Source organism: Mirounga angustirostris, unplaced genomic scaffold (assembly GCF_029215605.1).
Source record: "Mirounga angustirostris isolate CCGP_5_RB_7025 unplaced genomic scaffold, mMirAng1.0.hap1 SCAF_16, whole genome shotgun sequence".
Classification (NCBI taxonomy): Eukaryota; Metazoa; Chordata; class Mammalia; order Carnivora; family Phocidae; genus Mirounga; species Mirounga angustirostris.
In genome coordinates this window covers 38,742,878-38,887,056 of record NW_026991724.1, presented here as the reverse complement: position 1 = coordinate 38,887,056, position 144,179 = coordinate 38,742,878, and the positions used below count along the sequence as shown (strand labels likewise).

At 41.6% G+C, this 144,179-nt stretch overlaps 1 protein-coding gene across 2 annotated transcripts; it reads right to left on the bottom strand.

Moving 5' to 3' along the window:
• Window positions 1-61,409: 61,409 nt before the first annotated feature.
• On the bottom strand, window positions 61,410-142,684 carry URI1 (URI1 prefoldin like chaperone). Of its 2 annotated transcripts, XM_045891194.3 has the most exons (11): window positions 142,237-142,684; window positions 115,597-115,631; window positions 102,523-102,601; window positions 101,030-101,165; window positions 73,139-73,230; window positions 72,887-72,944; window positions 70,673-70,841; window positions 68,947-69,289; window positions 67,036-67,178; window positions 65,990-66,239; window positions 61,410-63,155 (listed from the first exon to the last, which is right to left on the bottom strand). In XM_045891194.3, the coding sequence occupies exons 1-11, from the start codon at window positions 142,345-142,347 to the stop codon at window positions 62,973-62,975; spliced, it is 1,599 nt and encodes a 532-aa protein (XP_045747150.1). In that variant the 5' UTR covers window positions 142,348-142,684; the 3' UTR covers window positions 61,410-62,972. The 2 variants fall into 2 exon arrangements, with proteins under 2 accessions (XP_045747150.1, XP_064437361.1); XM_064581291.1 differs by lacking the exons at window positions 102,523-102,601; window positions 115,597-115,631.
• Between the last annotated feature and the right edge of the window lie 1,495 nt (window positions 142,685-144,179).

Genomic DNA, 144,179 nt, shown 5'->3' with positions numbered 1-144,179 from the left:
GGGCGCCTGGGTGGCTCAGATGGTTAAGCGTCTGCCTTCGGCTCAGGTCACGATCCTGGAGTCCCGGGATCGAGTCCCGCATCGGGCTCCCTGCTCAGCGGGGAGTCTGCTTCTCCTCCCTCTGACCCTCCTCCCTCTCCTGCTCTCTGTCATTCTCTCTCTCTCAAATAAATAAATAAAATCTTTGGAAAAAAATAAATAAATAAAATAAAATTCCTAAACTATTTGAGAACGCAGCTGTGACCACAGAAGCCACTGCCATGGAGAATGGATTTGTCTGAGGTCCCCCAAGCCTGCAACTTTCCTGGTTCCAGCAGAAAAAGCTTCATTTGGCCTGAATCCCCCTCTCAAGGTGTGTGAGAAATTCATGGGTCAGAATGACTTGTTGAAAAGAACATACGGGGCATACTGAATTTTTGTTGCGTTTGTTTGGGGGATGTAGAAGGTTCTGTTGGGTCTGCTCAGAAAAGATGAAAGCCTCTCTTGTCCCTTCCCCACTTTGAAGAGGCAACTCTGGGCATTTCAAGTTCATGAGCAACCCCAGCCCCTGCAGCTGCAGGGTTTCAAACTCACGAAGGGGACGGCTGAGGCCTAGAGGGCACGCAGGGGCGATGGCGCTGTGCTGGGGGATGTGAACGCACAGACACGGTGCTCCAGCCCACCACAGGGACAGAAGTGTGGCTTCCCCAGCCTGAGTGAGGGACCGCATCTAGCCAAGTGGCCACGGGAACAACGTAAATGCCCTGGGTCTACACCTGTCCTTGGTTTCCCAGCCCTTTACAGCCCTGAACTTGTGCCTGGTCTATCCTTAGCAGTGAAGATGCAGTCTCCCTGCCATCTGGAGTCCGGAGACTCTGCTCCATTTGGGGAGAGTAAAGCAAGGTGGCGGTCTCTCTCCTCCGGAACTCACTGAGCAAATCTGTGCCCGACACCTGTCTCCCGGTGGGTGGCCCCAGGGGTGGCAGGCAGGCGGGGGGTGAGCAGTGGCATGCCCAGCCCCGTGGGTGCCCCATTCTCACGCCAGGAACCCCTTTCCTCCGTCCCCACTGGCCCCCTCAACCTCTCAGGCTGGTTCCCGCCCTCTCGGGGCTGCAACTCCCCCATCTGTGGAGCATTTTTTGGGCCCCAGCTTCCCTGGAAGTAGTGTGCAGTGCCTGACCTTGGCATTTCCAATAGCTTCTCAGCTTAGTTTTGGCCAAAATTTCCGTTCTCCGCAACAAAATGGACTTGTCTCTGAAACTATGAGCTTCATATTCCCGGAGCATGCCCCCTTGTTTTCTGAGGCTAACAGCCGTGAGTGCTGGGGCTCAAACCTGGCTCTGGGGGCACACACCCCAGCTTTGTCACTTACTAACACATTGGCCTTGGCCATTCACTTGCCCTCCCTGAGCCTCAGGTTTCTCATCTGTGAAATGGGAATGGTAATTCCCATCACGTACAGTGTTGTGAGGGTCTGATGGGGTGAGATGGGTAGGGTGCCCAGGGCAGAGGGCAGAGTGGGGGAACTCCTACGAAACAGTGGGTGCCCCTGGGAGGAAAGCACAGCCCGAGGGCAGGACCAGCCCCATGACGAGGCCTGTGATGCGACCCCGGATAAGCCCTCCTCCCTGGACCTCCGTTTTCCTCTGTGAAGAAGCAAGTCAGACATGACGATTCCCAGAGGCCCTTCCGATTTGCAGTAGTAAGTGTGGCCAGGCATATTTCATTCTAGACTGTCGATGCGCAGCCCACCACCCTCCCCCAGCACTGTGCCCCCCAGTGCCCGCGCTTCGTCCCACCAGCACCTGCAACCCTGGGCCGGGGGCGTGCTGGCCTGTGGAGAATCATCTGGGCAGACCTGTCCCCAGCTGCCCCCAGTGAGCTGCTCCAGGACACCCCTTCCCCTCCCTCCCTGTGCTAACTCCCAAATAAGCTACTTGCGCTCACATCCCTCCTCAGACAAGACAGCACTTCACACGCCCCTCATCTGCCCGTGCCCGCCACACCCCTGTGATGCAGGTGCTAGAACCGGACCGGACTCGGTACCAAAGCAACCCCCCAGGCCAACAGTGGCGCGGGCAGTGGCCACGCATGCACCCAGGCTGGAGCCCCAGCTCATTCAGCTCATGGTGAGGGATTTGCCTCCAGGACCCCTCTCTCCGAGTGGCGGCCCCAGTCCCCTGACGCCCATGAGATTCAGGAAGGGTTTCTATAGGGTTGTCTGTGGCCATGGCACACAGCAGGTGTGCACAGAAGCATGTTAGGATCCATCCATCGGTGTTAGGATTTGCCATGTAGAGCCTAGAGGACAAACCCCACATCACTGCCCAGTTCAGGGACACTGGGTTGCTGTACCACCCTGTGTGGTGCATGTTCCCAGCGATGAGCATCAACTGGACTTGACCTACGCCAATGAACCCTGTGGCTCGGGGGCACGTGTTCCTCCTCTCCAAGCCTACGATTCTTTTTCAGCCAAGGGGGCTCCCTTGTGCATTGACGCCCAGCGTGCAAGGAGACAGGAGGAGCTGGGGGTCAAGGCTGAGGAGGGCAGCCTCAGCAGGGCAGAAGGTACAGGGCTAGAGAGGAGACTGGTGACAGGCAGGATGGGGACAAAGCAAAGCATCTTAGCGGCCACTGCGCTCCCCACTCAGAGGGCTGGACCCTGCGCCATTGGCCCAGCTCAGCTGTGCTCGGGTACCAGCCCGGGCTGCAGGGGCCTCTCTGGCCCTGGACACCCGCTCCAGCCTAGCCTGAACCTGGCGGCCCAGCAGGCCAGAGGCAGGGGATGAACTGAAGTCACTCACTCACTGCTACACTTTCCAGACCCCGACCAGGCTGTGCTGGAGCATGGAAGGGCCCCAGTGACCTGGGGTGGCCTATGCGGTCTCCCCGACCTCGGCAAAGGAGTGGAGGGTCCAAGACCCCCTGTGGCCAGAGAGAACAGGGTCGTGGTGTGGACCACAGAGGACACAGCCTGGAGTGGGAGTTGGGGAGCGTGCACCATCGAGACGGCTCCTGATCCCCCAGCTTGTCCCTATGGCCGGACAAGTGAGCAGGCAGCTAGAAGGTGGGCTGCAGGGTCGGGGACGTGGGCGAGCCTGGGACGTGAAGGCGGGACGGGCGGAGGGGACATCATGGGGAGCAGTGCACGAGTGGGAGTTTGCCGAGCTGAGAAGGAGAGAGCGGGCAAAGGCCTGATTGCAGCCGCAGGCGGCCGGAGTGACAGTGAGGGGCGCTGGCCGTGGCCGAGGCGGAGAGGTCAGGAGGGGCCGGCCATGGGCGGGCTGGACAAGGAGCTGGGGGGGATGGCGCTAAAGGGCTGAAGGCAGGAGGGTGACAAGATCAGATCAGGGAGCAGACGAGGGGGAGATGAAGCAATTAGGAGGCCACATCGTTGGGCATCCTGGGGAGAGCGGCAGGGTCAGCATGGAGCACAGACAGACACGGGCCATCCCTGTGCACACAGACATGCAGTCAGGTGCGTGCAGGCGGTGAGCACACAGCCACTCACCAGGACCGGGCTGTGGCCAGACCCCAGACATGACGCCCGCCTGGTCCAAGGCCCGGGCTGCCTCTGTTCCAGTGGCAAGAGGCCTAGAGAGTGGGTGGGTGTGGTGTGGGGAGCACAGGAGAGAGCTGGGGTCCCTAGCTGCCTTGGAAGGCAGAGGCTGAGGTCACCCCGGGCTCCCTGCCCTGCACCATGGGATCCCCTGTTTCTGGTGCTGGCAAAGCAGAGCCCCTGCCTAGCTCCTCTCACCCAGCCCTGTGCGGCCTGGCTACTCGGCCCCTCAAGTGTTGCTTTCCAGGAGAACCAGCCTGGCCGTGCGGACCACCAGCTGAGTCATTCACACATTTCCGGAATATTCGTTGAGCACCTGCTACGTGGCAGGCACAGAGCCCCTGATCCTATAGCAGGAGCCTTTCGTGTACGCTATTGGGAAAGTCAGTTTGGGAGAGGAACGCCCCCATTTTCCAGAGAAGGCACTGAGAGGAGGCCCAGGAAAAGTAGATACCTTGCCTTGGGTCCCATGGGGTAGGCAGCTCTCTGCAAGCCCCAGGCCTTGGGCCCAGGCAGGGGTAGGCATCCTCAGTGGAACTCACCTCCCACCGGGGTCCCGGGGGGAAGCAGGGCCAGATCTGCAGCCCTCAACAGAACCCAGAAACCACAGGGAGCTGGTCCAGCCAGGCTGCATCCTTGCCCCCAGGAGGCACTGGAATTCAATGGCCACCGGTGCTCAGCCATCCCCAGGACTCTGGTGAACACCCCTCCCCTCCAAGGTTAACAGGATAAAGGCTGGGTAAAGAAACTACTCATTTCCCAGCTCACAAAGAAGCAATTATGCGACTTTCTAACATGGTTTCAAACATATTTTGCAAACTAGGACTCAGACAAATATTAATGGCAGCAAATTACAGTACTTAGCAGAATTATCACCTAGCAAAGAGGCGCTTTTAATCTATAAAAAATATCAACAAAAGATGTAAATATGAACCCCTCAATGGGTGGTGTATCTTGAAGAAAATATACATCTAATCTCACAGTGTGTTACCTCTAATACCTGGGGAGAAGGTTAACAATTCTGAGACATTCCCTACGGCTAGAGAATATATTTTGATGGAGATTTGTGGATATCAGAGACTTTAAATCTGTTGTATAATCACAGGGCAGGAGGGAGGAGCCCGGCCACCCATTTCTCCAGGATGGGAAGGCGGCCCCCGAGGGCTGTTTGAATAGCTGTTTCCCTTCCTGAAGCTCCTGGCTCCTGGGGCTTCGCTGGGCACCCAGGCCTCCTCCAGGGGAGACGGAGCTGGCTGAGTCCCGGGTACCCCCTCTTGAAGATGGGGAGACTGAGGGGAGCCCCTGATAACAGGGGAAGGGAGGCTGCGAACAAGGCAAACTCTCAGCCTCACGGTGTTGGTTGGGGCGACCAGGAAATAAGTGACCCAAGCAGGTGAACTTCCCTGTAGTAGGATGTGTGTGTGTGTGTGTGTGTGTGCGCGCGCGCGTGTTCGCACGTGCGTGCGTACAAGAGAGCAGGGACTCCCTACAACACCATCATAGGACACATGCATGGGGCCCCCACAGCCCACCCACTGACTCCCCAGGAGCCATACTTAGCGGGGCCCTAACAGCCCTCCTGGGGCTTCTCTCTTCCTCTCTATGGCTGGGACAGGCCAGGGGCAAATAGCCAGAGAACCCCAACCAGTGGCTACAGCCCCAGCTGGAAGAGTGGCTCTCGGAGCCTGTGAGGGAATGGAGGTGAGCTCACGTGGACAGCGGCTTCCTCCCCGCCAGTCCACCGTGCTCTCCCTTGGACTCAGGGCCTCAGGCAAGGAGAAGCAAGCTCTGGAGCCGGGGGAGCTCCCCGGTTCCCAGGGCAGGACCCCGCCAGTCCCATGGGCTCTAACCCGAGGCGCAGCTGTGGCCATCAGGGACCAGTGAGGACGGCTGTCCCACCTGGGTTTCACTGTCTCCTAAGCTTGTCCTCATGCAGTTCTTCACGCTCTCCTCCACACATCCCCATAAGTGACATTTAACTGGACTTGAATTTTGATGATTGCTGTGGACTGAATCTTTGTCCCCCCCAAGTCCCTACATTGAAGCTTAACCCCCAGTGTGGTGGTGTTTGGAAGTGGGGCCTTTGGGAGGTGATTAGGTCACAAAGGTGGAATCTCTCTCGTCCCCATGTGGGTCCATCCGCAGACCAGGAAGTGGGTGGTCACCAGACTCCAAATCTGTGGGCACCTCGATCTTGAACTTCGGACTCCAGAACTGTGAGAAATACATGTGTGTTGTTTAAACCACCCCCGACCCCCGGTCTCTGGTAATTGCTATGGCAGCCTGAGCAGACTAAGGCAGTGATTCAAATAGACAAGAAAAAAGGTACATTGGAGATTGGGTTCCTCTTCATACATCACAAAGACCCCTTACCCCTTTATTCATTACTTCTGCCTGTTCCTTGTGCCCCAGACACCTCCCCTCCTTCAACACACACACCTTCACAGGTAACACCCTTGGGTCTCCACTGACGGCCGTTCCTCATGGAGTCTTCCTCTGTCACCAGCCCCTACTGGTCCCCACCCCCACTATTTATTCACATTTTCTGAGGCTACTCTTCTCTTGAATTCATCACATAAATATTACATTTATCTGTGTGGTTCTTAAAAATTCATGTCTAGAGCCCCCGAGACAGCAATGCCCTAGGAGGGCAAGGCCCCGGGCTTCTGTGTGGTTGGTTTGGTTATTCCATTCTGGCTCACTGGTGTCTCCCCAGAGCCTGATACCCAGAGTTTTTGATGAGTGAGTGAATTTGGATACAGCTCTCTCCTCCTCCTGGTCGGTGACAGCATTCCCTGAGGGAACGCCCACTCTCAGGCTCTCCTGTGGAAGCCATGCCCAGAAGCTCGCTTGAAGACCCGTGTCTCCATCCTTCCCACAATCCTCCTCGTGCTCTGCCCACAGGTGGAGAGAACTTTCCAGCAAAGCCCTTGTCCATACACACCTGGGACCTCATCCTGCCCGGTGCTTCCCACAAGCCACCAGCCGTGTTCCCTTCATGGCACACCTGGGGTCCAAGCCCCTTCCGGGGTTCCCACTGCTTGTCTGCCAAGGGGTTGGGGTGTTTGTAATTCCGCTGAGGCTAGCTCATAAAACCACACCATCAAGAGAGCTGCTTAACAAATCATGACTCTGTTGATTGTTTCTCAAAAAGAGAGGTTCTTCTTTATAGTGAATTGGCTCTGTAACCCGTAAACTTCATCTGGCTCGGTTAGTTCCCTGGGTCACCACCGTGTGTCATCTTCGGGAACCTGTATGAATGACTTCACTACTTTCAGAGCTCAGTCCGCAGGATGCGCAGCCCCGAGGGAGGGAGGCTCTCTGGTCCACCAAGGGGACGCGGTGAGGGCGCTATTCCTCTGGGTTCCAGGGGAAACTGTGACCTGGGAGCTCAGCAGGAAATTTCTGGCACTTGTATGAAAACTGGGCCTTTTTACCTGCCATTTGGAGTTGCAGCTGCGTCACAAATGCTTTTTGTGAGGACCCCGATCCATTGCGCACTGAATAGGGCTCAGTTCCTGACTCCGTGGGACCTTAGGCAAGTCACTTAACCTCTCAGGCATAAATGGCGTGTGACAGACCTGTCCCCACCTCTCTCACTGGCTATTTCCAGAATTAATTGAATAATGCTCACAGAGTGCTTTGAGCTTCCCAGAAAGAGGGGCACCTGAAACACGGGACAATTATTCTAATTATAACTGCCTTGGACCTGCATACACAATTTTGCCTTTTAATGTTATCCCTGTGCATAATGGTAGAAGAGTCAAGGCCAGTTTTCCCAAAGAGGATGATTTTAAGGAGCTCCATTTTCAAAGAAGAGCAGAGCTTATAAAATAGAAGCACACTCACTCCGGCTGGTGCTTTATAGACAGTGCCCCCAGCGCGTCCCCACGGAGAGCCCTGAGGTGCTCACCCGCGGCGGGCAGGAACAGCCAGGCAGGGAGACGCCTTCCTTCCCCAGGGACACTGGCCGCAGGAAGGGCTGTGGGATGTAGGTGGCCACCTGGCATTCCGGTCCCTGAGAGGAGGTGGTGTGGGGCTCCCCCAGGCACGCCGCTGGGAAGCCTGCTGTGGGCATCAGCTCGGTCAGGCTAGCCGTGCCCCCATCTCTTGCATGGCTAAGCCTGAGCAGGCTCGTGTGCTCTGCTCCTTCAGCTTGCGGTTAGTTCAGGGCGGACCAGTGCCACCATGGTGGGCTCTGGCCCTGGACTGCCACATGGCTCGGGCAGGCAGCCACACTGGGACAGAATTTGAACACGACCTACCGATTCCTGATCTCAAGCTCTTGCCACCCTCTCTACTGCCTCCTCCCTGTCACCTGCCACCCTCAGGCGCCCAGGATACACCCTGAGGCAGCAGGCTACCTGGCCCTCACCTGGTGACACCCCATCCCCCCCTCCCCCAGGACCAGGCAGGTCCTTCCCAAGTCCTGGCTCTTCCTGGAACCAGCTGGGAGGGACCTACTTTGTGTGGGCTTCCCCAGCTGTAAGACGGGAATCATAATACCTCTCAGCAGAACTTTTGTGAAGATTAAATAAAAGAACACCAAGTACTTTGTCAATGCTGAAGACCTGTAGGAACATGAGCTCTTGGTCTTCATGCTTCCTCACTCCCCTGACAGGCTACAGTGTCCTTTGTGGGAAGCCAGTAGATGGATGTTGCCGGCAAATGTCCCCAAATTCCCCGGAACTGAGCAGGACTCCATGACGGGGTGTTGCTTCTTGTCTGGGCTCATCTCCTTCTCACTGGGTCAGGTCCCGGGTCTTCAGGGTGTCTGCCGCTGGAACGGCAAGGGAGGGGGTCTCAGGACAGGAATCTGGCCAATGGGGCTAGTCCTGACCGAAATGGAGATCGTGGTGTCATCCATGAAACCAGGGGCTGTACCTGAGGCCCAGGTAGGTCCCCAAGTCAGCATGTCCAGCTGGGGAGACCAGCTCTTGCAGCCCTGCACAGACCGGGGTTTATTATTTATTAAGATTATTATTATTTATTAAGATTTATTTAATCTTCACAAAAGTTCTGCTCACCACATCTCCGATTACTGTGGCTAAGGCCCATCCTGCCCAAAGTTCTGAAAGAACGGCATTTAGCTCAAGCTGGAGAGTTTGAGGAACCAAGAAAGCATCCATCAAACTCCTGGCCAATCTCTGCTGGGGGCCAGGCTGCATGCTCGGCGCTAGGACGAAGGGAGGTCATGGAGAGAGGGAAACTCGGAGAACATCCTCATCTGGCTCAGGGCCAGAAGACGACCAGGGGCTGGTGGGCAGCAGGAGGCAGGAGTGAACAAGCTGGAAGAAGGAAGGACCGCTTAGACGCAGAGAAGCCAGCTCATGTCGGCACGGGAGTGCAGGTGACGGGTCCCAGGTGCACTGTGTGGCGGGATGGGCAGGCCACTTTAGCACTCCTGAGACCACGGGCAAGCCACTAAAGCTTTCCGTGTGCTGTCACTTCCTAAGCGATAAAACGGCGTCACAGGACTGTGGAGAGGAAGCATATCGTCATTATGCTGGGTTTTATGACTGGCAACTAGTACCTAATGAATGCTAAGTGCATAGTGCTGAGTACTTTATATGAATTATCTCAGTTTCACTCCCCCGCCCCCAACACCCCACCCCCTGATCTTGTCAGACAGGTACTGTTCCCATTGCAGAGAAGGACAATCGAAACGGAGAGCAACAGTGTAATTTGACCGAGACGAGTTAGTGTTGGGGCCTGGATTTGAACTGTGAGCCTTTGCCCTTAAGCAGGCTCCTAACCCAGAGCCCGCTCACAGCCAGGCTGACCTGTAAAGCAGAAATAGAATGCCAGGGGCGCCCGGGGGGCTCAGTCGGTTGAGCGTCTGACTCTTGATTATGGCGCAGGTCATGATCTCAGGGTCGTGGGATCAAGCCCCGTGTCGGGCTCCGCACTGGGCATGGAGCCCGTTTGAGATTCTCTCTCTCCCTCTGCCCCAACCCCCCACGCTCGAAGCGCACGTACTCCCTTCCTCTCTCTAAAAAAAAAAAGAGAGAGAAAGAAAAACAGAAAGAGAATGCCAGCCATTAGTTCTCCAGTAGCCACATACAAGAATCAGGTGAAATTACTTTTAATAATGTGCCCAATATGTCCAAAAGATTATTATGTAATCAATGTAAAAAAAAATACTGAGATATTTTACATTCTGTTTCTCGTACTCCATCCTCAAAAGCTGGTGTGAGCTCACACCAACAGCGCACCCCATTGCGGACGCGCCACATTTCTAGGTCTCAGGAGCCACAAGTTGTTTCTGGTGGGTGGCACACAGGTGGGTGTTACCTTCCAAACCAGGACACTGAAGATGAAAGGAGGTGTCATTAATAATTACGAAGGGACGACAGGCATAAAGCAGGACTGTCCAGGGAAACTGGTCCTGGCAGGCGCTTGGGACACTCAGGTCCCCTTGGCCTACGCCCACACCCGCCCCCCCCCCCACCACCAGAGGTCTCCTGGGTCTGCCTCCTGCCTGCACCGCCCCTTGCCCCTTGCTCTGCCTTAGTCGTCTTTGCAAGGAGCTGTGTCTTTTTGAGTCTGCTCTATGTGATAAGTGTCTGCCCTTATCCTTACTACTTTCTTTCTCATTTCTTTGGGTTTGCTCTTTTTCCAAGTCTCTACAGTTGAACACTAAGCTCATTGGTTGTCGACCCTTCTTGCTTCCTGATAAATATGTCTAAAAGGCATAAATTTCCCTCTGTGTACTTAATGGCTTTCTCTGTGACCCACACCTTGTGACATGTAGCATCTTCAGGATCCTTCCATTCCAGGTTTTCCTAATTTATTATTTCTGTTTCGAATGTTATTTAGCTTCCAAACGCCCAGGAATTTGCAGCTATCCCTTAGTTTTTCACATCTAGGATTATTCCATTGTGGCTGGAGCACTCAGTAGGTATCTTACCGGTCCTTTGGAACATATGGAGATGTCTCTTATGGCTCATCACATGGTTTATTTCTGTAAATGTCCTGTCTCTGAGCAAGTCCCTTCTCCTAAGAAGCTGTTTGCTGCCAGGTAGAGCTCCACGAAAGCACCCGTTAGTTCATGGCACCCCTGTCCAAACCGGTCCTCAGCTCCCCAGCCAGGCTTGATGAGCCCCCCAGAGTCTGGGCTTGCCCTCACAGCCTCCCCATGGCCAAGACCCGCCAGCTCCGGGCGCTCGGGGATGAGGGTTCCCTGCTCTCCACCTCCGTGGCTCACAGGCATCCTCAGAGACCCAGCCAGTGGCGGTCACAGTCCTGGGGCTGCCTCAAAGAAACATCAGCCCCGGAAGGAGCCCCAGAAGGACCCCCATTCAGCTGACCACTGGGACAGGGAGAGTGATCTGCTATGTATCCAGGAACCATCAATGGAGAAAAACAACAGTCCTGATGATAACGGCAGCTCACTCTTACTGAGCACTTCACTTACTCACTGCCAGACAAGGGGCTAGAGCTTACATGACTCTATTACCTCGTGTAATGCTAACAACCCCAACAGTACCCGAACCCATGTTACGGCTGAGAAAACAGGGGCTCCCAAGGAGCCCAAGGCCCTGGCTACAAAGCTGAAGCTCTAGGCTATCCTTTGCGTGAACATGAGAACAAGAATTGATCCATTTCCCAGAAAAGAGAATCAGAATAGGAAGGCAAAAGCTCTCGGCCCCAGAGTGGGGCCTCGGGAGCAAGCGGTTATCCGGGGCCTGTTTCCAGCCTCTAAGAAAACACCCGGACAGAATCTGAACAGCCCCAGCTGCACCCCCAGAGACAAGGAGCCCAGGTAGATCACAGCCCTAGAAAGAAGTCAGATCCATTTTTATGTGTCAAGGTGAAGCCAAAATCCCCTCGAACACCTTGGAGTGACCCCTTGCAGTCTTGTGGGGGAGGGCTTGGGAGGGGGGCAGGTGGTGAGGGACAATCGCCATTTCCATTTGCTTCTGGACCCGTCTCCCTCCGTCGGGTGCCAAAAGAAGCCCAGAGAATATGGAAAGTTTACCAACAGACAGGCAGACCCTGACTCCAGCCTCACAACCACAACCCAGATAAAGCCAAATGTAAACTCTGCCATGGTCCAGACACCTCGTTCCGATTTCCTTTCCACGGCAGCACCAAGCCCGCCAAAGGTCATGGGCAAGATAGAATTTGACACAATGAGACTCCGCTCCCATGTTAATGCCCCTCAGATCGGGCCTGCAGAAGTGAAATAATAAATTTAGGAAAACAAGCAGAATGACCCGTCTGGTTGGTTGGTTTTTCTAGATACCATCTACATATTTTAGAAACGTACAACCTTCTAATAGAAATGAATAAACTACTCAACCATAAAGTTGCTATAGAAGATATGCTTGTTCTGATTCGAAAGGGCATCTGCTATCTGCAATATTGATAATACTTTTCAAATTTCATCTGCTTTTGTTTGCATTCTGTGTCGTCTGTTTAAACACAGTGGGAATAATAATGAATCCCTGCATTATCTCTACTTTTTCAAGGCCGAACATATAACTTTATCACAAAAATAATTAAAATTCTTTGGCACTCTTGTATCTTTTCCATTAAACGTTATCAACCAGTGACAATAAACTAACATGAGCCCAAGGCTGGCCATGGGCCGCCTTTACAAAGAATGCATTTGTCCCCGGGGGAGAGACATGAATTTTCAGTTTACAGGGTCAGACGATCCTGAAGTTTTTTACAGTAGGAGACCACAAATCTATACCTCCTGTCCCCTAATGGGGGCTGGCGGCGGGCACAGGGCGCCCCATAAATTCTCAGACAAGAATACACTTTAATAGGCAAAAAACCTTGGCAGCTTAATAATTCTGAGTTGCAAATTTAAATATTTTACATATCATTAGACATTAAAAACAAAGATTTATGCTGCTCGTCTCTGCGGAGTGAGGACCCCGTCGACTTCACATGCAGCCATGAATCTGCTTGAGGTTCATTAGCTGAGCGTCTTCGGCTAAGGAAGCCCGTCGAGTGGAGGCAGCCTCTAAATCACGGCTTTTATTTTCCCGCCATCCGGTGGCACTTGAGGAGGCCCCTCCCCTGAGCAAGGCCCCGAGAGGGCGCCCTGACCTGCAGCGGGTAGGAACCGTGGGGCCGGGCCCCCACCCGCCCACTTCACCAGGATGAGCAGACCGGGGCAGCCCAAGGCCCCTGTGTCTCCAGTCCCCCTCCCCCAGCACCTGCTCTGCACCCAGAGTCCCCAGGGGGCTCCCCTACTGGGACGCACTGTGCCAGGGCGCTGGGGGGAGGGGGTGCCGCTGGGTACGTCTTAGTGGCCTGTTCACACACATAACTGGGCCCGGGCTGATTGGCCGATGCTCTGGGGTGGGGGGGGGCAGGGGAGGGAGTCAGGAGAGGGGGAACTTCCCACAGTGCCCACACTTTTATCCTTCAAGCTGCTCCACAGACCCCCCCAGGCAGCACCCCCAGCTGCCCGCGCAGCCGCTCCAGTGCCTCAGCCCATCCCCTCTGTGCGGTCCTCACTCGGGGTGCTCTCCCCACTAGCCCAGAGGCGCCCGGGGAACCTCCCCAGTATGCCCACATCTACCCTTCCTGCACCTCTCATCCCCCAGCAGAGGCCTCTTGCACGCAGCTGGGCAGGGCCAGTTGTTAACTCCGTCCTCTGCTCTCCGTGCTTCTGACGCTCTGACCCCTCCCAGGGCTAGCTAGTCCCCAGAATACGGAACAGCCATGCCAACCAACCAACCAGGGCCACACCACCCTCACCCCCTCTCCCGGTGTGCAGTGGGATGCTGCCACTCCAGGCCGCTACCCCCCTGCCCGCGTCCCCCCAGGGCCAGGTGCCGTGTGTCCAGAGACAGGCCCACGTCCCAGCGCCTGCGGAGATTATCCTCACTTGCCAATCCTAACCTGCGTACCCTGCCGCACCCGTCCCTTCCAGCCGGAACACCGTAGAGGCTCTTGCCCACACTTTGCCCTCCCTCCCTCTGCCCCCACCCACGCTGGTGGTCCCCCCTGCGGCCCTTATTGTACCTCGTGTTTTGTATTAATACACTATATTTTAAAGCAGGGCGTACAGCCGGCAGATGTGGGTATTTATACTAAAAACTTGTGTGTGTGTTTTGATGGAGCACGAGCTGCGTGAGTGCCATGGCCCCCACCTCTCCCACTTCTGTCACACGCACGTCCCTTCCCGGCCTCAGGCCAGGGAGCTGGGATCCCGGCCTGCGGTGGCTGAGTATGCGGAGGATGGAGTGGACTCCTGGGGGCAGGGCCTGGTAGAGTTGGTTGTGACTGGGAGGAAGAGGGGTCTCAGCTCTGCCCGTGGCCGTTCTGGACAAAAGAGCAACACCACTATGCTCCTCCAGCCCAGCTTCCTTCTGTGGGGTCTGTGCAGGTTTTTTCAGAACTCAACAGAACCCAGAAACACCACCAGAGCTGGCCAGGGCTTGGGAGGTCAGGTCACCCACCACTTGCCTCATCCTCACATGAGGAAACGGAGTCCAAAGGACGGGAAGGACTGGCCCAGAGGGCCCCCCGCGCTTGTGTCTTTCTGGGTACCCGTGGAAGATTCAGCACGTGCGCGTCTCTCTGCTCTCATGCCCGACCTCACGAGCAGACAGTAGGAGAATGAGAAGGCGCGAGTCCACAAAACAGAGAGAATGGGCTGAGCAGCCGCGGCGAAGGAGGATTTTGACACAAGTTTGAGAGATGGAGAGCAGGTGGAACAGTAGTGAGTGAGCGGCGCAGGGGGACCGGCGTGAGGGGTGCAGGGGGGCTGGCGTGAGGGGCGCAGGGGGGTCGGCGTGGGGGTGCAGGGGGACCAGCTTGGGGGGCGTAGGGGGGCCGGCGTGAGGGGCGGCAGTGGTGGCTGCTCAAGGACTGGAGCCACAAGGTGTGTCTGAGCACCGGGTGTGGACAGAGCTAAAAGAGTCATGGGTCACCCCCCAACCTCCTGGCCTGGGCTGCCGAGAGCGCACTCCTGCCCCCAGCAGACGGTGGGACCGGTTCTATAGAGAAGGTGGGCAGAGGCAGCAGGTGCCATGATGACAACGCGGGGCACAAAGAAGCCCCAGAGGGAATAGCGAGCCCCAAGCCCCCGGGCCCCAGAACTGACAGTGTGCTCATCCACACAGCCCCAGGCCCACGGGAGATCGGAGGGGCTCTCACGGGCAAGACTGGCCCAAGAGAGACACCAAGGGATCCCACACGTGGCTGTTCACAGGAAGTGGGCAGGTCACCCCCCAGTGGCCCACAGCCAGGCCACAAACCTTCCAGGGGTGCCTCTGGCCCTTCGCTCTGAGATACACAGGGATAGGGGAGGGCCACCAGACATCTGAGCAGAGTCTCCAAAACGTGAGACAGAGGCCAACAGAGGGACTTGGGAGACATGAAGGCAATGCAGGAGCGAGAGAGGAAATGCCCACAGATCTCTAGCCCGACTGAACCTCCACACCCAGTGAACAGCAAGCAACTCCTGTTTCCCCTCCCTCAGCCCCTGACAACCACCATTGTGCTCCCAGCTTCTGCACTGGACTAATTTAGATACCTCATAAAAGTGGAATCAGGCGGTATTTGCCTGTTTATGATTGGCTTCCTTCGCTTCGCATAAAACACTCGAAATTTTGTTAAAGGGAATAGGTTTCATGTAATGCGTTTTTGCCATGTTTTTTTAGCAGGAAATGCCCATGAGGTTATCATTAATGCTTCAGAGAGTTAAAAAAAAGGCATGGACTCCCTGAGACAGGAACTGGAGATGGACAAAAGGAACATTCACTGAAAAAAAAAGAAGAAGAAGGAAGAAGAAGAAAAAGAGCTTTTTAAAATGAGAAATAAGAGAGCAGGATTTTAGCAAATCAGCAGTTGGAAGTTAAAGTGAGGGACATTCTTCAGAAGCAGAACAGAAAAAACAAAGATGGAAATGGGAGAGACCAGCTAAGGCAGGGGGACGAAGTGGTGAGACAGGCTGACGAGACTTCCAGAGACGTGGGGCCGAGGAAGACCAGGGCAGACGTCTCTGAAGGTAGTGACTCAAAGAAACATCCTGGCCGTGAAGGACAGGCATTTCCAGACGGAGCGAGCCCAGCCATGTGGGATCTCAGAACCGAGGGGATAGACACAGGATCTTAATGCTACCAGGGGGCAACGGGCCACGTTGGAAAGGCATGGGGCTTGTCAGCAGCCATGCTGGGTCCCAGAGACGCTGGGACGGCGCCTTCAACACTGGCAGGGAAAGGACTCCAACCTCGGAGTGCAGATCCAGCCAAACGGCCAGTCAAGGGGCACATTTCAAACATGCAAAGTCCAAAAGAAAAGGATTCTCCAGGCACCTTTTTTCAGAAAGTTGCTGGAGGGTGTATACCGGCAAAATGAAGGAATAAACCGAGAAATGGGAGGACGTAGCTGCGGGAAGCAAGAGGAGCCAGTCGGTCCCCAGGCTGACGTGGAGGGGAGACACCAGGAGAGCCGCTGAGCCTCCTCCTGAAGAGCCTCCAGCGGAGCCAAACACTGCGTGAGAACGACGTCCTCAAGGAAGACGAAGTGGGAATGTTGGACGGCCCGACACGACACAGTACTGTGGTTGCAGTACGAGGTTACGGTTCTGGCGGGAAATCTGAGCATAAATTCATAATGGTATATATATATATATATTTCTTAAACAGCCAGCAAAAACAGAAGCAAACAAAACCAAGTGCAATTAGAACAGCTAAAAGAGTGGGCAGTGGCCACCCTGAGGAGCCAGGGTGAGGGTAGGGAGGGGCAGCACGGAGAAGGCCGGGCTCTCTAAGAGAAAGTGCTGCTCACTAGAAGCAACTCATGCTTAAAATTATGCACCTATGTTAGCTATATACAAATTCAATGCCTAAAAGGAAGTTGTATTTAATAGAATTATCCGTTAAGACCATTTAAGGATAAATTCTCTTCCGGTGTGTACCTCACGGTGGCAGGGACAGAGTCCCACGCCTCTGTTTCCCCAGGACCTTGCATGGAGCCAAACAGAGCACCCTGGGCTTGAAATGTGTCATCCTGTAAAGAAGAGGTGGTATATATATACAATGGAATCTTATGCAGCCATCAAAAGGAATGAGATCTTGCCATTTGCAATGACGTGGATGGAACTGGAGGGTATTATGCTGAGTGAAATAAGTCAAACAGAGAAAGACATGTATCATATGATCTCACTGATATGAGGAATTCTTAATCGCAGGAAACAAACTGAGGGTTGTTGGAGTGGAGGGTGGGGTGGGAGGGATGGGGTGACTGGGTGATGGACACTGGGGAGGGTGTGTGCTCTGGTAAGCGCTGTGAATTATGCAAGACTGTTGAATCTCAGATCTGTACCTCTGAAACAAATAATGCAATATATGTTAAGGAAAAAAAAAGAGAAGAAGAAGGTAGCGGGAGGGGAAGAATGAAGCGGGGGAAATCGGAGGGCTAGACGAACCATGAGAGACGATGGACTCTGAAAAACAAACAGGGTTCTAGAGGGGAGGGGGGTGGGAGGAGGGGTTAGCCTGGTGGGTATTGAGGAGGGCACATTCTGCATGGAGCACTGGGTGTTATGCACAAACAATGAATCATGGAGCACTACATCTAAAACTAATGATGTAATGTATGGGGATTAACATAAGAATAAAAAAAAAAAAAGAAATGTGTCATCCTGGGAGCAAAATTAAGGATCCTTTCAAGGCTGGTTGTCTCTGATGCCGATGTCCCAGGTCCTCAGGAGATGGGTCCCTCGCTGGCCAGAGAGGCGAAAGGTCTCGGGAGACCCAGGAAGAACACAGCCCCAGGACCTGCCCCTGGCTCAGACGCTCCTTGGCACCCTCCCCTGAACAAGCTTCCCGCCCACCAAGGTGCAGAGCAATCTGGCCCCTGCGGCTTCAGGCTCTCTGAAGACCTCCCTTCCTGAGGAGCCACAAGAAGGTAGGACGGCTGGAAGCTTCCTGAGGCCCTTGCGCGCCACCCTTCCCTCCAGGGAGGAGGGACTCTGGCTCAGCTGGAGCCAGAAATCCATACAGCTAATATGAGGAGGGTTTTTCCTCCCCCAGAGATGGATTTTCTTTCAACACCCCAGCCAGAAAGCAAGCTGACTTCCTGTGTTGGCACATTCCCACCTCTTCACCAGCAGAGCCCATGTGGCCCAGCCATCCACCTCCATGCACACCTGTTCTTTCTTCTTCCATGAGGCGGACACCAGCATCCTCAGCTGCGGGCCATGGAGCCCTGCTCAGAGGAAGGAAGTACCTTCTTCAATCACGGATGAGTGTTGTCCATGTCTCTACTGCACTGCAGCCTTCCCTCCTGGCTCAGTGGCCTCAGCTTCCGTGGTACAACAGAGACCACGTGTAGACCTTGACTCCCTGCTTCCTTCAGGCAGCGTGGCCAGGGACCCAGGCTGGGGGCCAGGTACTCGGGGGTGTGGGTGACCAGACTGGCCTGCAGTGCCTGGGAGCTCCTGACACACGGTGGATGACAAAGACATCCCTGACCGCAGGCGACCCCTCTTCTCTGCCTTTGGCCTCTGCTAAGTGCCATTCAGCTTCCTGGCCCCTCTGCTGGTTTCCTCCCTCTCCAACCAACTTGACCATTTTTTTGTGATGTTTGGTATCGAAACAAAAGGGATTTTTCTAATTACAGTCCATGTTCTCCAAGGGCCCTGGATAGGCCAAGGAGGGGCAGGGGCTTGAAGGAGAGGGGGCAGAGTTAGGAGCAGGGACACCAGGCTGGCCCGGGGCTTTCACTGCTGGTCCCACTGAGATCATGGAGAAAGTCCCCCTTCAGTACCTCTTAGCCCCCTGCCCAGGCACCTGTGTCCCAAAGGCCTCTGGGCATCTCCCACATGCAAGGTGACCCATCCTTCTTGGGCCCAGGTGTACACAGACCTCTCTCTGACATGGTGGGGACTGTCCAAGGAGGGCTGTCCCAGCCTCAGAGGGGCTATGTTGTGACAGGAAGGGGATGAGGAGCCCTGAGGGCACAGACCTAGCTGGGCATAAATAAGCTGGATGGTCTTCAGGGTCTCCAGAGTGTGTGTGTGTGTCTGTGTGTGTGTGTGTGTGTGTGTGTGTGTGTGTGTGTGTGTGTGTGAGAGAGAGACAGAGACAGAGACAGAGAGAGACAGAGAGAGAACGGGAGTATTGGGAGTTGTGGGAGCATGTATGAGTGTGTCAGAGAGTGTGTGTGTAAATCTATGGGAGCATGTGTGAGTAGGAGCATGTGAGTAGGAGCCTTCCCATCCTTACCAGTGATGTTCCATGATCACTGATGGTGGGATGTGGCCTTCTCCAGGGCAGCCATACTGCACAACTCCTAGGGGGCACACTTCTCATGTTCACCGACATGAATGGCATCTCTACTCTGGTTCAGTGCACAACCTATGCAGCTGTACACTACAGTCCCACTCAGGGCCCCCAATGTCATCACTGCCCTTTGCATATATAAACGGAAGGGTCTCGTGAGCTCCAGGCTACCCTCCTCAATAATTACAGCACCAAGACTAGCCCTTGTTCTCTTCTAAAGAGGCTCTGGGGATGTTCCAAACAGCCTCAACCTGATACTTGAGATCCCTCTGACCCTGTTTCACCTGTCCTGAGGGCTGTCAGGCCAGGGGTTGCTTCCTTGTTCTGTGGGAGGCCAAGGCAGGATGGGTATGAGTGGGCCTGGGGTATGGATCTGTGGGCTGCAGGAAAAACCTTTCAGTCAGAGACTAGGAACCCAGTGTGGTGGCCAGCTCGGCCACAGACTCACTGTGCAAAGTTGTCCTCTCCTGAGGAGCTGCACTGCAGTGGTCTGTCCCTCAGGCTCCCATCCTGCAGCTCTCCTGAAGGGTCAGCACCCCTCTGTTCCCACGGGGTTGGAGAGAAGCCGGGGTTGTTGGGTTGAGGGCCCATCTGCTGCCCAGTGTCTCTCAGTGACCGACGGGGAGGTCTCATTCATGTCTTCCCGTGTCTTCCATCATTGACTGTCACGGTGGGCCCAAGGTTGCACGCGAGCACTGACAGGGGTGTGCCTGCCCCGACCACAGCCTGGGCCATGGCCCTGGCCAGGAGGAGGGTCCTCTGTGGCGGGAAGGGGAGCAAGGGCCTAAGGAGTCCTAGCTTGGAGATCCACAGCCCCCTATCCCCCAGCCTCCATCTCATGCATGGGCCAACAAAAACTCCAGTTCCCCACTTTCCAGCACCCCAGCAAACCCTACAGGGGAGAGAGGGTGCACTGGGTGCAGGAGAGAAGGGCATGGGAGGGGCAGCGAGGAGCAGTGAGTGAGAGCTGCTCAGAAGCCTGCCCTCCTCACCCTCCCCTCCCTGCTCCCGGATCACAAAGGGCCTGCTTCCCATTCGCTTCCTATTCAACCATGTCTCTCCATTGTCAATAAAAGCCATTTTTAAGGTCAACTATCTTCTTCCATCAACCACCAACCCCACACAGCTCCAACGGCACCAGCCCCAGCACCACATCATGAAATAAAAATTAAATTGTAGTTGGGCTTTTAAATCAACTCAATTAAAATAAAGAGATTCTTGGCTTGATATAGGGAAATATTTGTATTTCCAATTCTATTTGTTAATACATTGACATATGTGCTATTTTTTAAATGTAGCACTAAGTGCACTTTCTGTCAATGCCATAGATTTTTTTAATAGACTGAGAAAATGCATTTCATTTCTTCTTATTTTCCTTCAATACATCATTTGGTTCTGCTTTTTTGCCTGCATGAAATTCATTTTCTAATGGAAATATTTGTTTTGTAAATCAAATATGTATTATGCACAAAATGCAAAGCACAAATTAAATTATGTTAATGAAATGAAAGAGATATGAAATGCATATTTCATGGACAAAACATAACCTCAGCAAACAACCATTTCTTGATAAAATCTTTAAACACAATCTCATTCTGTGACAGACATATTGTTAAAGTAGATAGCACCTCATTTAAATGGTTTCCTTTAATATGAGTGCTTAGTATATAATTGTAAATAACTTTTGGGATGAAAAACCAATAATGAAATACTGTCTTTAATAGTTTGCTATTGATGTCAGCATAAAATTTGTCGTAGTTGAATATTGGAAATTGGGAGTGCACAGAAATATTCTCAAAAGCTGTAAATGATTGCATATTTAAATAGAGCTGACTAAGGCAAAGATGTTATAGATATTAGTAATAGGCAGAAAATTATGCTGACCTAACATTATTTGACAAAACCCACTGTTTTAAATTATATATTGGTTACACTTAATGAATAATAGATTTTGTAGGTGTTGTTTCCCCGATCATAATGCTGATGATACGATATGTCGAGGATTTCTTAGTCATCTTTCTAACAATAAACACAGCCTCAGCTCACAAAGGTCGGGCGAGAGGCCACCCACGGCCACACGGGGCTCGCGCCTGGAGCCGGGCCCCCCGGGGAGGAGCCAGCCGAGAGGCGCACGGGGGGCCACAGCAGCTGGGTCCGGCCCACGGGGAAGCCGGACGGGCCAGGCTCACCTGAACGGGACCTGTTGGAAAGTCCTGCCAAAGCCCAGCCCAGCCGGGCATCGCCAGCACCCGGGAGGGACCGAGACCTGCCCGGGAGTGCGGAGGAGGCACCGAAGGACCTCTGTCCTCCCCGCAACATCACCTGCACCACTGATGATCATACGGGAGAGTGCACGGACACGGGCCAGGTGACACCATGACCAGGAGCGCCTGGGAGGAGAAAGGGGACCGTGGCTGCTTGGACTTCCCTGCTCTGTGCGTGCGCACACTCGCGCACTCGCACTCACACGCACACGCACTCACACGCACTCACACTCACAACCCCGTGGGCTTCCTAGATCCTCAGAGGGCTTTTGTGATGCGCAACCGTGAGAAGCAGTCGGGATCCCACCTTTCTTCTGCTATCAGAGCCACACGTAGCCCAGGATTCCCGGGCACCCGACCCTTGTCCTCAGGGTCTGCTCTGCACGTAGGTGTGTGTGCATGTGCGTGTGTGTGTAACTCATGTGCTCGTCCAGCCGCATGCGCAGGGTGTGAGGGTGAGCAGGTGTGGGCTGAGGGTGTGTGAGGGAGAACAGAGTGAGCAAGGGAAGCACATGAGCTGGCCTGGGGAGCAGGCAGCTCCTCGGATTCTTTCAAATGCTTCTCTGCAGAGCAAACACTTAAGACTCACGATTTAATGGAGGGGAAGGAAAAAAGCAGAAAGGAAAATCTTGACCTCCCTCTCCTGCATTCTTCCTATCAAAGCTGATGCTTTCTCAGCCCCTTCTTCCTGGGAGAGTGAGTGTCTGAGCCCCAACCCCAGGAGCTGTGTCCTCTCGCGCTCAGACCCTGACCTGCTGTGTGGCTTTGGATAAGTCACTCCCCGTCTCTGGGCTCTGTTTCCTCACCTGCCACCTTGGTAGAGTAGACTCAGTGATAGCTGAGGTTCTTCCCAGTTCTAGCAGCTGGAGATTTTTAAGGCACCCAATCCGCCCCATGACGTAAGCTCCACCCACCAGAGAGTGCAAGGCACCAGACAGTGAGGCTCGGCTGTGACATCACAGAGATGCCATGCTGCAGGGGTCAAGTGGAAAGCCCTGTGCGAACCCCCTGCGCAGCTCCTCGGTTGCCGCCCCAAAGGCCCACAGTGAGGGTGCGCCAAGGAGGCGGGCACTGCCGAGGCCTGCTCATCCCCAGGAGGGACCCCAAGCTTCCAGCTGCCCCTGGGTCCTCCGAAGCCACCTCCTCTGCCCGAGCTGAGCACTGCGCTCAGGGCTCCTGCCCCCAGCTGGAGTGCAGAGCCCTCAGCTGACCGGACTGCCAGCACAGGTAGGCCCCACAAGAAATACCAGACAACATTCCCCCAGGACAGGTTGGGGGCCGGGGGTTAGGGTATGTCCTGTGTACATAGCCCAGCCCTTGGCACCATTCTGGGCAAACAGAAGGAGCCTAATGAATGCTTACTGCTGTATTTCTGGCAGAGACAACCACAGGCCTCAGCCACTTACCCACCACCTCCTCTTAGGGCGCCACCAATGTGCCCGGCAGCGTGCCCGGCGCTGGGAACACGCAGGTGCACACTCGGAGTACAGGACCGTCCCCCGGGGGGAGCTCACGGGGTGTAATCTGCATTCCTGGTCACCCAGCCGCGCTGGGAGTGTGAGCACGGCCCGGCTGCCTTGGCGAAGGACACCGAGCGAGGGGCTCCGCGACAGAGAAGTGCGCGGGGTGCGGGCCGCTGTGCCTCTGAGCGCCTCTGCCTTGGCTTCTGGGGCTTTGCCGGCAAACTTCGGTGTGTCTTGGCTCAGTGCACGTCACCCAGTGTCTGTCTTTGTCTTCACAGGGCGTTCTCTGGGGCCCACACGTCCCCTTTGTATGAGGACACCAGTCATACTGGATCAGAGGCTTCCTGGCTCCCATGTGACCTCTGAACCAAGCCTGTTTCCAAACGTTTCCACATTCTGGGGTGCTGGGGGGTAGGACTCCGACATAGGAATTTGGACACAAGTCAGCCCTTAGCCCTATAGGGGTCTATGGAAGGGGGCTCGACTCGGTGAGGCGCCGGGATGGCCTCCCGCAGGAAGGGGCTCAGAACTGGGCCCTGCAGGGCAGAAGCCAGAAGCAGTAGAGGCAGAGAGAAGAGGCAGGCCAGAAAAGTGAAAGAAGCCCATAACAAACACAGGGGGCCCTGGGGTTGCAATGAGGGGTCAGCAGAGCAGGCAGGGCCCCGAGGGCAAAGGGCATGCTGGAGCCGGTTTCTACTGTAGGAGCTGGGACCCCGAACTCTCTGCCCCACTCTGGCTTCTCCTCCCTTCTGTTGCCCGCTTGCCCGGTCTGCCGGGGGACCCAGCTTGCGTGCACCCCCAGGAGCTCTGAGCCCGCAGGTTCCCCCCGGGGCCAACTCCAAGGCTGGGTCTCCGCCTCCGGGGTGGGGTGGGGGTGGGTACAGCACTAGGGTGCTCAGGGCCCCTGGGACCCGGGCCCTGGGGCAGGCAGGGCACTGCCAGACCTCTGCCCTCTCCTCTGGGAGCCCTGCCCGGACCCTCCCGTGCTGCCTACCTCACAGCGGGCCAACATTTTTATCCATTCCCTGAAATTAAACTTCCCCATTTTTCATTATCAAATTCCGAGCTAGTGTCATCTCCCCCATGCCGGCACTCGTTTACAGCGCCGAGATTAATATTAGGTGTTTGTAAAAGGCGAATATTAGCTTCTCCCTTATATCTGTCAGAATTAATAACTTCCCCATCACAGATAACTCCGGGTCAATATTAGATTCGCAGATGAGGCTGGAAATAAAATGTATGGAAATATAACGTCTCATTTGTACATATTCAAAAGAGGCCCTTTCATTACTGAAATCCGGCGACAACTGTTCAAAGGTCAGAGGACTTTGTGGCCTGGAAACACCCACCATCTGGCCTGAGCAGTCGCAAGCCAGGACAAATTGGTGCCCCTCCACGGGGAGCACGGGAGGGTGCAGGGGAGGCTCTGCCAGGGACTTTATAGGGCAGAGAGGGATAGAGAGCTTACCCGCCACCGTCCCAAGCTCACACTGGGACTGAAGCCAAGGCCTGGTGTGGGCACGTCGCCAGTGGCCGCCGTCCATATGCCCTCCCCTCCTCTGTGCCAAACCGGGGGCACGAGGTCCCCTCCCTTCCCTCCAGTGGCTGGGGACTGGGTATGCAGGCAACAAGGGGTTAACAGGCAGCGCTGTGGAAGGACCCACCTTCTCCCAGAAAAGCCCTGCCACCCCCAGCCTCGCCCACCGCCCACCAAGTTGGGGGGAGGCAGAAGCAGGCCTCCGAGACAGGCAGGCCAGCTCCCCATTTGGCAATCGCTCATAAATCATAATTGACAAGCAGAATTTTTCCCTTGAGCAGCAAGGGTGCTTTATTTAGTTGTTTCTATTTTATCTGGTTGCAGAAGATGATGGGCCCCCCTCCCCACCACTTTGGCTGTTTCCCATAATAATAAAACCCTCCAGAGGCCAGGGTGAGATCTGACTGCAAGAAGCCCTCCCGCCCTGACGAAGGGCTGTCTTGGGACTTGGGCCCAGAAGTGGGAGGTTGGAGGAAACAGTAAGAGTGACAAAGTGGGGGGATGTACCAGCTCCCGGGGAGGGGGGGGGCGAGAGGGCCACAGAGCCCTGCCCCTGCCCCCTCTGCAGCGGGGAGCCCAAAGGCACCTCTCCCCCTCAGCGAGGGGGTCCTACATTCTGGGACCCCAAGCACAGACAGACAGAGGAGGCCCGCCGTCAGCCACAAGGGAGGGGGAGGGGGGGTTCGGAACTGCACACCCCAGGCCAGGCCCGGAGCTCCTACCCCTCTCCTTCACAGCACTGTGCTCAGAGCAAAGACCCAGGAGGGTCTCCATAGTCAACTAGGGGGCCAGCTGGGACCCTACTCTCCTCTGAGGCCTGCCTGGCTCAGGACCCAGTGGTTAGGGGGGTCAAGGGGCATAGGTCTCCAGTGCACCCCAGGCCCGTGAGACCAGCGCTGGCTTTGGGTTCCAGAGGGCAGAGGCACAACCCTCCCCTCGAGGGGCCCATGGAGAAAGCCCGGGAAATCCCCCCGGCCCAGCCCTCGGCCCTCCCGGCTCCCGGCCTGGGGAGGCCTTTCTTTTCGGTGCTAAGAAATCCCTCTCTGGTTCCCATAAATGACTTAAGCTCTTCCCCATTAACAGGCTCCCTCCAGCTGGGCTGGCATTGAGGTCCGGGTTCAGGGGCCTGCGTCTTTGTGAGCAAGGGGCCCCTGCTCTGGGGAGGATGAAGGGGAAAGCCCTTTCTTTCTTTCTTCCTAAGCCCCTCAAACTCACAGTGACCCACAGTTAAATCCCCTTTAACAAGGCTCACTTCCTCACCCAGCCAGTTAAAACTCCAAAAATAAACAAAGCCCAGAGCTGGCTTTTCCTGCAGCTTTGGAGGCTGGACTGGGGAGGAGCGGATGGGCAGTGGCCCTTACCTGATGGGGGGCCGTGTGCTGCCTTCTGAGCTGGCCTGCAGGGCCTGTCCCAACTGCCTGAAGCCCTCCGGGGAGGGGCGCCCCTGGGCTGGGCGGTGGCAGCTCCATGCGGGAGCCTGGGGCCACCTGAGCCACCCCCCACCCCCAGCCCGCTCCTGGCCACCCGGCTGTCTGCCTGGGGCTGCCCCTGGGGGACACTCACACTCAGAACCCAAGTGGGCAGCGAGCCCAGGCCCTCCCTGCCTGACCCGTGGCGTGAGCGCGGGCCACCAGCGGACTTGTCCCCCCCACCCCCCCACCGCAGTGGCCTGGCGGGCTGTGTCCCCCAAGATTGGGGGACTGGAGCGTTTGGTGGCAGTGGAGCCCGGGAGGGCCCAGCTGAGGCGCTGGGGCCCCAGTGGGGGCTGGAACCATACCCCTCAGCAGGACAGACCCCGGGAACCCCTCACTCTCCCCAGAGCCAGACATAGCCCCAGAGCCGCCTCTATGCCCACCGAGCTGCAGTCACGGCCACCTGGGGCCATGGGCACCACTGAGGGAGGCGAGTCCCAGAGGCTCCCCGGGGGCAGGCCGAGGGCCCTGGGCTGGGAGGAGGCATGCCCAGGGCCACGCGCCCTCTGAAGCCTCTAGGGGACCATCCTCCCTTACCTCCCCCCAGAGCAGCCAACCCTCAGAAGAGCCAAAGAGCCAGAAGACTGCAGGAGTGGAGTGGGGCTCCATGCCGTGGCCACTGGGCGAGGTCGGCAGGCCTTGGCCGGAGCCACGTCGGGACACTGGGCCCCGTGTGTCTGCTCCCCTTCCCACAGCCCTCTTGCCCTGCCCTGGGCCTCACAGAGAACAGCCCTGCTAAAAACAAACAAAAACCCAACAGCCACATGATCTCTCTGCTCCACCCTGGGATCTAAGCCCATCCCTCCACCCATCAGTCCATCCATCCTCCCCAAATATCTATTGAACACTGGCTACATTTAAGACATCACTCTGAACACAGAGGACATAGTAGCCGCCACGACAACCAAAATGCTTGACCCCAGCACACCCGCCACGGGATGAACCCTCTGCGCACGCTACTGGAGAAAACCGGAGGACCGGTCCTGTTTGCTTGGTGGTCAGGGGTGCCTTCTCGGAGGAGGTGATGTTTAGGCCGAGCTGGTGATACAATGGCCCCAGGAAAGAACCTCAGGCCAGGGGACAAAGCCCAGAGTTGCAAAGTAGGTGGTGTGTTTTAGAAAACAGTAGGACAGTTTATTAAGGGAGAGGCCAGTGTCACTTCCCAAGACTGCTCCCATCCAACCATACCTACCTCCCACCAGAGACACCCAGGTGGGCTGCCGTGAGCTCTGGCCTGCCCCTGGGCAGCCCCCAAAGGGAAAGTAGCTAGAGTCCTTGGGGCCATTGAGTGGGGAGGGGAGATCCTGTGTGGCTTGGGGTGCAGCCAGCCTCTGGACAATCCCAACCCACAGGACCTGCTATGGACACCCCTGAGGGTCCCCAGCTGGCATGCTGCACCAATGTCCTGAGGATGCAGGAGCAAAACACCACAGGCTACGTGGCTTGAACAACGGACATGTATCGTCTCACGGACCTGGAGGTCCAGGATCAAGGTGTCGGCCCAGCTTGTCCTTAGGATGGCTTGTTCCAGGCTTCGTCTTCCCCCCTTTCATATCTGTGTCCAGATTTCCCCCTTCTATATGGCCACCAGTCACATTGGATTAAGGCCTCACCCTGCACCGGGGGGGCCTCATCTTAACTAATCACACCTGCAATAACCCCTGTTCCAAATAAGGTCACCGTCTGGGGTACTGGGCGTTAGGACTTTGATTTGGGGTGGAGACATAATCCAACCCACAACACACAGAGGGCAGGGAAGTTTGCCTTATCTGGCTTATCCTTCGGGGAGCCTGGCTTCATTCACTCCTCCCTGAGTATCTGCCAGTGAGTGAGGCCTGGGGCAGGGCAGACCTAGACGCAGGTGGGTGATGGTTATCTCTGTTTCTCCCCTCACTGAACCGCAGGTTCCCAGGGGCCAGGGCTGGGTCTCACTGGCCCGCCACACTATCTCTGGGGTATGGCACTGAGGACGCCCTACTACGTGTCTATCAAATGGAGGAAGGTGGAGAACTCAAGTTGTCCACTCTCAGGGCACTCACCCTCCTGCACAGTCATGAGAACGTGTCGAGTGGGACATGACTGGGAACCCAGGCCCCCTGCCCTACCCATTCAGCTTGGTCGGGTTTGGGGTCCTTTTTTCCAGCTGGACACATCTCATCAGCCAGCTGACGTGTGACAGCCTCTCTTTCCTGGCAGCTGGTGAGATGGAGGGGTTTGCTTGCCACACAACACAACTCGTATGTGTCCATTCTCCTGGCCAGAGAGTGGTAACAAAACTGCAAAACACTCTTGGCTGTCCCTCAGCCTCTGGCACCCATTCACCAAGACCCTCCAAAGGTCATATTCCAGTGTGTGAACTCTTGGGAGCAGTGGGTGGAGGGATAGATGGATGGATGGGTGGATGGATGGATGGATAGTGAATGAAGGGATGGAGGGGTGGATGGGTGGATGGATGGATGGATAGTGGATGGAGGGATGGAGGGGTGGATGGGTGGATGGATGGATGGATGGATAGTGGATGAAGGGATGGAGGGGTGGATGGGTGGGTGGATGGATGGATAGTGGATGGAGGGATGGAGGCATGGATGGGTGGGTGGGGAGGGGGAGGGAGGAAGTCAGTAAACTCAGCCAGACTCCTCTTCTTGCTTTATCTTTTCACTCCTTTGCTCTGTGAGCAATAGAATGCAGCCTGTACCTTCACCCAGCATTCCAAGTCTGGCCATTCCACAGCCTGTCCTCCCCTCTTGTCCTCCAGGATTCCTCTGCTCCACCAGGTTGGATCCACTATCTTTGCTCCCTACACACTTCCATATCTTATTCACCGCCATCCTGCCATCCTGGGGGACACTAGCACCCCATGCTCCTCCCCTCTTGGAAATCTCTCTTCTCCCAAGGCCTGGTGGAAAGTGGATGGCCTGCAGTACACTCAGGGTGCTTGCTCCAGCCCGTGAGGCCTGCTTCTGAGGTCCCTGAGCTGCTGTTTGCTACCCATCTAAAACAGACAAAATGCTATCTCCTGGCTCATCCTGCAAAGAGTGGGAGGGTGCGGTGCAGAGCGGGACCCAACATCCTGTGGGTGCACAGCGGCTCTGTTGGTAACCATCCTTGTAAAAACCCACCATCGCCCTTGGTGGGAAAGCTGACTGTCATCTAACTCCAAGCTCCACAGTGCTTCTCTGAGTCTTCCTATCAGCCAAGTGACTGCACCTGGGCTCCAGGTGAAGGTCTCAGCCAGGAGCCCAGGTTGTGCAAGAGGAAATGTTTGGAAAGATTGAAAATGGGACTCTCCGCCCAACTCTGTCCACCTACCAGGACCTAGCTGGTGCTCCCACCCCTTAGCTCCTCCCAGAAGCCTGTCCTGACTGACTGCTGCAGATGTCAGCTAACGTGGCCCCATCACCTCCTCTTAGCTATCTCTCTGTCCTAGCGCCACTAAGTGGTGTCCCTGGGTGAAAGCCCAGTGGCTGGCTCCACCTGCTTCTTCATTTCTATCCCCCAGGCCCAGCCTGGCTCAGGAGGATGTGCAATAATTATGGCTTCATTAGGACTGATTGCATGAGGCTGGAGGGCCTTGGGAAGAGTAAGATTTCCAGGACAAGTGTAAAAACTCAGGCATGACAAATGTGTGACCTGCTTTGGGGAAGCCCCCTCCCCACCTCCAACCCCCAACCCTCCATCATTCCTCTTCTTCAGGTAACAGTTCATGCTCTGTGGGTGGGAGGTTCCATGACCCAGGATTAACCAATCAGAGCACCACATCACCCTGGCCGGTGACTGGCTCAGGGAAGGACCCATGTGACTTTTACCGGAGCAATTGTCCTTGGGTTGCTAAGGTGATAGAATCTGCTGCTGGTGAGAATGAAGCCATTCTCACAGAGGAAAGCAGAGCTAAGAATGTTCGGGAAAAACAGAACCTTAGTTTCACTGTTCAGAAGCCTTGATCCAGCCATGCCTGAAGGCAGCATGAACCAATATAGTCCCCTTTTTGGTGAAGGCCCAAAGTTGGGTTTGTGTCACTTGCAGCCAGACTCCTGGAACCATAACAGATCCCAGGGCCAGCATCACTCTCGTCCTCTGGGATCTGGGTCCTCCCAAATGGCCATTGCTTTCTTCGATCCCGAGTGCAATAGCCAGTCCCACAGGAAGTCTGGCTGGCCGCCTCAACCCCGACACTGCCCTCTCCCCTCCCCCTCCTCCTGCTACCCCATACTTATCCGGGGTAGGCGCGCACTTCCGTGCAGGAGTGTGATTTGTCCCCCGAACCCTCATGGCCCTCAGCGTCAGAGCCGAGAGGTGGCCATCTCCCCGGCTCGACAGTGTGCTCCTTCCCTCTCGTCCCAGGGCTTGCCCTGCCTTCTCGGGATGGCTGCATTTTCAGATCACACATTCTATGGTCTCTGCGACCTTTCGGGCACATTTACTCCTGGCACGCTGGCCAAATGACAGGCCCTCCCTCAGAGACACCCGGGTCAATGCCCAATATCGACAGCGCCTGCCCGCCTCCTCCTCCTCGGCGCCAGGCCGCCCTGTCACCCATCTCCCGCGTCCCGCCCCCCGCGGCCCCTCAGCCCCCAAGGCCCTGGCACGGGGCTGGGGTTGGGGGGCTCCCTGCAGGCCCGCCCCGTGCAGCAGCAGGCCCTCGTCATTTCTGCAGGAACTTTCCTGTCCTCGGAGCCCCTCGTGGAATGCGGCCCCCGGAGGGCACGACCCCGAGGCCCGGGAGCGCCCCCGCCATCTCTCGGGCACCCCCGCCGCCCCCGGCGAGCGGCCCGGCCCGCGCCCCTGCCAGGGCCCTGCACAGCCGGCCGCCCACCTCCTGGGGGGAGCTCAGCACAATGGGCTTGGCGGCCCTGCAGCTTCCCAGGCGGATGTGATGGCAAATAGCAGGCGCTTGGCATATCTTCGGGATTTCTGAGCATAACAGAAATGTCAGGCGGATTTTAATGAAAGGCTGTGTGCTTCTGGGGACTGACAGGCCGACGCAGAATCCTAATTTTCAGATGGCTTGTTCTCAGGGCTTTCAGTACCAGGGGCCAGAGCTGAGGGGAGCCCCTAAAGTCCCCTGGGGGCGGGGGCCTAGGCCACCCCCCATTTGCAGGAGCAGCCGCTCCATAGCCCTTCAGGGATCCGTCCCTGGGTGCCGAGTCCTGATTTGGAAACCAAATTATTTCTCTTCCTCATCCGCAGCAACTGGACACCTGCCTTTGGCCTACACTTTGTGAGCAACGTGTGGTGGAGGGGATGGCGACCGTCCCCTCGGCTGACGTCAGGAGGACGGCGGGAGCACAGCCGCGCCCTGGGCAGGTGCACGTGGCAGGGGCCATGCTGGCGGGGGCGGGGCAGGGCAGCCGTGGAGGCTGCAGGCGGCACCCTTAGAGGGAAACCCCGCTTGTCTGGCCAGCTCCAGGGTGTCAGCGGACCCCGGCCAAGGTGCCGGGGACCAGGAAAGGGCCGGCTACCCTCGGCATGTGCGGTGACTGGCAGGTTCTGGAAAGAGTGCCCCCCCCCTTCGGTGAGGCCGGCTGGCACCTGCGCCAGGGCAGCCCCCGGCGTCAGAGCAACACTGCTGAGTCAGACAGGACAGGCTGGAGGGACCGGGGCCCACCCGCCATCCAACAGCACCCCTCCCTGCCCGGCACAACCGACTCTCTCCATTTGCCATGCACGTGCCACTTTGTCCTCTGCCTTCTGACGAGCTAACACACTGCCCCCCTCCCGCTCCCCCCGCCAGGAAGGTCCCTGGACCCTGCTCCCTGGAGCTCTGAGTGGGCTTGGAGGAACACGGCCCTCAAACAAGTAAACCCCTGAGCTGGACAGTGATCCCTGCCAGAGAGGAAGGACAGGATGGTGTGGGAGGGAGCCGGGGAGGGCCAGGGGCTGGATGACACAGGGGCCTGGCAGGGCTTCTGGGAGGGGGGGGTGCCCTCGGTCGGCTGGCACTTGGAGGGGACCAGAGTAGGGGGACACTGGGCTCTCCCTGCCTTGCAACTGGCTCCTCGCTGAGACCTCCAGGCCTAGGTGGCCCTGTGTCCCTCTCGACACGGAGCCATTAATGGGCAGCCCCCGGATGCCTTTGCTTCGGCAAGCAGAGTCACTCAAAGAGACACAAGAAGCGGGGTGGGGGGGCCGTCTGGCGGCCCTAGGCAGGCAGGGATCCACGCTGCTGGCCACAGGCCTCCCCACGCCCTCCCGGACCGAACTCTTCACAGGCCTGGCTCCGAAGCCCGCAATTCTGTGACTGCTCAGTCCCATCCTTTCTCTCCGAGAGGTGGAGCCAAGCTTGGAACCCACAACCAGGAACCCCAGATCTTACTGAGAAACCTGGGCTGAGCGAGGCCCCCCTCTCCCCTGAGCCAGGGGGCAAGACAGAACATGGAGTCCAGAGACACCAGTGCGGCACAATCCAGGAGGGCTTGCTGGAGGTCAGCTCTGTTGGGCCTCCACAGAGGATGGCAGGACTTAGATGGGGGTGGCGGGAATGAGGCAAGGCCAGTGCAGGGACTGTGTGGTGGGGTCCCTGCCGGCTGGGTGGGTGAACGCTGGGCAGGCCTGCGACTCAGGAGACACAGGTAAGGAGTGTGGAGGCCTGAGTGGGCAGAGCCAGTCCTGCTGGGCCCCCACCGAGGGCTGGAGGGCACTTGGGAGCTGAGGGAGCAGGTGGGGAAAGTGGAGGGGTAAGACCTGAGGGATTCTGGAGGTGACATGGCCATGACCACTGCAGTTGCAGTTGGGGGGGTGGTGGCACAGTTACCGAGCATCACATCATGATAGCTCCCAGCACCCTCCCAGCCCCCCAGTGTCTTTTCTGGGAAGCTTCCAGGCCCTACTCTGCCACCCCTCACCCCAGCCTCCTCCCGGCCACTTGGGCTTCCTCTCAGCTCCTCGAATGCGCTGGGCTCCCTCCCAGGCTGCTCTGCCTGCCAGGATGCCTGTCAGCTCCTGGCCTGGCCAACTCCCTGCCCTTTGCCCCTGGCTCAGATGCTTCTGCAGAAAGCCTTTGCTCAGAGTGAGGTCAGACCCCCTTCTGGCCATTCCAAGGAGTTGGGGGGGGGTGGATCCCTCAGACTCCTTACTATTTGTGTGCAACCTCTGCCGTCCACCCTGCAGGACCATGAAGACTTGGAAAGCAGGAGCTGAGGTGGGTCCCTGGACACAGCCCAGGACTGGCCTGTTGAGGCATTCAGTTAGGGAGCATGAGGGGCAAGTGAGACAGGTGTGTCCCCTCCACCAGGAGGGGAGCACTCGGTGAGCTGGCTGGAGTCTGGCCCTCCTCTGTTCCCAGGACACAGCACCTGGTTCATCACCTGGCAGACTCTTTGCTTGGTTGACTGTGGGAAGGAGGGAGGGATGCAGGCAGGCAGGCAGGAAGGATTGGATTAAGTGAGCTCTGTACCAGCACCCCCTCCACTCTGCAACCTCTGCCCCCAGGGCGGGTCATCAGGGAAGGACCAGGGAGCGCGGCAGGGAGTGGCACCTGGGTGCTCTTCCAGAGCAGCACAGTTCTGAACCCCGCTCTGCTCACGGAGCCCCAGAGAGGAGCAGAGGTCAATGAACTGCCCTATTGACAAAACCCCTGCCGTAATGCAGATATTTCTCACATTGTTATTGTGTTCATGTATGTTGATTCATAGTGGTTTTGTCAATAAAAAAACACCGCACGAAGTCTTACAGTAAAACTGTCACCAAAAATTATTTATTGCACGATAACAGCAAATTATATATTGAAGGAGATCTGTGATGGTGGGTTTGGACAGAACGCCAGAGACAGAGATTGGTGGCTTCTGGGGCCAAGGTGAGGGTCCCTCTGAAACAAGCCTTGGCAGGCCTTGTCCCACAGTCACCTGACCACATCCTCCTCAGCAGGGGCTCAGAGCCTCACCTCCCAGGAGCACAAGCTGGTGGCCAGTGGTGAGAGCCGGGGCAGTGTTCGCACCCAGGAACACAAGGGAGAAGGTGATGGGGTGCCGGCACCCCAAAGCCAGAGACGTCAATTTTGACCAGGTGGGCCAGGAAGATGTCCTCAGAGAGTGACAACTGGGCCACCTCTTGATGATCAGCTGGGTTCCTATGTTCACCTCCATCAGCAGGAGCAAAGGCTTGAAGGCAAGAAAATGAGTGCCACGTTCAGAAAACAAGGTGACGGCACACGCCTGGCACATTCCAGCACGTGACTGGGGGACCCCGGGGCAACCCTGGGCCCACGGCACCCGACGTGAACCTCAATTTCCCGGCTGGTGGAGGCCGTCTGCTGATCTAGTCAATCAATGAAAGTGGTTTTGTACATTTCTCCCTTGGAAAATTTACTCCCCGGTTCTGGGTATTTCACGGGCAAAGTATAAATTGTGGAGGTGGCACAAAGTATAAAAGCAAGCTTTTCTTTTAAAATATAAATGTGCCAGAGGTGCAGAGTGCGGAGGGGTGGGGGGACCTTAGATCATTAGTGGCTCCTGCCTGTCTTGCTGACAATAATTGGTGGGCGGGGAGCCGGCCGCGGGCTGGGCGGCGGAGCGGTGGGCGGGCCGGTGCCGCGGGGGTAAATGGCACCCGGGCCAGCCGGAGGCAGGGAGCTCGGCGGGGAGTGGAGGGGAGGAGGCGCCTCCTCCAACAGCCTGGCTTGCTAGTTGGGACAATTAACAAGGGGGATAAATTTTTTTTTTCCTGGAATGTCTGCTTGGGGGCCAGGAATTTATACTTACACCGATTGGTTGGGGTGAGTGGGAAAGAATACGTTTAAAAAAAAAAAAAAATCAGTGGAAGATTTCTGCTCCACACTGGTAGTCTTTTCCTGCACATCTTTCTCTTTATGCGGTTTTGTCTCAGTGATTTGAGCATGTTCTAATTTTGTCATTCAAGCCATCTGACTTTCACTGCTCTGTACAAACAAAACCTAATTTAGTCTGAGATGTTTTAAGTCATAACAATGACGGATGGCCAGGGTTCAGGTGTGGTGGAATATTTAAATACCTAGTCTATATTTTTCTGATATAAAGACGGGCAGCTTTTTGTACTCTGATTAATTATGATTTTGCATTTCAGAAAAAAAATAGCTTTTTCTATTCTACATTATTAATTGGTTATTTAATTAGGAATTCTCCAAGCTTCAGATGTTGGGAAGCTAAATCTGTGAGTGGGTTTAAAAAAAAGCCGAGCTCCATCCTGTTGCCTTTTTGTATCTTATGAAGGTCACAATAAGACGTGATTGTTTGGCATAGCAGCAGTGAATTATGCCACCCAGACAAGCTTTTAACCTATGTGCCTTCACTCTGAGTGAGACACACGGGCATGTGCTCTCTTTAAACCGTTCTCTATTGAAGAGGATTCAATCACCATAATGAATCTGAGGCCAGGCAGCAATCTTCCGCACTGAAAGAATTTCTAAAAGATTGTAGAATTTGTAAAACGAACAGCTCGCAGACTAAATGGCTGTGTGGGTGAATCAATTATTGCAAAGCCCCGAGTAGTCATAATATTTAGTACATATCATAGAGTGTTTCAGGTACAATAAGATATGCTCGTTTTTCCCCGTTCCTGCTGGAAGTGGTCCCGGATGCCTGCAAACAACCCCAGCGGACCGCGGCATCCCGCGAGAGCCGGGTCAGGCCGACCGTGTCCACACACATCCCCAGGCGCGGACACCGGGGGCGTGGGCTCAGGCACCGTGGGGCGGAGGCTGGGGTCTGGAGAGCAAAGGGGTGGCCCAAGTGCCCCCCGCATCTCCACAAGTCCGCCGCACCAGCCCACAGAGATGCTAAGTTGCCAGTTCTCTTTTTTAGAGCCTGTTTTTGAACCGTTTCCTTATTAATACAATAATTATTTTTCCCTGACAGCACCATTTATAACCATCTACTCTGTGTCCAACTAGCCCTGTTTTCATTAATCAATGGACATGGAGACGACTGTCATCACCTCTCTGGATTATGACTTATCGGCCTCGTGCAGGCTCCTTTCGGGTGGACATGAATCCAGTAAGGACGGAGCCTTTTTGGCTCCTGGCGGGGAAGCTTCTGCCACAGAGTCTTGGGTCCTGCCTGAAACCTTCTGCTTCAAAGAAGGGCATCCAGGGAATCCCCAAGGAAGGCCAGAAAAGCTGGCCCACGGTGCCCTAAGGCATTGCAAGCCACTCTAAGAGGCAGCGCCCACCCGAGCGCTCCGGGGAAGGCTGCCGGGGGCCCTAGGGGAGCTCAGAACACTGCCCGGCGTCATTAGGCAAGAGTCCCCAGTTGTTGGACTATGTGAGAAAACCGATGACAAGGCTAAGAATGTGTTAAAGAGGGACAGCCCAGGGATGTGGGCTGGGGCAGGGCCCCCTGGGGGCCGCCCTAAAATGAAGCTGGGGAATGGATCCCCCACGTGTGGTCCCCCAGGGGTTTCCATTAGCTCTGCAGGGACCACTCTCTTCTCATGAGCCTTGTGTCCTAGAGGGAACATGCAGCACACATTCCATTGTCACTCGAAGCCCCAGACGTGGCATTGCTGTCCATCCCCTTGACGCGTGCTCCCTGGAGGACGCTTGCCACTTCGAAGCCCACAAAGCCACAACTGCAGGCGGTGGAAACCCCTGCTCCACAATGATCTATAGCCCAGCTTTGCTGCCATGGCTGCACGCTGGTCACAGACACTCTGACGATGTAGGGCTGCGCCTTCTCAGCTGGTAAGCAGACAAGAAGAAAATCTCTCAGATAGTTCTAAACTCCATGCAGGTCTTTCCTCTAGTGAGTGTTGCCTTTGAGCCCCTTTGCTGATAAAGAGCGAAGAAGTTAGCCTTTTTTTTTTTTTTTTACTTACAAGGAAGGCTGCCAGTAGGTTGCAGAGCCAGAACCCAAGCCTGCACCTCAGGAACCCTTTCTTCCTCCCACGGGGCCCCTCCTGGCTGGGTGCTGCTCCCCTAACAGATCCTCCTTGGATCAGCAGGGCACCCACGGCTCCCCTTCCAAGAAGAGCAGATGCTGTCTTCCCAAACGGACCCAGAGCAGAGCTCCTCACTAGCTCACTCAAGCATCAGCAAATGGGCCAGACTTTCCATTCTGAAACAGCCTCTCAGGCAAGCTCTCAACAGCCTCTTTCTCATACTCTGCTGAGGGACAAGGGGAATAAACAGAACCAGCTTGGGGAGTTACATGGCAAAAAGATCCATGGATAAAGAAGATCAAGTGATTGGGAAGAAATCTCACAAAATATGTTTATAACCTCTGCAGGAAAAATTACAGGACTTGACTGTGAGCTCTTAGATGTCTCAATTAAATAGAGAAATGTACCATACTCATGGATAAGAAAGTATAACATTGCATAGATGTCACTTCTTCCCATCAGCTGACTCACTATTATTCCATTCCAAGTCCTAACAGGGACTTTAAAGGAACTTGTTAAGTGATATGGAAGAATAAGAAGCCAGAAATAGCCAAGATACCTCTGTAGAGGAAGAGTAGAGAGGAAGGACCGTCCCACTTTACGTCGGCACTCAGTGTGAAGCTATAGTAATTCAAACAGTGTGATAATAGTGCACAGAGAAACAAACCCACCAGAGAAACAGGGAGCCCAGAAACAGAACCTCACACTTAGGGACATGGTATTGGGTGCATGACAAAAATCATGTCAGAACAGCAGAGAGCGAAAGGAACTGTCAAATAGATGAAGTTGCGGAAAAAAGTGATTAGCCGTCTGGAAACAGCAGAAATGGTATCTTCTCACGCCATGTTGGAAAAGCAAGTCCAGATGGATTAAAGACCTAAATGTTAAAAACAGAACTTTAAGCATCTTAGTAGAAAATATGTCTAAATGTCACTTAGAGCTCACTGTAGGAACAGATTTCCTTTAACAAACATCAGTGACTAGAGAGAAAAAGATTAATACATTTGACCATATTAAAATTAAGAATTTTTAAAAAATTAAGAATTTTATATTTATCAAAAAATAGCTTTGAAAGTCAAAAGACATAACTGACAAAAACTTAGTATTACCAATGTATTGAACTACATTATCAACAAGAAGAGCATAAGCAACCCAATGGAAAATAGGCAAGAGACATAAATAGGCATTTCACAGAAAAGTAAATAAATATGGCCAATATGTTTATATTAAGAGAGGATGCCATAGACTGAATGTTTGCGCCCCTCCAAATTGCGCACATTGTAACCTAATGCCCCACGTGATGGTATTTGGAGGTGGGGCCCTTGGGAGTTGATGAGGTCACGAGGGTGGGGGCCATGTGAAGGGGATGGTGCCCTTATGAGAAGACACAGGGGAGAGATGACCTCTCTCTCTCCACCACAGTGAGGATTCACACAGCAAGAAGGCAGCCTTCTGCAAACTAGGAAGAAGGCCCTCGCCAGGATCCAGATCCGCCAGGGGCCAGATCCACCAGCACCGTAGTCTGGGACTCCCCAGCCTCCAGCACTGTGAGAAATAAACGTCTGTTGTTTAAGCCCCCCTGCCCAAGAAAAGACAGATTGACATCATTGGTGATCGGGGACATGCAATCCAGACCATAATGAGACACAATATTATACTTATTTGACTGACAAAGAATTAACAGTTTAATAACACCGAGTGTTGGAGAGGATGTGGATCCATAGAAGCTCTTGTACATTGTTGGAGAGGCAACCCCTTTAGGAAAACAGCTTGTAATCATCCCCTAATGTTGAATATTCACGGTACTTCTACTCCTAGGTGTGTATCCCGAAGAGAAAGTCCTGCACATGTACAAAAGGAGACACACGAAGAATGTTAGTAGCAGCGCTGTTCACCATGTCGAGACTCTGGAAACAACCCAAATGCTCATCAGCAGGAGACTAGATGCCTGGTGTGTATTTTCACTCGGTGGAACACTAGACATGAGTGAACCATGTTGAGATGCAACAATGTGGGAGAATCTCAGCGATTGACTATTAATTGCAAAAACTAAGTCACCACACGTGACGTTTAGGATGGCACCCTCTGAAAGTTCAAAACAACAAAATAAAAATATTTCATTTTATAAGTGCAATATAGGAATTCCAGCAAAGGAATGAACAGAATATTGAGAAGATGGTTACCTTGGGTGAGGGAGGTGGGGATATAGGGGGAATCTTAGATTATTGTCAAGGTTTTAGTTTGTGTTTTGGATGGGGGGGCTCATGTTTTTTAAAATATCACTTAAATAATGACACCACGTATGGGTCCAAGGATGAGTGTGTAGGAACCAAGGATTGTGACAGATCCATTCTAGGTATGCAGGGCCAGTTTTGCAGAAATGTATATGCTTTGGTCTAGCAATTCCTCATGCAGGCATTGACCCAACAGAAAAGAATCAGGTGTGTGTGCGCAGAGCTGTGTCCAAAGCTGTTCAGGACCAGATTGTTTCTAATAGCAGAAAACTGCTAAGAACATTAATGTCCAACAATAGGGGATTGACTGAATAATCATAAAGTGCCATCATACGATGGGATGCTAAAGAAATTTTGAGAAGTGAGGTGAGACGTTGTGCACACATTCACTGTAGGGGAAAAAAACTAAAATGTCCTGTGGGAGCACCACTACAACTCTGATATAGCGTGGTGAGATTACAGGTGACTTTTGAGGTGATTCTAAAATGTAAGAGATAATAAAAGAAACGGTACCACAGCTGGTGCATGTAGAGGCCTCTTGTGCAGATATCGAAAGCGTTATTGCCTCATACCGGCCAAGGGGACACGCTTATTTATCATTTTAATGGTTTATATTTTATATTTTAAAATTTAAAAGCTATGTTTGTTGTAGATATTTGGGGAAGAGAGAGAAAAGTATAAAAAAATGCCCCAGAATCCCTCTAACATGGACTTTCTTCCTTTTAGTCTTTTCGGTCATTACTCTAAGTTAATTTTATGTATCAGCTTGCTAGGCCATGGTGCCCAGTTATTGGTCAGATGCCAGTGTAGGTGTTGTTTTGAAGGTACTTTTTAGCTTAACATTTAAATCAGTAGATTTTGAGTAAAGCAGATTACTCTCCATAGTGTGGGTGAGCCTCATCCAATCAGTTGAAGGCCTTAAGAGAAAAATCCCGAAGTCCCCAAGGAGGAGGGAATTCTGCCTCCTGACAAGCCTCATATTCAAGATGCAACGTCAACTTTTCCCTGGGTCTCCAGATTTGGGGCTTGCCAGCCCCAACAATTGCATGAGCCAGTTCCTTAAAATAAACCCTCCCCTCATTCTCCACAAACACACACACACACACACACACACACACACGTGTATACATACATCCTATTGGTTCTGTTTCTCTAGAGAACCTTGACTAATATATTTGCATTTAGGTCCTTTTTTTACAAAATAGGGCTTTCATACAACATGGAATACATCACGAGCATTAGCCAACACTGTTTAAAGTCTCTAAAAGCTATTTTAATAGCCACACATATTTTTATATTTCATTCTTAACTAGATCCTGATTATCAGACACTTGGATTTTGCCAATATTTCACTATTGTATGTAATGTTGCAACTACCGGGGCTGGGGTTATAATCTTTACATCTCTGATCAAGCTAGTTTTGAGAGACTTAGTGAAGAGACACTGGATGGGTAGTCAGGGCCCAGGGTTCGAGTTCTAGACCTGGTTTGACCCCCGTGGGCAGGAGCTTCACCTCTCCGGTGGCAGCAGGGTGATCTGTCATTTGGGGGCGCCTTTCTGGCCCCTTGGCTGCGACCAGGCTGGCCCCCTGGGCTCGCCCCTGTGGAGCAGGTGTGCCTGGCCCCCTCTCCAGCACCACTCAGCCCCTGTCTCCCCCTGGAGCCTCACCTCCACCATGACCTCCCTTCTGGAGTTTCCCCGGCCTCTGTCCTCCCTCGGGCCTCCATGGCTTACCGTCTCCTCCAGCCCCCCAAGCACAGCGAAGGGCCACGGCTCCCCTTTCTGGCCGGTGTCCCTCCATGCCCGTGGATCACCCACCAGCATGCGAACGCCACGTGAGTGGAGTCCAGGATGGTCGGGACCAGCGAGGGGGCTCCCAGGAGGGGTGGGAGAGGGCTGACTTGAGTCTTGACATAGAAGCAAGAGCCCGGGTGCCCTGCTGGGTTCTCCACGGCGCAGTGTATTTCCTGAGGGCCTCGTGTGGCCTGTTCTTTTCCAGAATGCGGGGTGATGCTGAGCACCCTCCTCTTCCCAGGCTCCTGCATCTCCTTCACCTTGCGGTGACCTCACCCTGTGCCCCAGCCAGCCGCTGAGGACTAAGCTACTCTGGCTCTCCCAATAGGCATCTGTCGGTGAGCACCCCCCAATTCCGACCACAATATATATATTAAATTTGTTCCCTCTGTCTCCACTGTTGTAGCGTCTACACAGTCTGCCTGTGACAACAGTCTCCTGGTCTCCCCGCTTCCACGCCCAGCCTCCCTCAATCTGAAGGGAGCAGACCCAGTGATTTTCTTTAAATGGGAGTCAGACCCAGTCACTGTCCTGCTCAGAACCCTCAGAACCTTCCCACTGCCCCGAGCATAAGCCCCATCCTCAGCAAGCAAGAGCCTGGTGACCCTCCAGACGCACCCGTGGCCTCTCTCCACCCCACGCCCTAGCCCCCCAGCCAGGCGTGCCTGCCTCAGGGCCTTGGCACTGGCTGTTCCCTCCTCCCGGCTACTCCCCAAGGCTCCCTCCTACTCATCCATCCCGCACCCTTTCCTGACCCCCGGCCTCCACCCAGTTCCTCTCCCGGCCCATTTACATTGATGCGCTTGGCTTTCTCACTAGACTCAAAGTTCCATGAAGGCAGTACCCAGGCCCATCTTGCTCACTGTTCTATGCCCGGCACCCACGGCATATAGGGGCTCAAGAAAGACTTTTGACTAAACAAATGTCAGGGACCCAAGCCCGGAGAAGCAGCCTCCTCCTAGGGCAGGACAGCCACACAGGCGGGTACCTGCAACACTGGCGCCCCTCTCCATACACACCCAGACTGCTGCCCGCGGGAGCCTTGACGGGGGAAGGGGAGAACATCAGGGCACGCGGGGCACTGCCCCACGACCGGAAGGAGAGGGTGGAGGCTAAACGCATGTTCTGGTTGAACGAGACCCACAGCCCCCGCCAAACTAGCTCAGGTGTGTCCCTCTCTCTGTGCCTCCCAGGGGCCGATGGGCTGCAGACGGCAGGGGTTAGCTGGGGCGGCTCCGGGCCGGGGCAGCCAGCGGTGGGCACGGACAGAGGCTGCAGGCCCTAGACTCACTCCGGCAGTCAGTGGGCAGCACTGGGCTAGATTTCGGTTTAGACAGACCGGGAGAAAGGGGGGTGCATGAGCGCTGTGGGCGAGCGGGGCACACAGCTAGACATTCTGAGCCTCTCCTTCCACGGAATCCTCCCTTCTAACCAGGCAACCTGCAGCTTCCCTCCCCACCTGACCTCGAGCGCTAAAGGAAGGTCTACAGACTGAACACTGGGGCCTTGGAGAAAGCTCTTCCCGCTCCAAGTCTCCGGGCCTCCGTTCACTTGAAGGCCTTGTGAATCCCCGGCGCCAGTCCACAGGACGTGGTGATGGGACAGAGAAGCCAAGCTCACTGGATCAAGGAAATAGGACCAAAGCAAGTCTTCAAAGGGCAACAGAAGCCAGAGCAGGTTGACCCTCCCCATCTTCCCCGTGAGCACCACACACAAACCCCTGCCTCCCCAGCCACACAGCCTTCCACGTGTGCTACCTTGACGTCTGCAAGGACGTGGCTCGGAAGTCCGGCAACCTGCCCAAGGGCCCACCCGCTAGATGGGCATGGCCAGGGGGGCGGTGAGACTGGGCTCCCCGGACCCCCAGGCCTGCCCTCCACCCCGCAGGTGCACGCTGTCGAGGACCTTCGCGTTCAGCAATCCAAAAAAGTGAAACTCCCCTAAATAGTTCTCAAGCATTCTCGCTGACAACACCAAAGGCACAGAAAGATAAAGACGTTCCCCCATGGGCATGGAAATGAAGTTCCCCCCAAAGAACATAAGCCAGATAACCTTTTCTAAGGCGGCTGTCAGTCACCACCTCGGCCCCTTCACCCAGGGACTTGCTCTGAGTAATATATACACAGTACTGATTCCCTTAAAATTTAGAAGTGGTAGAGGGAAGCTGTTTTCTGGAGGAATTCTCAACATGTTCGCACCGCAAGCTCGTGCCGTTGGGTCCCCTCGGCGCTGGGACCCTGGGCCCCTCAGCCCCACACATGCACGGTACATACCCTTGTTTATACGGAGCTACGGCTCGCTCTTGATTGCACAGCAGTGCAGCCTGCTGATGAGGTCTGCTGTTGACATTTCAGCATTAGCTGGCTTTTGTCAATTGTGGCAGCCTAAGAAATTCTATCTTAAGGGCTGCGCTTTATTAAATTTGCAAGATACAAAACTGACTGACAAATAGTCTCTTTTCCCTTTGCAAATGCATAAATATTGGTCAGCAACTCTAGAGTAATTAAAATGTTCTAAATTTAAACAAAAATGTAATTGCCAAAGAGTTTTACGACGACTAGGGGTAACCTCTATTTGGCTTAACACAACATTTTCTTAATATTTTTAACATTTATCAGTGTGCAGATCTTCGGGGGATTAGAATGGGGGGAGAAGGCAGTGGAAAGAACAGTTACGTGAGCCTCCTTGTTCTGTTTTACCAAACTTTGTCACAGAATTTTCTATGCAACTCTTTTATGTGCCATTGGTGACATAATCCTGTTTTGTTTTGTTTTTTACCAGCCATTATATATGATAAATAAAACAATGCTCTGAAAACACTGAGATCTCTCATCAATGTCATTGTGAAAAGGGCCCAGATAAATGAGTCCTGGAATCAAAGGCAGATGACATGGCTGACCATGTATCATCTTCTATGTATTGAACATAGTCTTTGTAAAGATAGAGCGGTAATAAAAAGTGGTATTGTGTGCTCTGAAAGGCTGTGTGGGTCTGTGCATGACTAATCTGTCTTTCTGCATTATTTTATTCAATCTTCTCTGACTTTATGCCTTTGACATTTTTGCTACACTCAGTAAATTTGAGTGAATAGGCAATTTTAAAGAATTTTTATAGGGCTTCAGAGAAGTCATATGCAGACTGTATCTTTGTTCAAATTTAACAGTTTAAATATTTCCTTTGTCTGGGGTGCAGAGTGATCTTTAGACAAAAAAAAAAAAAAAAGAATGTTTTAACCTTAAGATTTTAACAATGTTTCCTGAAAACAGTTCAATTATTTAAAAACAAAACAAAACAAAACAGAATAACAAGCTTATAATCAAGGAGGTGTCAACTTTTTCTATTTTATTATTTTATAAACGCGAGACTGGCCTCTTTCTAAAGATTAAGGTATTCCTTCTTTCTCCAGAAACCAGAGATGCAGAAGATGTCATTTTTAAAAAAGGATTCTTTTATTTTTATTTTTATTTATTTTATTTTTTATTTTTTTTAAAGATTTTATTTATTTATTTGACAGAGAGAGACACAGTGATAGCAGGATCACAAGCAGGGGGAGAGTTAGAGGGAGAAACAGGCTTCCCGCAGAGCAGGGAGCCCGATGTGGGGCTCGATCCCAGGACCCTGGGACCATGACCTGAGCCAAAGGCAGACACTTAAAGACTGAGCCACCCAGGTGCCCCCAAAAGGGATTCTTTTAAATCTAGAGTTCAGAATGGCCTCACTTGAGATCACCCCCTTTTTCTGACTTCTTATTGCAAGGATAGTTGTCTCTCAGTAAATAATGACTTCGCTGTATGTCTTTAACTCACTGTGTAACATGTTATCAGTTCATTATCTAATCTATAACATTAGCTACGCACTTGAGTTTAGATAGTTTACACTACAGAATATGCAATATGAAATAAAGAATGATTTCCTTTGCTTAGTCGGGCAGAAGTCCTCGCCTGAAGTATATCAGATCACTACATTTCAGGAAATTCACCCCCTTCCATTGAGGCTGTTAAACCATTCAGAGGAAAACAGATTTCTTCATAAAACTCTTTGGGCGAGCAGGTGCTAGCCTCATAGTTTGGGCTTATAAATACTTTTTAAAAGATTAAACTATTTAAAGCACACCTAAACTTCAGATGAACCCATCCTGATAGATTTGTATAGCCAATTATATTTTATAGTATCTATACTATCAAAAACATAGTCCACATATATTTTTATGAATCCCTCCATAAGGCCACCTCCAACAGAACGACTAAACATTTGTGTTTAGTACAGTTGAAGTGCTCTCAGGAAACTGGACCTCAGGATTCCCTCCCGTGGGAAGTGGGAAATTCATGCTCTCACGGTCCAGTGCAGGTGAGCCTTAGGGCCCATATCCTGGAGCCGCGGGACAGAGCTGGGTCAGTGGAAGGCAGTCTTCCCCAGACACAGGGAAGGCTAAGTGAGTCATAGGGCTGTTCGCTCCGGCCTCTGGCAGGACCCAGCCAGCCCACGTCCACACTCACTGCTTCTGGACCTGACTGGAGGCTCACTACCCTGCACAGGAGTGTGGGGCAGGGCAGGCGGTGCTTAGACTCCTCTAAGGGGAAGTGGGACACTGGTGTGCCAGTTGCTAGAGGCGGAGTCATAGCTGAGAGCAGGGGAGGGCTGTAATGGGGACAGAGAAGGTTCCTTCACGTTCTCTTTCTCAGAAAGGAGGAGCCTGCATGGAGTGTAAGAAGCCCCACAAACACAGGAGCCTGGCTGTGGTCCACATACAATGAAATAATGTCCCAAGCAGCTCTGGTGTCCCCCCGCCCCCACAAACTGCATGCCCTCCGCCACGCACACTCAGTAGAAGACAGCTTACATCTCATCAAGGACACGTGGTAATAAATACACAGGTCCGATGCGGGGTCCCGAACACCTTTGTAATCATCTAGCAGAGAATGAGATCTGGATGCATCATGTCTGGGTTTGTGACTTCTGCCTTGTAAATGGATAAACATTTCACATCTCCATGTAAGACTGAAACATGAATCCCCTATCTTTTTCATGGCAGACACAAACAAATACTTTTTATCACTGCAAAGCACTTGATGTAAGTTCATTAAAATGAAAGATTTTAGAGAGCCCCAAAATGTAGGATATGATTTATGTATAGATCCCTGATAACAGATGTGATTTCTATTATTTTCCTACCACATAAAGAACTAATCCTGCTCCTGCAGGAAGAATGTGTTACCTTCCTCTTTATGAACCATTTTCATAAAACTGAAGAAACAACGAACACATCCATGATTAGCTATGACAGGTTCCCATTGATTTATTTGACTCGAGTCCTAAGCAGAGATCTGGTTCCAGGTCTGTCTCTGCACATTTTTGTTAAATAATAAAACTTAAAACTGAAATGACCCACTATTTCCAAAATAAAGAGAGAATAAAATGTTCTACAACTCTAGAGATCTTAGCAATGTTATCAAGCAGAATGTGGAATTTGCCTTTTCAGAGCCCTGCTCTTTAAAAGTGAAACGGTGGAGGCGGCCCCCTCGCCAGCGTGCTTTCCAGCCCAGCCTGAGCTCTCTATGCTTGAGAGCACCTTATGATGCTGTAACTAACCTCAAACCTGGAGCAGCAGGGGGCCAACAAACCTCAGAATACAGCAATGTCATGCTTTACGGGCACTCTCTCAGCAACAGCATGAATGAGGGGGGAAATTGGTTGCCTAGGAAACCCTCTAGTCCTGGTAATTATTACTGTAACTGACTGCACACCCCACCTATAACAGAAATGAATAATAATTTATAACCGCTGACTGGCAGCTTTCTGTCGGTGCCTCTGCTCACCACTGCTACCTACTGGCAAAATGACTTACATGCGAACAGTGGGGTTTGCCACAGAGCGAACCACCACCAGAGAGAACCTTTAGAGAAACCTTCTCCCGTCTTCCTCCACCAGTTTCTGAATATAGTTCAAGCAAATTGCTGCTCGATCAATAGAGCAAAAATGAAAAGTGCTTTGTGTTCGTGTATACAATGGGGGTTGAACAATCTAATGGAAGCTGGTCATCTCAATTAAAAGCAATTTCATATTGTGACATGAGCGAGACCAAAAAAAGGTACTTAATAAGGTTAACGGAAGCTAAATAAAAGCATGTATCTTAATGACCCCAGATGTACGACTCACAAGCTATTTAATAGTATGGAATTTGATACTAAGCAAAACTGCTATAAATAAAATCCTATCTGGTAGTTTTGATCAATTAAACTACATAATTAACAAAGATGGTCCATTTATCTTAGGTTGTCTAATTTGCAGTACAGTGTTAAAGCACCTCTACTGGAAGACTAGTTTGTTTAGAAATTAGAACGTTCATAGTGATTTACTGGATTTGATTTAAAAGACACAGCAGTAGTTGGCAAAATTCACATATCATGGGGTTAATGTGGGTTAGAATGTAGCTATTTGTAATACAAAAATATTGCATACCAAATACACACATCTGATTTCTTTTAACCCTGGTTCATCTTTTCACAGAAGTCGTTACTTCCCTAAAATGAACAACAAAAACAGCTGCATTCGCCACTCTTAGGACACCGAAATCTGCCATTTTCAATTTCCAAAGCAAGAGAATGCTGGCATGGTGATGAGCCAAGCACTGGTGACTGAGAAGGCGTCAAGTGACCAACGGCGTCCTCTGCCCCAATTGGACCCCCGAGGGTGGGTATTTCCGCTGACGCCAACCAGTCCCAGCACGCAGCCGCCACGCTTTCAGCCCCAGGACTCACTCCTTCTGTCTGGTCAATGCATTTCAAAGTCGAGAGTTCTTTCAGTTCAAGAGTTCGGAAGAAGAAAGACAAATCACCGCAGAGGTTGCTGAAGCTAGATTAAATATCACCAAGGTGGAGGGTGTGTGAAAGCGAGAACCATGAGGCACACAGCTCGACCACGGTGCAGTCAGTCCAGGCTCAACCCTCAGAACCCTCGGATGCTGCAGTGTTCCGGACAGATTCACTGTCAGCAGGGAATGTTCCCTAGTGCATCGGATACCACACATCATGGAACTTCCCACCCCGGGCCCTAATTAGCTGACTGCACTGCAACATAAAAAGTAATTTTCCACAAATACTGTACAGTTTTAAAATCAACAGATATATTTTTTTATGTTTTCTTCCCAATAATCAATTTTAGGTATGGTTACTGGCGACTTATCTCTTTGCTTTTCAGGAATCAACAGATTTCCAGAAAGTTCCCTAATTCAGACATGTTGCAGTTCCAACACTGACATGGCCTTGGAGAGTTGCTCTCAGTAAAGGACCCACTAGAGATGCAACAGCCATGCGTAAGACACACATGAGTCGTTTAGGATAGAAACACCAGAATGCAGAACACAGAGCTGGGCCCTGCATAAACCCTACAGAGATCATACTAGGCCCTCCATTTTTAAATACATTTACATTTCAACAAGTATTTACAAACTTCACTTTTCTGAAGGTCTGCCTGCTACTCCTTGTAGAAAAAATTAAACTTACTATTGGGCGCCTGGGTGGCTCAGTTGGTTAAGCAACTGCCTTCGGCTCAGGTCATGATCCTGGAGTCCCTGGATCGAGTCCCGCATTGGGCTCCCTGCTCAGCAGGGAGTCTGCTTCTCCCTCTGGCCCTCCCCCCTCTCATGTGCTCTCTCTCATTCTCTCTCTCTCAAATAAATAAATAAAATCTTTTAAAAAAAAATTAAACTTACTATTTTAGCCTTTGTGGCCACAAATGGCTAGCCTATATACTGCTATCTTAGAATCTCAAAGCCTGCTCTAAAGCACAAATATTTTGTTTTCATTGTAATTTCCACCAAATTGAACCATTCCCTCCTTGCAAACAGGATTCACCAAATCATCACTGGCATTCCACTCTTATTTTCCAGTTTAGCTTCCAAACCCCAAATGTACAATGGTTAAAAAAAAAACAAAAACAAAAACAACGCTGGATCCCAAGAGAACAATCTCCAAAACTATATGTTTACTGATTAAAAGGCTCAGGGTCTTATAACTTGAACATAGTGTAAATAAAACCCCTGGGTAGGTTCTAATTTTACTAGCTCTGTCCCCAGTAAGAATATCAGGATTATTTCCATCCTGTAAATCCCACTGAGCACTATCCCACCTAGAGAGTACCTCCTCTGACATGAAGCAGTTGCCAATTTCCTTATCTCAAAGAGGACACAGGACTCTAAGTTTGAATCCTCACTGTGGATCTCCTAGAGCCGTCTTGGTATTCTTCTTTGACCCAGATGCTGACCTGCCTTCCCAAGTAAGATAGACCACTTGAAAGCAATGGATCACTTCTTTAGGGCTTAGAATGGCACTTTACACAGAGAAAATGCTCAAGGATACTATAAACAAATATTCTGTCAGCTTTCCTGCTACAAAATCTCTAGAAATGCTGGATAAAATAAGCCAAACATCTTCTCAAATGTAGATGTAATCAAGAGCAAGTAAGAAAGAAAGTAACAAATCACCAGTGGCTTTAAAAAAAGTAAAGATTAAAAAAAACAAAACAAAAAAAGCTAAAACCATTATCATCAGGTTAGAGCTGTTCTGGAAGCCAACCAAAAGGTTTAGGCTTTAAAATCTCAGGAAACCGGAGGCAAGTCCTTGAGGTCAGTGAGGGAGTCAGTCAGAACTAAGACAGGACCCATTAAGAGCTGGAGCCAAGTAAAAGGACAGACGGGGAGAAATTTCCCCACTACCAAAAGGACACACCAAAGAAACTTGTTCCTATCCGCCTGAGCTCTAGGCGGGGTGGCTTGCGCTGGAGTCCCCCTGCGAGTGTGTAACCCTAAGCTAGCCCTCCTCCCGATGGGGTTCTGAGGAGCCACAGGCAATGAAACAAACTGAGACACCTGATCAATGGACGCAACAGAAAGAGGTCCTGCCAAGGACTTTTGATTCTAGTCTTGAAATAAACTGGTACGAATCTGTCCTTCTGCCATAAACAGCTGGGAAACTGCACAAAATCCATGACACAAGTGTTTTCAGACACTAGAGCAACGGGTAGGACAAGACTGAGATCCCCAAACAAAAGGAAACAAAGAGGTGAGTCCTATAATCCCCATTTTTCTCAAGAGACATTTTTCTGGACCACAGCATGAGGAGGAATCCAAGCGAAGAAGACTGAGCTTATGAGAGAGAAGCCAACAACTTCATGAAGTGATCCAGATCAACATGCTGATGTGATGCGAAGAACAAGGCACCTCATCTCTATGATACTCTTCCCCAGACTCTTAACTCCAGGCTAAGCATAAGAAGACAATGGACAAACCCAAACCAAGGAACATCCTATAAAATTACCTGGCCAATATCCTTCAAAACTATTAAGGTCATGAAAAAACAAGAGACTGAAAAATTGTCACAAATAGGATGAGACCAAAGACATGACAACTAAGCACAACGTGGCATCCTGCCATGGATTCTGGAAAGAAAAATGGCATTGGTGGAAGAAGTGGTAAAATACAAATGAAGTCTGAGTTTAGTTAATACTGTGTTGTGCTAACTTCTTAGTTTTGACAAGTGTACCTTGGTAATGTAATATGGTACCATTAAGGGGAAACAAATTGGGCAAGGGATGTATGACAGCCCTCTGAGTTATCTTTGAAACTTTTCTGTAAATCTAGATTTATCCAAAATAAAAAAAGAATTCTGGCATCAAAATAAAAAATTACTAAACATGAGAATAAGCAGCAAACTGGGACCCATGATCAGGGGGAAAACCAGTCAGCAGAGCTATAGACATGACGTAAAAATGCTAGAAATGACACAATTAGCAGACAAGAACTTTAAAACAGCTATTCAAATATGCTCAATTTAAAGGAAATCATTAAGATAATAAAGAGAGAAATGAAAGATTTATATTTGTTTTTCAAAGATTTTACCTGAGAAAGAGAGAGAGGGAGATAGAGCACGAGCAAGGGGGGAGAAGAAGCAGACTCCCTGCTGAGCAGGGAGCCCGATGTGGGGCTTGATCCCAGGACCCTAGGATCATGACCTGAGCCGAAGGAAGACGCCTGACAGCCACCCAGGCGCCCCAAAAGATTTTTATATTAAAAAGACAAGAACCAGGGCGCCTGGGTGGCTCAGTTGTTTAAGCGACTGCCTTCGGCTCAGGTCATGACCCTAGAGTCTCTCTATCACTATCTCTCTCAATAAATAAATAAAAATCTTTAAAAAAATAAAAATAAAGAACCAAATGGAAATTCTGGAGGTAAAAAAATATATACGATATCTGAAACAAAAAATTTACTGGATGTAATCAAGAGCAAATAAAAAGATACTGCAGGAAAAAAAAAATCAGTGAACTTAAAAACCTATCAGTAAAACCTACCCAGAATGAAAACAGAGAGAAGGGCTGAACAAAACTGAACAAGCCTCAATGACCTCCGGGGACAATAAATGCTGTATAACATAAATGTGATTGGTATTACAAAATGAGTGTGTGGGGGGGGGGCAAACAATATTTAAAGAAATGATGGCCAAAATATTTCCAAATTTGAGAAAACAAAACTCTAAATCCACAGATCCAAGATGCTCAACAAACCCCAACAGACTAAGCACAAAGGAAATCATTCCTAAGCACATCATTATTAAATTGCCACAGAAAAAAGATAAACATCACATAAAGAGCAATAAAGATAGCGAAAACCACAAAATTCAAGCCTATAGAAAAATATCTTCAAAGTGCTAAAGGAAAATAACCTATCAAAAGGATTCTCTACCCAGCAAAAATACCTTTCAAAAATGAAGACCAAATAACACTTGGTCAGATAAAAATTGACAGAATGGTCAATTGATCTGTCACACTAAAAGAACTATTAAGGGACGTTCTGTAGGCTGGAGGAAAAAAAATCAGGTGGAAACCTGAATGTACAGAAAATAATGAAAAGACAAGAAATGGTAAATTCAGGAACAGACATTAAAGATTTTCATACATTAAAAATTGGAGGGTGGGGTGCGCCTGGGTGGCTCAGTTAAGCGACTGCCTTCTGCTCAGGACCCTGGGATTGAGCCCTGAGTCAGGATCCCTGCTCAGCGGGGAGTCTGCTTCTCCCTCTCTCTGCCCCTCCCTGCTCCACTAGTGCTCTCTCAAATAAATAAGTAAATCTTTTTTTAAAAAAATTTTTAACAGACAATTGAAAGGAAGGGCAAAGTGAGGGCCTTTGTTAATACTTTCCCCAAAGAGCAAGGGTAAAATTGGATAAAACTGTCAAAAACAACTATTTCAGAACTCTGAAAACTGACCAAAGGCATAAAACAAGAAACCGAGCACTGGGTAAGAATGACCTAGTCTGTGACACGTTAGCCACCTTCCTTCACCCAGCTCCTTCTGAACATTGGTTCTAGTAGGGCAGGACAGTTCGTGAAAACCAGAAGCATTTACTTGGGCTGGGAATGACTAGATCTGGAACAATGTGGGAAATCCCAATGACCGGAAACTTTGTCAAAACAAATGGGAAAGGCTCACATCACAGCTGACCTGAGGTTGCAACACTAGTTGATGCAACCAAGAGACCAGCAGTCTGGCTGGAAATTTCACAGGAAGATCTAGGGGGTGAGACACCCACAGGCCTTGATAAGCTGACATTTTGAAAGACTGGGGGCATGTTAGGGTATATACATACATGCTCATAAGGTACCTGAGAAGGCTCTAGCTGTTTATAGAACCTCTGAGGCCTTGCACGTTATCATGCACACACACACATGCACAGATACACACAGAGGAGACACAGGAAAGCTGGAATGAAGTAAAAATAAAAACTGGGGAAGTCTTGTAAACTGCATGAATTTTGAATGCATGCTCCAAACCACACACAGGTGCACTGACAAATGATGGGAGCCTTAATGGCTCAAGATATTTAACTATAACCTCTGACCAATCACTGGTTGGCCACTAAGATATACTGATCCAAGAATGCCAAAAGAAGCTGGGCTTAAAAATAAAAACAAGAATTAAAGGAAAAAAAAAAAAAATGGAGACATCAGAGGCCACACATTGTGGAAGAAACAAATTCCACACAATTATTCCAGGCAAAAGGAGATCAGAATCCAGAGTTGTTAAAATGCATTATTTAAAATGTCCAGTTTTAAAAAGGAAAGTATGGCCTATACACTTGGGGGGGGGGGGCGGGGGGAGGAAGCAGTAAATACTAAGAAATAGTTGAGAAAACAAAGAAATTAAAAGGTTATACTAAAAGAAATATTTACTTAACACCAAGAAGAAAATCAAGGAGAAACAGAAGAAAAAAAAGACATAAGACATATAAAAAACAAACAGCAAAATGGCAGATGTAAATGATCTATAATTATTAATTCATGTAATCAAAAGGGAGACTACCAGAATAGATTTTTAAAAAGCAAGATTCAACTATATGCTATCTACACAACATGAATGCTAAATTCAAAGACACAAATGGGTTGGACCTAAAAGGAGCACTACGTAAATGTAATCATAATAGAGCCAAAGTGGTCATGAACATAGGCTTTAAGATAAAAATATTACTAAGAAAAAGAGGGGCATTTTGTAATAAAAACAGTATTAATTCATCAAGAAGCTATAACAATGACAAACATATATGCACCTAACAACAGAGTCAAAAAACAAATGGAGCTAAAATTACCAAAAATGAAAAGCTATGACAACTCAACAATAGAAGTTTAAGACCTCAATAACCCACTCTCGATAATGGACAGAGCAAGCAGACAGAAAACCAGCAAGAATACAGAAGACAGTGATATCGATGAACATGCCATGATACTCTAAGAGCAAGAGAATACAGATCCTTCCAAAAACACAGGAGAGAGTATCCATTACTCATAAAAAAAAGTCTTCATGAATTTTAAAAGACTAAGGACATAGTATGTTCTCCAGACAACAGAATTAAAATAGGAATCAATAACAGACAGATACTTGGGAAATTCTCAAATATTTGGAAATTAAACAATACATATTTAAATAATCCATGGATCAAACAAGACATCTCAAGAGATAATAGAATATTTTGAACTAAAGGAAAATGAAAATACAACAGATCAAAATTCACTGGATGTGGTTAAAGCAGTGCTTAGAGGTTAATTTATATCTTTAAGTGCCTATATGAGAAAGGTATAATCTCAGATCAATACCTTAAGTTAGCACATTAAAAAAACTAAAAAGGAAGACCAAACTAAGCCCAAAGCAAGGAGAAAGAAGGAAATAATAAAGATTGGAGTGGAAATCAATAAAATAGAAAACAAGAGGGAAAAAAAAAATCAATGAAATACAAAAATGTTTCTTTGAAAAGATCAAGAAAATTGACAGAGCTCTGGCTAGACTGACCAAAAAATGAGAGAAGACAAAAATCAGCAAAATCAGAAATGAAATCATTACTAATCTTACAGAAACTAAATGGATTATAAGGAACTACTATTAACAACTTTAGGCCAACAAATCAGACAACTTACATGAAACAGAGAAATTCTTAGAAAGCCAAAATTACCATAATGGGCTCAAAAAGAAATACAAAATTCAAATATAACAAGTAAAGAAACTGAGTAGTAATTACAAATATCCCCAAAAAGAAAAGCCTACGCCCAGATGTTTTCACTGGCAAATTCTATCAAACACTTACAGATAAAAATAATACCAATTCCTCATAAACATATTCAGAGGAGTAAGAAAAACTTCCCATCTTGTTCTACGAGACTAGTGTTATCCTGATACAAAAGCCAAACAAAGACATCACAAGAATAGAGCACTACAGACTGGTATTTCTCATGAATATCCCCTACAACGTATCTGCAAACCAAATTCAAGAACACATAAAAAGGACTATACACAACATAGAATTATACAACAAAAGGATTATATAATAACATCTAAAAAAGATTATACAAAGTGGGATTTATCCCAGGAATGCAGGGTTGGCTTAACATCAGAAAAATCAATTGATATAATGTACTGTATTAATAAAGAGAAAAATCACAATTATCTCAATAGATACAGGAAAAAAATGACAAAATCCAGCCCCATTCATGAGAGAAAACTCCAACAAACCAAGAATAAAAGGAAATTTCCTTAACCTAATAAAAGGTATCTATGAAAGACTTACAGCAAACATCACACTTAATGGTGAAATATTGAACACCTTCTCGCTAATATCAGAAATAAGGAAAAGATGTCCATTCTTACCACTTCTATTCAATATTGTACTAGAGGTTCTAGCCAGTGCAATCAGTTAAGAAAAACAAAAGGAATTCAGATGGGAAAAAAAGGAAGTAAACTTCTTATTCACAGATAAAATGATCTTTTATGTAGCAAATCCTAAGGAATACACACACACACACACACACACACATCCTTGTGACAAAAACTAATAACTGAGTTCAGGAAAGTTGCAGGATACAAAAACAATATACAAAAGTCAACCACATTTCTACATACTAGAAATGAACAATTTAAAAATGTCATTAAGGAAACAATTCCACTCATAATAGCATCACAAATAATGAAATACTTAGGAATAAATTTAGTAAGAGTATAAGAGTTGTACACTGAAAACTACTTAACATTACTGAATTAATGAGGATCCAAATATATGAAGAATACAGTCCATGTTCCTCGATTAAGAAGACTCAATAAAAAAAAAAAAAAGACTCAATAATAACTTGGTAATTCTCCCCAAATTCATCTGTAGATTTAATATAATCCCAGTAAAAATCTCAGCAGGCTTTTCTGCAGTAGTGGGTAAGATGATCCTAAAATTTACATCGAAACGCAAAGGACTCAGAATAGCCAAAAACATTTTGAAAAAGAACAACATTGGAGAACTTAACATTTCCCTATGTGAAAAATTACGAAAGCCACAGTAAATAAAGACCATTTGGTACTGACATAAGGATAGACAAATAGATGAAACATAATTGGGAGTACACAAAGAAACAGCTTCATACTTACAATCAACTGATTTTTTTTTTAAGATTTTATTTATCTGAGAGAGAGAGAATGAGAGAGAGAGCACATGAGAGGGGGGAGGGTCAGAGGGAGAAGCAGACTCCCCGCCGAGCAGGGAGCCCGACGCGGAACTCGATCCCGGGACTCCGGGATCATGACCTGGGCCGAAGGCAGTCGCTTAACCAACTGAGCCACCCAGGCGTCCTCAACTGATTTTCAAAAAGAAAGTCAAAATAATTCCTTGTAAAAAGGACAATCTTTTCATAGAGGTTCTGGGACAATTGGGTGGGTATCCAACTGAATTTAAACCCTTGTCTCACATCATAGACAAAAATTAACTCAAAATGATCATAGCCCTTACTTTAAGAGCTAAAACTGTATTAGAAGAAAACACAGGAGAAAAATCATTGTGACTCTGGGTTAGGCAGAGTTCTTCAATAAGACACCAAAAGAAAAAAAAAAGGAAAAGAAAAAAGAAAGGAAGGATGGAAGGGAGGAAAGAAAGAAAAAGAGGGAAAAAGGGAAGAAAAATCCATAAAAGAAAAGATTTATCAACTGGACTTCTTCAAAACTGGACTTTTGTGCTTCAAAAACACCATTAAAAAAAAAATCAAAGACAAGCCAGGCTTGAGAAATATTTGCAAATCATATCTGATATTAGACTTGTATTTAGAACACGTAAAAAACTCTTACAACTCAATAATAAGAACCCAATTTAAAAGTGAGCAACAAATTTGAATAGACACTTCAGAGTCTAACAGTACATGAAAGTACTATGTGAAAGTACTAAACATGAAAGTACTAAACAATAGCTAACAGTACATGAAAGTTTTCAACATTAGTCACTACAGAAATGCAAATTTAAATAAATAAATAAATAAATAAATAAATAAATAAATAAATAAATAAATAAATAAAGCTTTATAGCCATTAGAATGGCTAAAGTGAAAAAGACCAAACGGTGTTACCAAGGATATGTACAAACCGGAAACATACATTGATGGTATGTAAAATTATACAGCCACTTTGAAAAACTGAACAAAAAAAGTGAACAATTCAAGTGTTCACCACTAGTGAATGAATCAACAAAATGTGGTATATCCATACAATGGACTACTATGCAGCAATAAGAAGGAACTACTGATGCATTAATACAACATGGATGAACCTCAAAAACCTGATGCCAACTGGAAGACAGATGCAAAAGACTAAATATTGTGTGATTCCATTTATATTAACTGTCCAGAAAATGGAAATCCATACAGAGAAAGCAAATTCGTGGTTGCCCGAGACTGAGGATCTAAATAGGGACTGACTGTAAATGGGTACAAAGGATCTTTTTAGCACGATGGAAATGTTCTAAAACTGGGTTGTAGCAATAGTAGCATGACTTGAAATTTAAAACCACCAAACTGCACACTTAAAAAATGGGTGTTATGGTATATAAATTATACCTTAATAAAGCTGTTAGGAAAAAAATGGAACCAAAGTACTACAAATGCTAAAGTGATCATACTGTCTGGGAAGAGCAGAGCTATAATAAAAGTGCACATTTTTATAGGAAAGTGCCAAACAATTAAAATACAGCAAGTATATAATTTCCAAATCAGTAGAGAGAACAGGAAAACAAAAAGCACTTCATCTGAATAGTAGTAAAGGGCGCTGTAGGGAGGTGATAAATAATCAGAGTAAATTGAATGCCCAAAATAGTAGAGTAAGTCCCAATAAGAGTAATTACAATAACCCTAAACTAAACCTGACAGTTATAAAACATTGTCAGAGTAGGCTGAAAACTGTTTACACTAACATTCTAACATCACTACTATGGGCATCTATGTATACACAAAAAGACAAAACACAAAAATATCACACACACACACACAAAATGGAAACGATTATACTAGAAAAATATTTAGCTATATCAATGTTATATGAAATACTTTAAGGCAAAAAAATTGTCATTAAGGACAAGGAGAGTCACTATGAAGCCACTGGATTATGAATATACTAATTCTGTACTTCCATGCACATAATGCCGAAATTCGTATTTAAAAAATGAAGTCTCTCAATGAAACACTGTTACACTGATTACTTCTCTTCACACGTCTCCTATTCTCTATCTACACATTCCTTTCTTTTACGCATATGGCCAAATAATATAGTTGAAACCACGTCCATACCAGCAAGTCAAAATGAACTCTTAATGTGTGAAGTTTAAGAAACAGAGCAGGTTTCCAATTTGGGTTTTTACTCACAATTATAAGCGAGTATTCGCATATTCTACAGATCACGTATTTCCTTATGAGTTACGTGCACTTGTTTAGAGGGCAAACAATTTACATGTCAGAGAAGGGTGTTCAGAGTGCTGATTATGGAGCAAAGCTGCCTGGCTTTAAACCCCAATTCCACCGCTTTTAACAGCTGTGTGACTTCAAATGTTGCTTACTCTCTGAGTTAGTCTCCTCATCTCTAAAATAGAGGTGATTAAAAAAAACGAAAAAAACCATAAAAAACCACAGTACCTACCTCACTGGGCTGCTATGAGCATTACATGAAATAGTCCATATAAAGTATATGGAAAATGCTTGATACATAGTAAGTGCTCAAAAATATTATTTAATTCTTTACAATTCATCAGGTAAGGGAACTACAAAAACTTCATATCCTAATGATGTTCCTATGAAATGAAATTTAAACTGAGAAAACACTGTAAAATGTAAAAACTCGACAATACTGACCAACGGATTAAGCATATAAACCATAAGTATCTGCTATAGTTGAAGATTTCATTTAACAGGCATTCAACTGAAAGCCTATATGCTACTCACCGAAAGAACACACAGATAAAGATTAGTATCCTCAAAAAGCTGTTTCTCAGAAGAGAAAAACAAATCAAATACAATGAGATATCTGTACTTCTGAAATTTGGAAATACTCCAATGAATAGAAACTTATTATAAATTATATGCAAGACCAATTTCCTCAAAAAAGTAAAAGAAATAAAAAATATGGAAAATGAACATGATCACTATATATACTTAATATTCCTTAATGATTCTGAAATTCCTTTAGGACACTACAGTGTCCCAAAGATATTATCAAAGAATCAATGAAATGTAAATACGCAAACGTATTAAAACTATGTCTTCAATAAGAGAACAAGTAACATTCAAAACAGACCTTATCCTGTGTTTAAAAGAAATCACTGAGTAATTGTGCCAATGGCCCATCAATCCTACTTCCAGGACTCCTCCCTTGAAGATATAGATACACTGAAGTTACTCATTGCATCATTACTTGTAAATGTGAAATACCAGAAACAGTGCCCATACATAGGGAAGTGCCAAATAAACCATGTTACATCTACACAAGAGAATACAAAAAAGGGAAGATCTCTATAAACTGACATATGGTGATTACCAGGGCATACTATTAACTGGGAAAAAAAAAAAAAGTGCGGTGGAGAAGTTACACCTGTCATCCTCATGCCAGAAAGAAAGGAATAAGAAAATACACATGGATGTATTTGTGCTAAAGAAACAAACAAAAAAAATGAGATGAGAAAATAGGAATTGGTTATACACAGCAGATAGGTGGGGAAGTGATAGAAGACGGGACAGGAAAAGGAGTACCAGGAAAGAAGGGGGTGTGCCACTTCTCCATTTTTACCTTTTTGCAGAGTTTTAACTGTTAGAAGCACACTGATGTTCACACACCCTTCACATACCACTAAATTACACCATTCACACCAACAAGGATGTGGACAACCCAAAATGGAACACAAATAGTAACAAGTGAACCTAACTGAAATACACAATCACAATGAAAGGAATGGGAACAGAAAAAACACTAACCTAAGCAACTTTGGAAAAGTTTGACTCATACTTAGCTAAAAAAAAAAAAAAAGAACATAAATAGTGCACTATAGTTAATAAATGTGTTTCTCCTGGGGGTAAGGATTAGCACTCTGAAACTACTTTTATGTGTCTAGTAGATTTAAAAATAAAAAAAAGCAGGCAAATACATTGTAGGTAATAAGAGCCAGGTTTCTCACTGTTAGAGAAAGAAGTCACAAATAAGGAAAAACTGGAACAAATCCTGTGGTGTTTGATTAAAATCAGAAGTGTCAGTATAAACTTGTATGTTTTTTAATATATATAAACAGACAAATATGTAAATGTAAACACATGCTTTGGTTAGTATACATAATTTCCTAGCTCTATCTACGAGGAAAGGCTTCTAGCAATTGGCACCACAATGGCAATACACACACCCATATGAGCAATGTTGGTTTTTAAACACCTTTCTCCAATAAAAGGAGTAAGGGCTCCCTGGAGAAGTGGCTGATGATTTGAAGACTGGAGCAGGAAAAATACAAGATAAGCCTGTAACATTTTGTGAAGTCAAAATGTTCAAACAAAAACATGGAGATCTGTGAAAGAATTCAGGAACCAACTCAGAGAAGTTCCTAATGGTCAAATACAGAACAATTTGAGCAAATAAAACAATGGTAACTGGATCTTAACCCACAGAAAAAATAAATACCCAAGTTTACACTGATATAAATAATAAATTAATAAACAGCAGGAAGGGGAATGGCACAGCTTTTCATTACAAAAGAATTCTAAGAGATAAATGTAAAAAAAATAAAGTACCCAGACATTTTGATGCTAATAAAGCTAGTTAATTCTTGACAGGAGCACTGAAATAGCTTCACAGGAGCCCCTCTATCACATTAGATTATATTAGGGGAGAAAAAGGAGGAAGGAAGGGGGACAGGGGAGGGGAGGGGGGAAAAAGGGGGAAGGGAAGGCAGAGCAGAGTGTTAGGTAGGTAGGTAGAAATAGCCAAAACAAGAAAATCACCATTAGGCAAATACCACAGTAATAACTGTTGCCAACAAGATCTGCCAATGAATGCAAAAATTAGTGGGCTTAAGTTTGAGGAGGAAAAAAAGCATAATCTCAAAGTATCTCCTTGAAAGTATTTTTTTTTTTAAGATTTTTTTTTTTTATTTACTCATTTGAGACACAGAGATACAGAGAGAGAGCATGAGCAGGGGGAGCAGCAGAGGGAGAGGGAGAAGCAGACTCCCTGCTGAGCAAGGAGCCCGATGCGGGACTCGATCCCAGGACCCTGGGATCATGACCTGAGCCGAAGGCAGACGCTTAACCATCTGAGCCACCCAGGCGCCCCCTCCTTGAAAGTATTTATTAACTACAAAGGAAAAGATAGTAACTTTATAGTGGAGAAACCTAGCAGACACCACCTTAACAAGGTTAACACTGAAATTTTGGACCTCTTGAAATGACACACTAGAATGCATCTCTGATATGAACCTCTTGATATGATGCGTTTCTGTGGCATTCTTGCCAAAAATGCAAAACCTCATTCTAATTATGAGTACATCAAACAAACTCAAATTGAGGAGCATCCTACAAAATATCTGACCAGTACTCTTCAAAATGTCAAAGTCATAAAAGAAAACAAACTATCAGACTGGAGGAAACTAAGGATAGTTACAATAAATGCAAAATAGGATCCTAGAACAGAAAAACAACACTTAGTGAAAAAGTTGGTGAAATTCAGGTAAGATCTGTAGATCAGTTAATAGTACTGCACCAACATAAATTTTCCGGTTTTAATCATTGCATTAGGGTTATACAAAATATTATAATATTAGGGGAAGCTGAATGAAGACGTATATGGAAACTATACTATTTTTGCAATTTTTCTGTAAGTCTAAAATTTGTTCAACATACAAAAAAACGTCTATTCTGTTTTACAAGGGTTTAAAAGAGAACACTTATGACCAGCTTCATTTTATCCCATTGAAACATGAATTTAATATGAAAAATAAAGCTATAATGTAAAATTACAATCGAAACTTTGTTTTAAGACTGAAGCCATGAAATGGGGCCACACCACTTCATTTGGTTTTCAGCAGAACATAAGAAAATGTTACCGAACACTTTTTCTTTGCTTCTACCACCATCTTATTCTATGAGGGAACATCTTATTTGCAAGAAGTGACATAAACTACATAAACAACAGGCTCAAATTATGAAAAATTATTTAATGACAGTACTCTTGAAATTACATGCCCATAAAGAATATCACAATAGTCCCACAATAAAGTTTGTTTCTGGGGGAATATCTAACAGGGCTCACTTGAATAGCAACTGGGAGTCAGGACTCTTCTGTGTGTATGTGATGGTACTCTTGGTTTGGTTTGATTTTTGTGGGGGAATGGGCTGAGAGAAAACAGTTTTAACTAAAAGTATATGCACAGTTGATTAAAATTTACTGAAGAACAAATCTTCTACATTTTTAGGCTATCTTTCAAAATCATTCCTCTGTTCTGACTTATCCATTAACTTGTGGAGATTCAGGCTCACCCCCGTATTATTAAAATACATATTCATAAAACTTTTAGAATTGTGCTGTTCTAGTTACAAATAGCTTCTACTTTTCTAGGACATAATTTCACTTTGTTTAAGCAAGAATTCATTAAAGAAGCTATAAATAACTTTTAAATATTTAGCCATGAATAGAGGGTGGACTGGCATTGATGGCTTATTTTAGTACTAATGCAGAATGCTTTTTAAAAGCTACATTTCAACATGCATCAAGCTAATGATTAACACTTGCAGTGTAATTTTCAGTGTTAGAATAAATTTCTCTTTAAGGATTTTTGCTAACAGTCAATATGTTATTTCAATTATTTACTATAGGAAAGTAGCCTTAGAGAATGAAAATGTTGGAAAATTAAAACATAAAATTCCTTATATAAAAAATCTCGGATTTTTTTTTTTTTAAGCATCTACACAACCTTTCCTTCTCTCCCAAAATATAATTCCAGTTAAAAGTGAACACACCAAGGGAGAAGAATTGCCTATGGAATTATACGAATTCAAGGAACCACTGTGTGGTGCAGGTAGCATATACATGAATCAAAGACATTTCTGTATTCAATTCTGAATCATAAACTTCACAACATTTTGGAGACCAAGTTTCATAAAATTTTTACTTGAAAAAAAAAAATGTTTTACAAAATACCATTCTTCTAATCAAAGAAACTTTCCCAAATGTAGCTTCCTGCCTCAAAGATATAATGACCGTCAAAGGGGAGAGGTTTTTTAAATAGCCACCTAGCTGCAAAACCTACAAGTAGATTTTTTTAAAGTGCCTTTAAAATGCTAAAGCAAGTAACATAATTGTTCAATCTATTTGAAATTTTTTAAGTTTCCTTAAAATGGTCCATATGGTATGCACAACTTCACAGCTGGTACAAAACTGCCTGTATTTAGTTCAAAACACAAAAACAATGCACATAAACAGTATTCTTTGAAAAGTAATTCTAAATACTGCCAGTGCATCATAAGAAAACTTAGACAACAGTATTGACAGTATTCAGAGAATTAACAAAACAAGCTGAATATTGAAGTATTCAAACATTTACTTTGATTTTTAATACCACTGATAACAGTAAGAGATCTTGCTGCCAAATGAATTCTGGATGCCTATTTCAAACTACACGTAACATATTTTGCGATATAGATTCTAAAGAAATGCAAAACTAGGTTCCAGGATGTAAACTCCCATTGCCTAGGCAGGCCCTAGTTTTTCTGCTGCAATCTGGCAGCTTTGAACTTTGAAACCCTCTTTGTAGTTTCTTCTGATACTTCTGACAGAACTTCTTTTCGTTCTGGAATGGTGGGTAGCACAGGATGAACCAGGGTTGGGTGTGGTGTTAAGGAGGGCGATAGAAATTCTTTTTCTATTACAGTTCCAGAAAAAGCCTAGAAGACAAAAGTCAGATTATGGTAACAAAACATAAGTAAGATGCCCACAAAATCTTTATCCTGTATTTGCCAATTAGACATTTCTTTTTGTTAAAAGTAAATTCTTAAGATTTTTGGATAAATACACAAAATACAAATTGTTCAGAGAAATCAAGTACTATTAAAATATATCTTAATTACACCACCAAATATAAGTAGATTTTTATAAGAAAGCAAAATATAAAATGAATGTTTCATCTGGTATCAAACAAAAATGGGTACATAAAATATCCTCAACTTTCACACATTCCATTTATGTCCAGACCATGCTGTGAAAAATAATGTATTAAACTAAAACATGCTATTAGGGTGTCAAACATGAGCTGATGAATGAGCTATCCTATGGAGGCCATGCTGCCTGCTAGCCAATAGCTTACTTTCAGCAGTAGTGACATTTCTTAGGTGGTGTTCATTTATGCAATTACTTGAGAATTTTATTGAATCTTGCCTCAATTTTATTTAAGAGATCAGTGTAAACTGAAAAATTAAGTGCTGATACTAGTGGAGACAAGCATCTGTCTCAAAATTTATCATAATTCAATAATGAAAATCAGATGTTCCACAAAAAAAAAATGATTCTTTTAATTTCAACTGGATGTCTGCTGGACTTAATCTGGCCAACTATGTGTTCAATTGAAAAAAAAGTAATGTGTACAAAATGCTGGAAATATAACCAAAGATATATCTTTATATATCTTTTTATATAAAGGGGCCCCTGGGTGGCTCAGTCAGTTAAGTGTCTGCCTTCAGCTCAGGTCATGATCCAGCCCTGCATCCATCGGGCTCCCTGCTCAGCGGGGAGCCCGCTTCTCCCTCTCCCTCTGCCCCTCCCCACACCTGTGCTCTCTCGCACGCTCACTCTCTCTCAAATAAATATTTTAAAATAAATAAATATAAATGAAGGAATGAATGAATGAATAAATAAGATCTATAAAAACCAAGGAGTTGATACGGATTTTATTCTTAAAGTTTCTGGTATTTGATTGCCCCTTTCATCTTTTAAAACTCATTACATACAAAGTAAAATCTGACATGTAAACTTTCATGTATATTTTGCTTCCCTTTGTCTACCAAGAGTACAAATTTAGTTAAGACAATGTATCACCTGAATACTTTAGAAAGCCACGCCCCTCCACCTTGCCCCACCAAAGAAACAAAAGAAGAATGCCCCTTCCTTCCCACAGTATTTCAAGAACTTGGGTGGAATCCAAGCTCTTAAAAGAAACTCAAAGTCTACTTTCTCAAAACTCCTATTTTATCCTGATGAGCACTGAGCCTTATATAAAAAATGCTTCTGCAAAAAGAAGACATTATTTCAGCATTTAAAGACACTGAAAAGGGTATCTTTCAAATACTTACCATATGCATGAACAATTTGTTTTGATGTTAAAAAAAAATGTACAGCATCTAGAATGCTAATGATAACAGTTCAATACAAAATGCAAAGCTAGTAAGAATGAAATAAAACTAAGTTCCAATCTTGAGCTCTAGCTATACCATGATACATTAAGTCCTTATAAGAACCTAATTTTCAAAAACTTAAAAATAGCAAAAGTCTACATCCATTACCTGTTTTTCTAATAGTATGGAAGACTATTAAATGAGATACTTTCCAGGGCAACTGAGATCACTGTATTGGGTAGAGGGGAGGAGAATATACTGATCATATATACGGTCTCATTTAAATGCTAATGATTTCCATCCCCAGTGACATTTAGTACAATTATCACCATTTCATTACTATTTAGTACAAGCAATAGTTTTAGATATGCTTGCTTATATAAAAACATATATATTTTTAGATGTATTTGACGTATACACAAATGGGTGTATCACTTTGATACAGGTGTGAGTGGGAACCTTATAAACTATAAATCTGAAATACCCACAAAACAGAACAAAACAATTTAGAAATCGTGCCTGGGAATAATGGCAACCGTAACATATGACTATTTCAAAGATAGGAATTCTTATTTTGGGATCTCCCACTACCCCTCCCCCCCACACACAAAAGTGTGTACAATGTGGTAGATAAGAATGTATCTGTGTGCACTCATTTTTCTGAGGGGAGGATCTACAGCTTTCATTAAATTGTAAAACGGTTCCATAACCCCCAAGAGTAAATATGTCCCTGGCACACACCAAAGTGTATAGTCATCTACTTGAACTATTATAAAATGACTATGGTTTGGTCTAGTGGTAATTTATTTAAAGTAAGCTGCTAAATGATCTTCTAGCCAAAAATGTAACACATATGCAAACTGAGATACTTTAAAATTCCTACTTCACAAAAATAAAACTTTAAGATTGGTAATATTTTCCCCCTGCAAAAGTTTCTTGAATTATGTTAACTTTACAAGACCCTCATTTATGTTGGTAGTGACTATTCATGTTTTTACAAATTATTAATTATTGAAAAAGAACAAGCCTAGAATGAATTAGGTCTCATAATTTTTGAGATTAAATATATGTATAAAGAAGCTATAAGATAAACACTTCCATTAACCAGTTGATTAACTTCAATAAATAACTATATAAGACAAAGTAATTTAAAGAGTAGAAGACTAATAATTTATAAACCATACCTGGGAGATACAGCACCTATAATTTTTTAAAAAGTAGAGGAGAGCCTCTTTTAAAGAAATGTCTTTTCAACTCCAAAAATTATCTATGTGAAATCGGGAAAGCGAATCATAGGCGCTTCTGAAATGGAGCTACCACCACCTTTTTGATCTCACAAAAACTGAGGAAAGATACTATATGAAATAAAAGAGGCAGAGACACACACACACCTCAGGCGTTCCTGATAAGGACAAAAGTTTCTTGTGATGGTTTTCCTCTCGTTCCTCTTCCAAAATACTCTCACTAGTGTCACTGCAAGTGGCCTCTTCGCAGCTGACACTCCTCAGGCCTCCCCGCCGGTCGTCCAAGTCGGCAGCACTGCTTTCACTGGTATCACTGCAAACACTGTTCTCTCTGCTGCGAGACTTCAGGATCGACTTGCGAGGCACATACTCTCCGTTCACAACATCAACGAAGACTCTACAATACCCAAAAACATACACAGCCACTTTGGGTAACTCAATAACAGAGGATACATTTATAATGATTTAAAAAAAATCTTTTCTAGAAATTAATCTGAAATGCTTTTTTCAAAATTACATCTAAAATTTTCACAATCAAAATAATTTTTAGCTTCAAATGATGTATTTTATATTCTTAAAAACATGATTATTTTGGCCTAATAGAGTACTTTTTTTATACCCATGTTCTGGGTGACACCTGATTTGCCAAAATTCCACATAAATTTAGGCCTACTTAGAAGACAATTTAGCAATTTTAACTATTTTACAAATATGGGTCATGAAAACAGTAGGTATTTTTAAATGGTAACTTTTTCAACAAACAACACAACAAAAAACTGGAACAGCAATATTTGACTCCTGCTTTGTGAAAAGGTAAACCACATGCCAAGCATCTTCACAGCTATGGCAAGAAAGTACTGCTCCAGCCCACTAGAAACACAAACTTTTATTTCTAAAGTTAACATACAACATTTTTTGACTGGATCAACTGGGAATGTTTTAAAAGCACTGGCAAAGAGGGGGAAAAGGGAAAGATCATGCACTTTTCCAAGTGCTTTGACCTGGGAACCTATGGTAGCTCAGTAGACCCTGTCAGAGTCTTTGAAATACTAAACCAACTCTATCAGAATACCTCACTTTTCAGTGATAGATACAGCCTTCTGTATTACAGACAACCTTTTGCTATAAATGTTCAGTTACAAAAAGAGGGAAGGGAACAGCAGATTGTTCTGTTGCCTGTGAATACCACTCACCTATAAATGTCAGCAGGAGTCCTGATAGTAGGCAGCTCTTGGGCAGAATGACCACCACCAGAGCTGTTCTTTCGTTTACGTTTGGCTTCTTCTTTCTTTTCACTGAATTTTAAAGTGGTATTTTTTCCAGTATTTATTCGGACCTAAAAATTTCACAGCATAAAATAACCCTTTTGAGAAACTAAATCAAAGCCAAAACTAAAACAAACTCTGTAAGTAAAGAAGAGAGACAGTTTAAATTTTTTTGACACTCATGAAATGATGTGCATTATTGGGATTAAAAGAAGTCCTTACCTTAACATACTTCTACTACATTAAATTATATCATCTTTAATGACCAATTCTGGTCTTCAGTGACTTTATTATTGTATTGAAAGCAAATTACATTTACACTAAATGATTGATTTATTATAAGCTTTCACATCACCCCATTACTTTGACGTAAATTTTTGGCTTAAATCATGCATTTCAAAACAAAGAGCACAATTAACCAAAAGAAATATTTGGTAAGAATATAAAATTTAGGTCATAAAAGCAATATTAGATAATATTTAACTATTTAGAATTTTTTAAATACCTCTAGTTTTTAGAAATTGAAGGAAAAAAAAAAAAAAACCCTGCAGGATTATCATGTTTTTCTTCTATTCCTACTCGGCATTTATACTGCACTTTCCACATGAATGACTGCTCTTCCTCATAACATTCCTAAAAATACTACTTTTTCTTCCTGTTTTATCGACATGCAAATAAGAAAAAGTTTAAAGCCTGAAATAAGAATCATAAAATAAACTTCTTTTTCTGGTTATCAGGTCAATTTTTTCCAAAGAATTCACAAGATGCTCCCTTTAGCCTGAAGTATTAAAAAATAAATAAATAAATAAATAATTTCACTTCATATTAGAGCAGGGATAACTTAAGGGACCTAAGAAATATCAAGTATGTTTTAAACATGTTTCATTAAATAATAATCACGGATACTTAAGACTGATACCACGGACCCTTAACTCTGCTCTAGGCAATCCCTGAAGAGGTACCTTGTGGTACAAAGAGCACTACACTGACACAAAGGACTTTCTGTTTTATTACTAGCCAGCTCTATGGACTTCTAGGCCTTAAGTTTCCTTGAGAAAGATAAATTAGAAAGATAAATTCCCAGCTGCTCCTCAGAGCAGCATTGAGGAGCAAGGGAATGGGTTTAAGGTAGTCTATCCTTCCTCCAGTCAGAACCAACCTGTTTTGATCTATTTTAAATATTGGGATTTTACAATAAGTATGGAAGGGAATAAGAAGTCTTTTGATACTAAAGAAACGCTTACAAACCCTGTATTAGAAGATCTCTACAGTAACCCTCAGGTCTAAAATGCCAAAATAAAGTCATGATTATCCACAGATGTTTAAATTTACTTTATCAGAAAAGGAGCTTTTTACTTCCTCCCAAATTTTTCCACTTTGCTCATGGTGCTCCTATTCATATTGTGCCCACACAGAAAATAAAAACCTGGCATAATTAAAAATGTAACCAAAGCAGTCACTTTAACATCCTAAGTACACCAAAACACCCACAATATAATTAACTCTCGAATTCGTAAGAAAACTCTCTGAATGAAGGACAGGTGGAGTTACAGTGGTTGCTGCTCAAATCTGATCCCTTTCCAGACCCCAAACAATTCAAATTCTATTGTGGCTTCAGAGAACAATGGACCAAAACCAACTATCTAGACTTTAGACTCCCTCCCCACCCTTTTTCTTTTTAGAAAAATTGGCCAGAATAAGAGGCAAAAGATGGTTTTCTTGTTTGGCACTATCAACAATATTAATCACTGCTGACACTGTTCTTTTTTAAAGAGTATTATAGATGATACTGAATATTTAAATTATATGCAAAATTAATAAAGTTAAAAGTATACAAACCCTCTTAGGTTCGACAGTATGAGAAAAATATATTGTTGGTACAGAATGATCTCCAACCCCTAAAGCATCATGGTCATTTTCATTTTCATTATCACCACCAACATCATCATCATCATCATCCTCCTCCTCCTCATTACTGTGGTAAGAATTTGAACCGTTCATTGAATGAATGCCATTCATTTGACCACCGAACAGTTCTGAATGTGTAACATCCTTATAACAGCTGTTCGAAGTAACAGAGTCTGTTACTTGATGCATCACATGCACATTTATATTCTGATCTTCCTTTTCTTCTTCAGAAGACGTCGTATCCTCTCCATTTGCAATCATAATATCAGGCTTACTAGTAAAGAAAAAGAAAATTAACAAGATCTAACAAACACATCAAAATTCTCCATGTTCTAATTCTCAGTTCATTTCAATGGGCAGAAATTAAGATTGAATAAGATATATTTTTAACTAGAATTCTAAGTCTATAAAAATGTTTTGAAATAAATTAACAAAAAACCCCTACGCTAATTCTGTATGTTGTAGTTACTCAAACACTAAGTAGAATATAGATGATTTTTTTTATCTTTGCAAGAGGACATGGCCACCCACAACACAATATAAATAATACAATCAAGAGATTTGTAAGAAATTCACAGAGAATATGTTTCTCTATTTAAAGACCAGAAATTAAAGCCCCAGAACATGTAACATATTCTTATTTCCTACTTCTATATTTGGAATATTTTACAAGCATGTATTATTGTAATTTTAAAAAAAGAAGAATTCACATGTACACACATGAATATAATTATATTTATACACACACGTACATTTTTCATGCTTCATTTCTGAAGGATTTGAAGACCTTACAAAAATAACAAAACCAAAAATGCAATAGAACTGAAATAACATCATGCAAAAATAGAAAGAGAATCATGACCAAGAAAATAACAAGATTCAAGACTGATCTAAAAAAATAAAAGAGTATCAGTTAATCAAAAAGACCTAAGAATTTATAAGTGAAACAGTAGAAAAAAATATATATCCTTTGTGCTTCATGTCCTATTTTTCACAGATACTAATTACTGCATATGGTACATCATTAAGCAAAATAATATATGAACTTCTCTAGTAACAGATTTCATTGAGCATTGTGACAATTCCAAGTGAGTGCTAATGTGTATTTCAAACAGCAGTTTGGAAAAGTTTTTCATATATATAACTACCTGACCAGATTACAAACTGTCTGCTCAATAAAGAGAAAAGTTTGCAAAGGAAAGCAAGAATAAACCTTTTACAGTAACAAATCCAGAGCAAGTTTTTCTTTAACAAGTCATTCAAATATACAGCATTATACTGACTAGAGTATAAAAATATTTCATTTAAAATGTAATATATAAAACATCCGTAATTATTGGAAGTCGACTATATGATATATCTTAGGACTTCATTATATAAAATATGGCTGAAATCTTATAATTAAAAAAACAGGAATATTAAGTATTTCTGTACACACACATATATGCATGGGCATGTACATGAATGTACAGCCCTAAAAGAAAATATTCTAAAGAAGTAAATATTTATTTTAGAGTGGTAGGATTATTGATATTTTAATATATTATACCTTTCTATATTTTCTTCAATTAACATGTATTATTAATGAGGAAAGAGATTAACAAGGAAATGTGTTTAGAAACAAATTCTCTTGGAAAGATAATTTGTCATTAGGTACCTATCAAGTTCACCCAGCAACTCTTCTTGTCGCTCTAGTTCTTCAAGTCGAGCCCACAGTTCCTTATCAGCAAGCAAATCCTTGGATTTTACATCATTTGCAAAATCTGCTTCAAAAATATCTGAAGTTTTTGGTTTGGAGTGAGGTTTATGCGCAATTCGGTGTTTTGCTATTTAAAAAAAAAAAAAAGGAAAGACATGGCTATTAATGGCCAACTTTAAAAAGGCATAAACGTAGATTTAATGAGACTTTCTTTAGGGGAGAGGGGATGTTAAGACAGAGAGAGGGATGGTTTTAAAGGTAAGCAAAGACAACTCCAAGATGTATCTATCTCATAATCTTGCTACTCAAAGTGTGGTCCAAGGACCAGCACCACTGGTATCCTTGCAGAACATTTCAGAAGTATTGACACTCAGGGCCACCCCAGATCTGCCAAATCACAACCTTGTGTTTTAACAAGAGCCCAAGAGGATTCATATGCACATTAAAGACCGTGAAGAGCTACCTGAGAGCTTCAAAAATGCGTAAGTAGAAATGGTCACAAGGTACCCTACTTATAACAAAAAATTCAACACAAATAATACATATCTTCCATTCTTACTCAAGAGAATTTAGTTACTAAAGTAACACATCAAAGCCTTGTCACATGATACTTTCAACTCTAAGACACTGCCAGGCATGAATACCCTCGAAGGAATCTATGAAGGCTAATCCCTAGAAAGTTGGACTATAATTTTATATATGAACATTTCTACATTTTAAATTGCTTTATCTTATTTGTAATTCTCATGTGAGGGCAGGAGATAAAGAAAATCTGAACTCAAATCCATTTGCTTTTCATTTGAAAAAAATGGACTTTTTTATAAAGCGTATTAAAGCTTTGAAGAAGGCAATGGGGAAGAAGTCTAAAATGCTGTTATGAGATATGGTTAACAGATGACCTCCATCATATATTCAAAAGTAGAACACTGTCTCCTAAATCTGAAAATACCAAAATTATGTTTCATGGCCTATTATTCTCTGTAACTATCATTGATAAAGCACTATTAGCAAGTTTCATATTTTAGCCCTGTAAAACACAAAAATCTTTCATTGGTCATCACAAACAAAAATTGTAACTTGTCTTTCTGTTCTTTAACTAAAATATGTCTCCTTTATTTCACCTTCTAAAGCCACTTGATATTAATTTTGATGCCCTATTAGTAGAGATAGTATGACTAGAATATGGCTTCTAAAATTATGTCTGTTTCAACCAATAAGTTCTCTTCAGAGTTGATTACTTAAAAAAAATGGACTGGGCGCCTGGGTGGCTCAGTTGGTTAAGCGACTGCCTTCGGCTCAGGTCATGATCCTGGAGTCCCGGGATCGAGTCCCGCATCGGGCTCCCTGCTCGGCAAGGAGTCTGCTTCTCCCTCTGACCCTCCTCCCTCTCATGCTCTCTGTCTCTCATTCTCTCTGTCTCAAATAAATAAATAAAATCTTTAAAAAAAATAAAAATAAAAAAATAAAAAAAATGGACTTTAAAAAAATCAAAATAATGTTAAAAGTAACAGTTTTCTACAGCAGCAAATTATAAACCATTTATGTAATACTTTTAAAAATTTCACTACTGTAACACGTTACAACTGACTGGGGAATCACTCACTCACTGCCTTTACTGAAGTAAACCCAAGCATATAAACCCATCCTTGGCAAGAGAAGGCTATCAGGTGAGCCTGGGAAAGCCCCTGTGTCCGGAATGCCACTGCAGGCAACACAAAATGAATGGCTGAGAAATGCTTAGATTGTCTTCATTCTTTCTTCCAAAACCAACATCTAAAGCTAAACTTTTAAAAGAAGAAGAACTAGCAAAAGATATATTATGACTCAAAGTCAATGATCAAATTAGGAGCAGACCAGTGTACAGAATATACATCTTCCGAATTTGAGATATTTGGATCATCACAACTTTGAAGAAAGCCATGTCATCTCACCACTTAAAATAGATCAGCCAGGAATCAAGTTTTTCATCAAAAAGTTATTTCTCTTTTCATGTTCATATTTTAAAATACATTAAAACATATAATGATTTATACCAAAGTTATAAAAACATAATAATAAAGAATAAATGAAACAGTATCATATAATCCTAAATATCTCACATAAGAGTTCCTGAAAATCAACACAAATGGCAAATATTTAAATACCCAGACATAAAACAATCTTACTGCTTACCTTTAAATTCAAAGTCACTTTTAATTTCTTCTCTTATGTCAACAATATCGCCTGCAGCCTAATTTTTTAAACAAAAAAAGCCCATTAACAATTTGAATCTTCAATACATTAAAATTCTTGTAAGTGCAATCATATAACCTAGAAAAATGCCTGAAAGCAGCTGAAACAAGGGATTTGTTCCAGGGCTGTAAGATTTTTTTTCAACATAAAGACTGTTATAAAAAAACTAGAAGATTGAAAACCAATACTCACATCACTCATTTTCTGCAAATCTTCTGTGAATTCAACTCTGGATTCAAAATTTCTCATCACTTTTTTTAAATCATCTATTGTTTTTCTTACATCTGAAATAAACAACACAACCATTATGTAAAACGTGGCATATGTAAGACCTACAGTATCATTTTAACTGTACTCCTATCTTACTGCAAATATAATGACTAAATAATGCTTTAGAAAAGACTCTTACCTTATCTTTATTTTCATTTTCAATGGACTTAACAGTATAGTCACACTGTGGGTTTTTTGTGATATACATAGTATGTGACTCTGTTACTAAGGTGTCTGTCTACTAACATTTTTCTCTACATTACAGAATGCAGAATGCGATTACAGATGTTGCACGGTACGACCAAATTCCTCCAGAACCACCACCTATTTGGACTATCACACATAACACAGTGTTTCACAATAGTTTGTATAATTTTTATTCAGCTTTATAACAAAAGGATAGAACAGACTGAAATCTGTTACTTTGCTTCAGTACAGAAACATTCCTGAATTAAACAACTGAAAATATAAAATTTTTATGGCATATTGTCATCCATTTTCCAACTTTAAATTTTAATAACTGCATAGTAATACAATCTATACACTTTCAATTTCTCCTAAATATCACCCTCCATTAATTTATTTGAAGAAAAAACTTAATTTGGGAATGGACATAAACATTTCTCTATCTAATACTGGACAAATGCAACAAGTAATTCATGTTTCTCGGATTGAAGTAGAAATCTCTCTGTTATGCAGCCAACAGCACCATCCAAAATGCAGGGGATTTCTAATCATAATTATAAGCTGAATGATCTCCAAATATAGAATTTTTTAAGGACAGGCACTGATAAAGAATAATAGAGAGTAATCTGATACGTCCTCCCCCGGATGCTGGGTGATTTCCTACTGTTTGACAACAGGCACTCAATCAGTAAGCAGCTCAGGAGGGGATGGAGGAGAAAAGTATACAGTCCCTTCTCTGCCAATGATGAATGTAGGTCTGGCAAAGGTCTAAGCAGTTAAAATATCTTTTAAAAGCATGAAAATAAGGCAGGGTGTTCAAAGTGAAATATCAGCCCATGTGAAGGGCTTTTCAAACAGCGGCACATTTTCTGACACAGCTTTCGTGATCCGCAATGCTAGTTTAAATGAAACACCAGCACTTGTGCTCTAGCCATGAATGGGTTACAAAGAAAAGACTGCATTAACCAAATGAAAATGACGGTGTAAACAGTTCATAAAGCCTCGCAGCCCCGATGCCGCTGTAGATCATTAAATTCCTGCAACAATTAGACCTTTTCTCACGGCAGCAAATTGGAGCGGTTGCCATGGCAAATCTGAGCCCTTAAGTCATATATCTTTGATTGCAGAAAGGTCAGACTCAGACAGCCTAATAACTCAAGGAGCTGTTTGACAGGTTTCATCCGAGCATGGTCACAGAACAGCATAAAACTGTGTCGGCAGTTGTTAAAAGCAGGGGGTCAGGGAAAAGGTTAAGGTTATGGAATGTTTTTGCTTCAGTAAACTCAGTCAGATAATGTGTCTAACCAGCTTTAGATCCAAAGAACATGATTTTAGGTAGGAGGTCAAATCAATAACTTTTTTCAAGAAGACTGGAAAATATTAAAAATGGCAGGTAGGTAAGCTAAGTACATTTTTAAAAGTCTATCCACATCTAAATACTGTGCAACTAAGCTGAAGGTATCCCGGGAAGCCTTGGCTTGTCAATGTGGAGAGAACAGATTGTTCATTGAGGCCCTTATATATTATAGGACTTAACTTTCAATCAACTGTTGTTGATTTTAAAGGAAACTCGTCCTAAGCCATACAGGTTAGAAAAAGTTGTGTGACTATTCCATTTAAGAAGCTAAAGAATGTTTTACAGAAAGGGTAATTAGGAAAACAAAAGATATATCACACACTTATATTTCCCTCTTTAAATCGAGAAAAGCTCTTTTCACCCATACATTAATAATGAACCACTATCACAAAGTTAGGGAATCAGATCTCAAGATCACATATTTTATAACAGAATCCCAGAAATAACTCCAATTACCACCACCACCATCATCATCACAAATATATTTAATACACAGGTGTACATTCTATCTGTGATGTACATTAAACATGGGCACAGATACTATTAAGTATAATACTATGAAAACATCATGTAAGTTCTATGTTCAGAAACAAAGAATTAGATAACTATATAGAAGTTTTAAGACAAGAAAAAAGAAAGCTGGACCAGTGCTAAAAAAAAATAGCAACAAAAAGCTGGTTGCTCAGAATAAGGGTAAAATACAGCAGGATAAGTGCAGATATTGATTTTGCACAAAATAAATAACAAGTCAAAATAAAATTCATTATCTACAGGTTAGTTCAAAAGAATAATATTTAAAAAAATCAGAATAACTTAATTATGTTTCTTTCTCTAACTCTGAGACTTAACATTATTAACCATGATTTTACATTTTTCACTAAAGCTTTCTGTACCCTATTCTCCAAACTTTTTTGTTAAGAGATGAAACAGACGTAGGTCACTAAAAACAAATCATGTAAATAGACTCAATCAACATCCTAAACATAACCCAGTTAAAATCTATTAAGCGAGATTTCAAACCACACTGAAATCATAGTGAGTAACAACCTGTTTAGAGAACAGAAAATATACTTTTTAATATGGACAATATCTGTACTAGTTTTAATCTCATACATTCTAATAATCAATTGTTCTGGGCAAAAGAAAACTGAAGTTCAGTTGGATCAAACACACATCTGTGAAAAGTACAGAAGAAAGTACAGGATTCCCCCACTATCTGAAACCATAGCATTCCTACGAAAACTTTTGTAAGCCAAAATGGTATAAAGAGAAGAAGCAATTACCATTAACAAATAAGGAAAAGTTTTTGAGTATTCACAGACCTAAAAAATAATCTATTAGGCTTTTCTTGATACCTTAGGACACACCTTGCTAACAAGATAAAGCACGCCTGCCCCCAGAGTTCAAAGTTATGGTGGCTTGATGCTGAGTATCATTCCAGGGAAGGTGCTTAGAGGTGTTTAGAGTACATGCTGGCCCTGTAAGGCTTGCTGCAAAATAAGCACTTTTAAATGTTATTTTTGCTTTTCACCTTTCTTCATAAAAGTGAAAATTCCCTTCAGATTTCTTTCAGTTAGGAAAAACAAGGTACTAACATCAGTCTCTCATACAAGTGAAGTGACTAACACAAACTTTCAAAAAATGGGATACCTGTGACTCCATATATACCAAAAAAAGGTAAAAATAAAAACAATTAAAATTTGAGAAAGAAAATAATTTGGAGGAAAGGAGAACAAGAGACTGTTTTCAAACAATGATAATTTTAACTAAAAATTAGAAATCAAATTTTATAGGCTTTCAAAAGTAAAGAATTCAATACAGTCATTACTTGTTCTGCTGACAAAACCAGGCTGCATGTTATTTCTGCACCAAGTATAACCTAGTATTTTAAAATCTTCACTAATTCAGAATCTATGATATAATTTGTCCAGAACTAGCTGAGATTCTTTGCACCAACTATGAAAAGGGAGACTGAAAGCAAACTAATAGTGCAAATTCTAAACACCATCTTTAAACTAGAAAAGAAAATCTACAAGCTCTTAAAAACTTGAGCAGAATCATTTTCATCTAAGATAAATGATATACACTATTCACTAAGTAGGACCAAATATTTAGAAATATTTAGTTTATAGCTTGTGGAGTTACATATATTTGAAAGGAACAAAGTTATGGATGTAATAAAATTTACAAAGCCTCAATAAAAGTTACAAACATCATTCATGAGAGCGGTCTTCTTACCTAGCCATATACTCATATGTACTAAATAGGATCCAGTCTATAAAGACAACTCTCTTCTGAATCCTTTGTGACCACTCCATTCTCAACCTTCTGTGTGCTGAAATTTTTCAGTATTCTTTCAACGGTTTCAATAGGACATGCCCCCTGGTGGAAATGCTCACAAACCTCTGTACAGGATCTCTCCTTAAACTAGTTCCAAGGTTTATACTTCTGCTTTAACAAGAGATTGAATTCATGCACTTCATATTTATTTTTTCCCCATACCTCATTAAAACAACACTTAAGTATTTTTATCAAAGGCATAAAAGACAAAGCTAATGGGAAAAGAGAAAATAAATGACAAGTGATGTCAACCAAGTTTTGGAAACTGGACAAGTGATAACTGACTTTGTTCAACAGAAAATGCTGAACCCTAACTGCAGCAAGGGAAAGCTGCAGCAAGTCAATTTGGGCTGTCAGACCTGGAAAGAATTCTCTTGGAAATACTTCTGAATGAAAGCATGAGCTAAAACAAAGATGTGAATCAAAGTTTGAAGAGTCTTACTAAGTCTTACTAAAAACAGTCCTAAAACATCTAGCCTGATTCCCAAAACACTAAGATAAAGACTAGAAAATTCTTTTGTAGGATGCTGATTAAGCCCCAAACGGCGGATATTTGTAGATTCCTTAATGAAACAAAATCAGTTTGCCACCTGAACTCTCTACATAAAAGCCTAATAATCAAACTCAATTCATGCACACAGCTTCTTAACAGTACTTGCCTCTTAAGTATAAATGGTTAGCCAAGGATCACCAAATATTTGAAGAGTCTTCACTATTAATGTCAAAGAGGAAGGAAGGGAGGGAGGGAGGGAGGAAAAAATATAAGAAGCACCGTAGAGCAAACAAAGGCAATGCATAAAGAAAACTTTAAAAGAAAAACTCTAATTCCTAAAAGAACAGTATTGTACTCATGAAACAAGAACAGTATGCTACACCAAAGGGACATTCAAAAAAATAACAACAAAACAAAAACACAGAGCTCGTGGGAATTAAAATATACAGAAATTTTTAAAAAATCCACGATTCCAAAGATAAAAAGAAATCACTTCAAAACTTGTAAGAAAGAGATGAATAACAGGAGAAGGAAATTATTAAAGAAATAATATTAAAAATTTTCCAGAACTGCAGGACATGCATCTCCACACTGGAAGAACCCAATAAACAAATTTTAAAAGATACACAACAAGGTATATCAATGTGGCATTTCAGATCATGGGGAATAAAGACAGAAACCTAGAGCTTCTAAAAAAAAACCAAAAACAAAACAAGTTACATACACAGAAACAAGAATGGCATCAGCTTTTGCAAAAGCAATATACAAGACAGAAAGTAACAAGATAATATCTTCAAACTTCTGAAGGAAAAATTGCTTAAAACATAGAATTATCACAGTCTGGTTACAGAAAGAGTATAAAAAATATTTTCAGACATGCAAAATTTTAAAAAATATATCTCCTACACACCTTCCCAGAAAGTTACTAAAGGCTATATACCCCAACAAAATGAGTAAGACCTAAAAGAAGATGCCATGGGAACCAACGAACAGAGAATAAATAGGAGATAAAGACGTGGAATAATGGTAAAGGAAGATACCAGGAAGATAGCTGTCCTTTTTTCAAGATGGAAGCTAGTCCAAATCAAAGCAAGCCTGTGAAGAACTCTAGTACAGAGATCTCTAAGAATGAAATCAAAGTGTATGAGTGAACAGCCACGTCATTACACAACAAACAAATAAAAAGCAGTTAACTTCAAATGAAAAGCTATACAAGAATGGAAATGGAATTACATGTAAACATGAACACTGATTTAACAAAAATTACAATAAATATTAAAAAGTTTGGGGAGCAGAGACCGAAAGAAGGACATGTAAATGATTTAAATGCTAGTCTTTAACTATAGGCAGGGAGCTAACAAATACTACATAAAACTGAAAAAAGGTCAAGAAAATAGAATATGCAAATAACATGGGAAATATGGATAAAAAGAAAAGAACAATTAAAAAAAAAAGAAAAGAAAAGAACAGCCAAAAGACTGAAAGTAATTACCTCTGGGGAATGGGAAATGGGAGCTGAGTAAGACCCTGATACTTTTTCATTATGTTTTAAGAAGATGTATGATGTTTTAAAGCAACATACATTTTTTTTAAAAAGATTTATTTAGAGAGAAAGAGAGCGAGAGATTGCAGGTGGAGGGAGGGGCAGAGAGAGAACCTTAAAGCAGACTCCCCGATGAGTGCAGAGCTTTGATGGAGCCTGATGTGGGGCTCAATCTCATGACCCCATGAGATCATGAGCTGAGCCAAAACCAAGAGTTGAGCACTTAACCAACTGAGCCACCCAGGGCCCCAAGCTATATACATTTCTTATATAGAAAAAACCCAAATCATAAGTACATATATTTAAATATAAATATTACATAGTATTATAGAGATAAAACCAAATTATAAATTGTAAAACCAAAATCGTAAGTCATAACAAAATATCAATGCACTTAAAATATGTATGCCCCACTAAAGATACTCAAAAACACACATATTGCCTCATAAATTAAATCATATAACTGCTGATGGCCATATCACATTTCCCAAAACACATATTCCACAAATACTTCCAAACCTTCTAATCTCTCCCACTTCTGAATAAACTTAATTTTACTTCTGTGAAAATTTAAATCTTTAACTTCTCTAACTCAAATATTCTTCATCCATCCTGGCCTCTTTCTCTTTTTCATTGACACTTTCCAAAGCTACATTTTCTGTGTTTTTAATGTCATCACATCCAGGATCTTTTATCATTTCTCTTGAACCATTAATCACTCAGTACACTTACTGCAAACATGCTCAAAAATTTCCCATGCTCAAAGGAAAATAAAATCTTCCCTTAAAACAATGATAAGAAGCAAAATTATAGACTAAAAAGCTCGAAGCCCTTATCCCCCCACCCTCCCAACCATAAAACATCCAAGAACAACCAGAAGCTAACTAAAATACCTACAAGAGCTCTGAAAAACAGTCAAAGGTCTACATCAACCAAGCAAACACCCAACCAAGAAAAAGTCACAATCAAAACAGCAGGAAATTTCGAGGCATTTTTACCTGCCTTTCCCCACTCCCTTCCCCAGTGAGAAGCAGTTTTGGTCTGGGCAATGTGGCAGCCAGATCCCAATTCCCTTCCTTGAACCACAGAGAATAGACTAGACCTTATCTGCAACATTCTGATTTGTCTAGGGGCTGACTAAAGAACTGGTATGTGTCTCACCTAAAGCAGACTTCAGTGGGAGGAAATTAACTGGCACTGATCATGAAAGCTGCAGGGAGACTGCAGGGAGACTAGAGACGCAGACACCGGGCACAGAAAATTAGGGGCAAAGCCACACAACATACAACCTGAGATTGCAAAAAGAAGCAGAGGGAGAATCTTTGTAAATTAAAATATTCAAAAGCAGCTACATATACAGGATATTAAGAAAATCCCACAGGCCCAAGAAACATTACATGCTCAGAAAAAACAGGAAAGACCATAACCTTTCAGTTTGGGTTGATAAGAAAGCTCAGAGCATACCTACCTTATTCCTAAATCCTCATCAACCTGCAAAGACTGGGAAAAATAGCTGTTTTCAAAAATGCCCATCAAAAATTAAAAATTTCACCAAAAATCAAAAGGCATACAATAAATAAGAAAACACAGCCCATTTCAAAAGAACAAAATACATCTCCAGAAACTGCCCTAAAGAAACAAAGGCATCAGGTGTACTAAACAAAGACTTGAACATAACTGCCTTCAATATCCTCAAAGAGCTGAAGGGAAACACAAAAAGAACTAAAGGATATAAAGAAAATAACGCATGAACAAAATGAGAATATCAAGAAAGAGACAGAAATTATAAAAAGGAACCAAACAAATTCTAGAGTGGGAAAATTTAGTAACTAAATTGAAAAAGTCACCACAGGGACTCAACAGCATATTTGAGAAAGCAGATGAAACAATCAGTGAACCTGAAGACTGGGCATTTGAAATTACCAAAGTCTAAGAAAAAGAAAGAGAAGAGAATGAAGAAAAGGGAACTAAGCCCAGGGGACATATGGGTCCTTATCAAACAGACCAATATACACATTAAGGAAGTCTCAAAAGGAAGAAAGTGGCAAAGAGATTATTAGAAGAAATAACGGCCAAAAAGTTCTAGAATTTGACAAAAGACATGACTCTCCAAATCCAAAAAGCTCAACTAACTGTAAGGAAAGTAAACCTGGACACCCACACCAAGATAATAATCACACTTGAGAGACAAAGAGAGAATCTTGAAAGCAGCAAGAGAAAAGCAATTTATCACATATAAGGGATCCTCAAGGAGAATATAAGCAGATTTCTCAGCAGAAACCTTAAAACCTGGAAGGCAGTGAGTTGAAACATTTAAAGTGCTGAGAGAAAAAAATGATCCACTGAGAATCCTATATCCAGCAACTATCCTTCAAAAATGAGAAAGAAATGGAGACATTTCCAGATAAATAAAAGCTGAAGGAGATCCTTATCATTAAACCTGCTCTACAAGAAATGCTAAGGAGAATTCTTCAGATTGAAATGAACAGTCACTAGACAATAACTCGAGGCCATATGAAGGTAAAAATAAATTCCACTAAAGGTAAACATGGGCAAAAACAAAAACCAGTATTACCGTCATTATGGTTTGCAACTCCACTTTTTATTTACTACAGGATATAAAGAGAAATGCATAAAAAATCATTATAAATCTATGTTAACAGGTACATAATGTATAAAGATGTAATTTGTAACATCAATAATTTAAAGATGAAGACAGAGCTGTACAGAAATAGAGTTTTCACATGTGACTGAAGTTAAGTTGGAATCTATTCAAAACACATTATTATAACCTTAGCATGTTATATGTAATATCCACAGCAACCACAAAGAATATATCTATAAAATATTAATAAAAGAAGTGAAAAGGGAATCAAATGTTTTACTACAAAAAAATCAACTAAACACAAAGGAAGGCAGTAATGAAGGAAATGAGACCCAAAGGTGTAAGACATAGAGAAAACAAATTTTAAAAATGGCAAAAGTAAATCCCGCCCTATAAATAGTTATTATAAACCCTACAGAAGGCATGGATTGGCAGAATGGATTTTTTAAAAGTTAAAAAAAAAAAACAAAAACAACAAACCCAGGATCCAACTATATGTGGTCAACAAGAGACTCACTTTAGATCTTAGGACACAGATTGAAAGTGAAAAGATGGAAAAGATATTCCATGCAAATAGTAACCAAAAGAGAACTGGAGGGGCTATATAATGAGATAAAATATATTAAGTCAAAAAAGTTATATGAGACAAACGATATTTTATATTGATAAAAATTTCAATCTATCAAGAAAATATAATGGTTATAAACATATACACACCTAACAACGTAGCACCAAATCTATGAAGATAAAATTGACAGAATCCAAAGGAAAAATAGACAGTCCTCCAATAAAAATTGGAGATGTCAATACTCTACTTACAACAAAGGATTGAACAACTGGAAATAAGAGCAATAATAGAAGATTTGAACAAAATTATAGATCAAATGACCCTAACATATATGTGCAGAACACTCTACCCAAAAGAATACATATTCTTCTGGGGCACCTGGGTGGCTCAGTTGGTTAAGCGACTGCCTTCGGCTCAGGTCATGATCTTGGAGTCCCAGGATCAAGTCCGGCATCAGGCTCCCTGCTCAGCAGGGAGACTGCTTCTCCCTCTGACCCTCCACCCTCTCATGCTCTCTCTCTGTCTCATTCTCTCTCAAATAAATAAATAAAATCTTTTAAAAAAGAATACATATTCTTCTAAGGAGAACATGGAACATTTCCATGAAAGACCATATGCCAGGCCACAAAACAAGTCCCTAAAATTTTGAAAGCTACAAAGTACTTTCTCCAATCACAATGAAATGAAACTAGAAATCAGTAAGAGAAGGAAAAGTGAAAAATTCACAAATGCATGGAAATTTAACAGAACACTGACTTAAGGGGTCAAAGAAGATATCACAAATTAGAAAATTCCTTGAGGGGCGCCTGGGTGGCTCAGTCATTAAGCACCTGCCTTCGGCTCAGGTCATGGTCCCAGGGTCCTGAGATCGAGCCCCGTATCAGGCTCCCTGCTCGGCAGAAGCCTGCTTCTCCCTTTCCCACTCCCCCTGCTTGTGTTCCCTCTCTCATTGTAGCTCTGTCAAATAATAAAAAATCTTTAAAAAAAAAAAAAAGAAAGAAAATTCCTTGAGACCAATGAAAATGGAAAATACAATATAACAAAATTTACAGGATGCAGTGAAAGCACTGCTAAGAAAGCAATTTATACCAGTAAACACCTACATTAAAAAAGGAGAAAGATCTCAAATCATAACTTAACTGTATGCTTTAAAAGGAACTTGAAAAAGAGTAAACTAAACTCAAAGCTAGCAGGTGGAAGGAAGAACTAAGATTAGAGTGGATATAAACAGAGAATAGAAAAATAGAAAAAAAAATCAACAAAATTGAAAGTTGATTTTTCTGAAAAGACCCACAAAACTGACAAAGTTTTTACCTAGACTGAGAAAAAGAAAGAGAGGACTCAAATTACTAAAATCAGAAACAAAAGTGGAGACAATTCTATTTATTTTATAGAAATAAACAGGATTATAAGAGAATACTATGAAAAACTGAATGCCAACAAACTGGATGACCTAGATGGCCAAATTCTTAGAAACAAATGCATGATTAAAAATGATGCAAGAAGAAATAGGAAATCCGAATAGACCTGTAAAAAGTAAGGAGACTGAATCAGTAATCAAAAACCTCCCAACAATGAAAAGCCCGGAAATAGATGGCTTCATGGATGAACTCTACCAAGTATTCAAGAAAAAAACTGACATCAATTCTCAAAGTCTTTCAAAATATTAAAGAGGAAGGAACACATTCTGTGAGGCCAACCAGACACAGACACTAAAAGAAAACTACAGGTTAATATCCCTTATGAGTATACATGCAAAAATCCTCAACAAAATGCTACCAAATGGGGGGCTGGGGAAATTCGAGCAAGTTGGACCAAATGTACAAACTTCCAGTTATAAGATAAATAAACCAGGAAGGTAATGTACAATGGATGACTACAGTTACTGCTGCTCTATGATATATATGAAAGTTGTAAGATAGTAAATTCTAAGGGTTGCCATTACAAATAATGAGAAAATATTCTTTCTTTTTTTTGTCCATTTCTTTTTATTCTATGTATATGAGGTGACAGATGTTACTAAAACTTACTCTAGTAAACATTTCACAACATAAGTAAGTAAAATCTTTACGTCATACACACGAAACTCAATTGATGAAGAGAAAGCTTTTGACAAAATCCAACACTACTTCACAATACAAAACAATAAACTAGGAATAGAAGCTAACTTCCTAAATATGATGAAGGCCACATATGAAAAACCCAAACTGCCATCATACTCAATGGTGAAAGACTGAAAGTTGTTCCCCTAAGATCAGGAACAAGATGAGGATGTCTACTATTCTATCTATTCAACATAGTTATAGAAGTTATAGCGATGGGTCACAAATAATGTCTCAACCAGTACCAAAAGATTGGGATCATTCCCTGCATATTTTTGCACCATAATGCTTTGAAACTCGAACTCAGTCACAGGAGGAAAGTTGGAAAGAACTCAAATACATGAAGACTAAAGAGCATCCTACTAAGAATGAAGGGGTCAACCAGGAAATTAAAGAAGAATTTTAAAAATTCATGGAAACAAATGAAAATGAAAACAACTGTTCAAAATCTTTGGGGTGCAGCAAAGATCCTAAAAGGGAAGTATATAGCAATACAAGCCTTTCTCAAGAAACAAGAAAGGTCTCAAATACACAACCCAACCTTGCACCTAAAGGAGCTGGAGAAAGAACAGCAGATAAAGCCTAAACCCAGCAGGAGAAGAGAAATAATAAAGATTAGAGCAGAGGGGCGCCTGGGTGGCTCAGTCATTAAGCATCTGCCTTCGGCTCGGGTCATGATCCCAGGGTCCTGAGATCAAGCCCCACATCAGGCTCCCTACTCAGCAGGGAGCCTGCTTCTCCCTCTCCCTCTGCTGTTCCCCCTCCTTGTGTTCCCTCTCTCATTATGTCTCTCTCTGTCAAACAAATAAAATCTTGAAAAAAAATTAAAAAAAAAAAAAGAGCAGAAATCAATGAAATAGAAACCAAAAGAACAGTGGAATAAGTCAATGAAACTAGGAGCTAGTTCTCTGAAAGAATTAATAAGATTGATAAACCCCTGGGCCAGTCTTATCAAAAAGAGAAGAGAAAGGACCCAAATAAATAAAAACATGAATGAAAGAGGAAAGATCATAACCAACACCGAAGAAATACAATTGTAAGAAAATATTATGAGCAACTATATGCCAACAAATTATACAATCTGGAAGAAATGGATGCATTCCTAGAGATGTATAAACTACCAAAACTAAACCAAGAAGAAAGAGAAAACAGACCCATAACCAGCAAGGAAATTGAAGCTGTCATCAAAAATCTCCCAACAAACAAGAGCCCAGGGCCAGAGGCTTCCCAGGGGAATTCTACCAAACATTTCAAGAAGAATTAATACCTATTCTTCTGAAACTGTTCCAAAGAATAGAAATGGAAGGAAAACTTCCAAACTCTTTTTAAGAGGCCAGCATTACCTTGATCCCAAACCAGACAAAGACCCCACCAAAGAGGAGAATTATAGACCAATATCCCTGATGAACATGGATGCAAAAATTCTCACCAAAATACTAGCCAACAGAGTCCAACAGTACATTAAAAGGATTATTCACCACAACCAAGTGGGATTTATTCCTGGGCTGCAAGGTTGGTTCAACATCTGCAAATCAATCACTGTGATACATTACATTAATAAAAGAAAGGACAAGAACCAAATGATCCTCTCAAAAGAGGCAGAAAAAGCATCTGACAAAGTACAGCATCCTTTCTTGATTAGGATTTTGTAGGGATAGAAGGTACATACCTCAGTATGTACAGTGTAGGGATAGAGGGTACATACCTCAATATCATAAAAGCCATCTATGAAAAACCCACAGTGAATATCGTTCTCAATGGGGAAAAACTGAGAGCTCTTCCCCTAAGGTCAGGAACACGGCAGGGATGTCCACTATCACACTGCTGTTCAACATAGTACTAGAAGTCCTAGTAACAGCAATCAGACAACAAAAAGAATAAAAGGCACCCAAATCGGCAAAGAAGTCATCGAACTCTCACTCTTTGCGAATGATATGATACTTTATGTGGAAAACCCAAAAGACTCCACCCCAAAACTGCTAGAACTCACACAGGAATTCAGTAAAGTGGCAGGACAGAAAATCAATGCACAGAAATCAGTTGCATTTCTGTACAACAACGAGACAAAACAAAGAGAAATTAAGGAGTTAATCCCATTTACAATTGCACCCAAAACCATAAGATACCTAGGAATAAATCTAACCAAAGAGGCAAAGGATATGTACTCAGAAAACTATAGAATACTCATGAAAGAAATTGAGGAAGAGGGGCGGAGCAAGATGGCGGAGGAGTAGGAGACCTGGATTTCGTCTCCTCTCAGGAATTCAGCTGGATAGGGATCAAACCATTCTGAACACCTACAAACCCAACAGGAGATCGAAGAAAGGAATAGCAACAACTCTCTGAACAGAAAAGCGACCACTTTCTGGAAGGTAGGACATGCGCAGAAGTGAATCCGAGGTGATATTCGGGAGGATAGACGGCGGGGGAGGGGCCTCCGTCGGCCGCTTCTGGCAAATGATAAGAGCCGCGGAGCACAAAATCGGAACTTTTAAAAGTCTGCTCCGCCGAGGGACGTGACTCTGGTGGCTAAGCGGGGGGTAGAACCCTCTGGGACAGTGTGGTCTCGGGACCCTCGGGGTCACAGAAAGACCGGGGGTGGCCGAGCTCCCAGGTAACGGAGCAGGGAAGCCAGCTGCAGAGGCGGAGCCCAGGCGCGGACTCTCAGCTCGGGGTGGCCATAAACCGTTATCCGCGGCACAGTCGGGCCCCTGCTCCTCCAGCAGGGACCCAACAAGCGGCAGATCCGAGGAGACTCACCTTCCTCCTCCGGGAGGAGCCCTGCGGGAGTGCACCGCAGGGATCTGCTGGGTTTGGAGACTCCACCCGGGGTTGGGTGCCAGAGATAGAAATGCGCGGTCACAGGCCGGGCGAGCACGGAGTGCGGCCGGAGACCAGGGAGACGGGAGTGACTGACGGCTTTTCTCTGGGGGCTCACTGAGGAGTGGGGCCCCGAGTTCTCGTCTCCTCCGGGGCGGAGATTGGGAGGCCACCATTCTCACTCTCGGCCTCCAAAGCTGTACAGAAAGCTCGCAGGGAACAAAAGCCCCCAAGAGCAAACCCGAGCAGTTACTTAGCCGGGAGGGGGCAAGGGCGGGGCAATTCCACCTCTGGCAGAGACATTTGGAAACCACGGCAACAGGCCCCTCCCAGAAGATCAGCAAGAACAGACAACCAAGACCAAGTTTACCGATCAATGAGAACGGCAGAACTCCAGCACTACGGGACTACTGCACATAGAAATCATGGCTTTTTTACCATGATTCTTTAGTCTTTCAAAGTTAATTTTTTTTAACTGTCTTTTTTTCTTTTTGAATTTTTTTTCCCTTTTTCAACCAACATTTTATCAATCCCTTTTTTAAAAAAAAAAATTATTTTTCATTTTTAGAGTCATATTCTATCCCTTCATAGTAGTTACCCATATTTTTGGCTTATATATATAAGTTGTTCTCTCTTTAAAATTTTGAGATAGTTTCTTCTAACAGATTAAAATATACCCTAAATCTCTAGTACATGGCGTTTTCTATTCCCCTGCCTGATCACATCCTCTCCCTTTTTTTTTCTCTTTTTTCTTTTTTTAAATCCTCTTCTTTCTTTTTTCAAACAACTTCTTATCAATTCCTTTTATAAAATTTTTTATAATTTCCATCTTTACAGTCATATTCCATCCCTTCATCAAATCAATCCTTATTTTTGTACATATTTAAGTTTTTCTTTCTTTAAAATTTTGGGAGGCACTTTCTCCTAAAAGACCAAAATACACCCCAAATCTAGTGTGTGGCACTGATCTATATACCAGCCTGATCATATTTGATCACATTGTGGTTTTTTTGTTGTTGCTGTTGTTTTGTTTGTTTTTGTTTTTATCTTTATCTTTTTCTTTTTCTTTTTTCTCTCTTTCCCTTTCTTTTCCCACTGCTTCAGGTCTTTTCTGATTTGTTTAGAGTATATTTTCTGGGGACGTTGTTACTCTGCTAGCATTTTGTTCTCTCATTAATCTATCCTCCTCTGCACAAAATGACAAGACAGAAAAAATCACCTCAACAAAAAGAACAAGAGGCAGTACCGACTGCCAGGGACCTACTCAATACGGACATTAGTACAATGTCAGATCTAGAGTTCAGAATCATCACTTTAAAGATACTAGATGGGCTTGAAAAAAATATGGAAGTTATTAGAGAAACCCTTTCTGGAGAAGTAAAAGAACTAAAATCCAACCAAGTAGAAATCAAAAAGGCTATTAATGAGGTGCAATCAAAAATGGGGGTGCTAACTGCTAGAATAAATGAGGCAGAAGAGAGAATCAGTAATATAGAAGATGAAATGATGGAAAATAAAGAAGCTGAGAAAAAGAGAGATAAACAACTACTGGATCACGAGGGCAGAATTCGAGAGATTAGCGATACCATAAGACGAAACAACATTAGAATAATTGGGACCCCAGAAGAAGAAGAAAGAGAGAGAGGGGCAGAAGGTATAATGGAGCAAATTATAGCAGAAAACTTCCCTAATTTGGAGAGGGAAACAGGCATGAAAATCCAGGAAGCACAGAGAACCCCTCTCAAAATCAATAAAAACAGGTCAACACCCCGACATCTAATAGTAAAACTTACGAGTCTCAGAGACAAAGAGAAAATCCTGAAAGCAGCTCGGGAGAAGAGATATGTAACCTACAAGGGTAGAAACATTAGATTGGCAACAGACCTATCCACAGAGACCTGGCAGGCCAGAAAGGACTGGCAGGATATATTCAGAGCACTAAATGAGAAAAATATGCAGCCAAGAGTACTCTATCCAGCTAGGCTGTCATTGAAAATTGAAGGAGAGAGAAAAAGCTTCCAGGACAAACAAAAACTAAAGGAATTTGCAAACACAAAACCAGCCCTACAGGAAATCTTGAAAGGGGTCCTCTAAGCAAAGAGAGAGCCTAAAAGCAACATAGACCAGAAAGGAACACAGACAATATACGGTAACAGTCACCTTACAGGCAATACAATGGCACTAAATTCCTATCTTTCAATAGTTACCCTGAATGTAAATGAACTAAATGCCCCAATCAAAAGACACAGGCTATCAGACTGGATTAAAAAACAAGACCCATCGATATGCTGTCTGCAAGAGACTCATTTTAGAACCAAAGACACCCCCAGATTGAAAGTGAGGGGGTGGAAAACCATTTACCATGCTAATGGACACCAAAAGAAAGCTGGGGTGGCAATCCTTATATCAGACAAATTAGATTTTAAACCAAAGACTGTAATAAGAGATGAGGAAGGACATTATATCCTACTTAAAGGATCTACCCAACAAGAAGATCTAACAATTGTAAATATCTATGCCCCTAACATGGGAGCAGCCAATTATATAAGGCAATTAATAACAAAAGCAAAGAAACACATCGACAACAATACAATAATAGTGGGGGACTTTAACACCCCCCTCACTGAAATGGACAGATCGTCTAAGCAAAAGATCAACAAGGAAATAAAGACTTTAAATAACACACTGGACCAAATGGACTTCACAGACATATTCAGAACATTCCACCCCAAAGCAACAGAATACACATTCTTCTCTAGTGCCCATGGAACATTCTCCAGAATAGATCACATCCTAGATCATAAATCAGGTCTCAACCGGTACCAAAAGATTGGGATCATTCCCTGCCTATTTTCAGACCACAATGCTTTGAAACTAGAACTCAATCACAAGAGGAAAGTCGGAAAGAACTCAAATATGTGGAGGCTAAAGAGCATCCTACTGAAGAATGAATGGGTCAACCAGGAAATTAAAGAAGAATTAAAAAAATACATGGAAACCAATGAAAATGAAAACACAACTATTTGGGATGCAGCAAAGGCAGTCCTAAGAGGAAAGTATATAGCAATACAAGCCTTTCTCAAGAAACAAGAAAGGTCTCAAGTACACAACCTAACCCTCCACCTAAAGGAGCTGGAGAAAGAACAGCAAATAAAGCCTAAACCCAGCACGAGAAGAGAAATAATAAAGATCAGAGCAGAAATCAATGAAATAGAAACTAAAAGAACAGTAGAACAGATGAATGAAACTAGGAGGTGGTTCTTTGAAAGATTTAACAAGATTGATAAACCCCTGGCCAGACTTATCAAAAAGAAAAGAGAAATCACCCAAATCAACAAAATCATGAAAGAAAGAGGAGAGATCACAACCAACACCAAAGAAATACAAACAATTATAAGAACATATTATGAGCAACTCTAGGCCAGCAAATTAGATAACCTGGAAGAAATGGAGGCATTCCCTGAGATGTATCAACTACCAAAACTGAACCAGGAAGAAATAGAAAACCTGAGCAGACCTATAACCACTAAGGAAATTGAAGCAGTCATCAAAAATCTCCCAAAAAACAAAAGCCCAGGGCCAGATGGCTTCCCAGGGGAATTCTACCAAACATTTCAAGAAGAATTAATACCTATTCTTCTGAAACTGTTCCAAAAACTAGAAACGGAAGGAAAACTTCCAAACTCATTTTATGAGGCCAGCATTGCCTTGATCCCAAAACCAGACAAAGACCCCATCAAAAAGGAGAATTACAGACCAACATCCCTGATGAACATGGATGCAAAAATTCTCACCAAAATACTAGCCAATAGGATCCAACAGTACATTAAAAGGATTATTCACCATGACCAAGTGGGATTTATCCCTGGGCTGCAAGGTTGGTTCAACATCCGCAAATCAATCAATGTGATACAATACATTAACAAAAGAAAGAACAAGAATCATATGATCCTCTCAATAGATGCAGAAAAAGCTTTTGACAAAGTACAGCATCCTTTATCAAAACTCTTCAGAGTATAGGCATAGAGGGTACATACCTCAATATCATAAAAGCCATCTATGAAAAACCTACAGTGAATATCATTCTCAATGGGGAAAAACTGAGAGCTTTCCCCCTAAGGTCAGGAACGCGGCAGGGATGTCCACTATCACCACTGCTATTCAACATAGTATTGGAAGTCCTAGCCACAGCAATCAGACAACAAAAAGAAATCAAAGGCATCCAAATTGGCAAAGAAGAAGTCAAACTCTCACTCTTTGCAGATGATATGATACTTTATGTGGAAAACCCAAAAGACCCCACCCCAAAACTGCTAGAACTCATACAGGAATTCAGTAAAGTGGCAGGATATAAAATCAATGCACAGAAGTCAGTGGCATTCCTTTACACCAACAACAAGACAGAAGAAAGAGAAATTAAGGAGTCGATCCCATTTACAATTGCACCCAAAACCATAAGATACCTAGGAATAAATCTAACCAAAGAGACAAAGGATCTGTACTCAGAAAACTATAAAATACTCATGAAAGAAATTGAGGAAGACACAAAGAAATGGAAAAACATTCCATGCTCATGGATTGGAAGAACAAATATTGTGAAGATGTCAATGCTACCTAGAGCAATCTACACATTCAATGCAATCCCCATCAAAATACCATCCACTTTTTTCAAAGAAATGGAACAAATAATCCTAAAATTTGTATGGAACCAGAAAAGACCCCGCATAGCCAGAGGAATGTTGAAAAAGAAAAGCAAAGCTGGCGGCATCACAATTCTGGACTTCCAGCTCTATTACAAAGCTGTCATTATCAAGACAGCATGGTACTGGCACAAAAACACATAGATCAATGGAACAGAATAGAGCCCAGAAATGGACCCTCAACTCTATGGTCAACTCATCTTTGACAAAGCAGGAAAGAATGTCCAATGGAACAAAGACAGTCTCTTCAACAAATGGTGTTGGGAAAATTGGATAGCCACATGCAGAAGAATGAAACTGGACCATTTCCTTACACCACACACAAAAATAGACTCCAAATGGTTGAAAGACCTCAATGTGAGACAGGAGTCCATCAAAATCCTAAAGGAGAACACAGGCAGCAACCTCTTTGACCTCAGCCGAAGCAACTTCTTCCTAGAAACATCGCCAAAGGCAAGGGAAGCAAGGGCAAAAATGAACTATTGGGACTTCATCAAGATAAAAAGCTTTTGCAAAGCAAAGGAAACCATCAACAAAACCAAAAGACAACCGACGGAATGGGAGAAGATATTTGCAAATGACATATCAGATAAAGGGCTAGTATCCAAAATCTATAAAGAACTTATCAAAGTCAACACCCAAAGAACAAAGAATCCAATCAAGAAATGGGCAGAAGACATGAACAGACATTTTTCCAAAGAAGACATCCAAATGCGCAACAGACACATGAAAAAGTGCTCAATATCGCTCGGCATCAGGGAAATCCAAATCAAAACCTCAATGAGATACCACCTCACACCAGTCAGAATGGCTAAAATTAACAAGTCAGGAAACGACAGATGTTGGCGGGGATGCGGAGAATGGGGAATCCTCCTACACTGTTGGTGGGAATGCAAGCTGGTGCAGCCACTCTGGAAAACTGTATGGAGGTTCCTCAAAAAGTTGAAAATAGAGCTACCATATGATCCAGCAATTGCACTACTGGGTATTTACCCCAAAGATACAAAAGTAGGGATCCGAAGGGGTACGTGCACCCCAATGTTTATAGCAGCAATGTCCAAAATAGCCAAACTGTGGAAAGAGCCAAGATGTCCATCGACAGATGAATGGATAAAGAAGAGGTGGTATATATATATACAATGGAATATCATGCAGCCATCAAAAGGAATGAGATCTTGCCATTTGCAACGACGTGGATGGAACTGGAGGGTATTATGTTGAGTGAAATAAGTCAAACAGAGAAAGACATGTATCATATGATCTCACTGATATGAGGAATTCTTAATCGCAGGAAACAAACTGAGTGTTGTTGGAGTGGGGGGTGGGGTGGGAGGGATGGGGTGACTGGGTGGTAGACACTGGGGAGGGTATGTGCTCTGGTAAGTGCTTTGAATTGTGCAAGACTGTTGAATCTCAGATCTGTACCTCTGAAACAAATAATGCAATATATGTTAAGAAAAAAAAAAGAAGAAGAAGAAGGTAGTGGGAGGGGAAGAATGAAGCGGGGGAAATCGGAGGGGTAGACGAACCATGAGAGACGATGGACTCTGAAAAACAAACAGGGTTCTGGAGGGGAGGGGGGTGGGAGGATGGGTTAGACTGGTGGTGGGTATTGAGGAGGGCACATTCTGCATGGAGCACTGGGTGTTATGCACAAACAATGAATCATGGAACACTTCATCTAAAACTAATGATGTAATGTATAGGGATTAACATAAGAATAAAAAAAAAAAAAGAAATTGAGGAAGACACAAAGAAATGGAAAAACGTTCTATGCCCATGGATTGGAAGAACAAATATTGTTAAAATGTCTATGCTACCTAGAGCAATCTACACATTAAATGCAATCCCTATCAAAATACCATCAATTTTTTTCACAGAAATGGCACAAATAACCCTAAAATTTGTATGGAACCAGAAAAAAACCCGAATAGCAAGAGGAATGCTGAAAAAGAAAACCATCACAATTCCAGACTTAAAGCTCTACTACACAAAGCTGTAATCATCAAGACGGTATGGTACTGGCACAAAAACAGACACATAGATCAATAGAACAGAATACAAAACTCAGAAATGGACCCTCAATTCTGTGGTCAACTAATCTTCAACAAAGCAGGAAAGAATGTCCAATGGCATAAAGACGGTCTCTTCAACAAATGGTGTTGGACAGCCACATGCAGGAGAATGAAACTGGACCATTTTCTTACACCATACACAAAAACAGACTCAAAACGGGCAGGAATCCATCAAAATCCTTGAGGAGAACACAGGCAGCAACCTCTTCGACCTCAGCCGCAGCAACCTCTTCTTAGAAACATCACCAAAGGCAAGGGAAGCAAGGGCAAAAATGAACTACTGGGACTTCATCAAGATAAAAAGCTTTTGCACAGCAAAGGAAACAGTGGATAAAATCAGAAGGCAATCGACAAAATGGGAGAAGATATTTGCAAATGACATATCAGATAAAGGGCTAGTATCCAAAATCTATAAAGACCTTATCAAACTCAACACCCAAAAAACAAATAATCCAATCAAGAAATGGGCAGAAGACATGAACAGACATTTTTCCAAAGAAGACATCCAAATGCGCAACAGACACATGAAAAAGTGCTCAACAACACTCAGCATCAGGAAAATACAAATCAAAACCTCAATGAGATACCACCTCACACCAGTCAGTATGGCTAAAATTAACAAGTCAGGAAACGACAGATGTTGGCTAGGGTGCGGAGAAAAGGGAACCCTCCTACACTGTTGGTGGAAACGCAAGCTGGTGCAGCCACTCTGGAACACAGTATGGAGGTTCCTCAAGAAGTTGAAAATAGAGCTACCCTACGACCCAGCGACTGCACTATTGAGTATTTACCCCAACGATACAAATGTAGTGATCCGAAGGGGTACATGCACCCCGATGTTTATAGCAGCAATGTCCACAATAGCCAAACTATGGAAAGAGCCAAGATGTCCATTGACAGATGAATGGATAAAGAAGATATATTGTGTGTGTGTATACACACACACACACACACACACACACACAATGGAATGTTACGCAGCCATCAGAAAAATGAAATGTTGACATTTCCAACAACGTGGATGGAACTAGAGGATATTATGCCAAGCGAAATAAGTCAATCAGAGAAAGACAATTATCATTTGATCTCACTGATATGTGGAATTTAAGAAACAAGGCAGAGGATCGTAGGGGAAGAGATGAAAAAATGAAACAAGATGAAACCAGAGAGGGAGACAAACCATAAGAGACTCTTAATCATAGGAAACAAACTGAGGGTTGCTGGAGGGGAGGGGGTAGGCGTTGTAACGAACAATGGGTATAAGACTGATGAATCACAGACCTGTACCTCTGAAACAAATAATACATTATATGTTAATAATATAAATAAATAAATAAATAACTAGGAGTCCATAAGAAAAAAAAAAAGTTATAGCGAAAGCAATTAGGCAAGGAAAAAAAATAAAAAGCATCCAAATTGGAAAGGAAGAAGTAAAATGATCTCTATTGACAGATGATATGATCTTATATGTAGAAAACCTGAAATATTACACACACACACACACATAGCTAAAAAACTAATAAATTACTCAAAAATAAGTTGCATTTCTATACACCAGCAATGAACAATCTGAAAAGAAAATTAAGAAAATAATTTCTATTTACAATACCATTAAAAAGATAATAGTAAGTTTAGCCTAGAAGACACAAGACTTATTGTGTTGCTGAAAGAATTTAAAGAAGACAAAGTAAATGGAAAGACATCCTGTGTTCATGGATTAGAGGGTTTAATATTGTTAAGATATCATTTTACCCAAAGCAATCTACAAATTCAAATCAATCCCTATCAAAATCCCAACAATTTTGCTGCAATAGAAGAAATCCACCCCAAAATTCCTATGCAATCTTGAGAGACCCTGAATAGCCAAACAATCTTACAAAAGATCAAAGTTGGAGATCTCATACTACTTGATTTTAAAACTTTCTACAAAAGTACAGTTATCAAAATACTACAGTACTGGCATTAAGACAGACATATAGATCATAAAATAGGGTAGAGAACCCAGAAATAAATCCTCCCATATATATCCAAACAATTTTCAATAACGGTGTCAAACCATTCAATGGGGGTAAAGACAGTCTTTTCAACAACACTACTGGGAAAACTGGATAGCCACATGCAAAAGAACAAAGTTGGACCCTTACTTTACACAATATACAAAAAATTAACTCAAAATGGATGAAAGATCTAAATGAAAACTGAAACTATGAAATTCTTAGAAGAAAACACAGGAGAAAAGCTTCATGACATTGGATTTGGCAATGATTTCCTGGATATGACACTAAAAGTACAAGCAACAAAAGAAAAAAAATAGACAAATGACTTCATCAAAATTTAAAACTTTAGTGCATCAAAGGACATTACCAATATAGTGAAAAGGCAGTCCACAGAATGGGAGAAAATATTTGCAAATCATCTATCTGTTAAGGGACTAATATCCAGAATATATAAAGAACTCATACAATTCAACAACAAAAAGACAACCCAATTTAAAAATGGGCAAAGGACTTGAACTGACATCTCTCCAAAGATTTTCCTACAAATTGCCCATAAGCACATGAAAAATGCTCAACAAACATCCTGAAGTCCTTAAAGAATTGGAAATCAAAACCTTTAGGATGGTTATTATGAAAGAAAACAATAAATTGCACAATATCCATATAATGCCCTGCAGCCATTAAGAAAAGACAGAAAGATGCAAAAGAACATGTGCTACCATTTGAGTGGTTGTGTATATAATGGGTTGGGAATGCATAAGTGTACAAGATGTGAACACACAAAATGGTAAGATACTGATAATGCCTCCAAGTTATCCAAATGGATGATAAGAGAGGAAAAGGGACACTTATTTTTCAATGAAAACCCTTTAAAATTTGTATCATGTCCAAATATAACCTTTCCAAAAAAATAAGTCACTTTCCATTCTCCCCCATACCTTCCCTAGCCCTAAGCAACCATTAATATACTTTTTGTTTCATAAATTTGCCTATTCTAAATATTTCATACAAGTGGTATCATATAATATATATAGTCTTTTGTAGCTGGCTTTTTTCATTTGTCATAGTAAATGGTACATTTCTTTTTCTTGCCAAGCAATGTTCACATTTATCCATTCACTGGATGATAGACATTTGGGTTGTTTACATTTTTGGGCTATTACGAATTATGCTAATATTCACATACAAGCTTCTGTGCAGACGTATGTTTTTACTTTCCCTTGGGTATAATACTATCTAGGTGTGGAATAGGGCTAGATGGTAACTCAATGTTTAACTTTATGAAAAAGTCCAAGCGGTTTTCCAAGGTGGCTACACCAATTTATATTCCCACCACCAACATATGAGGGTTGCAATTTTCCACATCCTCACTAATACAAGTTACTGTCCCCCTTTTTTATTACAGCTATAGTAGGAAGGATAAAATGGTATCTCATTGTGATTCTGATTACCAGTTCATTTTTGACAAAAGTACAAAGGCAACCGAATGGAGAAAGGACTTCCCACAAATGATTTGAGAAAAACTAGACATCTATACGTAAAAAGACTGAACACCTTGAACTAAACCTCACACCTTACACAAAAATTAACTTAAAAATGGAACAGGGGCGCCTGGGTGGCTCAGTTGGTTAAGCGACTGCCTGCGGCTCAGGTCATGATCCTGGAGTCCCGGGATCGAGTCCTGCATCGGGCTCCCTGCTCGGCGGGGAGCCTGCTTCTCCCTCTGACCCTCCCCCCTCTCAGGTGCTCTCTCATTCTCTCTCTCAAATAAATAAATAAAATCTTTAAAAAAAAATAAAATGGAACACAGATCTAAGTGCAAAATGTTCAACAATGAACATTTTATAGAAGAAAACACAGGAGAAAATCTTCATGAACTGAGGGTAGGGCAAAGCATTCTAGATATGACACCAAACAAATGATCCATAAAACAAAAAAGTAATAAACTGGACTTCAAAATTAAAAATTTTTGCTCTGGAAATACAATGTTGAGGGAATAAAAAGACAAGATACATACTGGGAGAAAATATTTGCAAATCACACACTTAACAAAGACTTATATCCAGAATATATGAAGAACTCTCAAAACTTAAGAAAAAATACAACCAAATTTTTAAAAATGGGCAAAAGACTTCAACAGATCAAAGAGGACAGATACACACACAGATGGCAGGCAAGTACATGAATCAATGCTGAACATCATTAGCCATCAGGGAAATGCAAATTTAAACTCCTACACATCTACTGAAATGGCTTAAATTTTTAAAACTAACAATACCAAGTGCTGGTAAGGATGCAAAGCTACTAGGACTCTCACACCCTGCTGGGATTGGGGGAATGTAAAATAATATAGTGTCTTTGGAAAATAGCTTGAAAGTTTCTTAAAAACTGAATACACGTACCCACCATATGACGTAGCAATCCCACTTGTAGGTATTTATCAACAGCAATGAAAATTTATAGTAAGACAAAAACATAAAGGTTTATAACAGCTCTGTTCATAATTCCAGAAAATGAAAGCAAACCAAGTGTTCTCCAATAGATGAAGAGAAAAACTGTGGTATGTGCATATAATGGAATACTCAGCAGTAAATACGATTGACCTTTTGATATACAAAACAACTTAGATGAGGCATTATGGTGAATGAAAGAAGTCAGTCTCAAAAGGTTACATAGTGTATGACTCCATTTATATGACATTCTGGAAAAGGTAAAATTGATAGTGATAGAGACAGATCAGTGATTGTCAGGCCTTACAGGTAGAGGTAGGGTGTGACCACAAAGGGAACGCATGAGGGAGTTTCTGTTGTGATCCTGGGCTCTGGCTAGTGTATCCTATATCCTATTCTATATTCTGACAGTGGCAATGGTTAAACAAATCTTTACTTGCGTTGAAAACTCATGAACAGTATACCAAATAAAAAGTCAATTTCACTCTGATAATCTTAAAAAAATTTTTTTTAACTTTAAAAAGCTGGTCATATTCATGTTAAATGGCAAAAATGCAGGATGTGAGCACAAAGAATAGGGCACTCTTAAAAATCAGCTTCCTTAGAGAAACCTCCCCTGAATCCTTTTGTACTTGTGTTAAATCCATTTTGTCCTTCATTTTGACTACTTTTTAAACATGCAATGACCCTCCCTTCCACCTTTCCCAATTACCCCGTCAACAGTGAGGTAGGACTGCGGGTTTAACTTGTTATATTTCTTCTTCCATAAGAAAAATAAGTATCTTTTCTTAAATAAATGTTAAATACAACAATATACCTAAACATTTCTTTAGTTATCAAAATTAATATAAAACTGTGTGAATAAAACAACTTTTTAGAATTCATAATAGGTTCTCAAACATAATTCATAGGTACATATTCTGAAAATTATTTTAGATAAACACTGATCCCAAAAGTCATCATTTTTGGTCAATTCCAAAAACCATTTTCAACAATGGAAAGTGATTTACCAAAAAATACCTCTCTATTCTAGAGCTCTATTCCTATTCTATTAAAAGTATTCTCCAGGGGCACCTGGGTGGCTCAGCTGGTTGAATGGCCGACTCTTGATTTCAGCTCAGGTCATGATCTCAGGGTCATGTGATCAAGCCCCATACTGGAGTCCACGCTCAGTGGCTAGTTGGCTTGAGATTCTCTCTCTCCCTCTACCTTTGTCCCTCCCCTGCTCGCAACTGAGCGCGCGTGTGCATGCTCTCTAAGTATCTTAAAAAAAAAAGTATTCTCCCATTATTATATTAAGTCATAACTGATTCTAAAGATTGCTTTGCTGAAATACACATATGAAAATCAGAGTGAACAAACTTTAACAGACGATGAACTGATTTCATATCAGCAGAGCTACCCCAGTAAATAAGAAAACTTTCCCCATTAAGAAAGGCCTTTAAGAAAGAATTATGCTCATTCTTTTTCCTCTAACGTACATGACTTATTTTAGTATAGTAATGCCAAAAGAATTATCATTGCTAGAAATTATATACAGGCCTAACAATAAGATTCTGATTAGTGTCACAAATGATCAAATATGTTATCAATTATAAACTTATAGGAGTTGATTTGCAATTAGAGTGTCCAAATATAGATCCCACAATTTCACTGAGTAAATGAGTTCTCTAACTAGTACCCACTCACATGTATAAGTGAAATAATTTCAGCTGTAGAAAACTCAGCTGTTTTTTTATCTTTATGACCTCATTTATACAGAAGAATCCTCAAAAATTTATTTTCAAATACACATTTAACTACAAGGTTAAAAAAACAGGTAGGGGTGATATCATACTATCAATTTAAGTATTTTATTATAGAAATAAGAACATAGATATTAAATGAACCTAATTTTAAAATGCAACTAAGCTAGAACTGAAGCCAAACGCATCCAACTAAAAAATGTGTATGCGGATATGTATCTACACCAACAAATAATATCATAGATAAACAAAACTTAAAGAAATACCTCAATCAAATGAGACAGAGGCCTCACATCACTGAATAAGTATATGGGCACTGTTTTGGGTAGCACCTCTCCACACCTGGCCTTCTCTGTAAGATGAAAATATGACTTCTTCTAAACCAAAAAGCATGTTTAAAAATTGTTTCTACTTTTACAGATAGGTATTTTTCTTAGTTCAATAAATAAAAAGTAAATTCCCTCTGTGTACTACAAGTATTAAAAGCAAAGGTAAGTACATGAAAGCACCCAGAACAAATCAGTTATAAAATATAAAATGAGCCCAAGTCTGATGTCTTCCCAACTTCTATCTATAAAACCACATGTTAAGGACTTTTACACTCTGTCATTTCTGAAAACATGCCATATCATGTGGGTGATATTTCCAACCCAGATGTTCCATTCTCCAGCTTACATTCTCAAATGTTGGTTCTACTCAAACTACCTACAATTCAACCAAATCACAAATAGTCTGGACTAATAAATCATGGATGATACTTTTAGTAACAGCTTGGCACTTTGTGAACTGATACACATCCAGCAAAGATACGTCATTTATAATTGGTACATACGTTCTTTCCGATGCTCAACTAAGCCCACAGCCTGCTTTGCTGAGCACTTTGCAAACCAATTGTCCCCGAGTAAAACAGTGACTTCGTTAGTATGGACAAGCTTTCCTGGCATGAAGGCAAAGGGGCCAAATGGTACCTATTGTTGAAAGGAAGGAAGGGAGGAAGGGAGGGAGGGAGGGAGGGAGGGAGGGAGGGGAGGAATAAGGAGAAAGAAGACAAAAAATTAAAAACACTAAAAAATACATTTTAAGAAACAGCTCTGCGTTGGGGTCTTTTTATCAACTAAGAAAATACATTTTATGAAACAGCATTAAAAGCTCTGTGTTGAGGTCTTTTTATCGACTAAGAAAAAACGTCAACTTTATAGAAATTTAACATTAAAGTTTCACTGAGAAAACCTATAGAAAACTGCTTTAGGTTAATAAATCAATGTTAAAACAGGAAAAGGAATAAGCACATTTACATACAGCTTTCAGAGAAATGAGCACTGTCTCTGAATGTTTACACTTCGTGTTCATTCATAAATCTAAATGAAAGCAAACTAGCAATGAAATATTAATAAAGAATACCTTTGATTAAAAAACCTGAAAATTATTTCCAATAAAATAGCCATTTGTTTAACAAAACTGGAATTAACAAATAAATAGCTTTAATGACTCTACAAATTTTACAAAATATTTGGGCCAGTATAATAAAAAAACAATACATTTATAAAACATTTGAACTACTGTAATTAAGAACAAAGTCTTTATGAAAAAATATATTCAAGCAATGAAAGAATCTAATCCAGGGCTCACGAAAGGATCACTATGTCGATAGGAAGATCATTCAGACAAAAATTAGCAGTACCTTTTTATATAAAATCAATGTTCATGGGTGTAATTCTGTGAATTATACAACATTATGATCTATTCCTGCTCTGGCTAACAGGAAACGACTAAGTGCCATATTTCTGTCTTAATTACAGTTTTCTAACACAGTAAATTTGCATACCAAATTTGTCAAATTTTGTGCTAACATTTATGCCATTTGTGTCTCCATAATGTGATAACTTAATATAAATCTGAAAAAAAAGAAAAGAAGCAAATACCAACTATTACAACAATTAGTGGATTATTTTAAAGTAAAACAGGGGCGCCTGGGTGGCTCAGTCGTTAAGCGTCTGCCTTCGGCTCAGGTCATGATCCCTGGGTCCTGGGATGGAGCCCATCGGGCTCCCAGCTCCTCGGGAAGCCTGCTTCTCCCTCTCCCACTCCCCCTGCTTGTGTTCCCTCTCTCGCTGTCTCTCTCTGTCAAAATAAATAAATAAAATCTTTAAAAAAAAAAAAAAAGTAAAACAAAAACTTTCCTTGCTATGGTAGTTACTTCAGATACTGTCTATTAGAGCTTGGCAATTTGTGAATCAATACATATAAAGCAAAGAAACATCTTCTTACTTTCCATAGCTAATATGTAAACAACATACTACTTTAAAAGCAACACACTTAACATACCATGATATTATAAGACAACTTATCAGGCAAGGTACTGAGTCTTTCTTGCAGGGCATTATAGTCATTATCTACCTTCTTCCTGTTGACAAAAAAATAGCAAATACTAAATGAATACACTAACAATTCCTTGAGTAGACTATGTATCAAAAGACAAACTAATCAAAAATCCAATTTTAGCAATTTAAATATTTAAGTATTTCAAAAATTTTAAAATTCTATGTTTACCAAATTTAGCAGTGGCATTATTCAACCATACATATACCAAAAAATTAAGACTTTCAAGGATTTGGTTTCAGAATTAGAACACACATCTTGAGAACTAGTGTTTCATAATGTAGATCATCTGAACTAAATAAAATTTAGAAATTAAAGGAGACATTGAGGGAGGGCCTGATGTTTAGAGGGAAACAGGAACTTAAGATGAAGGAAGAAGAGATTTAATAAACTTGTGGGTGAATAAACACTGGTTGCACAGCAGAAATCATGAACACAAAATTTGACCAGACATTTTCAGTCCCCAGAAAACTTAAAGCTGAAAAATGTGGAATAACCCTTCAGTTACTCATATTAATGTGATTAAGTTGAGAGAGAACCAATGAGGAGATAGAAGAAATTAGGTAGAGGTAATACAAAAAAGCATTTCGATTTGGCTTTGGAGCCTGTTTCATGTTATATCAAGACAGAGCTACCTAATAAATTAATTTCAAATAACCAAAAGATATCATTCTGTAGGAGTAGAGATGGCCATATGTTTCTGCACTATGCACTCAGTTCTTACACCTGCTGGAAATGAATAGTCCTTCATGTAGATGCCTGTTTTCAAATCCTCTCTGAAAATTCAGTTTCATAAGGGTTCCTTGCTAGGCTGTAAGCTGCAGGCTAAACCAGTGCACTGAAATTTTTTAAAGCAAAAGGGTGTTGTCAGTTTGAAAAAAATAACAAAAACAAAACCCACCAATTCAGCAAGTAATTTAAAAAAAAATGTAGATATTGCCAAACTGAAATTAGAATAAATTGCAACATAGATAATCATTCTCCAGATAATAAAAATGACTGCTCTATAAACATCATGGAATTGATTCAGTTTACTCCTTAGCACCCCTAAAGCAAGAGAAGCATAATTAATAAAAATTATCTCATTTACTCTTAAGAATATCAAGGAATTTCACATATATACTATTATTCATCCTAAAAATATTCCTGTAGTAAATGTCACTTTTCAACATTTTCCTCATTCAAAAAAGAAAGTAGAAGGAAGATGGAAAAAGCACACATTGAAGAGAAATCAGACCTCCTCCATCATAAAAGATGCAAGCAATGAATTTAACCTAGGTCTTCTGGCCTGTGTTCTTCCAAGCAAGCCATTTTATTTCCTGGTGTTCAAGTGCTTTTGCAAAACGTTCCCTCAAAATCCTTTTTTATAAACATGAAATGTCTTTATTCTATTTACTTAAGGGAAAAATATCATCCTTCTGGATAAATTTTTTAAGAATAAAATGGTTTTAAAAAACTTCATGCACAGAGCTACATACCAGAAAGAGCACGGCATTACGATCAGACCAGAAGGTGAATCCCAGCTCCACCATTTAACATACACAAATTAACCCTGGTCTTAGTATCTTCAGTGGTAAAATGCCTATCTCACAGGTTCAAGTGAAAGAAATCCAAAGGGTTTAGCAATGAACATCTACACTGAGTATCCAATACCCCTTTTTCCATAAACTATCAAAAAACACCAATTCTAAAATTTTCAAGAAAGACTACTACCCACTAAGTTGAGATTCCATTATGTTAAATTCATTCAGTTTGATAAAAAGAGTACAACTTATTGAAAGGTAGTATATAGCTAAATGTTACCGTTTAGGGAGCTTTTGGAGATAGGGTTGGTGTGAGCAATAAATTGGATACTATCTATAAAGAACTGATTTGGCACAATGCCTGCACATAGTAAACACTCATTATGAAATCTACAGAACACTAACAGTTTGTATGTTTTAGATAAGTAATTCAGCAAATGCTCAAGGCCTATACATCAGCTTAGATGTCTAAATGTTCCTGTGATTGTTAAAAAGCTAGTATTAAAGTTAGCATTCAGTATGTCTTATTTTGGTAACTACACGTGGAAAAAGGAGATTTCCTAACAAAACACCTCTTTTGTATATTAAAAGAATAGTAGATTCAACCACAGGTAATACAAGAGATCAATGTCAGTATTCCAAATCAAGTATGTTCAGTTTTAGACTTATCATTAATTCTCTCTAGAACAAAAGTGGACATACTGGAGGACGGTTTAAGATCAGAGTTCCTATTTCTAAATTCTGAGTTGTTTTCTAAAAATACAGAAACAAAAAAAAAAAAGATAATTTAAAATGCAGCCCACGCAGAAGTCCTTTTTGAAGGGAGGCAAGGACAAGACAAGCAGTGTCTGTAGGAGAAATTACGGCTTAAGAAACTCTCTTCCCTAAAGGTTCCACTAGTGGAAATATGCAGGATCAAACACCTTGGTCAGAGTTTATCTATTTGTCCTTAAATAGTCCCTCTAATATTCAGGGATTAAATAATCCTGTTAAAAGATCACAAAGCCTATATAGCGGAAAATACAAAAAATGATTCTAAGAACTACTGTGTTACAGAAGGTAAGTAGGGGATCTTTATTTGCACAAAAATTTGAAGAGTTTGTTTCTTCTGTTTTATTACTTAGAAATATAGTTTTTAGATACTGTAGTCATATTAAAATATGTAATCAAAAGAGGCAACTGCTTAATTTTTTTTCAAATGGAAAATAAAACCCAGATATAGTTAGGTAAACCACTCAAGCCTACTTTACTTATAACATATAGACCTCCTTGTCTGGAGGTCTTCATCGTATTTGATCCTTATAGATTAAGTTCAGGCTTCAATTCTTAATTTTAAAAAAGTTACCCAATAAGTAAGATTTAATTTGCAACAAATATCTTCGTGCAATGTTCCTTACAGAAAATAAGAACTAAAGCACTGCTGTAAGTCATATATAAGACACTTTTACAATTTTCTTTTGAATCTTGTAATCATGCACTATATGCCTTCTGAGAAGCAGCTTTTGTATTAAAAAGCAGCAGCAAAGAAGGACACACAAGAAGCACACTACAAATTAGCCTTAACCTTAAGGATGAAGATCAGGATAAATCCCATGGGAAACACCTTATTTTCATAAAGCTGTGAGAAGTATGAGAACAAGTTAAATGATGTCTTTGCTCAAGTATTTACAGGTGTAACTGATGTCCACGACTTACTTTGAAATACATCTGGGAAAAATGGATTAATGGATTGAGATAAAGATAGATATATGATCAAGGTTCACCTACACAATTCTTTCAACTTATGTTTAAAAAGATTTTCGTAACAGAATATTAAAAAGGAGATGGGGGAATATGAAAGCAAGACTATATTTTTAATCTTTTTCTTAAATGCAACTGACAAATCTTTGTAAAGAAAAAAAGTTCTACATCCTTTGGGGCAAGAAGAAAGTCTCCAATTTTCATCTTTAACAAAAAAGGGAAATAAAATTTAAATCACTGATGCACTAATTTTGCTAATTTTCAACTTAAAGTAGTAAACTGGAATAGGCAGAAATGTTGACATTAAGCCTGTGGGTTTGTTTGTTTTTAATTTCTTATCATTCTCTCTCCCTTTACCTAATGTCCTAAACAAAAAATGCAGGAAACAGCAAGTGGTGATCAAAAAGGGAAAAAGAAATGCGCTTTACATTCATATTACTATCTGGGTTAACCTGGGGCAGAGTTAAGTTTTTAAGAAACTACAAAATCCAAAGATTTTGGAATATAAGTAACTATATAATCTTATTTACAAATGATTTTTAGTCTATCATACCCACTCTAGAACTTCCTGTTAAGAATTCAAGAAAACCTTTGTTTCAATTCAATTCACCATTTATTGAGCTTCTCCTCTGCAACCAAGCCTTACGCCATATGCTGCAGGGATCATCACTCAAATATAGCACATCTTTTTTATTTCTTTGCATTGCTTCTTTGTTAAAGATCCACTAGCTTGATGGACCCGTAAACTCTTCACCTGAAGCTAACTGAACTAGGAGGCACCCTGGGGCATTTTTTTCAAACGCAGAGTGATGTGTTTTTGTATAATTTTTAAACTTTCTGGGTTTTTACCTCTGAAATTAAGAAAATAGAGGAATATTAAATTCAGGCATAAATTATATATAGGTAAAGAGAAAAGTCTTCTCATTACTAAAGAAAGGAATGATGATTGTTTTCAAAGTATCCTCTTGAAAAGTCTGAATAAATTATTAAAGTTAGGGCGCCTGGGTGGCTCAGATGGTTAAGCGTCTGCCTTCGGCTCAGGTCATGATCCCAGGGTCCTGGGATCGAGTCCCGCATCGGGCTCTCTGCTCCTTGGGAGCCTGCTTCTCCCTCTGCCTCTCTCTCTCTCTCTCTCTCTCTCTGTCTCTCATGAATAAATAAAATCTTAAAAATAAATAAATAATAAATTATTAAAGTTCTATTAAACAATAAAAACATTCTTGAAAGAAGGATCACATTGTTGAAAGATCTGAAATTTGGCAGGAAAGGGAACATATTAAAAATTAAAATATATCTGTATTAAATTAGTATTATTTTCTTAAATGGTCATGGCAAAATACTACTGAGTGAAATCTATGATAAAATTCAGGCAATATGGTGGCATATTCCTTTTTCTCAGCTCTATACCTAGGAAACTTGTGTCATCAAAAGATGCTGATGAAATAGTCCATGTTCTTTATTTTTATGAGTCCATCAAAAAATTGTACTGGAAATAGATAAAAGACGAACCTAAATATAAACACTTGTAATTATTCTAAAGTTAAAGAATATTGTCAAAGAGAGACTGATGCGGCTAACATTCTACTAGATTTCCTCAATTTAACTTCTCAACAATGAGAAAACAGAGTATAATGGGTTATATACAGCAAAGCTGGGACAGATGAATTGCTTCCAATGCTCTCTGCCGACAAACATGTACATACGACTTCAGACTTGTCAGTGATCATGGGTACCTGTTTCTTCACTCATTAGTGTTCCTTTGTTCTAAGAATAAAATGAGATACAAATCTGAAGTAAGAAAGTTTAAAAATTATACAAAAACACATCACTCTGTGTTTGAAAAAAATGCCCCAGGGTGCCTCCTAGTTCAGTTAGCTTCAGGTGAAGAGTTTACGGGTCATTTTAATTTTCTTTATTCTCTGAGTTCTCTACAACTGACACTAATTTTTGTGACAAATCAGAAAGAAGGGGCCTTTCAGAAAAGAGGAGTTTAGCTATGATAAGTTTATAACCGACTTAAGCTTTGAATGTTTGTGCCAGTTTCTACTTAATTCTAATTTATAGGTGTAGTTTCGACTTTCTACACTTTTTCTTTCTTTTAGAAAAAAGAAAACTTTTTTGTATTGTTTTCTTAGAGCAGTAATTCATAACCTTTTATGGTCACTGATAGCTATGAGAAACTGATAAAAACACTAGATTCTTTCCTGAGAAAAAGTCCCTGCATTTGGCATATAATTTCAATAGAAGCCACTCAGATCCCTCAAGGTCAGTTTTTTTAAGAGGTCTTATAACAGTTTAAAAAAAAAAAAAGCAATCCTGGTTTTAAACCCATCAGATGTAAAATTCTCAAAATTATCTTCAACTCCGTTCATTTAAATAAAAGAAAAATAGGAAAACCATCCCCAGTTCAGTCATGAGTTGAATATAAACTAGTAAAAATGTTAAATTGCATGCATGCCTCAGTTTTTTTACTGACTACATTTTCCTTAGTCATACACTGATACCCACTGCCTTTAGTGTATTAGAATTTAGACTTTTGTATCGCAAAACAAGAACAAGCACCCTGGATTATCACTAAGTGACCTGCCTCTCAGTCAAGCACTGTTGCTGCAATACTGACACCTTCATCCTCACAAGGTACTCTCCTGAGCTTGAAAGCTTTTTTGTAGATTGCTCTTATTTTTATAAAAAAAAAAAATTAAAATGAATAGAAAATTAAAAAAACTCAAAGTGCAAGGAGGTGTAGTTTTCAAGCCTAATACAGTTAAAATAGAGATGAAAAGTCATTAGGTATACCAAGTCAAATTGAGGTATAGCATCAATCAGATATTCACTGGATTTAAGCTAATTGTGGGAAATTGTGAACCAAATATTGTATATGGACACTGCAAATACATAATCAAAGATTATGTTCTAAATGAGATGTACTTACAAATTTTTTATAAAATCCCTAATTTTATTTTAAAAATTCCCCTATAAGAAATTGCCCTATAATGCATTTATTTTGCATTTCATTTTCAAAAAAGCATCAAGTATTAAACTAGTGTGGTTCTTACAAAAACATGATACAAAGGCTAGGGGACTACTAGAAGTAACAAATCCTAATAATTTAAAAATCATTAACCTTTTTAAAAAGAAAAGAAAAAAAGCATTTACTATTTTGACCTTGGTGACATAAATACACATACAGAACTTAAAAACTGAAGGGAATAAAACAAAATGTTTTAAAGAGGGAGAATTAGCTTCTCTTTAGAATTATGAGTAAATTTATTCTTTTCTTATTTCAACCTTTCTATAAATAAGTATGTATTCATTTTATACTCAGGATAAAAAATTAAAAACGTAATTCAGATTTTGTTTTTAAAAAAATATCATCCTTAAAACATTCAACTTGAATCCTTTTCTTCTGCAACTTAATTTGCTTTGAAATATCACATGCAAAAATTGCAAAACTTACTTAACTTCCCAAACCCATGTACTAATACCATACCATTAAAAAAGGAAAAAAGAAAACTATGCAGGAACTTAAAAATGACAGAGAAGGGGATTTGTATATATGATTCCTCCCTCTTGCCATTGTCCTTAAGGACACTTTCATAAATAACTACAGAGAGTCCAACGACAAAATCATATAAAATCTCCAGAAGGTTTGGAAGTTGCTCTCTGCTCTACTGGGGGTGAGGGTGAGAGTCAGGGAGACACATAAAATGAAAAAGCCCAAACAGAAGGCCCTATACAAAACAGTGACTAAAAACTTTGTGGTCAGTAAAATGGTGAGTCTGAAAAACATGGTTTCCAAATTTACTTAACACGGAAAAATGAAGTCATCACCATGAATAATTTTTTTTAGTTTTAAAGGTATGGAAATCAGTATTTCACAGATTATGCATAATAAATAAAACAAATTTTATCTAAGTATATGAAGGCAAGTCAGGAAAGCACTGTTTCAGGTAATTCATAAGAAATATACTACAGTGGGGCGCCTGGGTGGCTCAGTCAGTTAAGCGGCTGCCTTCAGCTCAGGTCATGATCCCAGGGTCCTGGGATCGAGCGCCGCATAGGGCTTCCTTCTCAGCGGAGAGCCTGCTTCTCCCTCTCCCTCTGCCTGCCTCTCTGCCTACTTGTACTCTCTATCTCTCTGTCAAATAAATAAATAAAATCTTTAAAAAAAAAAAAAAGAAATATACTACAGCACTGTTATAATGAAATAGCTTGGTGCTTTTGTGGGGCAAAGAATCCCTCAAAACATCAGACAGAGATAGATACACATATCCACCCATCCACACTGATTCACTGGAAGGAATTCAAAACAAACATATCTTCACTTGTATTTTTTAACTATTTAGGTATGCTCTCTTGGTTATTTCCCTCTATATACTTTGATTATAACCTATACTAGAAACTAGTTACTCTTTTCCTCTAAACAGTCTATTTTCCTTTGAAAAATAAAAATGCCAAGTATTTGCTTTAGAATCCCTCTCTCAGGGCACCTGGGTGGCTCAGTTGGTTGAGAGTCTGCCTTTGGCTCAGGTTATGATCCCAGAGTCCTGGGATCCAGCCCCAAGTCGGGCTCCCTGCTCAGTGGAGAGCCTGCTGCTCCCCCTACTTGTGCTCTCTCTCACTCTCGTTCTATCTCAAATAAGTAAAATCTTAAAAAAAAAAAAAAAAGAATCCCTCTCCCAAAATTCTTGTTGTGATGAGCACTGTAAGTTGTAGGTAAGTGCTGAATCACGAAACTGTACACCTGAAACCAGTATTACACTGTATGTTAACCTGAATTTAAATAAAAATTTAAAAAAATAAATTCACACGCTCAAGTGTTTCAGCATTTATATGCCCAAATTTAAAGCTATTCTTTCCAAAATTAAATATTTGAACAATATAAAATGTCTTTTTATTTTCACTTAAGTCTGCTTCATGTAATTTCATAGATATCTTTTTTTTTTATTTTTTTTTTATTTATTTATTTGAGACAGAGAAAATGAGAGAGAGAGAGCACATGAGAGGGGGGAGGGTCAGAGGCAGAAGCGGGCTCCCTGATGCAGGACTCGATCCAGGGACTCCAGGATCATGACCTGAGCCGAAGGCAGTCGCTTAACCAACTGAGCCACCCAGGCGCCCTCATAGACATCTTTACACTTAAAACTTTTTTAAGATGATTTGAAGGAAGAAGACAGTAAAGTTTTTGCAATTCATATGCATACAGTTTATGATTACAAATAATGCCTAACAGACATATGACGTGTATGTGCCAGGCATTACATGCTATTTTCATTAAATTCTTACAAATCAACACAAGTAATAGAACTCTTTTCTTGTGGAACATATTCAATAGAAGTATCTATTATGATGCATTAAAAATGACCATAAATTCTTCATCACTCCTCCCACCAACTGGAGTCTATTTCCCACTTTGACCAACATAATGTGGCCTTGGCAGCCACCATTCTTGCTGCCCTGAGATCATCAAGTAATATGACCCAGGGAGAAGTGCACATGGAGAGAGGCCCAGCTAACAACCAGCACTAGCCACCAGACTTGTGGCTAAGGCCCATTTTGGACAACCCAGCTGACCCAGCCACCAAAAAGCTGCAACCACACGAGTGAGCCCAAACAGAGTAGCAGAACAAGAACACAGGTAAGTCAAGCCCAACATGCACATCCACAGAATCATACACAAACATAAAAAAAATGGTAGTACTTGTAAGCCACTAAGTTTTGGAGTAATTTTATTAAGGAACAATAAATAATGGATATAACAGCTTAGGAAGGATATATTTCGAGTTGTAAAACCATATAGTCTTAGTACGGTCACCATTATTTACTAAAAAAAAAATCAGTACCAAGTCTTATCTGGTAACTCTAAAAATTAGACATTCGACACACAATGAAATTTATGGAAATGAAATGAAGAATAAGAGTTAACTAATAATTGAGAACAATCTCCAAGGACGAATTAAATGAACAGCGCAGCGTACAGTCTGATTTCATTTTTGTCAAAAAGGGTAGGAGTACAATCTATAAAGACATGTGGATGAATACACATGCACACACATATACACAAACACACTCCCTTTAGGCAAATGATTTTTGAAAAGATTTATAAGAAACTGTCAAAAAACCATTGTTTACAAAGATAAATGAGAACTGGGGGATAAGGGTAGGAGAAAAACTATACCCCATTTATACCCTTTAGAACTTCCTACATTTTGAACTATATATTCTGCCAAATTTATAATTTTTTAGTGTAAATTTTTAAGTTTTCTGTCTTAAAGATACACACTGAAATATTTGCAGATGGAATAGTTTTCAGATTCATTTCAAAAGCGCTGTAGGTAGGGGAAAAGGGTAGGACAGGCTGTTTAAATGCAACAGCTCAGATGACACCACGAGTTGATAATTACTGAGGCTCAGGGACCGGTATATGTGGATTCACAATACAGTCACCTTTTGTTTGAAATTATTCATAATAAAAAGTTATCTAAAAACATTAATGTAAAGCTTTAACAATACTGCTTAAAAAGCCTTCTTTCCATCATGATAAAATAAGATAATGGCATGAATACAAAATATTCAGAAATATTTACAAAGCTTTGGTAGGTTTTTCTTGTTTTCTTGATTCATCTGACAATTATAATTTTCAAAAAAAAATTTCAGAGCTATTTATTGTCAGCCTGGATGTTCTATAGACATTATCTCACTCGATCTTCAAGTTAAGTAGTATGATCGTCACTTTACAAGGAGAAAACTGAGAATCTCAGTAATTCGCCCAAGGTTACAGTTAGTAAATGACAGAATTCAAATGTAGATCTGTGACTCTGAATCCCATGCTCTTTAGGGAAGAATTAAAAAGATAAAAAATTACAGATAATCTACAAACAGAATAATCAGGCCCTGGTGGATTAAACAGTAGGAAGTATATCCATATTTTAATAAGAAAATAGTGTGTGGATTTTATAATACCTTATTTCCTGAGTTAAGTAAAAAGGATTTTAAGGGGAAAAAAAAAATGCTGTATTTAAATTTTTTTTAATCTTCACTAAATTGAAAACCACTATTAGCTCTAAAAGTGTTGCACAAATTCTCAACTATTAGGTTCAAACCTTTCCTTATTATCTGTTATTAACTAAACAAATACTATAAATGTTTCTAGTTCACCAAAGTTCTAGAATTTGAATTAATTTTCTGGAAAAGTTTTTTTGGGCAGATCCTGTTTGCCCCAGCCCATTATTACTCCTACTTTTCTACAAATATTTTTACTTCTGCCCTACATTAAAAAAAGAAAAAAATTTAAGATCATTTTGGAAGCCTACAATATTCATTACTTGTCCCTCAAATAAAAGAATCCCTTAAAATTGCACAAACAAGTATAAACATCACTAGCGTTAAGAAAACATTTTTTAAAAATCATCCATTTTGCTTTTCCTTATTATATTGATATGTATCCCATGCAGAAGGGAGCTTAGCTATATGAACTGTATTTTAGACTAGGCTAAAACCAAGGGCTAAAGAAAACTGAAAAGCAACATGCTTTTAAAAGCAGTGTGTAAGACACCCTTAAGAAGCGTTCCAGCATCTGTTCTTGCCTCCTAGCTCTCTGTAAATAGCACAAAATTATTGTGATTTCCCTGTTTAGTGTCCGACTATGAATTCCTCCATGGCAGGGTCATTCAATTCCAAACAGCAACATAATACTGGCATATGGTAGGAACTCAATCACTGTTTGCACAATTAACAGAATAAAAATACCACGAGAATTCCACAATGCTCCCAAATAGCTATTTCCTGGCTTTCAGAAGAATGGAGATACTTTGGTTTCAGTTTTTTAATATAATAAATTAGTGAGTTCACTGGCCATTTAGATTCTAGCAGTATCAGATCATTAAAAACAAACAGAAAAAAATAAAAAATAAAAAATAAATTAAAAAAAAAAAAAAACAGAAAAGTCTGTTTCCTCAGCCCTATTAGAAATGATTCAGAGGAAAAAGCAAATTTTAACTGGAAAAATTAGTTTAATTTTTTAAAGTATAAATAAGGTACTGTATTATTTTAAGATACATGTAGGTAAATACCTAAGCTTCTATAGTTTGGAAAGCTTTGGAAAATTGGAAACTGTGATTGAGAGTCACATGAACCTGCTCTGAAATGTCACATTTCATTTGTTACCAGACTTGGGCACTGCTACAGTATATGCTAACTAAAATGTTATATATAATTATATATATTTGGTCTTCATTTACTCAAACATTTATTAAGTGCCTATAATATGCCAAACACAGTAGGAGGTGCTGTGGATAAAAAAAATGAAAACATGCCCCTTGGCCTTAAAGAATTTTCAGTCTAACAGGGAAAGCATCTTGCAAATCAAACCAGAAGCAAGTTATTCACACATCTGCTTCAATTAGTATCTGTCCTTAGTGAATCCAACCTTTTACGGATCTCCTGAATTCCTTACCAAACCAATAGAGAGAGAAGTCCACATGAATAAAACTTCCCCTGGAATTATTTGTAAAATGGATCACTTTGGCCAAATTAGCAGGAGGTGGAGGGTTGAGGGGGAATGGTTAATTCTTTGGCCAAGTACTTGCATTTCAAGTTTTAACCTGGACTGAATGTATAATGAAAAGTGAATGTCCATCATGGAAATGTTGACAGACTTACACTACCAGTAGATGCAACTACAACACTGCATTTATTGAAAATTAATGAAGTCCCTGAATTTTTATTTATAAAGTGGATATTTTTAGTTTTAGATTATTTTCTGCAAGCCAATAGTCAGAATTTAATAAGATGATGTGTACAGATTGTACCGATTTTCACTCTTATCCACTGCTTGCAGCCTATGTGCATTTAAACCAAAAAACATTTGATATACACTAACTATAAATTATTTCCTTGGAGATCTCTCAGGCATGAAGAAAAAGCCTCTTAAAATAAATTTAAAATATTATATGCTTGATGGTGTATAACCAAAGGTTTAATCTCACCACTAAAGGGGCAGTTACCGTGATTTTGCAATAACCCTGCAGACAATAATCAAGACAGCTCCTGTTGTTCTCTGAGTAAAATCTTCGTAAACACAGCATGGAAATATTGTAATTTGATATCTGTAAGATCAACAGCTATACCTCATGACAACTCATAATATAGGATTTTATTCACCATTGAGTGTTTTCCTCAGAAGACTTAGGAAAGTGTATTATTTACCAAGCATTGTCCTATTAACTAAAGATTAGCACATTAAAATAGATATGCTTTCTTTCTCTCTACACTCTAAAAAAAAGTGCAGTCCATAAAGAAAGCTCTGGGATGTAGGCAATTAATTAGATTTTTCAAACTTCAGGGAAAGGTGGATATTTCCATCATTATTTCAAAACAACTGATTCCAATTATTATTCTACTACAAATATAAGAATATTCCCCAAATAGAGCTCTCTGTGATTAGCCAGGTTCAAAAATGTCTCAGTCTCCACCTCATAATGATATTAATATTATTCTAATTTGAAAAAAAGAAAAGAAAGGAAAAAAGAAGGCAATTAGAATAAACACAAATGGTGACACAATTTCAGGAAATCAGGGAACACGTAATTCAGTAAACAGTGAAGGACAATATAAATTAGTATCAAAACCATTCAAAATGGAGATTACTAGAAGAATTCAATTACGGGTTACAAAAAAATCATACACACTTTATTTAAAAACAAAGAGATGACCCCATCAGTATTTCAGAAATAATATAAAACCATCTTTCACTCACCAATGCTGGATTTTCTCTTGGCAGTTAGTGACCACCTGTCATGAAAACAGATAACTACTCATGAAAAAACAGGGCTATACACAAAGCTACAAAATCAGTGTATCAGAAAACGAGAACAGTGGCTTTACAGATTTAATAGCATCTCAGTACACATTTTTATTTGTCAAATGCACAGAGATGTGACTGTTAGTTTTTAAGCAGCACACTTTATCATCACCCTCTAATGCAGGCTGATAACTGCAGAACAAATTACAGCCTTCTGATTCATACTTTGCTACAAAACCCGCTTCATAACTATTAGGTGACATATGATATAAGATAACTAGTATTTTGTACAATCTACAGACCTGCTTTCAATGTTACATGTTTTGTAGAATACGCAAATGTTATCAATAACAAAAAACCGATGCAACATCCACGTTTCACCACTAAAAAAAAAAAATGACAGTAGTAAAAATATTTTATTTTGTCAGTATATCTCCAAATGTTTTCACCTGTAATTTTTATTCTGACGCATTAAAAATGAGTTCAGTGATATTTTTCTACTAACATTTTCAAGAAGAAATACTTGGGATAAAGAGATGCTCTGAACAGCCCATTTGTTCCCTCAGTGAATTATGATAAAGTTTTAAGCACTTAATAGCCAGTTTAAACTATGTTTATAATACTAAAACAATAAAATTAAGTACAAAAGTTATTTGCTTTCCTTAAAGATATTTCAGCAGATTCTCAAAATGCTGGGAGAAAAAAAAGAACACTAACCAATGAGGAAAAGAAACACTTGAATGGCAATTTAAAAAATAACACTGTTTTCAAAGATTACTAATTGTTTTTAAATTGCCCATTAATAAAAATTTTAAACAATAATCTCAAATATTGTAGCACCATTTTAGAGACAGAGAAACTAAGGGATACAAGCCAAAATGCTCAACACAAGGCCATGTGAAAAAGAGAGCAGCATTATCTTGTTGGAAACATACTGCTTTAAGTTCACCACTCTAAACATCAATATTGTCTCTTGTCTCTCTTGTTCAATGTTTCACCCCAAAATCACAAGACTTTTTTTTTTTTGGTGGGGGGTGCTGTCACTAAATTCCTATTATAACATTTAATTCCTGAAATAAATGTCCTCCTTTGGTACATTTTAAATACTAAGGCAGCAATCCTGTACCAAAATACATGCTGTAATCAGATACCCAACCATACTACACATTAACTCAGCATAAAAAGTCCATTTTAGAATGAAGACCTCTCAGTAAGTATCAATCATATAGCAACACTTAATAACAGTGGTAATATATAATAGAGTACTGACTTTACATCTGGAAGAACCAGGCTAAAACTACATCAATCCATTTCACTGTTTCTGATTTGGCAGTAATTATAAAATAGACAAACAGAATTAAATGTAAATTGAAAAAGAAAAAAATCTTCATGAAATCCTTTTCATAAAGTTCCTCTTTAACAACCCCATTAAAAGATGAGACCCAAAAAACAGTCAGGATGCTTTCCAATCCCAATGCATGTGTTTCCAAGTATGAAGTGAGCCAAAAGCACAAAAAGAAAAGCCCTGCAAACCATAAGAGCAGAATGTTCATTAACCTCTACATGATAATCCTTTCGTAGCTGCATATTAACTAGTTACATATTCATAATCATTTACATTATTTAAAGGACCTTCGATGAAATTTTCTAAGCAATATCCATTAGTGACAGTGTTAAAGGTTATAGAAGATAGTCTACTTAATGTTTCCAGGAAGCCTTTTTAATTAGTAAATATGTAAATTTGGCACATATGCTTTTTATGTTTAAAAAACAAGTCCCTAGTAGAATGGCATCTGTTCTTGCCATCACCCCCCCCAAGTCTAGTCTCCACTTTGTTTTAGCTATCTTTTCCCCCCTACACCATCCCCCTCGCCCCCTTTCTTTCCTAAATAGTCTCCCCAAGAACAGACATTCAAGGATAAAACAACAAAAGTCTATTTCATAATTTATAACAGAAATTTTAATCACCAAAATACTGTCTTACACTAAAGTCCTATAATTAGTTACATATAGGGTTTAGAACAACAGAGACATCCAGTTAGGCTAAATCAAAGGTATAGGCTCCATTTTGCAAGAGCCAGAGAAATAAAAGAAAAGGTGAGAGAGGCAGGTATGATAATACCTAGAACAGCCTCTGATAGGACTGCAGTTATCTTTGTCTACATGCGTTATATAACCCACTTACTTTCAAAAACCATTTAAACCCAAACAGTTGGGCTGATATTTTGAGAGATCATTCCAGTTTTCTTCTCTTTTAAAGCAATTTATTCAAAAGAAAATATTGGCAAATTTCTAGAACTTTAGCTGCCAAGGAAAATTTTAGAAGAAAGAAAAATGTGATGATTCTAAGTTGAATCTGAATGGGTTAAAAAAAAATCTAATTTTTCTGTTAAATTAAATAAACCCAAATAATCTTACTTCTTCTGAAAATGGACTCAGATTCCTTTAAGTATTAAATAAATAAAATGAACCTGGTTCTATAAGAAACTCTTGAAAAACAAAGCAAAACAGAAAAACATTTCATTACTTTGTTGTCCTTCACAGAAGCTTTTTTAATAAGTAAGATGGCTATGGAGCAACAATAATAGTTTTTTAAGTTAAACCTGCCAAAGCATGCAACTGTTACTCCTGAAGAAAAAAATCTTATTGAATCATTTTTATAAAAAAAATAAAATTGGTTAGTAGGCTTCAACAATTAAAATACTTTGACCTAGTAAATTCTTTAATGTGATATAATCACACTTAGAGCCAGGAATTTATAAATAAAATATGTGCTTATGCAGTAGTACAGCATTAAGTCCGCAGTAAAGAAGGACTATGAGTTGATTTACCACTTTTTAAGACACATTCTATCATTAAGAATCTTTACCAACAACCCAGTAGTTAGAAAGTCCACGGTGCAATTTGTAATTCACAACTGCCCTTACCCTAAGAGTAATAACAGTGGTATATGCCAAGACTTCATTGGATGAAAATCAGCAAAGGTAGGTTTTTAACCTTTCTTTAAAGAGAGGAAACCTGTGTTCAAAACTGAAGTATCTTAGCCAATATTATGCAACCGCCCAGGAACTGGTAAGAAAAAAATCAGTTTTAGAACTAGGTCTATCTAACCAGGCTTATCTAATCTCAAAGCCCATACTCACTGGATTAGACTACCTCCAACCAGCATGCACCTTATTGGGTGACAGAAGAAAAGCAGCTATTTGCATCTTTGGTCTTTCTTTTTTAAAACACTGACTGCGGCAGCCACTTCTCCACTTCATCCACAAACCTACACTCACACACAAAGAAGACCATACCAATGTCAGTAAAAGCAAATAAGCTTAAATTCATCAACTGGCTAATAAAAACCCTCATTTCTTCCAATAGCTCCTGGCCCTTTTTAGGTCAAGTAACTAAGTATAAACAGATTTCCCAAGCCCCATTTCTTTGTGTGCATTGAGCGGCGGGGGAGGAGAACACTAGGCCTCTAATTACTATCACATCTCATTATATTTTTGAGGCACTTATGACTGAGTTAGATGCCCAGGATGACAGTGGTAGACAACAAACCCAACAACCTCTTTTTCTTTATGTCAGTGTCCAGCTATCGTACAAGCAAGTTTTGTTGCAAAAGGTTAAATATTTGATAAATTTTAAAGCCAACAAACTATATGGAATATGGGATTATAATTCCTTTGCTGTTTTTCCTCAGAAGAAACTTTCTAAAACTTATTTTATAAAGGAAGGAATGAATGATTTAACATGTATTAAGATCTCCATTACTTATTTCCATTCGTGCTATTTATTTTGGTAAGAGACCACAAGGGGGCATCAACCCATGAGTTTTCTCTGTTAAATACAGTGCCACATTAAAATTAGACTGGAACAGAAAGCCTAAAAGGATAAGCTTAAGTCTCAAATGACACTTCTCTAAAAAATGTTCATTTCACTTCTAAAACCCCCTTAACTGTATTTCGATTTCAAATTCTCCCACTACAGATTCATATACAGAATAATAATCTGAGGATTGTATTAATCAGAGCTGTCTAAATTTATAGTTTGCTTCTCTGGTTAGACTGTCTTCTGACAGATGGTACAATTTTGGGTTTTAAAGCTGCTGAATCAAAAAGAGAAAAGTATCAGTGGTGGCTAAAACCAATGGATAGTACACATGCACTGTTATCTGACAATTACTTAAAAGGTTGAAAATAAATTCTTCAAAGACGTATTTGTCAGTTAATTACACAAATGTATAAAAGTCATTAGCAAAGTATACAAAACGCATACTTGAACAAAATTAATAAGATATTAGGGGCACCTGGGTGGCTCACTGGGTTAAGCCACTGCCTTCAGCTCAGTTCACGATCTCTGGGTCCTGAGATCAAGCCGGCATCGGACTCCCTGCTCAGCAGGGAGTCTGCTTCTCTCCCCCCACCCCCCATCCCTCCCCACGGCTCGTTCTCGGTCTCTATCAAATGAATAAATAAAATCTTTTTAAAAAATTAGTAAAATATTACAAGTCTTCTTAATAAGCCTCTTTGCAAAGAAGGAAGGAATTAACTACAGGTTCTTAAAAAGAAAACTGCAATAAACAGTAATAAACTGCAGTGAACTGAGTATTTCTACAAAAAAATTCCAAATAAGTTTGCTCTCTAAATATGCTGAAAATCAAAAATACCAAAACTACCAAAAGTTTAACTCCAATTATATAGAGCCACTTGTTAAAACACTCAAATGTCCTTATTCAAAAATGTAGTTAGGATGGAATCAAAATGATCATCTTTAATCCTTACTTTTACATTTAGTCCAGTTTTCTCCTACACAGGCTTCTAGGGCACTTCTCACATTCAAACCCAGTCTCTTTACACACAAACATTAGATTACGCCTAACATGCTTTGGTATTGTACATTCCATTCCCTTCATGGTTCTACCTACAAATTAGGGCTCTTTTTTCTTTCAGTTATTACTCATAATACCAAATATAAAGCTAGTTTTGTCATAATGGAAATATTAGAGACTGGTAACATACACATCCAGCAATATGTCTAAAAATGAAGACCCTGATGTTAGGAGGGTTCTGTTTTTAGGATTATTTGAATTAGGAATCCAGGAAACTCTAACTGTACTGGCTGAAAACCCAGTGAGTTATGGGTCATGTCTACTTTATTCACCAACGTATTCACCTGCCATACAGAAGCATGCATCAAGTCCTTTTAAAGAAGTACAGGTCTACCATCACGTAGCCAAAAACCTCAGGAGCAAATATGTTTCTCAACTTAGAAATTTTCATAACTTAACAAAGTAATACAGTACGCATAACATACATTATGAAACACCAACCCCCAGTGAAACACCACTCTGTATCAAATACAGTAACACTGGCAATAAAACATATGAATATTCAAAGTAAGTGGAATACGTGCTTCACTCAAATCAGTTCCAATCAGTTTGTCAACAAATGAATATGCCACACACTTAGGAATAACTTTGTTTTCAGTGCTTTTTAGACTTCTGAATTGCAGATGGGGGATTGTAACCCATATTTATTTCTGAATGTGAAATAATGCTTGAATCGCAGCTTGCATACCCACTGTTTTACCAGAGATACCAATCATTTTGTCTCCTTCTCTTATATTTAATCACTGATCCATTCTGAATAATTTTGTATATTGCCCATTGCCAAATTTAGGATGTTATCATCTGAAGATTCATAATCTGAGATTTAATTTTATATTATCATTTTTACCATCATTTGTGTCTAGTTGAGCTTCATTATAGGTCAACAGAAAACCTCCAAATTAAAGCCCAGAGATTTGAAAGCAAAAAATTGAAAATACAGAAAAGACCAGTAAGAGACATGTAAGAAACACTGTATAATTGAAAACCCAGAAAGAGAAGGAAGAGCAAATGTGACAGAAGCAATATTTGAACCTACCATGACAGGATTTTCTAAAATAAAGAGAAAGGTGTCAGCCAACAGATTCAAAAAGCTCTAAGAACCTCAAGCAAGAGAAAAAAATTACATCAAGGAACAACATACTTACACAAATGAAACCCCCCAAAAAAGAGAAAATTTTATAAGCAGCAAGAAGGAGCAAGGAGGAAATACACTGCCTTCAAAGTAGCAACTAGAAGAGCTAGAAAGGAACTTCAACAACAACAAAAAAAAAACGATAGAAAATGAGAAATAAATCTTAAAGTGCTAAAAAAAAAACCTGAAAATCAGTAATTATGTACAGCAAATAGATCCTTCAACGTGAAGAAAAAAATAAAAACATTTTCACACACACAAAAAATTCTTCACCAGCAAATTTTCACTAAAAGAAATACTACAGGTAATCATATGATGTGATGGAGGTGCTAGCTTATGCCAAGGTGATAATCATTTTGCAATATATAAGCATATCAAATCAACATACTGTACACCTTAAATTTATATACTGGTATATGTCAATTACATCTCAATAAAGCTGAGGAAAAAATGCTACAGTGACTATTCAGAGTGACGTAAATGCAGAAAGAACTAAAGAACAACTGCACAGGTAATTTTAAAAAGCAAAGGTAGGGGGTGCCTGGGTGGCTCAGTCGGTTAAGCGTCTGCCTTCAGCTCAGGTCATGATCTCAGGGTCCTGGGATCAAGCCCCGCATCATGCTCCCTGCTCCATGGGGGGCCTGCTTCTCCCTCTCCCTCTGCCTGCCGCTCTGCCTACTTGTGCTCTCTATCAAATAAATAAAATATTTTTTAAAAAATTAAAAAAATTAAAAAGTAAAGGTAAATCAATATTGAGCACATCAAATAATTATATAAAGTATTGTGGTGTTTAAAACATGGAATTAAAACACATGAAACCAATAATGCAAGAAGTAGAATGAATAAATGAATTCATGCTGTGATCTCTAGAAAAAATTACCCTAGTAAAAAAGATGGCATAAGGATACAATATAAGTATATGGTATATTTAATGTAAAAAAAAAAAATGTATCACAAGCTCATACAGGGGAGAAAATGCAACATGACATATTTGATTAAATCAAGGGAAGGCTGAAAAAAAACATAAAAGCAGGTCAAATAGACCCACAATGAGTTACCACTTCACACCCATTAGGATGGCTCAGAAGGAAGGAGTGGGGAGGGAGAGAGGGAGGAAAGGAAGGGAAGGGAAAGGGGAAGGGAGGGAGGAAGGAAGAAAGGAAGAAAGAAAATAACTTTTGGAAGGATATAGAAAAACTGAAACTCTTGTGCACTACTAGTGGGAATGTAAGATGGTGCAGCCACTGTGGAAGACAGTAAGGTGGTTCCTCAAAAACTAAATACATGATTACTATATGATCCAGCAATTCCACTTCTGGTTATATACACAAAAGAGTTGAAAGCAAGGTCTCAAACATGTTTGTACACTCAGTCCATAGCAGCATTATTCACGATAGATGAAAAGGTGAAAGCAATTCATGTTCGTCAATGAATGAATCAATAACAAAATGCAATGTATACATACAATGGAATATTATTCAGCCTTTAAAAGTTAAATTCAGAAATATGCTACGACATGGGTAAACCTTGAAGACATTATGCTGAGTAAAGTAAGAGAGTCACAAAAAGACAAATACTGTAAGATTCCACTCATGTGAGATACCTAGAGTAGTCAAATTTATAGAAACAGAATATAAAATAGTAGTTGCCAGCATATGGGAAAGGCATAATGGGGATTTCTTAATGCCTAGTTTCAGTTTTACAACATAAAAAAGAGTTCTGGAGATGGATGGTGATGATGGTTGCATCTGAATGTACTTAATGTCACTGAAAAGTATGCTTAAAGTTGATTTAAACGATTATATGTTATAGTTTACTACAAATTTAAAAACAAAAATTAAGTCAAGTAGAAAGGCAATAGATACCTAAGGTAATGATTAGAGAAAAAGTTAAAACTCAACATGCATATATTACAAAGAAGAACAAAAATCAATGACTTTTTCATCTCTAGTAGCTTTCATCTCAAGAAACTAGAAAAAAATCAAAGCCAAAAGGAAATTTTTATTTTTTTTTAAGATTTTATTTATTTATTTGACAGAGAGACACAGCAAGAGAGGGAACACAAGCAGGGGGAGAGGGAGAGGGAGAAGCAGGCTTCCCACAGACCAGGAAGCCCGATGCAGGGCTTGATCCCAGGACCCTGGGATCATGACCTGAGCCAAAGGCAGACGCCTAACGACTGAGCCACCCAGGCACCCCCAAAAGGAAATTTTTAAAAGGAAGAATAAGATAAAAATAGAAATCAATGATGTAGAGAGCCAACTTACTAGAGAAAAAAGTCAAAAATTGTTCCTTTAAAAAGAATGATAAAACTGATTAAGCCCACAGAAAGACAAATTAAGGGGAAAAACACATGCACACAAATTGCAAATAAAAGGAATTAAAAATAGGACATTACTAACAAATCTATAGATATTAAAAAGGGAATATTACAAATAACTCAAGGACAGTAAATTTGAAAACTCAGATAAAAAGAAAAAGTCCCTGAAAAGCAAATTTCCAAAACTGACACAATTAGAATTAGAAAATATGAATAGCCCTCTTACAAAGAAATTGAGACCTATTTTAAAATATCAACAGAAGGAAAATAGTAGGTCCAGACAACTTGACTGATGAATTATTTCCATTAAAAACAATACCAATAGTATACAAGCTTTTTTATAAAATACACAAAAATGAGTTATTTTATGAGACCACCATAACCATGAAACCAAAACCAAACATGAACATTACAAGAAAACAAACAAAAACACTACACACCAATATCCCTCATGAAACACAGAAACAAAATACCTTAACAAATTAATATGAAATTTAATCTGACATTATATGAAAAGATAAATACATCGTAACAAGGAGGATTTTTTCAGGAATGCAATGGTGTTTCAATATTAAAAAAAAATCAAATTAACTCACCACATTAACATCTCAACACAGAAAAGCATGCGATAAAATTCAACATCTACTCATGATAAAGGTAGCAAACTAGGAACAGGAGAGCATTTCCTTATTTTTATAAAGACTATCAACAAAAAGCCTACAGCAAAGATCATTTCTAATGATAAAGTATTTAAAGCTGTTCCCATGATATGCAGAACTAGATAAGGAAGCCTATTATCACTACTTTTATTCAACACTGTATTAAAGGTCCTACATCATTCAATAGGGAAAAAATAAAATAAAAGCCTTAAGAACTGGAAAGAATAAAACTTCTATTATGCAAACAATAGGCCTGTATATATCTATACACATACTATCAGAATATACATTTAACAGTCAATATACAAAAATCAAGTATATGACCTTATACCAGCAAAAGACGAACAGCAGCTAAATTACAAAATGCAATTATAAGTACCAAATATCAAGGGATAAATGTAAAACACATGCAAGATTTATATACTAAAAGCCAATGCTGAACAAAGTTAGAAAAGAACGAAAACTGAAAGATATACCATGTTCATGGATTAGAAAACTTCCTGTAAAAATGTCAACAGTCCCCCAATTAATCTTTAGACTCAGTGCACTCCAAGCAAAACACCAGCGGGTTACTTTTTAAGTACTGAAAAGCTGATTCTAAAATATTCATGAAAAAGCAAAGGCTCAAGAAAAGTAAAGGAAATCATGAAGGTGAACAAAGTTAGAGGAATTTACTATTAGATACCAAGACCTAGCAAGAAAATGTGGTATTCATGCCAGTAGAGACAAATAATACAATGAAATAAAGAAAAACAGAATTACATATACATGATCACGTAATTTATGAAAAAGACATACTCCATAAGGAATTAGAGCTATGCCTCAGGAGTAAGGGTTACGTGCTAGGAATAAGAGCAATATTCAAAGAGACCAAAAAAAATTTCAACTGGCCACTAAAAGAAAACTTACTCGTGTTTGAAAAGTAACATCACCTAGAGTCTCTACCATTTTTCACTACAATGTCTGGCATCCAATCAAAAATTACAAGGCAGCCTATGAAAATAGGAGCAGCTGAGGAAAAACCAAGAGTAAAAATAAACAACAGAAACAGACTCTCACTTGATTTACATATTGCGGTTAAAAGACACTTTATGATAAACATATTCACGAAAATAGAGGCCTAGAATCCACTTAAATAACAAGAAAACAAATTCTGTAAAGACAACTGAGACTATGTATTTAGTAGGTGGGTTTACTAGATTAGATACATACAATTCAATAGAAGGTATCTAAATTGGCATACAAAGGAGGACAGAACCAAAGATGAAGAGAAAATCCTAAAGCAGATAAAGGGGAAAATATATACAAATTCTTCAAAGAAGGGCACCTGGGTGGCTTAGTCGTTAAGCGTCTGCCTTCGGCTCCGGTCATGATCCCAGGGTTATGGGATCGCACCCAGCATCGGGATCCCTGCTCTGCAGGAAGTCTGCTTCTCCCTCTCCCACTCCCCCTGCTTGTGTTCCCTCTCTCACTGTCTCTCTCTCTCTGTCAAAAAAAAAAAAAATATTCAGAGAAGGAAACACTATCACTGATAGAAGACTAACAGAAATGAAGAAAGTCAAAAGATAATGGAATGGCATCTTAAAAGTGTTGGGGGAAGGGGTGAACCTACCAGCTTAATATTAAATAAACATGAAAACAATGTTTAAAACCATAATAATCCTAATGTTTCAGGGTTAAAAACACATGTAGAGGTAAAATATATGATAACACAAATGAGACAGGGTTGGTCAATAAAATTAAACTATCAAAAATTATTTGAATTATTTCTTAAGTGGCAAAATTTCAAAAGATCAATGAACAATTTCCTACCAATTTAAAGTAGCCTGTAATAAGTAAATGTTACATATTGTAATCTCTAAGCTAATAACAAAGGAAAATAAAACCCATATAACTATAAAGCTAACAGAGTTTAAGAGTATAAAATATCTTAATAACACAAAAGAAAAAGAAATGAAGGAACAAGAACAAATATGACAAGTGGAAAATACATGGTAAGATAGGTAGAACTAAATTTGAACTAAGTGATGGATGAGAAAATTTAAAGACCTAAGTAAATAGAGAAATATGTTCACAGATTAGAACTTCAAAAATAAAAGCACAATGAGATAACATAAGAAGGCTAACAAAAAGACTGAAAATATCTAACATAGTAACATTTAACTGAAAAATGTAACATTATTTTTCAAATAAGAGCCTAATTAAGATAAGCTAGTGGTCCCTTTAGAAGTTATATATCACTCAGAAAGAATTGACAAGATTTAGTAAATTGGTAGAATTAAAGAGATGGATCAGTACAAGCTAAAAAGACTCTGGTTTAAATGGTGTTGCCCAGAATTGGGATAAGGATGTACAACATGTAGATTAGCAACAAAAGTGATCGATTCAATTTTAGTAAATGAGACTGAACTGTTTATGGGACATCCAACAGAAGCTACCCAAAAAGCAACAGGTGTGGGCAACAGCAGAGGGCACACAGGAGGAATACATAAGAAAGCACAGGCAGAATAACAAGTGAGGACAGCCAAAAATGGAAAGTACAGGGATTACTAATATTTAAGGATCGAATGAAGAAACTAGAGACTAAGTAGCAATAAAGAGGTAGAAGACCCCCCCAAAAAAAGTGAAATCACAAAAATTCCTAAGATACACAGTTTCAATAGTTTACAGGGAGCAATTAAAGTTTCAAATGAAGAACAGAAGTCAAGGAAGGCCAGAACTGAGAAAAGGTCCACTGAGTTTGGCAAGTGAAATATAATAACTTCAGCTAGAGTAATTTCAATGAAAAGATGGAGGCTAGCTTACAGTAGCTTGAGAAGCAAATGAAAAGCAAAGAATTAAAAAGAGAAAATTATCACACTGTATTATGTTTTGTTAACATATTTCCCTATGTATCACGGTATCCAACACAGTGTCTGGAACAAAACTCAGTCTTGTCTTTTTGTTCCCTGGAAAAAGCACTCATTTGCAATTACTTTAGTATTACTTGATTCATTAAAAAAAAAAAAAATCAGGGGCACCTGGGTGGCTCAGTCAGTTAAGGATCCAACTCTTGATTTCAGCTCAGGTCATGATCTCAGGGTCGTGGGATGCAGCCCCACATCAGGCTCCACACTAGGTGGAGCCTGCTTAAGATTCTCTCTCTCTCTCTGCCCCTCCCCCCTGCCCTGCTTGTGCATGCACATGCTCTCTCTCTAAAAGATTTTTTAAAAAATTTTAAAAACCAAAGAAATCAAAGGTTTAGGAACAATGATCAAATCCACAGATTAAATAGGATTTTTTTATTTTTTTGCTATATTGTTATTAGGATTTCTTTAGAACAAATAAAGTATTTTTAAAGAAACATACTTAGAGTATTCTACCCCCAAAAAAACATGTCATTACCTTAAGGTACAGTAAATAAGTGAGGAGTAGCCAGAAATGAACCTAAAAAAAAAGAGTCAGACAATACAAGGGTCTCAAATCACATTTTATTGACCCTGGATTTTGTGCTAAGTACAATGGGAATTAGAATGATAAAAGTGACATAATTCTACTTATGTTGTTTAAAAAAAAAAAGACAGCTCTCAAAAATAGGCCAAAGGGAACTAAGAGTGGAACCACCAAGACTAGGCAGGAATTACTGCCTCCAAGTAAGAAATGATACCTTGAGCTAGTATCCAGAATCTATAAAGAACTTATTAAACTCAACACCCAAAGAACAAATGATCCAATCAAGAAATGGGCAGAAGACATGAACAGACATTTTTCCAAAGAAGACATCCAAATGGCCTAGAGACACATGAAAAAGTGCTCAACATCGCTTGGCATCAGGGAAATACAAATCAAAACCTCAATGAGATACACCTCACACCAGTCAGAATGGCTAAAATTAACAAGTCAGGAAAAGACAGATGTTGGCGGGGATGCAGAGAAAGGGGAACTCTCCTACACTGTTGGTGGGAATGCAAGCTGGTGCAGCCACTCTGGAAAACAGTATGGAGGTTCCTCAAAAAGCTGAAAATAGAGCTACCCTATGACCCAGCAATTGCACTACTGGGTATTTAGTCCAAAGATACAAATGTAGGGATCCGAAGGGTACGTGCACCCCGATGTTTATAGCAGTAATGTCCACAATAGCCAAACTATGAAAAGAGCCAAGATGTCCATCGACAGATGAATGGATAAAGAAGATGTGGTGTGTGTGTGTATATATATATGTGTGTGTGTATATATATATGTGTGTGTGTATATATATATGTGTGTGTATATATATGTGTGTGTGTATATATATGTGTATATATATATGTGTGTGTATATATATATATATATGTGTGTATATATATATACACACACACACACAATGGAATATTATGCAGCCATCAAAAGGAATGAAAGCTTAACACTTGCAACAACGTGGATGGAACTGGAGGGTATTATGATGAGCAAAATAAGTAATCTGAGAAAGACATGTATCATATGACCTCACTGATATGAGGAATTCTTAATCTCAGGAAACAAACTGAGGGTTGCTGGAGTAGTGAGGGGTGGAACGGATGGGGTGGCTCAGTGATAGACACTGGGGAGGGTATGTGCTATGGTGAGCGCTGTGAATTGTGTAAGACTGTTGAATCACAGACCTGTACCTCTGAAACAAATACATTATATGTTAAAAAAAAGAAGAAAAAGAACGTAGCAGGAAGGGAAGAATGAAGGGGGGGAAATCGGAGGGGGAGACGAACCATGAGAGACTATGGACTCTGAGAAACAAACTCAGGGTTCTAGAGGGGAGGGGGGTGGGGGGATGGGTTAGTCTGGTGATGGGTATTAAAGAGGGCACGTATTGAATGGAGCACTGGGTGTTATACGCAAACAATGAATCATGGAACACTACATCGAAAACTAATGATGTATGGTGATTAAATAATAAAAAAATTTAATTTAATTTAATTTAATTTAATTTAATTTAAAAAGAAAGAAATGATACCTTGAAAATGGCAGTAGAGATCACAGGAAATAGCCAATTCAAGGAACCAAACACACTGTTCTCTAGGTTTTGACCATCTTATTCTTCTAATCCTCTTACCTCTTTTTACTTAATATTTTAAGTTAAATTGAGTAATATTCTTTGAGAAGATAACTAGAAGTTTATAAAGCAAAACCAGTTTACCCTTCAAATCAATAATCACACCTCTAGGACTTCACATGAAATCACTTCACAGATGAGAAACAACATACACAGTGATCTACTGAAACATTATTTGCATTATCAAGAGACTGAAAACCACCAAATGCCCATCAAAAAGATACCAGCTGAAAAAAAGATACCACACAATAGAGTACTATACAACCATAAAATACACAGAGAAAGATCTCTATGAACCAGAGTAATTCCTAGGTATAAATTTAATGAGAAAAACAAGGGGCAAAATATAACATGCTACCTTGTGTGTAAGAAGGTAAGAGGGAAGATAGGTATATTTTCATATTTATTTTTAAAAAAGAAACACTGGGAGGATAAACTAGGAATTACTGAAAATATTAACTGGGATAGGTAGAAGAATGGAATTAATTATCTCAGTATATCTTTTGACACAGCTGTGATTTTACACCATGTAGATGTTTTATGTATTTATAAAACGAAATTAAGTCAAACTGATAAAAAAGCAAACATTACAATCCAATACAAATAGAAACTGTACATCAAATCCAAGAGATAACTGCACAGAAAAAGTAGTAATAACTCAAGCATTTTTGAGATTAGTATCCTAACTCTACAACCTTAAGGGAGTTAATTCTATAAGGACAAATGGAACTGCAAGGAGATCCTGAGCTTCGCTTCACAGGTTTGCTGTTGGCAACAGTATTAATGTAGTAATTCTAAAACTATTTTGTGTATATTGTAGGATAGAACAAATGAATAAATACAGATGTTGTTGAGAACCAAGGTTTTTACTATGGAAGACAGGAGATTCAAATATAGATGGCAGAAATTTTAAGAAGAACCCTATGGTAATGGATCTGAATGAAAAGTTTCAGGATCCACTAAACAATTTTAGTTTTCAACTTTCTTTTTTGAGTAGTTCTAATTATTTGCAAAGACTGGCATTTCATGACCTCTTAAAGGTCTTCCAAAAAAATGGAGAAAATTTACTTAGTAAAAGAATAAAACTCATTTTATCTTACAATTATTATATGAGTACAGTGAACCTTTTTGTAAGTCTAAGTTACATTACAGGATCCTAGTGATTGTATTTTTCCTATGTCTTGTTATTTCATCACCCTAGTAATTTACACTTCACGATCACTTATTATTCCTAACTATGCTTTAAAAAAAAGAACTATATAGTAAAAAATGGGGGGGGGAATCATGGAACCACCTAGAAGGATACTGCAATCAATCGTGAAAAATCATCCTTCAGTTTTCTTATTGTATTGTCCAAAGTACTACACCATCTTTCAAAAAAGGTATAAAGGCCAAGAGACACTATCTTTGTAGTCTGTTTTTAGCTTTAAATACAGTTGACAATTCAGAAATTTTTTTTTGTTTCTTTTGTTTGTTTTAAAGATTTTATTTATTTATTTGACAGAGAGACAGCCGGAGAGGAACACAAGCAAGGGAAGTGGGAGAGGGAGAAGCAGGCTTCCCGCGGAGCAGGGAGCCCGATGTGGGGTGCGATCCCAGGACCCTGGGATCATGACCTGAGCCAAAGGCAGACGCTTAACGACTGAGTCACCCAGGCGCCCCGACAATTCATAAATTTTCATTTTCTGTCCATGATGGCAAGGAGAAAAAAAGTGACAGAAGAAGACATTTCACAATTATTAAACAAATTAGAATATGAATTTTAAAAATAGCAGCTTTCTTGACCAGTGCTGTACAATAAAATTTTCTTTGATGATGGAAAGCTTCTAAATCAGCACTGTCAAATGCAACAATGTATGGCTATTGAGCACCTGAAATGCAGTCAATTCGACTGAGGAATTTTTAAATTTTATTTAATTTTAATAATTCTGAATTTTAAACTTAATACCCACATGTGATTAGTGGCCACCATATTTGCACTAGACAAAGGTAAAAAATGATAATATAAATTAATATAAATTAAATCTCAGATTATAAATCTTCAGATGACAAAATCCTAAATTCTCTCAAACTCAACAATCAATGGGCAATATACAAAATTAACTCAAAATGAATCAATGATGTAAATATGAGAGTTAAAACCACAGAGCTCTTAGAAGAAAACAGGTATAAATCTTCATGACCCTGGATTTTGCAATGTGTTCTTAGATACAACACTAAAGCATGAGCAACAAAACAAATAGATAAACTGGACTTCATCAAAATTAAAAACTTTTGTACAAAGGACATTATCAAGAAAGTGAAACAATAACCTATAGAATGGGAGAAAATATTTGCAAATCATACAGCTGATAAGGGTTTAGTACCTAGAATAAAGAACTACAACACAACAAAAAGACAACCCAACTTGAAAATGGGCAAAGGATTTGAATAGACAGTTCTCCAAAGATGACATTTGAATGGCTAATAAACACATGGGAAGATACTCAACATCCTTAGTTATTAGAGAAATGCAAACCCAAACCATAATGAGATAGCTCCACACCTATTAGGATAGCTAAAAACAATGAACAATAAGTGTTGGCAAAGATGTGGAAAAATAGGAAACCTCATGCATTGCTGATGTAAAATTGTGCAAATGCTGTGGAAAACAGTTGGTCGTTCCTCAAAAAGTTACACACAGAACTACCATATGACTCAGCAATTCCACTCCTAGGTACATACCATAAAGAACTGAAAACAAGGACTCAGATACTTGTACACCAATGTTCACAGCAACATTACTCACAAGAGCAAAAAAGTGGAAACAATCCATGTGCTCATCAAGAGATGAACAAATAAAATGTGGTATATACATACAATGGAATATTATTCAGTCATAAACAGAAATGATGATGATGAACATGGACGAACCCTAAAAACATTACACTACATGAAATAAGTCAGTCACAAAAGGACAAAGATCATATGATTCCACTTATATGAAATATCTAGAATTGTTAAATTCATATAGACAGAAAGTAGGTTAGAGGTAAGCAGGGACTCAAGAGAGAGGAGAATGAGTTATTGCTTAATGGTTATGGACTTTCTGTTTGGCGTGTTGAAAAAGTTTTAGAAACAGTGGTGATGGATCCAAAACAGTTAATGTATTTAATGCCATGGAAATGTACACTTAAAATGGTTAAAATGGCAAATTTTATTTTGTATATATTTTATCACAATAAACAAGATTGCTGAAATAAAAAATCTCTACATTCTATTTCTTTTTTCACTCCTACAAGTTTTAAGTAAGTTGCTTGAGGTCAGAGACTCAGAGAATGGGGGAGGGGGGAGGTAACAGCACTGGAAATGAATTTTGAAAGCAAAGATTATGTAATGGTTTATCTTTGTTATCTCCCTAAATCCTAGAAAATGGGAAACCATGCAAACTGGGAAGAGAACTACACGTATTTGAATATAGTGGATGTTGAATAAAAGAGGACTGATTTGAACTGAGGAGGAAAAAAATGAATGAATGAACAATGATATACTTATAAGAACACAAAGGAAGTAAGAGTATTCCCATCCAATTAGTCATTCAACAAGAACTTCATCATGTAATAGCATGCAGCAAGAACCTGGATTATCCCAGGGACGCCTGGATGGCTCAGTCGGTTAAGCGTCTGCCTTCAGCTCAGGTCATGATCCTAGGGTCCTAGGATCGAGTCCCGCATCGGGCTCCCTGCTCTGCGGGGAGCTTGCTTCTCCCTCTGCCTCTGCCTCTGCCTCTCTCTCTCTCTATCTCTGATGGATAAATAAATAAAATCTTTAAAAAAAAAAAAAAGAACCTGGATTATCCCATTTTTCTAAAAGGACATGTGGCAGTGTTCTTAAATTTCACATGATCTTTGTATACCAAAATTTACTTAATACAAAGAGGATAGCAATGTTTAAATTCTTATTAAAATATCTAATAAGATTGTTTATTATTATCCCTTATTCTTATGTAAATTATTTCTGTAATTACTCCAAAAAATAAAAAGTAAAAAGGATCCCTTGGACCTAGGACCTGAAAAACGTGATGACTATTTTTCCTGGTATACTGAAAGTTAATATATTTCCACTATCCACTGAAAGGCTTTGATGAAATTAACACACAGCAGCAATGAGCAATACTGGAGCCCAAATCTTGATTTCTAACCATTTCTCATTAAAAAGAAACAAAGCTCTTCTAAGAAATAGTCAGTTTCAGGACTCAGGCAAGAAAACTACAAGGTAAGCCTGGGATACCTTGTGCCCAAAACCAGAGTGATCATCTAGGAATTAAGGAACATGCCAAAAGGAGGCAAGAGCTAGCTTCAAGGGGCTCCCATTGGCCAAACTGAAACAATTTAAGCATTAGAAGGAATAATGACAAATTATCACACACTAAATGTTAAAAAAAAAAAAGTTTATAGTAATACGAAAAGAGGGGAAGGGGCTCTTCTTTACAGAAAACTGCCAGCTATCAACATAGATGGTTAGAAAATGACTAATTTGCAAACATTAACATAATAACTAATTCAGACAAGGAATACCCATGGTAAAGGGTTGTTGTGGAACAGGGTATGTATAGTCTTCAAGCATTTAATCCTTATACAGGGGAAAGGGTACTTTTATGGTGGAAAGATCTGGCAGATGCCACCTTAAACAAGTAATTAGCAACACCAATCATGGGATAATGTAACATGTATCTCCTGCTGTGAGGCAGTGAGAAGCTATCATCATCTATGTAGGATTCTTGCCATAAATGTTTAACTTAATTTTTTCATGATTTTATTCAACACACACCTCCAAATTGTGGGCCATTCCAAAAGAAAACTTCCATCAACTCTTCAAAAATGCCAAATTCATAAACACAAAAAGATGGCAAGGGGGTTGTTGTAGATGTCAGGAGCCTAAGGGAAAAGACAGCCAAATGCAATCTTTCATCGAATCTTGGATGGAAAAAACAGCTATAAAAGACATTTTTAGAAAAACTGAAGACATCTGAGTATATTAAATAATAACATTGCGTGCCAATGTTCATATCTTGGGTATGAAAAAAGATACTATGTTTATGTAGGAATATGACCCTGTTCTAAAAGAATATGATGAGCTTAAGTATTAGAGACATGATGTCTGCAATTTACTTTCAGATGGTTCAACAAGAAGAAAGAAAGAAATACAGACATATAAAGAAAAATCAAGTGGTACAAAATATTATTGATGACTCTAAACTATTCTTTAAACTTTTCTGTTGTTTTACAAATTTTCAAAATAAACAGTTGTGGCTTAAAAAAGAAAAAACTGCCCCCTCCCCCAAAAAAAACACTGCCCTAGGGCAGAGTAAAAAGATTGGAACTCACACCAATCTGGAGAAGAAGGAAAGAATGATGCAAGCTAAAAGATTTTTTTTTTTAAAGATTTATTTATTTATTTATTTGAGAGAGAGAATGAGAGAGAGAGCACATGAGAGGGGGGAGGGTCAGAGGGAGAAGCAGACTCCCTGCCGAGCAGGGAGCCCGATGCGGGACTGGATCCAGGGACTCCAGGATCATGACCTGAGCCGAAGGCAGTCGCTTAACCAACTGAGCCACCCAGGCGCCCCAAGCTAAAAGATTTTTAAACCCATACTAAAAACATTAGATGAGAAGACATCAAGCACTTATGGTTGAAGCATAGACTGCACCTCCTCTTCCCTTTCCCTATCAGTTTTGGAACTATTCTTGTCTTCTACTCTAATCTGGAGAGACCTAATATAATGAAAATGGGGTTTTCCCCCCCTCTTGAAATATTGTATCTTAATGTTTACTAAGAAATTCCAGGGGTGCCTGGGTGGCTCAGTCGGTTAAGCGTCTGCCTTCGGCTCAGGTCAGGATCCCAGGGTCCTGGGATGGAGTCCCACATCGGGCTCCTTGCTCAGCGGGGAGCCTGCTTCTCCCTCTGCCTGCCTCTCCCCCTGTTTGTGCGCTCTCTCTCTGACAAATAAATAAAATCTTAAAAAAAAAAAAAAAATTCCGGAAGACTAAACTCAAAGTTGTTTTTTCTCACGGCACATAACTGGTATGGATAGTAAGTGCTAACAACAGTAACAAAAACAAGTTGTTCTAAAGTAAAATATAATTCAAAAGTAATTAGTTCTAAAAACTCATTTACTTAAAAAATATACCTTCAGCCATAAACAAACATATGTAACTTACAACTCTGCCTTTCTTAGAAGTGGGGGGAAAAAAAAGGAGAGAACCTCAACATTAGAAAGATCAAACACACTCTTCAATAAATTACTTATAATACTCCATTTAGAAATAGCATTTTCTAGGGGCAGCTGCATGGCTCAGTAGGTTAAGCATCCAACTCTTGATTTCCACTAAGGTCATGATTTCAGGGTCATGGGATCGAGCACTGCCAGCTCCGTGCTCAGCATGGAGTCTGCTTGAGAGTCTCCCCTCTCCCCTCTCCCTCTCTTTAAAAAAATAAAAAAGAAGAAGAAGAAGAAGAAGAAGAAGAAAAAAAAAACATTTTCTAATTCAACACCTGGGGCACCTGGGTGGCTCAGTTGTTAAGCGTCTGCCTTTGGCTCAGGTCATGATCCCAGGGTCCTGGGATCGAGCCCTGCATCAGGCTCCCTGCTCTGCAGGAAGCCTGCTTCTCCCTCTCCCTCTCCCCCTGCTTGTGATCCCTCTCTCGCTGTGTCTCTCTGTCAAATAAATAATAAATAACATCTTTTAAAATAAATAAATAAATAAAATTTCAACACCCATTCAGAAAAAGTCTTAGCTAACTAGGAATATAGGGAAGTTTCCTTAATCTGATAAAAAGTAAATACTAAAAATATCCGCAGTAAACATCACATTAATGGTGAAATTTTGAAAGTTTACCCCCTAACACCCACCATCACCATTTTTATTCAACCTTGCACTAGAAATTCTAGCCAGGGGGCGCCTGGGTGGCTCAGTCGTTAAGCGTCTGCCTTCGGATCATGTCATGATCCCAAGGTCCTGGGATTGAGCCCCACATCAGGCTCCCCACTCGGCAGAGAGCCTGCTTCTCCCTCTCCCACTCCCCCTGCTTGTGTTCCCTCTCTTGCTGTCTCTCTCTCTCTGTCAAATAAATAAAATCTTTAAAAAAAAAAAATTCTAGCCAGTGCAAAAGGCAAGAAAAATAAAAAGCATGAGGACTGGAAGGATAAAATAAGGCAATCTTGAGGAATCACAACAAAACTTACACTACCAGGTATCAAGATGATTTATAAAGCTATAATAATTAGTGTAGGTTTGCAAGAAAAGACAAACAGGCCCTTGGAACAGAGTCAAGAAATGGACCCACACATATAGTTACCTTATTTATGACAAAGATAATGATGCAATGGAAAGAGGACAATCTTTCCAATAAATAGTGATGGGGCAACTAGGAATGGTAAAAATGAAACCTGACCTCAGTCCCCCATTATATACAAAATCAACTTCAGGTAGATTGTAGATCTAAACATGAAAGGCAAAACAATAAAGCTAGAAGATAAGAGAATATCTTCAGAACATTAGGGTAGAAAAGACTTCCTAAAAACAAGACAAAAAACAAAAAACAAAAACCACCAATCATAAAGGATTGTTAAAATTCAGAATTTCTTCTCTTCATCAAAGGACACCATTATAGAATGTTAGTCAAGCCACAGACTAGAGAAGAAATTTACAAAGCATTCCTAAAAAAGCACTCATATCTGGGCGCCCGGGTGGCTCAGATGGTTAAGCACCTGCCTTCGGCTCGGGTCATGATCCCAGGGTCCTGGGATGGAGCCCCACATCGGGCTCCCTGCTCAGTGGGGAGCCTGCTTGTCCCTCTCCCTCTGCCATTCCCTCTACTCGTGCTCTCTGGCTCTCTCTCTCTGTCAAATAAATAAATAAAATCTTAAAAAAAAAAAGCACTCATATCAAAAGTACATAAAGAACTGCTATGAACCAATTAGAATATGCTGAACATCCCAATGGAAAATGGACAAGAGATGAGCAAGTATTTTACCAAAAACAAACAAAACAAAAAAGCAAGTGGCCAATAAATATTTGAAAAGGTGATCAACCCCATTAGTCAATATTAAAATGGCTAGCCAATATGAAAGAGATAACAGTGGTGATGAGAACGTGCAATAGCTGGAACTTTCACCCACTGCTGACAGGAGTGTAAATTGGTATAACCACTTTGGAAAACAAGCATTATAGGTAGAACTGAAGACAAATACCCCATTAGAAGTTCAGGGCAAAAAGTACAAACAACCCAAATTGTTCACCTGAAAAATCAAGAGAGTCAATGAAGATTCTAGTATCAGCCTAGCACACACAGAATTTTCATTATATTATATATAACACAACCCCCCAGTCCCGTTATCCCTTTCTTCACACAGGAGAAATGGATGCTTATAATTGAAGATCAGTATGATTCTCAAAACACATTCCAATGGCTTCTCGTATCATAAAAATAAAAACCAAAATCCTTACAATAGCCTGGCACAACTCTCACCTTGACTCATTCTGAGCTGGTTGCCGGGACTAGAAATGTCTTTTCCAAAATATCCTCCTTAACCAAAACCTTCTCTTCTACCTAGCTTTACCTATCACAAACCATCGGACATTTTAAATGTGCCTATTCCATGCCTTTACCACTAGAATGTAATCTCCACAAAAGCAAGGACTTTGTTTTGTTCATTACTGTATCCTCAGCAGAGGATGGCATGTAGTAGGTATGTGCCTGCCATGTGGCATTCAATATTGGCATTCAACTCAGTATTTGTTGAAAAGTTACATGTTTGGATTCTGGGCTTGGAGAGAAGAACAGCTGTTGTATGAGGTACACGGCTGACAGTTTCTTAAACTATGGGCAGTTCAGTTTATCATAAGAAATATGAAAACCCTCCATTAAGTTAAATTAATTGTTCTGCTTTATGAAGAATTTGAAAGATTTAGTGTTAATCCAGGTTCTACATCAGGAAAGTATAAATTATTCCAAACTCCAATTGATAATTATAAGAGTCACTCAGCAGTAATCATAACAAAATAATATTATACTCACGAATTCTCCAAAGTTACTATTATCCTATAAACCTATGAAAACAATACTATATACCACTTTTTTCACATTACAATAAAATCTCAGTAATTCTGCTAACAAAAGATAATAGTACCTGGAAATATAAAATGCAGATATTGTAGAAATATTACCCTGGCCAAGAAACCAAAATTTCAACATAATGCAACTCTAAGATAGAACTAGATTTAACAAGATCTGAGTATCAGGAAACTTCCCTATAACAGCCCCCTACAGTCCTAGATCATAACTTTTATGGCATAGGTCGGTCTAGAAAAGCTCCAAAGTAGCTCACGTTTTCCACCAAATATTTTACTGCCATTGGTAAAAACATATTTAGTTAAAAGGAAAAAAAAAAGATGAGCTACATTCTTTCTTGTACCACTGTAATCTTCTGACAGAGAATTAAGAGCAAATAAAACCTCCAAGGAAAAAAAAAAAGGAAATCAACTGGGGAACGGATGTTTGAATAAATTATATCTATCAATTCTGGAATAACCAAGAAAATAAACCACATTAACTGGTGTTCAAACTAGCCAAGAGCCATTTTTCAGGCCCAGAATGTATTTAGCAATTAAAGATACAACATCCCAGTTTCATTACAATTAATTAAAGTAAGTTTTTTCAACAGCCTTTATTGAAAGAGCTAAAATCCCATCCAATTTCACTCACTTTTAGCTAAAATAAGAAATGAAATTGTGTGCTTTAAAAACATTTAATGGTGTTTTCCTATATAAACTGTGAATACATACATATACACGTAACTGTAACCACACTACACATACTGCTCTAAATTTTTAATGTCTGCATAAAAGCTCCTCATACTATCATGATTTAATCAATATCCTAACATTGGATTTTTAGTTTTTCATTATTATAAACAAAGCTGCAGGGAACCTTTCTGTACATGTCTTTTTGCTAAATCAAAAAGGAATAAACAAGAGCTTTAACTAAAAAAAAAAAAAAGTTTTTGAAAATGTTTCAGCCTTGATACTATAAATGAAAACAATGTTAAAATATTTGATCATGTCCATTTATTACAGATGTTGCCATCTGTTGAGGCTGGGGTTCATTTATGCTCCTCCTTTGTCTTTTTTCCTTAGTCACTAATTTTTTGTACTTGTTATTCATTGCTCCAAAGTATAAACAAAGGAAAAAAGAGAGAGGAACCAACTTGTCATACTTCTTAGCTGAATTTGGAAAAAAAAAAAAAAATCCAAAAAACAAAAAACAATGATGAGCAACATTTAAACCACATTACCTGGCAGCCGTTCTCAAACAAGGCTCCCAGTGAAAATAATGCCCTAAATCTAAGGTATCCACTGTATGTGATGAATTAATTTCTCTCCTCTGCATCTAAAGCCTACTAGCTAGGTACACACACACATAGTCATTCGTATCATTTTCTTCAGGTGTTAGTTCTTTCTCACATTGGGAAAACCATTGGAAAAACCCAAGTCCTAAAGCACATTTAACTGAATTTATATAAAAAAATACTAAGTGTCACACAAATATAAAGCTACAATAACATTTTTCCTTTTTTCATTCTAAGAATGTCCCAACACTTCTATTTTACTGTACTGTATCTGGGTTGGTTTTAAAGCCTAAATAAAGTCCCTCACAAAAAAATGTTGAGTATTTACTAGGTAAAGTTTTCCTATACTAAACTATAATTAAAGTATAGCTATCTAACCAGTATATTTTGTGGCATTATGGGTCTCCTGTTCACTGCAGCAGATCCTTTAAAATACAGTGTAGTCTATTTAGGGAAGGCTTTATCATCAACTGGGAATGATTTTACATACCCATGACACACACACACACATGCTTATTTTATGTGCCAAAACATTAACACAACACAGAAATTTGGTAACATAATGTCTACTGAAAATAGTTATTTAGGTTCCCACAGGACTGTAACTGAAAAGGCAGTCTTCAAATGTAACTGAATATTACACCAGAAAGCTGTTCAGAGCACCCCAAAATGTATCCTTTGTATTTCAGCCACACTAACATCAGAATAAAACTAAGGATATCTCTTTTTACCATGACAAACAGAAGAAAACATATCAAAGTCAGCATTATGCACATGTTATACTATGAAAGAGACGAGTAATTTCTCTACAGAACAGACTACAGGCAATGGAAACACCATCTTCTGAGGGTCTGTTCCACATTTCCTAAAAGAACAAAAAATGTAAATACTTTTGCCAAAAATGAACAAATTGTTCTCATAAAGAGCTGTCTTTTCTTTTTCTCTTAAAAAAACATTAAGATCCATTAACGTCTTGTAATTTAAATACACAATACTTGTTGGATTTTAAAAAAAAAAAAAAAGCCAAGTTTAAAACCCAGCAGTCATATAAGGCACTAGAAAAAAATGGCTCTCAGAAAAGGAAATACAATGCATAAAATAAGTAGGAAAGATTCCCAGTCATCCTAACAGGTGGTTTCCAAGCAAACCAGAATTTTTTAGGTTCTATGAAAAGTCCCTCATCTAGCTGAACTGAGTATATTTATATATCTATGTAAATAGTTATTTTTATACAGGAATGTTCAATAGAAAGTTAGGGATTCCCACTATTAAGAGTTTTGCAACTTCCTAACCCTTTTAACCAAGATACTCCCGGTATGGCCTAGGACATTTTAAGTAAAGTAATGCTGCTTGTCAAAGTAAGAATTTCAAACTCAGCAAATAACCTGAACCTGAAATGCTACAGAATCCAAAGGGAAAAAATCTCAGATTAAACAATAACACCGTATTCCTTAACCTGGGCATACTTCTTCATATACAATCCCATTAGGAAATGCAAAATTTTCTCTCTACACTGGCAGATTAAAACTCACGTATGATACGACTGGAGTTAAAATGTAATAAAATAGCGTCCTATCCTGACAAAAACTAAACCACCAAAGCTGGAATTGCACATGAAGGCTATCATTACAAAACTAATGAAACTTCTAAATGCAATCAGATAAAGAGCAACAAAGAGTATACATTTTAGCAACAATTTTTTTAAAAAAGCTATTAAGGTGAGCACTTCCATTTACCGCGTACCCCAAACCAAAAATAATTCCCACGCATTGTTGCATTCATTAAGTCTAAAAACTCACTTTGATATGCAAGTTAAACAGACTGTCACCTCCCTCTTTCCCATCCCTTCCCTCCCCTCGAAGGTCAAAGGGCTCCAGACAAAAGACAACAAAAGCACGTGACAAAAGTTTCTCCCAAAACTTTCTCTCTCCAGGCCTAGAGGCTGTGCTCCTCCCCGATACCGGGTCAAGATCGAGCTGGGCCTCAGAGCGGAGGGCTGCGGGCCACAGAGGAGAGGAGGGGGCTGCCGGGGCGGGCGAGGGGGAGGGGAATCGGACCCCGACGAGGGTCCCAGCCCCGGGAAAGGGGGCGCGGGCGCCTCCCGAGACCACCGGCGGAAGCGCGGGGCCCGGAGCGCGGCCTGTTACCTTTTCCTGCTCCTCGCGGAGCCGCGCCACCTCCGGGGCGCGCAGCGGCGCCGCGGCCGCGGCCGAGGCCGAGGCCGAGGCGTGGGGCCCGGGGTCGGGCGGGGCCTCCATGGCGGGGGCGCCGGGACCTCAGCGGGGCGAACGAGTCCTAAACAAATGTTTATGGAGGCGGCGTGGCCGGCGGCTGCCCAGCGCCCGCGTGCTCGCCCTCATGCGCTGCGCGCCCCGCGCTGAGGAGGCCGCGCCTGCCTTCTCCGCTGCCGCGGCGGCCGCTGCTCGCGTCCGGGCTACCCGCGGCCGCATCTCACACACGCATGCCGCCCGCCGCCGCCGCCGCCGCGGGCTCGAAGCAGCAGGCGGGCCGCTGAGAGCCGGAGGCGCCTGTCCGATGGCCGGGCCGAGTCGGGCGTCCTGTGGCGGCCGCGCCTCCTCCGCGCCTCCCTCGTAAGCTCCACCCCTCGCCCCGCCCCGCGCGGCACGCCGGGAAGCGCGCGCGCAGCCTCCGCCCTTGGCCCCGCCCCCGGTGGGTCACGTGGTGCGGGAGCGGCGCGACTAGGGTAGGTCAGCCGAGGCTGCGGTGGGTTGTAGCCCTCTGGAATCTTTCATTCTAGCGGGATTGACGCTCAGTGAGCGCTCATGGACGTGGGCACTGTCTTAGCCTTGCGCCTTCCTCATCCTCCATGCACCAGTCGTTTAGCGCTGCATCTGGCGATAGGAGCTTAGATAATGCACCAAAGCTGTTTCGTAAGAACATTTAATTTTAGCAAAGTCAACTCCTTCCTGTGCCTGTTTAGTGAATTAAGATATGCAATTATACTTTGCCGTGTATTAATTACTGTGTTTATATTAATATAGTGCTATGTTTGGACTATTTAAGAGATTTTTCAAGGATAACTTTGCCCATTCTTTTTCTCTTATTTTAGAACTATGCCCTTTTTCTCATACTGTACACCGTAGGCACCCAATTAATGCTTACTGGCTGGAACTGGCCTTGGCCTTACAACCACCTCTGCTCCAACTCCTAACAGAAATGGATGGATCCTGTTCCTTCAGCATTGTACAGATGGGAATAGGCTTGGAGTTACCTGCAGTTTACACCTTTGTGTGCCTGCTTGCTCTATTTCTCTTCCCTCTCTCCTGGCCTGCTCCCCAGTCCAGATACACCCTTTTTCCATTTGCTTCAAAGGAAGACAGAAGGAAAACTTGGGCAAATGATAAATGTTAATTCCTCTCTTTTCCTCACTGCATAGACGTTGGTGTCAACATCTTTGAAAGAGGCCAAATCTGACTGCTCATACACCTCCTCTAGCTCCATCATCATCTCTCTGACCTCAGCCACCTCAGTAGCTTCTTCTCTGGCCTCCTTGTTTCCACTCTTGCCCCCTGAAATGGACATGGTCGGCTGCCCAACCGACCTTCCCTCCTTCAGATGGTCAGCCCTAGCCCACACAACTCCTGTGCCTGTAGGAAGCTGACCCACCCCCAGCTCCAGTCTAAAGGCAATGCATTTACCCCATAAGTGGTTGATTCAGGAATGAGCATGTGATACTTCACAGACAGAGGTTTCCTGAAGGCTTCTGAAAAAGTTCTCCCTCATTCTTCGGAAGTATTTCCATAAAAAAAAAAAAAAGTCTATCCCTTGGTGGGGAAGTACAAAGCATATTTCAGGTCTAGTAAGACTGCCTAGACATCCCCTAGACTCAGAATGTAGTTGAGTCTGTGGTCAGCAGAGCCAAGAGACAGAACTTGAGTTCTTCACTATTTCACAGAACTTGATTCAGGGCTGAATCAGCCAATTCTGAAATCTGCATTACCTCTGGACTTCTGGTTAAAGAAGCCAGTAAATGTCCTGACTGATTAAAGCAGTTTGCATCAGGTTTTCTATCACTAGCAGCCAAAGACTCTGATTCATGCACTCCCAATCTATTCTCAGCTCAGCAGCC

Excerpts from the sequence above, each read along its gene's own strand:
- URI1 (XM_045891194.3), bottom strand. The coding sequence starts at position 142,347 with ATGGAGGCCCCGCCCGACCCCGGGCCCCACGCCTCGGCCTCGGCCTCG. Across the intron at positions 66,240-67,035 it reads ACTCCTGCTGACATTTATAG|AGTCTTCGTTGATGTTGTGA; the intron begins GTGAGTGGTATT and ends TGGGTATTGTAG. Across the intron at positions 63,156-65,989 it reads CCTTATCAGGAACGCCTGAG|GCTTTTTCTGGAACTGTAAT; the intron begins GTGTGTGTGTGT and ends TTTGTCTTCTAG.